The sequence below is a fragment of the Oncorhynchus kisutch genome, linkage group LG17 (genome assembly GCF_002021735.2).
Source record: "Oncorhynchus kisutch isolate 150728-3 linkage group LG17, Okis_V2, whole genome shotgun sequence".
Lineage (NCBI taxonomy): Eukaryota > Metazoa > Chordata > Actinopteri > Salmoniformes > Salmonidae > Oncorhynchus > Oncorhynchus kisutch.
In genome coordinates this window covers 59,527,892-59,672,070 of record NC_034190.2, presented here as the reverse complement: position 1 = coordinate 59,672,070, position 144,179 = coordinate 59,527,892, and the positions used below count along the sequence as shown (strand labels likewise).

Sequence of the window (144,179 nt, the reverse complement as noted above, 5' to 3'; positions counted from 1 at the left end):
AGAATGTGTTAGTGATGAGGTCAAATGAAAACATACCAGAGGATGGACTTAAAGTTGAAATTTGGGTAAATATTTTTTTAAATCCAAGCACACTGGCTACCGTTCTGTTGCTCGTGCACATTTTTTATACATGGAAAATGTATATTTACTTCCGAGAGGGCTCTTAAATAATTCAACATGAAGGTTACCACACACTGTACTTCCATCACAATTTTATTTCAGTGCCCCCGGAGACAACTTCCAAGGTCAGGCCTAAGCAGGCTCACTCCATCCAAGCAGCAAACCCCAGTACACTCCCAGACTTTACTGCCTAATCCACAGCTATGTGCCAAGGAGCATTCTCAAGTGATCCCAGTGGTTTCTCCCAGACAACAACACAAAAGTTTTAATCACATCTTGAGGAGAGAGGGAGAGAGATAGGGACGCAGGGAGAGAGACGAAAAAAACAAGGGGAATCATTGGGGAATGCCAGATTTGCGTATTCCTCTATTTCCCTGGCAAGCAAATAGTAATTAATTTACCTTTAATTATGGCCTTATCAGATCTTTTGACTTTGTCTGTATCTGTGTCATGTCTCAAACAGCTGCCTAATGTTTCATTTTCCAACCAATTACAATGGACAATTTACATCATTTCCCCATAACGCTCACCACTGAAACCAACTGAGCACCAGTATTGATGAGGTTGATTTCATGGTTACTCGTCTAGCTCCACTGTCCTATGCTGCAGACATACACAGTATTACCTTGGTGCTCAATGGAGTCATAATCCTGGCAAATCAATATAATTGATTAAGATATCTTTAAGCCATTCTTTAATAATTGGATGAGGACATACTGTCTCTCAGGGACAGATGAAGCACTGAACAATACTAACTAATGTAAAAACATAATTAAATCAATTCATGCTATTATAAGGCTTACTGCATCAGCCAGATTTGATGAGCAAACTCTTTATCTACATTTTAATAATCTGGCCGATGATGATACTACAATACCATACGTTATACATTCATAAGCTAAAGTCTAAAATGGTCACATTCAGGCATTTACTCACTCCAGTACACTTCATTTTGATTCATTTAACAATGGACTCAATCATGTCTGGATGCAAGCTGAGTTGTCTTGCTTCTGTTTCGAGGCAGATAGGCAGAGGCTAATTGGAAGGAGAGCAGAGGGCTCTCAGAACTGGGGCTGACTCAGCTCTTTGTCAAGTAAAGTGCTCTCACTCCAGTGGTAATTCTAAAGTCTCAATCTTAAATGTACTACTGTAAAACATTTTGTTATGATTCTCTGAGTATTCACCCCCTTCCTATTCACCCCCTTCCTACGGACCAAGGTCGAGCCAAAAACAGATCCTCACAAAGGGAGGGCGGGGTCACCTGACCTAACTTCACCACCTACGTACGTAAAAACGCAGATGAGACAGACCTACGTTTCACTCTGTCTGCGTTCGTTCCTCATCTCTCTATCCCTCGCAGCCCGGATTCAATCATTACATGTTTAATATTCCTTTGACATTTCTGTCTTATTTTCATTAGCTTCTTTCATCTTTATGTAGGTGCCCTACCCTTTTGTTGGGGTCAATGTGGATTCCAGACCCAGCATCTCCTTCCCTGACTTCATCAAGACAAAGAGAGAAGAGAGAGAGAAGAGAAAGTGCAGCACAGTGGGGCTCGGGAGAATTGTAAATGTTTTCAGCATGAGGTAGCCAGCCTGTGCTAAGTCAATCCTGGTGAGGGGAGGCCTGGCTGGCCCGGTGGCTCAAGGGGAGTGTTGGACCGGTTCCCTACTGGATCCCTAATCATAAACACCGGGAACAGAGTGGTATCTCGTGTCAAAACCAAAATGTATCCGTTGGAGTTTTCTCTATCTCTTGCTCTCATTCTGTGGCACTGATATATACTGTGCTGGCAGCGGCAAAATAAATATGATTAGGCTGCATTCCAAATCCTGGTTTGGATCTGCTACTGGTTTCTATTGTCTAAAGACATAGACAACACTTTCTAGAGATTATATAAAACTTCTGTGAAGATAAAATGAGATGTAATCTGCTTTCGAACAAACTACATTTGTATTTAAAAGGAAACATTATTTAGCTATGTTAATTACAGTATTACGTAATTTACTCATCTTAAATGAGAAACAAATGCAACAAGTAACTCATCTTATTGATGAGTGGTGATTTAATCAAGACCAAAAAAATGGTATCTAGGGGTTTCTGCTCTGACAGGAGACAGAACCCGTCCCTCTCTCTATTTGTGTCCCTAATTGCTGTACATCAGTGAGTTCTCATCTGGACAGAGAAATGGTCATAACATTAAATGACACAAAGCAGACCAACCACAAGACACGTATTTCATGTACGGTGAAATAAACATTTCAAAACACAGAGAACGAGGAAAGCTGAAACTAGGGCAAAAGCTCATATCAGAAACAGATTTGTTTATTTTTTATGTTTTCACAACTGAATGAATAAAACTATTGTCATAAACCTCACTGCACCACTCCTGCTAATCCTTGTCAATTTTCAGAGGTGGTTATGAAAATAGGTTGCTAAATAAAGGGCTTTAAGAAGATTTTTTCCCACTCTGCCATGAGTGTGTGAGATTTGCACCGACTTCAACGTCCTCTCCCCGTTCAAACGACTGTTCAGGCTGACAATGCCATTAGCAGTGAGAGCCTTAAACGCAATATTGGGGACAGAATTGGACACATACTGTTCGCAGCCCATAACACCACACTGACGGTATGTCTCTTTTATCAATGCACTCTGTCATAGTGATGCTGTGAAGACAAAGACAAAGGAGGCTGAGTAGACAGGAGCGGCCGTGTAGCAGCATGCTACTCTATAGAGGTGCTGGAGGAGACTGTAGTTACATAGGGGGACTGTCAACTCTCCCACAGGGAATGTGCACCCCACAATGCACTTTAAGAAAGAGCCAGTCAGGGTTGATTAAGTCCTGGGCTGACGGGGAGGGTGGGGGTGGGGAACGGAGGTTGAGGGGGACACAACCAATATGACACTGCCAGCAGGGTATGATTACACCTCATGTGAAGGCGGAAAAATCTTCTGAGGCACACTATCTTTCACACAGGCATCTGCCATGTCCTCTCTGTGTGTGCCTGGAAGTAATCAATAGTTATCGAGCAAATAAATGGAAAATAATAATTGATTTATAGAAAGGAGGAAGATGCCTTAATTTGCCATCTTCACATGATTTACAACATTAGAGGGGAAGACAAAAACACATTTCAAAAAGGATGATCACATCATTACGAAGGTACTTAAAAAACCCAAGGTCACATTCCCCTCAGGTTCTCAAACTAAACAGTAAAAGCTTGGAGGCTGTGCTGTGGATGAGGTGACGACACGCTAAAATGTGGGCAAATAGACGATTAGAGCTGTGCAAACACAGGACCGGGCTAGTGGCACCAGCTCACTCATGGCTACAAAAGCATTTCCCCCACAGCGGAACACATAGCAAATCTGCTCAGCATAGATAAACCCAGACAGAACAAGACTGAGCAGCACCATAGCCCAAAAATCATCAGGCACACACAGAGGTCAAGGTGTTTTTGGTAACTGCACTGAGAAACCCTCAGTCTCTCCCTCTGTCTGGGGTGTTGATTAAGAAAACAAGCATCAGCACGGGGCTCGACTGAAGGCCTCGGCCGTGCAGAAAGAATAAAGGCTGGAAATGTAATTAACAGTAAGAGCATGAGCACCTCCACTAGCAGCTGTTTCCAACCAATGTAAATTATCAATTAAGAATGTTCCATCCTCAGATGTTCCTAGCACTAAATCTCAGCCAGGACAATTCATTTACAGCATCTAAACACGGTCAACGCTGCTGCATCTTTAGCAGAGGGAGACGAATCGCTGCACCACTATCTAATCTGGGCGCAAGGGACTGGGGTCTGTCTAATTTACTGTGCAAACGACCATAAAGCAACGCTATTCAAGATGGCATGATTCATTTACAAATCCATCCCGGGCAACAATGATGAGGGCACCCGTCACATCCTGCCGCTCAGCATACTAAACACTAAACACTGCCGAGCTAACGAACAGGGGAAGCAGTGCTGAGGAAGGCCTTATTATTGTAAGGAAATAATTGTCACTTGGCTCTATCTAGCTCAAAACAAACTTGTCAATAACAGTGTATGAACCTGATCAGCATTTTGATGAGAGTATTTTCTTGTTGAAGCCATTGTCTTCCAGGGGGGTAAATGCAATTTGCACAAAACTTTCCTTGAATGTGTTTACATGACCTTCCTGTTCTTTATGTAACAACAAACACATAAACCAGATTTGACCGTCAGTCTACATGCAGTATGTGTCTTATATAGACCTTTAGAGACTAGAATACAGACCGCCTTGTCAGGCAAATGTGAGCATCCAGCCAAACTATAAGAAGCGTCTTATCAAGAACATCACCAGTGAAGCAACAGAAGACTTAATTAAGCAGATTTTGTATGTGGCACTATTAAAGCCCATCAGACAGACAGACAGACAGCCCTTTGTTTCCTCGTCATTGTGCTCCATAGAGGAGCGTTTCCTGCCTTCAACTCAAGAGACAATGGAGAGCACAATGAACAGTAATCATAGAATTATCAGAAATACAAGACTGATTCATTTGACAGATTTCAATCCCTACCCTTTTCAAGATCGTCAACAGCTAGCCTACAATTCTTCTAGCGACAATTTATATATATAAAAAATAATAATAATAATTCCATGAGGATTGTATTCAGTCTTTGGTTGTTGTCCTTTTCCTCAGAGAACCAGGGATTCTGAAAGCAACACAAACAAAAGGTGTTCGAGCTGACACTTTTAAATAGAATATCAATAGGTAGATGTGATTGCAGAAAGAATCATTAGCCCATTTATTGTTTAATACACCAAACATGACCCTATGTAGGCCTAGTCGTCATGTCCATGTTTAGACCCATAAATATGAGTCAATAAACAATATCTAAATGCAATTTCTGGTTCCCAATACACCCCCACCCCCTTTTCCAATACACCCCCACACCCTTTTTGTGGCATTCGCTTCACTGCTCAAATCAGTGTTCTAGCGAAATACCCCTCTCCCCTCCCTTTCCCTCCCTCATTCTTCAATTCGTTTATTTTTTTTCTGGGAAAATGACCTAGTTCCAGGTGCCGGGCTTAGAAAGTCGCTGAGCAAAATCCACTTTCACCTCTTGCCCTCTGAGGTCCCCGGAAACATATCCTACAATCCACTAGCAATGACATCAGACATCTGAAACGGCTGACACACCACACACTGACCTAAAACAGGATTCTGACTCAACAACAAAATGGAGGGAGAAATGGAGAACACGCCTCCCATGAGATAAGGAGAGGCCAGTCAACCAGCCAGCCAAGCAGTACGTGAAGAGAACACATTATAGGTTTTGTGTTTGTCCTGCAGGGGAAAGGAAGGGGAGGATGGGTGAGAAGACACAAGCTGGAATGGATAGACTACTGTTCAATTCAATTGGAGGATCTGTATAAATCCATTCATGTAAACATTTGTTATCTACAATCTGGGATTGCTTACATATTCATCCCTTCAAACGTGTTTGGGGTGTTACAGACACTTAACTCCAATGTGTACAGGCTCAAATAAGCTTTAAATTGAACTGTCTGCTTGGTCATTTAGAGCAGGATTGAAGGTGGCTGTTGTTGAAATGGGCCAGTGTCTTGTGACGAGGCTTTTCCCCATCTGTCTCTTCCAGTTAGCTCGTTGCCTCCAACAGGATCCCAGAAGTTAACCAACACTAATTACCTTGGACAAACCATGTCAGTCTCAAAATATTATGTTTCCTTACTTTACGGAGAATCTAGAAAAGCAAAAAAGACGGAAATTACATGAAACAAAACATATATAGTCCAGTGATAGTTGCTTGCCAAAATGTGGTGGTGGGCCCATTTTATAAACCCACGACTAACCATAGGCTTGGGTCACTCTCTTGAAATATGGAGCTAGGCCTAATTAAATTAAAATAGGTTAGATACTGCACTGTTGGAGCTAGGAACACAAGCATTTCGCTACACCCGCAATAGCATCTGCTAAATATGTGTATGCGACTAATAACATTTGATTTGATTTGATAAAGGGAGAGTTACCTCTTTGGCCCAACTATGTAACAGATAGCTTGTTTAATAATGTACGATTCCTCCTCTTTCTGTATTCTGTCCTTGGTAGAAGCCATGTCCAATGATGTTTTCTTATGAGACAGTCTGTCTGGACACACTTGTCACAAAAAGGAATGGCTGACCAATAAGACATTCCACAACAGTAGCAGAGATGTAACTTGGCCAAGAATCAGGCCCATGTCATTCTGTACCACACTGTAAATTCTGCCCAAATCTGCCCAATTCCAGCCTTGCTAAAGCAGCCCCAGTGTCTCGCACCCAATGGAATTTGAGAGAAATGTTGTCAGTAGTTCATTGAATAAAACAAAAAATTATAATTTTACCCAATCACATAACTATAAAATGGTAAAACCAGAGAAACTGATCATTTTGCAGTGGTCTCTTCATTTTTTCCAGAGCTGTATGTGAAGGTTTGAGCTACCCTGTCACGATCCACAATAGGGTCTGTATTGAGGACTGGTGAGAGTGAATAGGGTCAGTGTTGGTCAGGGGGAAAACCGGTTTGTTATGTGTAGTAGTATCATGCAGGTCACAGACACAGCTCTTCTTTGTTGGCCTCTTTATTAAATAACTCATCTCTAATCGTCCCATGTGAGGAGGGTAACATTTCCAGGGAAATTTCAAGAGACCCCTCAATAAAAACAAAAAATAAAAACAGAGTGTTCATTGAAGGTACCTTCATTTAAGTGCTAAGCTCTTAACTCAGGACTCTCGTTTGCCAAGAAATTTCACACACATGCTGCGACTTAACCGGCGCCATTCTTGTTTACAGGAAAACAGCAACGTGGGTAGTGGAGAGTTGTTAATAGTTAATGACAAATGAATAATGCTGTCCATCTCAAACACTGTACATAACTACAGTGAATCTACAAAAGTATGAACATATTAAAACAGTCTGATAGGAGGAGAGTCTGGGCCTCTAAAAAAATATGCATGCAATAACAGCATGCCTTCTCCTTTGTCAACATAATACATCTTCACTCATGACCTTTCATCGTTCTTTGGGAGTCCAGAAACAGCAGGGAGTTGATGTGGGGCCATAGAGGAAGAAGAATGATAAACCTGCTGGATCATTTCCCCAGCAGACTCCCAAGGTTAGTTCCAGCCTGATGCTAGAGCCTGCAGTCAGAGAACGAGAGACAGCAGGACAGCAGCGGAATGATCAAATGTGCCAGGCAGGCAAAGCCAGGCTTTGCAGCTACGTCGCATTTTGACCAACTGAAAAATGACACATCATTTTCTTATCGAAATTTCTGAAACTGTTCTGGTTCCCGACGGAGTAGCCTGCACAGTAGTAAAGATGAAGTGAAATGTTTCCTTGCTACAGAGGCCAGCTACTGAATCACGAGGAGGGAGGCAGGAGCACTGGGCCTTTATAGCAGACAGCCAGACACAGGTGCTTAAGTGCTAAACACCCTGCATTTACGACGGTGGCAGCACTGACCTTAAATTAAGTTATGAGTGGTAAGCCATTAAATTATAAAAAGAAAATGCCCAGACGAGGGCTTATCCAAGAGGGACAGAGTCGGGCTGCCTGCCCAAAGGGGCGTAATCCCAAAACACAACACACAAGCACTTACTGTACCTGTGTCAGATAGGTCAGACGGGTAAAACAATTATTCTTGACAAGCACATAAAAACAACAACCATAAACACATACAGTAGCAGTAGTAGGAGCCTGCACACAGTAGTGAGCAATGTCATGGCAGTGAACGAATGACATTCTTATTTTTTTATATATTTCTTTTTGGGGGGGGGCGGGGTCCTCAACTCTGTAACCCTTTTATGTTCCAATTACAGTACATGGATTCTTGTCATAACATACATTCCCATATTCCAAGTATGGCGTAAAAAATGGCCACTTTGTGACACCCCCTTTGTTCTTCCATCAGCAACATCGCTTCATCACAACAAGTTGTCGGCACACATTTAAGACGGAAGGAAAGATCAGTAGAGAGAATGGGATACACATCTGGAAGCTATTTCCCCCACCATGTCTAAAACTCTCTACTGTTTAACAGCTCTCCCCTCCCCATTCTCACCACCATAGCAGCGACATCCCTCTCTGGTTCTCCCTATCCCCGTGCTCCCGTCAAACAGAACAACAGCTCACTCTGGACATGGCAAAGCAGATAGGAACAGCTGTGTGGTGGTCTACTACTAGTCTGCTACTCGGGTGTTGAGTAATCAGTCCACTTGGGCAACAGAGAGCTTGTTTACAATGAAGGTATGTAGTATAGACATGGACGCTGGGACTGAGGCATCTACAAAAAGGCTGAGGATCTGATGAATCTCTAGTTCATGAATAGATTCTGAGGATCTGATGAATCTCTAGTTCATGAATAGATTCTGAGGATCTGATGAATCTCTAGTTCATGAATAGATTCTGAGGATCTGATGAATCTCTAGTTCATGAATAGATTCTGAGGATCTAAGGGCTCAGACAAACCAATAGAGTACTTAGCAACTCTGAACGGAATTTGCAAACCGAGTGCGCAACGATTTTACAAGTAGAATCGGGTGAAATGTCGGCAGTTAGACGTCTATAGTGGGTGGTCCCTAAAACACAGCACTCTGAACGATCGGCAGACATACACTAGATCCATATTCGGTGCGATGTGTGCGAGCCTTAAAACCTGTCCCTTGGAAAGGCTGAGTGCTTAGCTATGTCAATGACTCACCAACCATATGTTTGTGAGACAATGCTTGAATGGCTCGACAACCTTGACATGGTCAATGAACAGCAGCACAAGCGCAGGAAATATTTCTTAACCATAAGAACATTTTCCAAACAGAATGAAAAGCATCAAAAGTGAAAATGTACAGCTTGGTAGAAAACAACGCCTTTCCACACAAGAACGACATGACAGAGATGTGGTAGGAAAAACGCTTGAGAACACTCCCATTCATGTGATACAGAGTGGACACTTCAGCAACACTCCCCTTAAAACAACACATGGAGAACAATGGACCCTGCTCTCCAGACACAACATCACTCAGCCTTGTTCTGGACCGGGGGATTTACAGCAAACAGATTTCCCCATGATCAAACCTGTCGTGGGCCGGGAAGGCTCGTAAATCTAGGCCCTGGCCTGCTCCACAGACCATTCACCCAACACTGATTTATACTGAAGAATTAGCTCCCATACCAATTTGAGGCTGACGCCAGATGCAGGGAGAATGGAACAGGAGACATTGGGATGCAGACCATGTCATTTAGATTAACACCTGACCTGCTTTACTTGTCTACTGCTGTAGATATAAACTGTTATAAGTCATCTTTAGGATGGTGGGCTCTGCTTGAACATCCTATGGATTGCCAGTGCTGTAAAATGTTGAAGCTCTATAATATACTGTAGTAAATGTCTTCGCTTATGGCAGTATTTCTTATTGAGTCCCAGCTATTCAATATTTCCAGTATCATAAAAAGCCAACATCAAAACAAACCATTGCTTGGCATCTAATATTAAAACAACGTATTCAATATTGAAAACTGTTGAAGAAACTTGATTCTTGTCGCATTAATTCCCTACAGAAGACGAGACAAGACGACTAGCATTCGGAAAAATAGGCCAGTTTATTCACACACACACTCGTTCGCATGCGCTCGCACACACACACACACACACACACACACACACCAGCAGTGGCACCACACCAACAGAAGCAATAAAATATACTTGAGAACCTTGGTCTCATACACAGCCTGTTGCTTACTCACAGACTATGTAATCCAGAAAGGCCTTTTTCTATTTCAGCAGTAATATATTTCTCAGTCTCCTCCACAGTGGTGATGGGAATATGAGGTGTACTTGGACAAAATGAAAGAGAGGAAATGATGCAACCAACCACTGCTGCATTAATGATACTCTATTGTCTACATTTCAATACTTTTTTCAAACTGTTGATTACATTACAGTTGTTTCAGCTGAATGCATCTTGCTCAGTGTCACAGTGTAAGTATCCAATAGTGTGTAATAGAATTAGCAGAATCCCAAACAAATACACAGCTGTTCATTACCTACACAAGAGTACAGGTGCAAAATCAAATCAATCAGATGCAATCATCATTCATTCATAATTATAACTTTACAGTAATTCTTGCCTGAAAGTATCATCTTACAAATCAATACAAATATGTTAAAAGCAGTGCTTAAAATATTTCATATTTTCATAATAGCCTATTCTCAGTTACCGTAGATCTAATGTTGGTTCCTCATTCCTACAGATGTCATTTTAGCCCAGTGAAAGCCATTGGTAGGCAGCCGGAAACAGGAAGTACTGGGGCTCATGGGTGATTTCCACATGGCTCCAGAAAGCAGCTTGTGTTCTCTATTCTTTTGCCAAAACAAACAAGCCATTCTGAGAGGAAATATGGTGCAATTATACAGCCTACTCCTTCATTCTCTAGCTCCCGGTTATGGCAGGTAGTCTAACACTTCACACTGACATACAACAAGCTATCTCTCAAAGCAGCATTTCACTGGCATAAAAAAAACATAACATCCACAGGATGAAACGTGCAATATCCACGTTCTGCTAACCTTTTACTGCAGTGGGCTAAATCAGGGTCACACAGAGTGTTTCTTGGTAGTCTTAAACAAATCTACTGTGAAACAAAAGTACACCTCACACACATGGTTATGGGCTTTAAAAAAGAAGACACCTGTGACATGTCCGATATAGAGTTGAAATGCATTATTATTTTGAGTTTGCATCCCAATGTTACACTTTATATTCATCACAGAAGACTGAAATACAACAAAACTGTTTAACATAGAAACACCAGATTCTCTGCCTTTTTTCAACATCATTTTCATCATCATCTCCAGCACAATACCAGTGTCTACATATGTGAAAATTGAGCATTTCTATATTTTGTAGAAGAAAAATTATATAATTATATAATTAAAAAGTTACGTTTCTTGCTCCCCCATGAACAAGGAACTTAAAAACAGTGATTTTAAAACACTATGAGATTTACAGTGTATTGTGGAGCAAGATAATACCCTCCCCTCTGGCTAGAAACTATTTGCAGGTTTGGAAACTTTTTAATCCTACCCTGTGATGTCACAGAGAAGCATTTTTTAGGAACTTTCTTCTTCTCTTTTTAACCACAGATCATAGAAATGCCCCATTTTCAAATTTGTAGACACTGGTATGGTGCTGGAGATAATGAATATGAGGTTGAAAAGTGGCAGATTTGCCCTTTAACTAGAACTGTGATGCAACCTATCTATTTGGTTTCTTTGAGGAAAATACAGTGAGCTTAACACCAAAGCAGCCAGTGGCTGGTGGGAATAAGCCCTTTTAGATTGTGTGAAAATGTTACTTCCCTGCCCGGGCTTGGCCTCTGCAGTCTCCTGCTTTTTCTTTCGCAATAATACATTGTCATGCGCCCCTAAAACATGATTCACTCACAAATTCAAACCTCAACCCACTAAAATTGTGTGTTTGCTAATAATGGAGTTACAGTTTTTTAATACACCTAATTCATTCATGACGATGATCTATCTGCATTTAAGACAAGTGTATTAAACTGGCAAAAAAGCAGCATCTTTAAAAACTTGAAATGGGAAAATGTGCAGAGAGATGATCATAAATGTCTCGCTTTATTATTATTAAGCAGATAAACATATTAGGTACAGAATCCTCTTGACAGACACTGTCATCAGTATGGGCTAAATACTGCAAACTCTGTTTGTAGGCATAGCCTTGTGACCCAGTCATTTTAGCAACAAGCAAGCAGATGGAGGTAGGGAATATATTGAAACATGCATCAACAGGAGACCTCATAAATAACTGAAATAGAAAACAAAACACGAGACTACTCTCCAAGGAGAAGAGATTCTAACTAAACCCGTGCTTTTCAGTGTGTATGTGAGCACAGTTTAATTTCTCATCTGGGAATAGGATGGCAAGAATACAGAACTGGGGTGTAATTAATTTTCTGTATGAAGCATTATAATTACTGTGTCGAGTGAAAAGTAGCAAAGTCAGCCTCTACATCCTGCCCAACATCTCGTCTAACATTAGATGCTCACTGTCAACTGCAAGTAAATCCTGTAAAAATAAACACAACAGACCTCCCATTTAACATACACAACAAGGACGAGGGACTGTGGCATTTATAATAGAATGATTATTGATTCCAATAAAAACGTGATCTTACGTTTGAACTATAAAGATTTCTTCTCATCCAATCTCAAGCTATTATGTCAAATGCAGAGCACAGACTAAATGAATTGATGCTCAAAGATAGAAGGATAGTTTTAACCCAAAGGAAAACTAGAGGAGGGATGAGAGATATTGGAGTTGGCTGGGCAGGAAAGTAAGAGGATCATTTCTCAGAAGCACCATTTGGAATACTGTTATTGTTCTAGGCAGTGGGTACAGAGGGCAGAGTGAGTCATGGGGTGTTTTTTATTTTAACGTAACATTGTGGGGGTAGACCATGATTCTCTCTGGTAGGGTGCAAAACTACATTCTCCTGTCCACAAAAACAACGTAGGGTGACTGAAATAGCATCATACAGTAGGTATCCCTCTCCCAGTCATCGTCACATTTAGTGGAGGCATCATTATGTCATTAAGTCCAAAATGAATTCAAAATCAGTGGTCACCATCAGGACGATGGATCATTTCTGTACAAAAGCCAACTATGAAGACTAAAGGCTTGCACTCCTTTTTTTGATGTTGTGCTGTTAGTGGTAGGTACACTTGATTCAGAAGCCCTACGCACCAGGGTAGGCAAAATGTTACCATTTTGAACCATTTAATTTGCAGCTCATCGTGTCTATTTTAATATCGAGGAGTATTTCACTTTCTCTGGTTATAGGAGCAACATGAATTTGTGCTTGAGGCAGATGTGGTGCAACTCAAGTTTCGCCATCAGGTGGAAGATGGTGTCCCATCTCTCTGGTCAGTTTTACCAGAAGGAAAGGAAGGAGAGAGCATGGACCGTGAGAGGTGGACCCTCTGCTGCTCTCTCCCTCAATCTGCTGAGACTAATGCTATGTTTAAAACAACTGGGAACTCGGAACTCGGAAATCTCAGACATCAGTGCGTTCATGACAACTGGGGGGAAAAAAGGTCAAGTCATGGCGTCAGTGAACAACATTAAAAACGAGATCGTTTTGAACAGTCATCCAACTTGAAAACTCAGGCATCTTTCTAGAGCTCCGACCTGAAGTTCACTGATGTCATGACTTGACCTCATTTGTCTTGAAAGCACCATGACCATCAGATGCAGGTATTGTCAGTTCAGTAAAATAAAAAAGCAAATTATTATCAAATCAGCTGTACCTTGTAAGTGCTACACCAACTGATCTCTTTTGTTATCAAAGCTCAAGTTTTGGAATATAATATAGACTGAGAAGAACAATATTGGCAGGCCATGCATATAGCCAACATTCTGATGTAATTCCCTCATTCCTACAGAACTGTTTTATTAGGTTAATGTTACATTTTTTAAGTATTGTTTTAAAATAAAACTGAGCTGTAGATCTCGGTTTGCCTTTTGACATCAAAAGTGATCTTGACTCAGAAAAGGTTGGTGACCACTATTCTAGATGGTATTTCAATAAGTATTTTTACAGTTAGACAGTTATGAAAGCACAAAATCCATTTTTTAAATTAATCCTAGACGTCACTGGTTAGTGATTATAATAGAGGTTGAATGATTAGGATTTTTTCAACGCCGATACCGATACCGATTATTGGAGGACCAAAAAAAGCCGATACCGATTAATCGGACGATTATTTTTATTTATTTGTAATAATGACAATTACAACAATATTGAATGAACACTTATTTTAACTTAATATAATACATCAATAGAATCAATTTAGCCTCAAATAAATAATGAAACATGTTCAATTTGGTTTAAATAATGCAAAAACAAAGTGTTGGAGAAGAAAGTAAAAATGCAATATGTGCTATGTAAGAAAGCTAACGTTTCAGTTCCTTGCTCACAACATGAGAACATATGAAAGCTGGTGGTTCCTTTTAACATGAGTCTTCAATATTCCCAGGTAAGAAGTTTTAGGTTGTAGTTATTATAGGAATTATAGGATTATTTCTCTCTATACCATTTGTATTTCATATACCTTTGACTATTGGATGTTCTTATATGCACTTTAGTATTGCCAGTGTAACAGTATAGCTTCCGTCCCTCTCCTCGCTCCTCCCTTGTCTCGAACCAGCAACACAACAACAGCCATCATCGAAGCAGCGTTACCCATGCAGAGCAAGGGGAACAACTACTAGAAGGCTCAGAGCAAGTGACGTTTGAAACGCTATTAGCGCGTGCTAACTAGCTAGCCATTTCACTTCGGTTACACCAGCCTCATCTCGGGAGTTGATAGGCTTGAAGTCATAAACAGCGCAATGCTTGAAGCACAATGAAGAGCTGCTGGCAAAACGCACCAAAGTGCTGTTTGAATGAATGTTTACGTGCCTGCTTCTGCCTACCAACGCTCAGTCAGATACTTAGATACTTGTATGCTCAGTCAGATTATATGCAATGCAGGACACGCTACATAATATCTAGTAATATCATCAACCATGTGTAGTTAACTAGTGATTATGATTGATTGTTTTTTATAAGATAAGTTTAATGCCAGCTAGCAACTTACCTTGGCTTACTGCATTCGCGTAACAGGCAGTCTCCTTGTGGAGTGCAACGAGAGAGAGGCAGGTCGTCATTGCGTTGGACTAGTTCAGTGTAATGTTGCAAGAGTGGTTCCCCCAAGCTGACAAGGTGAAAATCTGTCGTTCTGCCCCTGAACAAGGCAGTTAACCCACCGTTCCTAGGCCGTCATTGAAAATAAGAATGCGTTCTTAATTGACTTGCCTAGTTAAATAAAGGTATAAAATTATTAATAATAAAAATATTTACAAAAATCGGCAAATCGGCACCCAAAAATACCGATTTCCGATTGTTATGAAAACTTGAAATTGGCCCCAATTAATCGGCCATTCCAATTAATCGGTCGACCTCTAATCACCATGTACTCTTCTACCACTCCGTTTCCCTGCCAGTCTGAGGTTCACATACTGATTACAAACCACAGATCCACATGAGGGGATGTGATCAAAAATTGCCATACATACGTGTATATCAATCAATAAGGCTATAATGCATAACACATAGAACTACAATGAATTCAATAGACTAATAATAATTATCCATCTATAGAGTTTATGTCATTAGTCAAGACCCACTAAGGTTTTTCTTTTTCAGAAGTGAAGTGCAACTGGGGCAGAGATTTCCTCAAATAAATGTATACTTTTTGACGTGGCGTTGAATATAAACTACCCAGCATTTAAACCCAGTGGGTCTCACTGCTGATGATGTTCATCTATTTTAAATGACAGATCAGCAATGATAACTTGTGTCAACACAAAATAAATCCGTGCAGAAGAAGAAGGAGGCTGGGCATATACTACCGCCAACTCAAGTCAGAAAGGCCATATCTATACAACACAAAGTCCCAAACTAGAGAAACATCATTGATTTTCATAAAGCTTTTATAGACTCAACTGACAAAAGACCTCCATGGCTTCCACTAGCAAAGTCATGGAATAGTCAGTCCTGTTTTTGACAGAACAAGCATTCTACATCAAGCAAATAAAGGTGAAATAAAAATAAAAACAACAAACTGTGAACCATCATATTCATAAAATACCTAATAATGAAGGGAAAGCATTGTAATTTTTAATTTTGTAAAGTTAGTGTGGGTGAGGTGGAAAAGAAATTCTTGTCCATCAATAATGACAAACCACCTGGTATTGACAAATTAGATGGAAAGCTACTGAGCATGTAGTGGACTATATTGCCACTCCTATATGTCATATCTTGAATCTGAGTCTGGAGAAAAAAAATTGTCCTCAGACCTGGAAGGAAGCCAAAGTAATTCCACTACCAAGAATGGTAAAGCGCCCTTTACTGGTTCTAACAACCGACAATTCAGCTTATTGACTCTTAGCAAAAAAATTGTGTTTGACCAGATACAATGCTATTTCTCTGTAAATAAATTGACAACAGACGATCAGCATGCTTATAGAGAAAGGCAATCAACATGTACTGCACTGACACAAACTAATGATCATTGGTTGAAAGAAATCAATAACAAAAAGATGACTGATGATTGTGGGAGCTGTATTGTTAGATTTCAGTGCAGCCTTTGATGTGATAAGCTGTTATTGAAAAACATATGTGTTATGGCTTATGTGTTACCTCTGCCATATAGTGTATTCAAGAGCTATCTAACAGAACAGAGAAGGTTTTCTTTAATGGACACTTCTCTAATGTTAAACATGTAAAGTGTGGTGTACTGCAGGGGAGCTCTCTTGGTCCTCGATTCAACATTATACATGTCAGCAACCACAGCTGGTGAAATCACTGCAACCATAAACAAAGAGTTGCAGTCAGATTTAGAATGGGTGGCCAGTAATAAACTAGTCCTGATCATCTCTAAATCTAAAATAATTCTACTTGGTACAAATAATTTCCTAAGTTCTAGACCTCAGCTGAATCTTATAATGAATAACCTGGGTGTTGAGCAAGTAGAGGAGACTAAATTACTTGGTGTTCCCTTGGATTGTAAACTGTCATGGTCAAATCATATTGATTTAATGAATGTAAAATGGGGAGAGGTCTGTCCTTGATAAAGAGATGCTCTGCTTTTTTGACACCACACTCCACAAAGCAAGTCCTACAGGCTCTAGTTTTATCTTATCTTGATTATTGCCCAGGCATATGGTCAGGTGCTGCAAAGAAGGACATAGAAAAACACCAGCTGTAATCAGAGGGCTAATATCAATACTATGTATGTCAGTCTCTCTTGGGGATAGACTGACTGCATCGCTGTTGTTTTTATAAGAAACATTCATGTGTTGAAAATTCCAAATTGTTTGCATAGTCAACTTGCACACAACACTGACACACACACTTATCCAACCAGAGATGCCACCAGGGGTCTTTTCACAGTCTGCAAATCCAGAACCAGTTCAAGGAAACGTACAGTATTATAGAGCCATGATTGCATTGAACTCCCTTCCATCTCCTATTGTTCAAGTGAACAGCAACCTGGCTTTAAAAAACAGATAAAGCAACACCTCGCAGCACAACGCCTCACTAGATATTTTGTGTGTATGTACTGACAGATGCTACAGAATGTAAATCTAACATATGAAAATGTTCCTGATAAATGGTCAGGATAAATGTAGGCCTAGAATAGTAGGCCTCTCTGCGTTTTTTCTCTCTCTGTGTTTTACATGTCCTTAAGCTGTTCTTGTCTATTAATGTTCTGTATTATGTCATATTTCATGTTTTGTGTGGACCCCAGGAAGAGTAGCTGCTGCTTTCACAACAGCTAATGGAGATCCTAATCAAATACCCCTAAAAAATACCAATGTACTACAAATATTTAATCACATTCAAAAATAAATCAGAAAAAACGGTTGGTGTTTGGTGAAATCCCATCTCTGCCTCCAACACCAGAGCTTCCCCAGGCCTTCACCTTTTAAGCATTTATGTAAAGAATTCTAACACAGCTACCGGGGGAATAATTGATTGGCCCAACTGAACAGAAAGAATCAGAATTTCTCTCTTTACCTTTTTGAGGTGTCCGCTGCGGGTTCCCACAAACACCACTGAGTGGTCTCCATAGGTGTAGGCTGCTACTGCTCCCATGCCATCTACGCGGTCGTCATACAGAGGGGTCCCCTCTATCACCCGTAGACCCCCCAAAGGCTGGTTCAACACCAGCCCACAGAAATCATCTCCAATCTGCTTTGGCTGCAAAACAAAACAAGAAGGGGACAATGTTCAGAATGTATCAAGGTATTGGATCAAATGTAGCCTATTTACTAATTTGGGACCTGGAATAAACAAAACGGTAATAGATTTTGGGAGCTTTCACTACACACCTCTAGGGGTACACAAAGGAAAATGACAATGCAATTAATTATAAAGATAAGAAATTGAATAAGAAATACCCCTCTGAGCACAGGTGACATTTGTGGCATGTTAAATAGAGATATTTATTTTTGCTCCGAAAGCTACATACTGGGCACAGACTTGTTCAACATCTAGTTTTGATTTACATTTGGTTGTCATCTAATGATAATTCAACGTGAAATCAACCAACAAATGTAACGTTTGGTGAAAAATATATGAAATTCCCTTATGTTAATCACTTTTTTCACATCCAATCAGTTTTCCACATTGATTCAACATCATCACATTGAATATTTTGGTTGAAATAATATGGAAACAATGTTGATTCAACCATTTTTTGCCCAGTGGGTAGGCTGGCCATGTCAGTCTGAAACATGCCGGTGTGGGAGGAGCAAACGGTTGTTGATGAGCCTTTATGAAGGATAAATATATCAAACAAGGCCTGTGCCAGACTCTGGCACGCACACTCTCAATAAGAGGTCAAGGGCTATCGCTGTGCATGAGAAGGGGCTGATAATGCAGATGAAGCAGGCCATAATTTATCAAAAAGACCCGATTTGCATCAGCTATGGGGAGCCCTGTTCCTCCTAATAAAAACATCCCCCGCAATCCTAAAGGGATCCAGGTCAGCTACTGATGCTTGTTGTTCTCCTCTCCATCTGCCTTGCTCTGCCCTAAAAACTAACGAGGTGGGTTTGGATGGGGGTGGAGTGCCCTCAGACATTATAAATGTACAGTACAGTTATGGGAGCAGCTCATCAACTGTTCCTGATTTCAAACCTTGAGACAGGTACCCTAATAAGATGCATTCTTTTAAATACCCTGTTGTATTTAAATGGGTCACAACTTAACTGTATGTTTTATGAGATCCCTCAGGAAGCTGTGAGACAAATAAATGATACTGTAATACAGTGTTATGACTGGAGTCAGCTTCATTTGACATAACCTTCTAAAGAGAACATTTTCAGATTTTTTTTATCCCAGATAAAGTTACTGTAACATACATTTTTCAATTTTTCAAACATTGTATAGATCAGCAGGGATTTTTCATTCTGCAAAAAAATATCTGGATGGTAAAAATACCAAAATAGTCGTCATAGCGTCATAAAGGTGGAGAGTTGTTAAGATATCATAGGCCTAGAACGGGTTCGCAAGCCTGTTAAGGCTAGGAACCAAACCCTAATAGGTTTTTTTTCTTCTCTTAATCATATCATAGTCAACTTTTACCAGTTGAATGTAGACACACACAACAACAATTGTATTACAATCAAGGGTTGGAACTGTTTCAGCGAAAAAATTGAGGAACAGAACCCGAACCGAAAACAAAAGTGATCTATACTGTTCCGGAACAGAACCGTTATACTAAAAGCATGGGAACCGGTTAATAACATTCCTTTACATTTCGGGCCTTTTTTTCCAGTCCCACAGAAATCGTAACAAAGCGCCTATGCAAAGCCCCAACTCCGTCACTAAGAAACATATTACTGCATCTGCCTTCCAGCTGGAAATCTTTGCCAGTGGGTGTGCGTAGGCTACCTGCCCCTCCCCTCCCCTCTGAAGCATAGGTTACTGTAGCCTACTGATGATGTCACAACCATAATTCAGAAATTACGGAGCTATTTAATTAGAGAAGAAGGGATTGACTTTTTCAATGCTAGTTAAGGATACTATAGTTATCACGTTTTACATTGGATTTATTAACTTCAATCAGGTAAGTTAGCCTATTGGCAGGTAGCCTAGTGGTTAGAGCGTTGGACTAGTAATCGAAAGGTTGCAAGATTGAATCCCAGGAAAAAAAAGAAAGAAATTATCTGACTCCAATACATTTTTATAGAAAGTTTGCAAAAATAGATACGATCTTGCTACAATGGAAAGGAAAATGCCTGTCTATTTGTGGAAAAATCACCCTGATTAAATCTTTAGTCATATCACAGTTGACCTATTTGCTTATGGTTTTGCCTACACCTAGTGCCCTGCTTTTTAAATTATATGAACATAAAATATTACATTTTATTTGGAACGGCAAGCCAGATAAAATTAAAAGGCCTATTTATATAACGAATATGAATTTGTGATTAAATATTAAAGCATTAGACGTCTCACTAAAGGCATCAGTCATACAAAAGTTATACTTAAATCCAAACGGGTTCTCTAGTAAATTGGTACGAATGTCTCATCCTATGTTCAAGAAGGGCCTTCTTCCCTTTATTCAGATTACACCGGCCCACTTTCGATTGTTGGAAAAGGAAATAATCTCCAAAATATCTTTATTTTTTAAACAATCCTTAGAAAGTTGGTTGCAATTTCAGTTTAATCCACCTGAAAAGACAGAACAAATAATAGAACAAATATTGTGGTTAAATTCAAATATACTAATTGATTAAAGAAAAAAGTATTTCGAAGAAATGTTTAAAAAAGGTATAATTTTTGTGAATGATATCATAAATAGGATTGGTGGAGTTATATCACACATGCAGCTAACACAGACATATGGAAATGTCTGCTCTACCCAAAATTACAACCAATTAATTGCAGCACTAAAGAAAAGTGTGATAAATAAAAACATATACCAATTTCATTTAAGGACAAAAAAACTGACAGCTGTGCCATTTAAATTGCTAAATAGTTGGGAAGATTTTCGATGTACCCATTCCATGGCACATGGTTTATGAATTGATACACAAACAACGCCGTATGCAAAACTTCTAATGTTTCAATTTAAATTACTATACAAAATTCTTGCAACTAATAGAATGTTATATATATGGGGGATACAATCTTCCCAGCTCTGCAGATTCTGCTGTGAGGAGGCAGAGTCATTAGATCATTTATTTTGGTATCATCCATATGTAGCTCGTTTTTGGTCACAGGTCCAGGAATGGCTGAAGAATTGCAACATTTGCCTAGAACTAACGCTGCAGATAGCAAAACTGGGTAATTTGAAAAGCCATAGTCAATCAATCAATAATATAATAATTATTTTAGCAAAAATGTTTATTTTTAATTTACAATCTGTAGAAGCTATGAGAATAGAAAGGTTCAATTAGTTTGTGAAGCATCACAGCACAGTTGAAAAATATATGGCAAATAGAAATCCAAAATGGATGATGTTGAAAGATAGATGGGAGAGGTTGAATGGAGCTGAAGGGTGGGACTAATAGCAAGATAAAACATGTAATACATACAGGATCTGTAAAATGTATATATGTTCAGAATTTTGTGAAATAGCACAGATACAAATAGAAATCAAACTAGATGGACATCAGAAATAGAAAAAAACTATTGTAAAATAGGCTGTGTATGTAAAATGTGTATAAGATGTATAAATTGAAGGTAAAAGCCGAAGTGTTTATTAGTTTACTCCAATTGGGGGATCGGCGGAAGGGTTTGCGGGGAATAATAATAAAGGTATATTCTTTTAAAAAGTATGTATGTCTATATAGGTATGTATATGTATATATGTGTATATGTGTGCATGCGTGTATGGATATATATATTTACCCAAAAAAGCGGACAAGTTAAAAATCTGTCATGCTGCCCCTGAACAAGGCAGTTACACCCACTGTTCCTAGGCCGTCATTGAAAATAAGAATTTGTTCTTAACTGACTTGCCCAGTTAAATAAAGGTTTAAAAAATGTTTTTTTATTATAGTGATGCTCTACACACACAATCTTGTTAGCTAGCTAGCTAGTTAGCTAACATATGTTCTGGTCCAAAGTAGAGGTGATTTTTCAACGCCAATACCGATACTGATTATTGGAGGACATAAAAAGCCGATACCGATTAATCGTCCGATTTTTTACATTTATTTGTAATAATGACAATTACAACAATTACAAGAAAACCTTATTTTAACTTAATATAATACATCAATAGAATCAATTTAGCCTCAAATAAATAATGAAACATGTTCAATTTGGTTTAAATAATGCAAAAACAAAGTGTTGGAGAAGAAAGTAAAAGTGCAATATGTGCTATGTAAGAAAGCTAACGTTTCAGTTCCTTGCTCAGAACATGAGATCATATGAAAGCTGGATGTTCCTTTTAACACGAGTCTTCAATATTCCCAGATAAGACATTTTAGGTTGTAGTTATTATAGGAATTATAGGACTATTTCTCTCTATACCATTTGTATTTCATATACCTTTGACTATTGGATGTTCTTATAGGCACTTTAGTATTGCCAGTGTAACAGTATAGCTTCCGTACCTCTCCTCGCTCCTACCTGGGCTCGAACCAGGAACACAACGACAACAGCCACCCTCGAAGCAGCATTACCCATGCAGAGCAAGGGGAACAACTACTCCAAGTCTCGGAGCGAGTGACGTTTGAAACGCTATTAGCGCGCACCCTGCTAACTAGCTAGCCATTTTACATCACATCGTTACACCAGCCTAATCTCGGGAGTTGATAGGCTTGAAGTTATAAACAGCAGAGCTGCTGGCAAAACGCACGGAAGTGCTGTTTGAATGAATGCTTATGAGCCTGCTGGTGCCTACCATCGCTCAGTCAGACTGCTCTATCAAATCATAGACTTAATTATAACATAATAACACACAGAAATGCGAGCCTTAGGTCATTAATATGGTCGAATCCAGAAACTATCATCTCGAAAACAAGACGTTTATCCGTTCCGTATTTTATCTACCGGGTGGCATCCATCAGTCTAAAAATTCTTGTTACATTGCACAACTTTCAATGTTATGTCATAATTACGTAAAATTCTGGCAAATTAGTTCGCAATGAGCCAGGCGGCCCAAACTGTTGCATATACCCTGACTCTGCGTGCAATGAATGCAAGAGAAGTGACACAATTTCACCTGGTTAATATTGCCTGCAAGCCTGGATTTCTTCTAGCTAAATATGCAGGTTTAAAAATATATACTTCTGTGTATTGATTTTAAGAAAGGCATTTGATGTTTATGGTTAGGTACACGTTGGAGCAACGTGCGCATTTTCGCGAATGCGCACTGCATCGATTATATTCAATGCAGGACACGCTAGATAAACTAGTAATATCATCAACCATGTGTAGTTATAACTAGTGATTATGATTGATTAAGTTTAATGCTAGCTAGCAACTTACCTTGGCTTCTTACTGCATTCGCGTAACAGGCGGTCTCCTCGTGAGGCAGGTGGTTAGAGCGTTGGACTAGTTAACCGTAAGGTTGCAAGATTGAATCCCTGAGCTGACAAGGCAGTTAACCCACCGTTCCTAGGCCGTCATTGAAAATAAGAATGTGTTCTTAATTAACTTACTTGCCTAGTTAAATAAACATTAAATAAAGATGTATAAAAAATAAATGTAAAAAAAAATAGGCAAAATCGGCGTCCAAAATGACCGATTTCCAATTGTTATGAAAACCTGAAATTGGCCCTAATTAATCGGCCATTCTGAATAATTGGTCGACCTCTAGTCCAAAGTCAAACCAACTTGGAAGTTTAAAGACAATAAAAGTTCCTCCATAGAAGCTGCTTCTCCGTATGTATAATTATTTAGGCCTATTTCAGATAATGCATGTCATAACAAGATGCCCAGCACTTTAAGGCAAGCTTCCTCCATCCTCTCGCCTCTCCCTCAAAATGTCAGCTGCATCTTGCGTCCTACACTCTGACTGGTGTGTGTTTGTCTTTCATTCTGATTAACCATGCTGTTACGGCAAAATACAATTAGCTTTTCACGACTTTCCTATACAGATTGAATTGCTTATCAGGTCCACAGCAAGCTGATCTAGCCACGCTGACTGGTGAAATAATTTGTGATGCACCGATATGACATTTTTGGCCGAAAGCGATATCCAATATTGTCCTTGCCAAAAAGAAACAAGCAGCGTGGCCAGGAGGAGCAGACATCCTGGACATGGGAGGATATCTTGGATGGTAAGGGATCCTGGACGTGGGAGAAGATCCTGACCGGAAAGGATCGCCTTCAATCGCCTCCCCCCCCCAAAAATGGGGGGGGGGCACACGGGTTGGTTGGCGGAGCCAGGTTTTGAACCAGAGCCAACTCCCTGTACTCACCGTGGGGAGCGTGTGACCGGTCAGGCACCATGTTTTGCGGTGATACGCACTGTGTCTCCAGTGCGCATTCACAGCCCAGGTGCGTTCTGTGCCAACTCCTCGCACTTGTCGTGCTAAAGTGGGTATCTGTCCAGGGCGGGTTGTGCCGGCTCAGCCTGGAACCTCCTGAGACGTTTCACAGTCCGGAACCTCCAACGACGGTCCATAGTCCGGAACCTCCTGAGACGTTCCGCGGTCCGGAACCTCCTGAGACGGTCCATGGTCCGGAACCACCAGAGACGGTCAACGGTCCGGAACCAGAGCCTCTAGCGACAGTCTGCGGTCCAGAGTCTTCAGCGACAGTCTGCGGTCCAGAGCCTCCAGCGACGGTCTGCGGTCCAGAGCTTCCTGCGACGGTCGGCAGTCCAGAGCCTCCAGTGACGGTATGCAGTCCAGAGCCCCCAACAGGGGTTCCCAGTTGAGTCAACAGGGGTTCCCTCCCCAACAGGGGTTCCCTCCCCTATTGAGTCAGGTTTTGCTGTCTTAGTCTGCACTTTTTTTGGGGGGGGGGTACTGTCACGCCTTGACCATAGAGAGCTGTTTATTCTCTATGTTGGTTGTGGCGTGATAGTGACTAGGGTGGTTTAGCCATTTCCCCATTGTGCTTTGTGGGATATTGTCTAGGTATAGTTGCCTGCGAGCACTACTTTGAGCTTCACGTTTAGTTTTTTTCGCTTTATTGTTTTTGTTCTTTGAAAATAAAAGGATGGAAACATATCATGCGGCATCTTGGTCCACTCCTTATAACGATCGTGACAGTTCTTCCCCCAAAACATAACAAAACAACATAATCTGTTTCAGTATCTATAGTTAGCTTGCTAACTATATAGCTAGGTGTCATCATCTAAAATAACCCTAATTTATAAGACAGTTCTTATTTGATTCATGGTGGTCGGACCCATCTATGTGGAGCTAGCCACAATAAGGATTAGCCACAATAGGGGACTTTGCGGTTAGCCTACAAAATAAAAGTATGTCATTGACAGTGATGCAAATGAATACAAATAGAAGAATTATGCCATAATTTAATAGATCGTGATAAACGAGGTTGGAATGTTGTTATATAAAATCAACAAAAGACAGTTATTTGTTAAGTTGACAAAAATCTGTTGAAATCACACTGGATGTGTTATACTTTAGAATTGTGTTTGGGGCATACTTATTTCACTGTACAGCCTTATCTATGGAATGTGGATCAATGACATGGGTTACCAGTGACACCCAGAGAAAATTAGTAGCTCTTATTGCGGGACTCTGAAACACCGGTGAATTGAGACACATTTATTGTCAACCTATGTGTATTCAACACTATTCCCAGGGAAAAACAATACTGTGGGGATGTTTTGGAGTCTGATAACTGAACTGGATATAAAGAAATATATATATATATATATATATTGGGTATTAAGTAGACTGTTACCCCATTTTATTGATCCACAATCCTTATGTAAAGCTGTACAGTGCAATATGAATGTCAATACACACAATAGGCTGAATGGGGAGGTGATTTCACAGTCACAGTCCCGCGATAAGAGCTACAATGCTAATATTTGCGTAAACTCTTCACAATTGTGTTCTGTATGTGTCACCGATTAGAATGATACCCTATGTCATTGCTTCACATTCCAACCTTGTTTAATATTATCTAGTCTAAATATGGCATGATTCCACCAATTGTATCCTTCTGCATCACTCAAAGAGGTACTTTTATTTTGAAAGCAAACAGCAAATTCCACAATTGTGGTCTAATCCTTATTGTGGCTAGCTTCACAACACATAACCCAGTTAGGTCGAGCTTCACTAGCCAGATGAAGCTAGCTAGCTGCTTATTAGGTTAGCTTTGGGCAACAGGGTTAAGTAACTGGCTAGCTATTTATTTTCATGAACTGAAGTTCAATTTCAATAGGCAAACGACAAGTGGCTACCTAGCTAATACTTACTCACAAGGATTCCTAAATCAAGTGAAAATGACTGCAGTTTCTACTGGTCATTGTTCTCAGGCTGGTTGTATTGGTGCTATCTAGGTACCAAGCTAAAGCTAGCTAGCTACCCCAGAAGTTGCGGTCGACAAAATAATGCTTTATTACCAACGTGGCATTGTAAACATATCGTTCGTGACGCCACTCCTGTGTAACTCCGGTAGGGCAACATCTGAACAATAGCGCACTTGGTAACGTTAGTGTGTACCAGTGCTTGACCAGTCGCGAAAGCCAACATCACCCACGACAGAGAACGGTTGATTGTCAAGGGCAATGAATTACATTATCTTGGAGTTAATGGATTCGAGTTGTCTCGCTGAAATGTTCTTACTCTTTCAAGTGACTGCTCGACTTGTTGACTGCTCGAGCCACACCGCAGAAATTGTGGGCTAGCTTAGGAATGCTGTGTTGCACGTGTAGCGCAAAATTTGAAGTGGCGTCATTAAGTCATGTACGTACATTATATAGGTATGCACGTCAGCTTTGACATCGGTTTTTCACATTGCCGTTAAACTAGACTAGATGTTGGCATTTTTAGCTAATATCGGCCGATTCCGATATGTTCACCGATATATTGTACATCCCTAGAAATAATTGAATGTCAAGCTAAATGTAAAATAAATAAAGGTTTAAAAAGGAACAGAAAGGAACGATCCAAACCGTGACTTTGTTTTGGTTCGAAACCGGTTCAAAACTTTATTTTGCTGGTCAGAACATTGGGGGAAAAAAGAAAAGATGGTTCTGTTCAGAATGAAACTATCAGATTTTTTTTTCTCCCCTTATTACAATTCTGAAATATTGCATAAAATATGCAAATGAGGTGATATCTCATCACATTTGAGCATATTTGCATTTAACACAAATACATTTTTGGGGACACGGGATAAAGACAGCCTTAATATTTTGGTTAAGTCATCTCCAGGACAGGACTTACTTAGCCCAAATTATTGATATGTCCTTTTTTATTCTTTCTAGCTAAAATACTAAAGACGTATGTAAAATGCATTTCTGGCAAATTGTTTCAAGAAAATGTTATCAATTCCCTCTGAGTAAGACTGGAGAATATATGTAAGGATAACCACAAAACTTCGGTGAATGTAGATGCTTCTGAAGCTGAGAAAAATCTGTTGGCGTGTGGGAAGAGTCTAACTTTCGGGAAATGGCAGTTAAAGGCAAGTACACTGAATTTAGCCTACCAATCGCCAAACGCCTATTTTGACCCAATCACTATCTCTTAAAAGTAAGTTAGTACTGTATATACTCCCGTTTCTAACATTCTCTATTAAATGGGCTTCACAAGTATGTGTGATTCAATGTAAAGAGCTCTTGAAATGATGGATGTATGTCCATTTAAAAGTGCTTAAAATTAATGAAATGTTAATGTCGGTAGTATGATCAACTAAATAAAATATACATTTACATTAAGTTTTTGACATTTTGACATTTACTTTTTGAACTCATATAGTACTCATATTAAAGTACCAAAACAACCCAAAATCTCAAAATGTATAAGTAGATGCAAAACCTCTGGTGCCTGGCTTTAAATGTTTCAATATATTCATAGGGCATTTGGGCTATTTAAGTTAATGAGGTATGGATGAAATATGCAAGTAAACCCAGCAGAATATTGCCTTTGGGGCTAGGGCCTGAGGCTGGATAGAAGTACTTCATTTGAAGTGGAATTACTAAAAAGAAATGGTGATGACTCACCGTGTTGATGCAGGGTAGCTCCTTGTTGAGCAGCCAGGGCAGGGACAGCTTGCCTTCCCCACGGTAGCACGACTTGATCCTCTCCCTCATGGCCAGGTTGATCTGATGCAGGGTAAAGAGACACAGGACCGTTTCCCGAGGCGGGTTGGCCCGGTTCTTCTGGCCCTGGGAGAACACCACAAACAGCACATCCTCGTCCTCAGACAGCCCCAAGGCCTGGGCCAGCATCCGACCTGGACGGTGCTTGTATGCAGACTGGACCAGCCGGTACTCCACCCCATCCTTGGTGCAACCCAGGGGGAACTCCACGTAAGAGTAGAACTCGGTGTCATTAGAACACATCCGCACTATCTTGGAGGTGAAAAACTTTTCACCGGTGGCATCCATCTGGGTGAGCTGTGTGTCCAGCTGCAATGTCAGGAAATAGATGTAAGTACGGCTGGAGAATCCATACACGTAGTAAATGTCAAACGCCGGGTAGAGGGACAGAGTGTCAGAGGGTATCTTGATTTGTGAGGACACAAACTCGTCCTGGTAGACCAGACTGAACATGTTAACACTCTCTTCATCAGCGACCAGTTTACGGCTGGACAGGGTAGGGAAATACTCTGACTTGCCATCGATGGCTGCCCCGATAAACAGCCGGCTAGCCCCCTTCTTCTCATTTTTCCACTTCCCTTCTGTTCTGTCAACCACCACTCCTGCCATGCCGTCAGCCTCCCTGGCTCCAGAGAGGTAATGCTCCTTGCGGTGGTGGGGCTCTCCCAGCTTGAAGAGGTCCTCCAGCCGCAGGAACTGACACACACCCTGCCAGATGCTTCCACATGCTACCAGGCGGTTGCCAGCGTAATCAACCAGCAGCAACTTGTTGACGTTGTCAGAGGACTCCAGTTTATGTGCACAAGCTCGGACGCTGGGAGGGGGGTAACATTTGGCGTTGTCATCCACGGGGCCAGTCATGTGTGAACGCAGCTCTGTTAGGTTGGCAGACAGCTTATAGACCCGGTTCACTGCTCCCACATAGACCTCTCCCGTCCGACTATGCACTGTGAGATGAGTGAGGCTTGTGTCTGTGACCCTGTAGGTGCCTGTCTCAGGGGGAAGCTTGGTCGGGGCCATAGGGAATGCATTTTCGGTCCCAGATTGTAGAAAAAGGAAAATAACCAGCCATTTGGGTGTCATGATTGAGATCTTTTGGTGATGGGAGAATAGAGCTCGTCACGTGAGCTTATTGCAGTCCTTGTCCGTCTCAGCTTCAGTGGTTCATGTCTGAAATGAAAAAGAAATGTTGGTTAGGATAGGATAGGATAAAGGATATTACCTTAATTTCAACAGGAAAGTCATATTGAGACGAAAGTCTATTTTACAAATGAGGCCTGAACAATAAAAAAACAAGCACATTACAACAGGCAATGGATTGTATGCACAAGTAAATAGCGTCCACTCTTCAAAGTTTAATGGGCTTCATGCACTCCAAAAATTAATTTGCGTGAGAAAAAGCACATTCAAGGAGTTGGTGAACTCCTCACTGTAGTCCATTTTGAGGTATTAATGACTAAATGTGCGAGTCAGCCACTGAGACAGTTGTGTGTGTGAGGGAGGTTTGGGGGAGTGTATTGATCCTAGGGCTTCTGCTGGTGCCAGGGATTGTCACTCCCGCTCCCTTCACTCAATGGATTGCTAATAAACTTTTACAGCCATCACCAACACTAATCCAGAGCACATTTGTTAATTAGAAAGTATCGCTACTAAGAAAAGAGAACGTGACGACAACAGAAGATACACAAATGTACAGGGGTAAATTACACCAAGATGTCTGTGCTGCGATATATTAGTAGCCGACAACAGGAAAATGCTCTAGTGCTGGGATAATGATCTAGGACTGGGATAGGAAGTTCCTGAAACACAGGAAGAATGGGCCTTTAGCCATCTGACACATTTCAGCAGTTTGGGGTTTCAGGTATTAGCAGCACACAGACAGCACCTCTAGCTCTTACTAACCACTACTTTGTTCTCTGGGTGAGATGTGCACGATACTCTGTCGTCAGCTCATTTAGTGTGTCCACAGTGTTTGGTGAGTTTTGATATTGACGTTAACTCACAATAATAACAGTAGCTTTGTTAGGTTGCTGTGAGTGTAAACATCTTTGAAGACATGTCTCTGACCTCACTGATTATGAGTCATCATGAAGTAGTTACAGAGAGGGCATGAAAAAACAGGAACTCATCACAAATCCAATCATCCATGTAATAGTGTTTTTCCAGAAAATAATTGTGTCTTACTAGCATTACCTACTCTCCTTTAATGCATTTTATGTCACATTCGACAACAGTTGGGGATTTCAAATCCTTTGTTTCGCAAATAGATGCACCCCAAAATAGCACTTCTATCAAAACTGATTACCTTCATTGTGAGAAATGATTTATTTGTGCTCACAGGCCTAAATGGATACGCATGGATAATAATGACATTGCAAGACCTCTCCAAGTGATAGTCTCGTGTGAAAAGTGAGATTTTCCCATGTTTTTTTCTCTTTCATCCACCCATACATACCCTCATGACAATGACTATGCTTCATGAATACAGAGAATGGATAGAATCATTCCCCCTGCGAAGATCAGTGCAACACTTTCTCATTAGCAGCCACTATTTTAAAAATCTGCCCCTGAGTGTTTTAAGTTTCATAACAAATGGTAGAATGTTTCAATGAATACAAAATATCTATCCGCTGCAAAAAATGCTCAGGGGCAGATAGGAAAAATCTACTGCAAAAGAGCAATTCTGAAGATAGTGGATGCACCCTTCCCTTACACGTCTGTGACTCAACAAAGCACTCACGAAGTTCTGAAACAGAATAGGTGAGGCCACTTGCTGCCTTTAAATTCAGCGCAAAACCCCCAATCATTGTCCATTGTAATACAATGCAGTATTGTAGTACATTTTCTGACTTGTGGAATACTATTGAGCAGCAGTCACAATGATTTCATTACCACAGAAGAGAGAGGAACACTGGTGCCATTTAAAGCTGAATGCCCTAGCAGAAAATCAGGACCTGGAATCTCAGAATTCTAAAGCAGGGATGGTGCTACGGCTGAATTGAAAAGCAGACTCCAATGATTGACTTAAATAACAACTGTAAATAACATATGAAACCTCAGCGGGAAATAAGACCAGCGAGAGAGAGAGAGAAAGACAGAGAGAGAGAGAGATAGAGTGTGTGTGTGTGTGTGTGTGCGTGTGTGTGTGTAACTATTAACCACCCGAGAGTAAGCTCATTTGACAGTGATTAGGTTTAGTTGAAGACTTACTAGTGTGGAACATATCCTATGGGTTTGTGATGCGATGTGTAATAAGCTATAGATTCACTAGGCTATTACTCAATACCTACCGATGGCTTTGTTCAGGACATGACATCTAAGACATTATAAGAACAGATCGCACCCAATATTGCACTATTCTGATACGTAATAAAAATTAACAAGCAAGTTCAGGTTATGTGTAGTGCAATTCCAAAGCTCAAGACAGCCCAACTCCACTCTTTCTCCATTATACCATTATTTACCTGAACGTCTATCTACTAGTGTAGTTGGATAAGATGAAGGATGGAGGGGATGAGAACATCAGAATCATCCTTAAATACTGACTGGCTGCTGCTGCCTGCCATCAAGCTCAATATCCTTTATAGGAGGACATGGGAGGGGGCCATGTTTTTAGATGAATGGTTAGGAATGGAAAGAGTCTGTGGAGTGTCTGTGAAACGTGAACTCAAAGAAGCAATCAGTGCAAACACCATTTCACTTAATCAAGGACTCTGAAAACACCACTCTCTCTTCACTCATACTTCTCTAATGAGGGTCAACAGAGCTTGATAAAAAAAAAAGCTCTATTTGCTAAATTAAAGATGCTGTACACTCATGGCTACAGATGACCAATACCAAGAATCTATTTGAGAGGTTCATTTCAAAAGCACTCACCCCTACTCAATTTTTAAAAGTTCACATAGGGGTCCGTTGGCCTCTTACTTCGTACAGTAAACTACTGCAGGGTGGAAGGTAGCCTCGTGGTTAAGAGTGTTGGGTCAGTAACCGAAAGGTCACTGTTTCCAATCCCCAAACCGACTAGGTTACAAATCGGTCAATATGCCCTTGAGCAAGGCGCTTAACCCTAATTGCTCTGGATAAGTGCGTCTGCTAAAATACTTAAATGTTGGATTGAATAGGACCACCAAGATCTTTCCTTTTATAATCAAGTCATATTTTTTCCATAAAAATGTATATGTATTGGGACGAATACAGCATACATTTATTTTGAGATTGCCTGCAATGACAACAAGCTCAGTCCGATGATGCTGTGACACACCGCCCCAGACCATGACGGACCCTCCACCTCCAAATCGATTCAGCTCCAGAGTACAGGCCTCGGTGTAACGCTCATTCCTTCGACGATAAACGCGAATCCAACCATCACCCCTGGTGAGACAAAACCGCGACTCTTCAGTGAAGAGCACTTTGTGCCAGTCCTGTCTGGTCCAGCGAAGTTGGGTTTGTGGCAATGTTGTTGCCGGTGATGTATGGTGAGGAACTGCCTTACAACAGGCCTACAAGCCCTCAGTCCAGCCTCTCTCAGCCTATTGCGGACAGTCTGAGCACTGATGAAGGGATTGTGCGTTCCTGGTGTAACTCGGGCAGCTGTTGATGCCATCCTGTACCTGTCCCGCAGGTGTGATGTTCGGATGTACCGATCCTGTGCAGGTGTTGTTACACGTGGTCTGCCACTGCGAGGACGATCAGCTGTCCTTCCTGTTTCCCTGTAGCACTGTCTTTGGCGTCTCACAGTACGGACGTTGCAATTTCTTGCCCTGGCCACATCTGCAGTACTCATGCCTCCATGCAGCATGCCTAAGGCACGTTCACGCAGATGAGCAGGGACCCTGGTCATCTTTCTTTTGGTGTCCTAAGATTCATAACTGTGACCTTAATTGCCTACCGTCTGTAAGCTGTTAGTGTCTTAACGACCGTTCCACAGGTGCATGTTCATTAATTGTTTATGGTTCATTGAACAAGCATGAGAAACAGTGTTTATACCCTTTACAATGAAGATCTGTGAAGTTATTTGGATTTATACGAATGATCTTTGAAAGACAGGGTCCTGAAAAAGGGACGTTTCTTGTTTTGTTGAGATTAAGTCCATTACATCAGTGGATAAAGGAGCACATAGGGGACAAACGAAGGAAGTCAAAGAGTCACCTGATTGTTTCCTCTTTCTGTTATTTTAGTACTGTTTATCATCCTGTAGGGTCAGTAGTTCCCTCTCTATCCTCTCTCTATTACAGCAGCAATGAGAACAGGAATCCTGGCTGAGACACTGGCCCAATGTTGTTCATTATGAACCCAAACCAATCCCCAAAGACCCCTCACTTGCATAAAGGAAACAAACGTATTGCACAGCTTATTGCACAGTGCCATGAACTAAACTAAGGAACAACAAAGGTATGGAATGGCTAATACACTGCAGAGGCAGAGAGTGGTATGGAAAACCAGTGTGTGTTCCCATTAGGATGTTCCCTTTACTCTTTTGTCAGACAATTAAGAAATTGGTACCATTACTTTCCCCATTAGAATGTCAAAGATAAAGCTTAATGTGAGCATGAGCCTCAGCACATGGTGTTCACATTTTGATTGTGGCTATAACACATTAGGTCAACTATTAGGTCAATCTATTGGAGGTTGCTCAATGTGTTTCTGCTCTACTTGTTGCCTATCATTTGGAACCACATAGGGTGTTTCCTTGAAAGCCATTCCCTGGCTGTTACCTTTGGGAAGAGGGAGAAAGAAATGACCTGCCCAGGAAAAAAGAAAAACAAAAGTTGTCATTAAAGATAAAAGCTAAGTGTGTTACCTCCATGGCAGAGCAGGAGCAGACCATGGAGAGGGTGATATTAAACTGAGAAACGGCTTGCAGACAGAAGCTATAACCAATGTCTGTGACTCTCCTTGCCAACTAAGCCTGGACCTTACTCCCTATAAAAACTGGCATTATTATGCTGTGCTGACATTAAAAATATTTTGTGGCACATGAACTGGGCGGCCCTTGCGTTGGCCCTGTATTAATTGCAACCTCCCTATAACCTATGGTTTAAACATCATTTTCGTCAACAGTGGCTATAATTTTAATTGTTAAAATACACATTGTATCGTCTGCAGTGTCCTCCCTTATGAAAACCGTCAATATTTCATAGGGATGAAATAGGCTACGTGATTTGAAATTGCATTGTGAAGAAATCCATTGTCTTACTAATTGAGAAGGACATTTGAGGCAATGGGTAGCCTATTAGCTTATAGTTATTCACAGAAGGGAATGTGTTTCTAATTCGCGTCCACATTTTCTGATAACAAATGCGAAGTCACGTGACAATATATCACAGGAGCTGTTACAGATGTATCAGGCAGTAGTAACCTGTGTGAAAACAACCCGAAGACGAATACACCCTGTTCGTGTGGCAGCCAGGTTAATCCAATTGGCAGGTCCTGCTTGGAAGACTATTGTAGTCACATAAAAAGCGCAGATTCCCAATTTGATAACATTAATCTGCCAAATTAAACCTTAATGTTGACATTCAACCTATATAATAGCCTACTGTGTTTTGGTTTAATCAACTCTCTAGGAAAATAACCTACCCATGATGTTATCAGATATTTGCAGATGTTGGATAATAATTAATGTGTCGTTTTGTAAATAAGAAAATGAACTATGTATGAAGACCAGGGTGTTGCCATGTTAATTTCAATGAAATGTAAGGCAAATCGATCTGTTTTTCAATCAGATAAATAATGTTTTTAACGCCCCCTTTGTTCTGAATGGAACGGCGGCGTCTCCTTGCATCACACACTATGCTACACATCCAGGCAAAGCCCGCACGCATCCTTTCAAAAGGCATGATAAAACTAAAACATGCAGTCCTAGTGACTATTGCTTATATATATGTTATAATCACATTCAAGATACAAACTGCATGGTGTTCTACAAGCCATATAAAGCCCCGTCATGGTTTAAAAAAAAAAAAAACATGCTTCGGAATCAAATGTTAACGTTACTCTTTCTCACCAGCATCGGCATCGTGAGATGAGATCTGCAATGAAACACGGGCTCATGGACCTACCTGTATTTAAAGTGCAACAGTTACATCCACAACCACGTACAGTTCTTTTTCCCGCGGTTATCACATAGGCCTATAATTATTTGTTCATTAATTCTGTGCAAAATCCTCGAAATAAACCAGCAGGGAATTCACTGCTTGAATCGCATGACAGTCTCTAACCATTAGGAATGGTCTCGCTTTCTTCAGGAGGAGAAAGGCTTGGGTAGCAATCCCTTTATGGAACGTACCACTTTCAACAAGGGGATTGAAACTCACTGTTGTTCGATAAACCATCGAATAAGAACAAATACGATTGCTACACTGAGTTACCTATGAACTATTACATCTATTTAATTACAATACACAGTTTTTTAAAACTTTTGGTCTCTATGTATTAGAATCATATATGATCACATTTGGCATGTGCTTAAATCTATCCCAGTACCCTATTTGGAACAGGCTTGCCCATAATTTAGTCTTTTTCTACCAAACCCAGTCCCAGATGTTAGGGAGAAGGCTGGATTTCCAAGGCGGGTGGAGATGTTTGCTACAATATGACGACGAGATACATGAATGAATGATACATATGTTGCAGATAAATTAGTCTAAACTCTCTCACTGTCTCCAGGTTATGACTTTGAGGGACTTTCTGTGCTTCAACTAAAGGAAAATGTAACTCATATTATCAGTCATTTTAACTCTGTAGAGTAACCGATCAATATTTTTTATCCAGATCTCTTGGAACTGGACAATGTGTTGTTTATAAACATTTATAACTGTTAAATTAAATATTTAAATTACAGATGAAGAAGAAAAAAAGTATTTTACAATTTCATAAACCCAATGATTATTTCCGGTAATTACCTGGCTCCATCAGCACCTTTGTTTAAGACACTCAATACCTTGTCTATTTATGACATTAATGTATTTAATTATGCAATTATGCACTTTCATCTACTAATACTCATACCTCCCAGACAGTTTACCTAAAACCTTCAATGGATGCTTTGTTAGAGTAGTCAAGGATCATGTCACCTCTACCTTACTTGTCACCCTAGACTCACTTAAATTTGCTTACCGCCCCAATAGGTCCACAGGCGATGCAATCGCCATCACACTGCTCTATCCCATCTGGACAAGAGGAATACCTATGTAAGAATGATGTTCATTGACTACAGCTCAGAATTCAACACCATAGAACCCTCCAAGCTCATCATTAAGTTTGAGGCCCTGGGTCTCAACCCTGCTCTGTGCAATTGGGTCCTGGACGTACTGACGGGCCGCCCCCAGGTGGTGATGGAAGGAAACAATATTTTCACTTTGCTGATCCTCAACACTGAGGCCCCACAAGGGTGTGTGCTCAGCCCCGTCCTGTACTCCCTGTCCACCCATGACTGCGTGGCCATGCATGCCTCCAACTCAATCATCAAGTTTGCAGACGACACAACAGTAGCAGGTTTGAATACCAACAACAATGAGGCTCTCGGAGTGTGGTTTCAGGAAAACAACCTCTCACTCAACGTCAACAAAACAAAGGAGATGATCGTGGACTTCAGGAAACAGCAGAGGGAGCACTCCCCTATCCCCATCGAGTGGACAGCAGTGGAGAAGGTGGAAAGTTTTATGTTCCTCGGCGTACACATCACGGACAAACTGAAATGGTCCACCCACACAGGCAGTGTGGTGACGAAGGCGCAACAGAGCCTCTTCAACCTCATGAGGCTGAATAGATTTAGCTTGTCACAACAAAAAAACACAAACTTTTACAGATGCACAATTGAGAGCATCTTGTCAGGATGTATCACTGCCTGGTATGGCAACTGCACCGCCCACAACCTCAGGGCTCTCCATAGGGTGGTGCAGTCTGCACAATACATCACCGGGGGCAAACTAACAGCCCTCCAGGACACCTACAGCACCCGATGTCACAGGAAGGTCAAAAAGATCATCAAGGACAACAACCACCCGTGCCACTGCCTGTTCACCTGGCTACCATCCAGAAGGCGATGTCAGTACATGTGCATCAAACCTGGGACAGAGAGAGTGAAAAACAGCTTCTATCTCAAGGCCATCAGACTGTTAAACAGCCATCAATAGCACAGGGAGGCTGCTGCCTGCCTACAGACTTGAAATCATTGGCCACTTAAATAAATGGAATACTAGTCACTTGAATAATGTCTACATATCTTGTGTTACCCATCTCATACAGTTGAAGTCGGAAGTTTACATACACCTTAGCCAAAAACATTTAAACTCAATTTTCACAATTCCTGACATTTAATCCTAGTAAAAATTCCCTGTTTTAGGTCAGTTAGGATCACCACTTTATTTTAAGAATGTGAAATGTCAGAATAATAGTAGAGAGATGTCACGCCCTGACCTTAGAGATCCTTTTTATGTCTCTATTTTGGTTTGGTCAGGGCGTGAGTTGGGGTGGGCATTCTATGTTTTCTATTTCTGTGTGTTTGGCCGGGTGTGGTTCTCAATCAGGGGCAGCTGTCTATCGTCGTCTCTGATTGAGAACCATACTTAGGTAGCCTTTTCCCACCTGTGTTTTGTGGGTAGTTGTTTTCTGTTTTTGTGTCTGCACCAGACAGAACTGTTTCGGTTTTGTTCGTGCTCTTTGTTATTCAGTGTTCTATTAATAAATCATGAACACTTACCATGCTGCGCTTTGGTCCACTTCTTCATGCAACGATGACCGTAACAAGAGAATGATTTATTTCAGCTTTAATTTCTTTCATCACATTCCCAGTGGGTCAGAAGTTTACATACATTCAATTAGTATTTGGTAGCACTTTCTTTAAATCTTATAACTTGGGTCAAACGTTTCGGGTAGCCTTCCACAAGCTTCCCACAATAAGTTGTGTGAATTTTGGCCCATTCCACCTGACAGAGCTGTTGTAACTGAGTCAGGTTTGTAGGCCTCCTTGCTCACACACGCTTTTTCAGTTCTGCCCACACATTTTTTATGGGATTGAGGTCAGGGCTTTGTGATGGCCACTCCAATACCTTGACTTTGTTGTCCTTAAGCCATTTGGAAGTATGCGTGGGGTCATTGTCCATTTGGAAGACCCATTTGCGACCAAGCTTTAACTTCCCGACTGATGTCTTGAGATGTTGCTTCAATATTTCTACGTAATTTCCCTTCCTCATGCTGCCATCTATTTTGTGAAGTACACCAGTCCCTCCTGCAGCAAAGCACCCCCACAACATGATGCTGCCACCCCCGTGCTTCATGGTTGGGATGGTGTTCTTCGGCTTGCAAGCCTCCCCCTTTTTCCTCCAAACATAACGATGGTCATTATGGCCAAACAGTTTTTATTTTTTTTATTTCACCTTTATTTAACCAGGTGGGCTAGTTGAGAACAAGTTCTCATTTGCAACTGCGACCTGGCCAAGATAAAGCATAGCAGTGTGAACAGACAACACAGAGTTACACATGGAGTAAACAATTAACAAGTCAATAACACAGTAGAAAAAAAAAGAAAAAAAAAGGAGAGTCTATATACATTGTGTGCAAAAAGGCATGAGGAGGTAGGCGAATAATTACAATTTTGCAGATTAACACTGGGGTGATAAATGATCAGGTGGTCATGTACAGGTAGAGATATTGGTGTGCAAAAGAGCAGAAAAGTAAATAAATAAAAACAGTATGGGGATGAGGTAGGTGAAAATGGGTGGGCTATTTACCAATAGACTATGTACAGCTGCAGCGATCGGTTAGCTGCTCAGATAGCAGATGTTTGAAGTTGGTGAGGGAGATAAAAGTCTCCAACTTCAATGATTTTTGCAATTCGTTCCAGTCACAGGCAACAGAGTACTGGAACGAAAGGCGGCCAAATGAGGTGTTGGCTTTAGGGATGATCAGTGAGATACACCTGCTGGAGCGCGTGCTACGGATGGGTGTTGCCATCGTGACCAGTGAACTGAGATAAGGCGGCGCTTTACCTAGCATGGACTTGTAGATGACCTGGAGCCAGTGGGTCTGGCGACGAATATGTAGCGAGGGCCAGCTGACTAGAGCATACGACTAGAGCATACAAGTCGCAGTGGTGGGTGGTATAAGGTGCTTTAACCGACAAAGCACGGTTCTATTTTTGTTTCATCAGACCAGAGGACATTTCTCCAAAAAGTACAATCTTTCTCCCCATGTGCAGTTGCAAACCGTAGTCTGGCTTTTTTATGGCAGTTTTGGAGCAGGGGCTTCTTCCTTGCTGAGCGGCCTTTCAGGTTATGTCGAAATAGGACTCGTTTTTACTGTGGATATAGATCCTTTTGTACCTGTTTCTTCCAGCATCTTCACAAGGTCCTTTGCTGTTCTGGGATTGATTTGCACTTTTCGCACCAAAGTACGTTCATCTCTAGGAGACAGAACGAGTCTCTTTCCTGAGCGGTAGGATGGCTGCATGGTCCCATGGTGTTTATACTTGCATATTGTTGTTTGTACAGATGAACGTGGTACCTTCAGGCATTTGGAAGTTGCTCCCAAGGATGAACCAGACTTGTAGAGGTCTACAATTTTTTTTTCTGAGGTCTTGACTGATTTCTTTTGATTCTCCCATGATGTCAAGCAAAGAGGCACTGAGTTTGAAGGTAGGCCTTGATATAAATCCACAGGTATACCTCCAATTGACTCAAATGATGTCAGAAGCTTCTAAAGCCATGATATCATTTTCTGGACTTTTCCAAGCTGTTTAAAGGCACAGTCAACTTAGTGTATGTGAACTTCTGACCAACTGGAATTGTGATACAGTGAATTATAAGTGAAATAATCTGTCTGTAAATAATTGTTGAAAAACGTTCTTGTGTCATGCACGAAGTAGATGTCCTAACCGACTTGCCAAAACTATAGTTTGTTAACAAGAAATGTGTGGAGTGGTTGAAAAATAAGTTTTAATGACTCCAACCTAAGTGTATGTAAACTTCCAACTTCAACTGTGTGTATATACTGTATCCTATACTATTCTACTGTATCTTATTCTATGCTGCTTTGATATTACTCGTCCATATATTTCTATATTCTTATTCCTGTCTGTGTGATGAACAGCAACGCTCCCCATCCAACCTGACAGAGCTTGAGAGGATATGCAGAGAAGAATGGGAGAAACTCCCCAAGTACAGGTGTACAAAGCTTGTAGCGTCAATCCCAAGAAGACTCAAGGCTGTAATCGCTGCCAGAGGTGCTTCAACAAAGTACTGAGTAAAGGGTCTGAATACTTATGTAAATTATATATTTCAGTTTTAGATTTGTATAATTGTGCAACAAGTTTTTGCTTTGTCATTATGGGGTATTGTGTGTAGTTTGATGAGGGGAAAAAACAATTGAATCCATTTTAGAATAAGACTGTAACGTAGTAAAATGTGAAAAATGTCAAGCGGTCTGAATACTTTCCGAATGCGCTGTACAATTCTTTTAGAGTACCATTTGCCCTGAACAGCGTAAATATATAATAAATAATTAATGCAATGCTATTCTGATTCTGCAATATGCACCTTATGTGTGGGAGCCATAACCTATCAATGATGTCGTCTGTCATTCACCAGTGATGAGGTTTGATGTTAACCACCAGTCAGCAGCAAATCAATCCTCTTATTAAAATCATGTGGCCAGTAATAGCCTGTTTAGGAGAAATGACACCTGCAATACCCCACTGCACTAAACACAAATTCAGCTAAAATACATTAGGTATCTCCACAAACTGCTTTTCTTTGTTGTGGTTTAAATAAATAGCATTTGGATGCATTTCTATTTGTCAATGTACAGAGTATACCAAACATTGGGAACACCTTCCTAATATTGAGTTGGTGGATTCTACAATATATCGAAAGCGTTCCACAGGATGCTGGTTCATGTTGACTCCAATGCTTCCCACAGTTGTGTCAAGTTGGTTGGATGTCCTTTGAGTGGTGAACCATTATTGATAGACATGGGAAACTGTTGAGCGTGAAAAACCCAGCAGCGTTGCAGTTCTTGACACAAACCAGAGAGCTTGTCAGCTACTAACATACCCTGTTCAAAGGCACTGAAATGTTTTTTTCTTGCCCATTCACCCTCTGAATGGCACACATACACAATCCATGTCTCCTTCTTTAACCTGTCTCCTTCCCTTCATCTACATTGATTGAAATGGATTTAACTAGTGACATCAATAAAGGATCACAGCTTTCATCTGGATTGACCTGGTCAGTCTGTCATGGAAAGAGCAGGTGTCCTTAATTCTTTGTATACTCAGTGTATGTGGGCCTTTATGAGGCCTGGGAAGTGGAACCATATAATGCAAAACATTTCATTAGATAGTATGGTATTCTAGGTTGAATCGCACTCATTGAGTTGATGGGATTGGAATTGGACCAGTCCAGATACAAAAACCAGAAAGTTCCTAAAATAACCCTTGGTTTGGGTTGGGTGGGTTAGGAATGACCAAGTAGCCTGGCTCGCATTGGTAGCCTCCCTGTCCCTGTCCCTGTAATCCAGTTGGAGTGTGAGCATGGCAGGTTTGGCCACGTGTACTCCCTCCCTCTGTAATTGTGACTGTCTCTAATTGAAGCCACTTGAGGAACACAGCCCTTCCTCCTCAGTTCCTCGACCACACTGTGCTTTCGGAGGATGGTGCCCTGCTGAAAGCCGGGAGATGTGAGCAGGGGAAATGCAGGACCATGAACCTCCAGAGCAGATGAAATATCCATATGGTTTCCTTAGGAAAACACAACCCTCATCACAGGGACCCCAGCATCTTTACTGGAGCCACCCTCCAATCATATTTGGTGTGGGGTGTTCTTCCCAGATGTGTTTGTTTACATTTATTTGGTCTTGGGAACTACAAAAATACACTGCACCAATGAAGTTTCTAAATATAAGAAAAGTATTAGTCAGTTCAATGGATTCCGGTTGCTATGTCTGGAGATGTCATTGCGAATAGATGACTCCCACTGAGGACACACAGTAACTAATTATATCAATCTAATTACAGTTATTTTCTTATTCAATGAGCAGAGATTCATAAATGTACAGAATATTCTGATATCAGTCTACAAAGCAGGTCTGTGTTATCATGGGACAATGATAACATGCCAGATACGAAATGGAAACCAGAACGGTATTGGCATTTTACATACAGGCCTATGGCACATGGTCTCTTTAGTACTGTATATGATCTCAGTCCAATTCTGTAATATTCATTTACCATTTGATAGAATAAAATAGTCTAGGTGGTGTCTGTCCTTTATGATGATGTCAGGTTCTCCCTGGAAGTACCCTTATTAATTAGATTGCATACATTATTATCAGACTTTTGCAAGAGAGCAGTTCAGAAGCAGTAGTCCCCTATGGGTCCTGTCTTCTCGTGGGGTTGGAGCGGGGCCAGAGGGTATTAGAGAAAGGCACTTCTTGAGTGTTACACAGATATATTGTTATGTTGAGGGACCTATGATTTCTGCAGTTAAACTTCATTAACCTCAATATGAATGAATTATTTAAGAAACCATTAATACTTTAAACTCAGCCTTTGAAATAAGAAATGATGTTGGCAATTTCAGAGGCTGGAAACATCTAATGGCCAAAGTTAATTCCACATGCTTTAACATTACTCTGTGCTGTAGTCAGCCTGAGAGCCTGCCTTGAACTGCACTCTACCCCCTGGAAGCCACCACTGCCTCCCAGTGGCTACAGGAATGCAACAATCAAACAAATTAGTTATTTTTGTAGGCAGATACACATCGGGCTCTATTCAATCATAGCAAGTTGTCTAATGTCTCCAGGGTTAGAGAACAAAATTTTTATTGCACTGAGAGAATATATGTTCAGGTTATTTAATCAATAAAATAACTCAACATGTCATCCCCAGCTCTACTCCAGTCAGTCTTTGCCAAACGCTCAGCTGTACTAGAATATTCTGCTGGTACAGAAGCCTACCTACAGTATATATTTCCATTTTAACACAACACACCCTCTTGTCCCCAATAGTTGTTGTCCTGTTTTTGCAGTAATCACAATTTCAAAACTATTTGCCTTCAGCCAAAATCACAAGATGTGAAGCTTTCTTAATTTCACAGAAAACCATGCTTGTAGTTACTGTTGCGAGTTCACCTATCATTGAATCTTATTTTCACACCCCCCAAAAAGTTAATTGCCATTTGCATTTCCAAGGATCAAACTGAAAATAGCGCTCCCCTGATGTGTATCTTTGTAACACAGTAGTAGCCCAGTGTAAAGAAGCAGGCAATTCTAGTTGTTGTGAGGCATAACCACCCTCACATCAGGGGCTTTAGGTTGTAAAAGTTTGAAATGTTCATGACACACACACACACTCTCGTTGGTTTTACTATCCATGTGGGGACCAAAAATTGTATTCCCATTCAAAATCTTATTTTCCCTAACCCCTAACCCTAAACCTAACTACACAGAGAGAGAGAGAGAGACTTGGCAAACAGAAAATGTTACTATTACAGAGGAGGAATGTATGTGTAAATTGATGCCTACTCCCTGTTAATTTGCTCAAGTCACCATAAAAAGGGTTGCAGCATGCATGACAATGCCCCTTTCTATTGACTGCTGGGCGGTTAGGCCGGTCCCCAGGCTGCTTCTTCCACAGCTCTGCAGCTTTAGTCCCATGAGCCTCACATCTGGCCCCTATAAGCCACTGCAGCTGTTTGTGAAATCATGTGTGTAGTTTAGAGGATCCAGACCACAAAGAGCCCCCTCCTTCCCTTAACCACAGCGAGGTGGAAAGGAAAACTGGTAAATTTGACTGTTTGAGCCTGTATCTCATGAAGGTTCTCGTTAAAATCAAGCCAGTAGTCCTGTTTCATTGTAAAGATGTATTTTTAGGCCTTTTATGCAGCGGTTTATGTGCTAATTCTCTTTCAACTGTGTGTGATTGCTTGGGTTCGTAATGGAAAACAACTGATCTCAAACTCTTAAAATGTGACATGAGAGAACACTTATCAAGTATGGCGATACACAGTCAAAAGACAGAAAAGCACTATATAGCTGCTTCTCATAGTGCATTATATAACTGCAGTTTACAAGAGTGTACAATTTCCATTGTGTTATTTTTATCTTATTGCAAAAAAATTAAGTAAACTTCGAGATGGAGCTGAAACGGTTGCTAAGCAACACTTTTTTTGTGCTGTGCCCCAACAGCAGTATTTACATTATTCCAGTCGGTGGGATATTCCAGGGGGGAAATGACTTTTCAGTTTGCATTAAATGCTGCATAGATATCTGGGAAAGTTCTCCATGCATTTTTCTACTTGATTGACATGAAATTGCTTGTGGCAATATATTGAGTAAAACTCAAAACATGAGATGCCAAAAATAATCTACAGTAAACACAGCAGCATTTTACAGTATACAGTGATATTGTGAATACCAGTGTATGTGGTAATACTAATAGGCTAGAGAGAAAAAAAATATTGTTGTTCATATAGAGATAATAGTAGTATGAAGTGTATGGCCATACTTATGTACGATGATCAATAAAGATGGCCTATGCTCAGGGCATCACAGTAGATGGACAGTAGGTAATGGCTGGTATCAGTGATGGGTTGAGTGGCAATTTGGTAAGCAGCTGTTGTTCACTGATACACAGGCCTTTCCTCTTGAATTCCAAATCATGCATGCCTGTGGTCTCCTTTCCCCTCTTTGAGCCAACACCCCAAGTCTTGGAGCTGCATCAGCAAAGCCACTGCCACGCAGCACACTCACTGTGCCACCCCCCCCCCCCCCCCTCCACTTCTGCAATTTCAGAAAGAGACGTACTTTGTGATTGGAGAGAATGAGTGAGTGAGTGAGTGAGTGAGATAGAGAGATAAAGAACGCGAGCGAGAGAGAAAGTTAAAGAGGAAGTGAGAGAGAAAGTGAGAGAGAAAGGGAGGGAGAAAGAACACAGTATGTATATGTTTCAGGGGGAGTATAATACATTTGAACCACAGTTCCTGCTGCACTACCAGCATCCTTTGCTGTAATCATTGTACACTCCCAAACCTCCTACACCCCAGCTCGTTGCCCCAGAGAATCCAACTCATAGGCATTCTCAAACTGAACTGGAGATAATTCAGTTAACTTGACGCTCGCCTCTAGCCTGTAGCTTAATCCCATATCAATGTATTAATCAATAAACATACCCAGTGATGGTGACATTTACATTACAGTTTGAAGTCTAGGGGGGAACTGACAAAGGCACTAAGACAGGAAAACATTGTATGTTGCCCAGACACTGTATGAGACAATCCTTAAAGGCCCAGTGCAGTCAATAATGTGATTTTCCTGTATTTTATATATATTTTCACACTATGAGGTTGGAATAATGTTTTGAAAATTATGATAATGTCCTTTTAGTGTAAGAGCTGTTTGAAAATAGCATCGGAAATGTCAGCCTGTATTGGTGGGATTGCGTTTTGGCCTGCCTAGTTAATAGACCAATAAGAAAACGAGTTGCACACCTCTCTGCCGATAACAGATCGTTTTCAGTTTTTCCCCTCCCAACTCAGACCAATCCCAGTCCTGGCAAAATTCTTGTTTGAGAAATTGCTCTTTGCTATGAAGCTTTTTTTTGTTTATTTTGGATCATTTTAATTGAAATCAGTCACAGTAAGGTACTTAATTGTTACTCAGAAATGATTTGATATTGAGATAAAAACGGCTGCATTGGACCTTTAAAGGTGCACTGTCACTCACTACACATTCTGTAGCTATGACGTAATCCAGTGGACTTTCTGTGGGTCTGGAAGTGTCATAATGTCATTATGTGGATTTCATTACAGCTATTGAACTCTTGCCTCTTTTCACCAGAGTCAAACTACTGAGCGTCCAGTCCTGCCAGGTATTTAATTGAAATCAGCCTCTTCCCCTCTCTCCCTCCTGTCTTACAGCACTTTGACACCGATCCAACCCAACTCCCTCTCGCCCCTTCATCCCTCTACTTACCTTCTGGCTCTAACCCTCAGCAGCTCAGAGCAATATACATCCAAAACCCCTATTCATTCTATGCCAACACACATATTCACAAAGGCCAGAGTTGATGTTGTAATCTTCACCCTTCACCCTCCCTCTCCCTCACACTCATTTTTGTACCGAACAACACTGTGTGCAATTGGATTCATGTTATTTTTCTTGGATATGGATTTATTTTCATTGATATTTGACCTAAAAGATAGGAAAGGTCTTACTGTAAAATTGATTTCTCTGAATGTATTGAATAGCAATTGAAGCAAGAAAACAGATGGGTAATGAGATCAGATGCAAGATATGGATCAATCAATAATTTTCCGCCCGTAAAAAAGACTAAACAAGCCAGGATCAATTTCTAAGTGCCTACCCTACACACTCTGTGTCTGTAGTTTACACAATGGCCACAGGCTATTGTTGACTATTTAAATTTAGCTTGGTAATAACGTGAAAAATGTGTCTTTGGAGAGCAGTTTTACACCTAATCTGCATTTTACTCACTGGAAACATTAACAATCCTAAGAGATCAACCACAGAATGACCCACTTAGACGAAATAGAATAGCTTCTGCCACATCCATACTGAATAATAAACTGATACAAATAATAGAACATGTGGCATTTTAACGTAATGCTATCCAGATAACAACTTTTCTTTCTCTGATGTATTTGCACACAAAGCAAATTCTATTGATCCCATAAAGGGAGATTTGATATCAGCTATCGATACATCAGACATACCAGCAAATAAACATCAGAATAGGTCTAAATATGTATTCCGCTTTAGTGCATTTGAATGTGTGTGTGTGTGAAGCTGAGTGAGGGGTTGCTATGAGATAGCTGGAGGCTTGGGTTGAGAAGCCATGGCAGAAGGTCATTAGATTCTCATTTCACATTAGCATCTGCTGAATGGGATTAGCCATCCAGCCGAGTTTAAACCCCTGACATGCCACAGGCTCTGCCAACTAGAAAATGGAGTGGTCATTAGCAACACCCCCTCAAGTGTCTCTTTTTTTCTGCCTAAATCCAATACACTCTCACTCTTTCTGATGCTCCTCCCAGCATTGGGTCTCCATGGTGGGGTAGAAAAAATATGTTATTGTGGGCAAGTTTCTATAGGAACATGACATAGGACCATACATTTAAACCAGTGGCTATAATTGGTTAGATATTGAAGTGTATTGCAGACTTGATGTCCAGAGACTGCTCCCAGTTTTCTTCTGCAGACAGAGTATTAGCTTGGTATCTGGAAGATACACAAATGTTCATTTCTTAGTATAAGAAGCTGGCTTTCGATTGATTTCTGTGACTGAAACATCATAGCTTTGAAGAGGTCAATCTTCAAAGCTGCACAGAATGTTCAACAAACTCTTTTCCAGTACAGTACACAGTTTTTACTGTGATCACAAGAACATTTATTGTATCTACATGTACACTGCAATTATTGTGTGGTACACAGGGCTAATACAAAGACTTATTTCAAAGAACCTTGAAGAAATTGTTGTCTTTATTGTAAGTCCTTGTTACCAGCAATTAGTAGACATCAAAGCAATAAAGCATGAGTCTACCTGTGAAAACACATTTGACAATACCTGAAACGTCAATAATGAAAAAAAACGAATTATCTCCTGTTACTATAGTGCCACCTGTTGGTTACTACAATCACACTATAGCACCACTGCACTTCAATCGGTAAATGGTATTCAAAACCAATACTTGTCTCAGAATTGAAAGTGGTTTAATATAGTTTTTTCTTTCATCAGTAATATAAATCACAAGATCTGAAAAATATACGGACTCAAATGGGTTACAAAAGATAGATAAATAGATAGATAGATGTATTTCTGTGATCACATACAGTAGATGTTCACAGCAAGTCAAAATAAATAAAGAGCCTATTCCCATTGCTTGTCAAACATGAATGAGTAAAGATGTGTCCAGGCCTGGTATATGGCTGCTATGTCATCTCTCCACACGACTCCACTCTGCCGGGGGATCCCGAGGCCCTTTGGGTTTTTTAATGCGACAGTTGAACTCTGAGGGAAAGTTAAGAAGTGTGGTTGGAATTACTTGAAGACACCTGCAAGTGCATCTAACAGATGACATAGCCTTGTTTTGACATCCAGTCGCAATCATTTTACTCATGAGATTCCGAGGAAATGGATATTACATTGGGTAGCTATAATGGCTTTAGATACAGATTATATGACATTGGACAACATTATTAGAAAGACAAGCAGATATTCACCCATGCTACCAGGAGTGCAGCTGTTGGTCATGCGTTTGATGGGATTTGAGACATACTCATAGTCATCTTCGGTCGAGGAATAACGATCAGCTAGAAAAAAAGCAAACGAGAAGAACCAGTAAGACATTTTCCACATAAACAGTTCAACATGGCCGTCAAGGAATTGTTACTTTCAAGAAACCTGAAAGTATTGGTCACTAGATCTAGATTGCAATATTTTGTGCAGGGCACTGATGACACAAACAAAACCATAGCTGGCCTCACATTGGTCTCCAAACACTGCCCTGAAATTCTCTCACCTGCGACCAGCTCATAGCCACTCTGGTCCTCCCCTGCCGAGGCCTCAGCTAGCCTTTGATTGGCTAGTCCGGCTGTGTCATATATGGGTGAGACAGCTGGTGGCGGTTTGGCTGGAAGACACCTGCTCTTGGGCTTGACCATGCTGTAAAGAGCACCGACTTGGCATTTTGGGACGCCCAGCTCTTCGTTGTCATAGTGATGGAGAGCGGCCAGAGGGGCGGTGGAAGAGGCTGGTGGCGGGAGCTGTTTGGACTTGTTGACCACGGCATATACGTCATTCATCTTTTGCTGACGAGGCCGAGGGGCTCTGTACTGCACATTAGAATATCTAAAGAGGAGTAGATATCAATATCAATTCACACAAACAGCGAAAAGCAAAAAGGTACAAATATAGCCTTGTTGTTTCTACCCTACACACCAGATGGTCATGCCTATTATATAAGAGACTGGATTTTCATAACCAAGTCTGTTTTCTTTTGGAGCATCTACAGCGGATCTTTACTAGTCGGATAGTAGAAATGAAGATTGATAAGGAATTGCAGCTTTACCATGATGATTTCCTACTAACTATATTATTGTTTACAGAGAAATAGATCATTTTTCTCTAAGCCTGTGATGCGAGCTGAGGGATTTTCAGTAGCAGTTTAACATATGGGAGGGAGGAGAGAGGGTGTGAAAGTGAAGTTTAACAGCCCAGTTTGTCACTTCCTCTGCAACATGATGAATGTTTAGTAGTACAAGCATGGTGAAATCCTTCTGCTTCATTAATCATAAGGACGTTGTGTCCTAAAGTTCTGTTAAATGTTCATCTAAAGCTAACTGGATTAAAGTAATGTTTTATTCAAGATCATCAATGTGTACCACAACACAGTATTTCAATGTACAGTACATATTTCAATGTAGCCAACTAATTGCTTAACTGTCAAGGCAAGGAAGGTGTGTATATATTGTAACAATCAACTACTATGAAATAGTACTACATAACTTGGTGTTGATAAGCCTACGTACACTTAAACGTCATACCCTACACACCCATCATGTAAAGCTCGCAAACATAAAACTGTTGTACTGCAAACTAAAATAGAAGACTGTGAACTCACTTGAACAAAACAGGAAGCATTCTTTCTTCCCTTGTCTCAAAACTCGCCATCTCTATCAACCGGAGTCAACTTCCCCCATTGTGTCTGAGCACCTTACTGTGGTATCATTAACTCAGGCTGCTTATTAAAGTCACAACTGTTGTTGTAATTGTGTGTAATACAATCACACAGGATAGTGTAGAACAAGCAGTTTAGAAGTTATACTGGCGGGCCCCGGTGGCAATACATTTATAAATGCTTACCTTTACTTGGAAGAGCTGCAGTGTTGGATAGCTTTAGTCAGCTACCTAACATAAATAGCATTCCTCTCTGTCATTCCTCTCTCTCAGGTTGTTGAGTAGGCTAAATTAGCTGCATTCGCTAAGTAAGTGAAAGGTAAACTAAGAAGAAGAAAAAATAACGTCCTACGGAAGTTGTCATAATTACTGTGTAAGTCTACGAAAAGGGTTGAGAACCATGAGCCTCCTACTGTAGGTTTTGTATTAAAGTCTATGTACCCAGAGGAGGATGGAAAATAGCTGTCCTCCAGCTACACAATAGTGCTGAGATTGTGAGATTGCTGTTGAGGCTACTGTAGACCTTCATTGCAAAACAATGTGTTTTAATCAGTTATTTGGTAACATATATTTGGTGATATATTTAGTATAGTTTGATCTAAAAATTATAACATTTTTATGTTTCACTATTTAAAAAAAAAAATTCACTGAGTAGGATGGTCCTCCCCTTCCTCCACTGAAGAGAAAATAATTTGTTTCAAAGTTCATGTGTCCATGAACTCTTACCTTTCTGCAAGTGTCTGAGCGCTGGCTGATGTTGTTGGTGTAGATGTCTTCACAGATGCAACACCATCATATAAAGGTTGGTTACTCTATTCAGAACAAAATCAACAGTACATCAGAGAGTTATAGGACTTTGTCTCTCATGTTCAGGCGCTGCTCTGTCTGAAAATGGGTGAAAAATGATTTTAATGCGCCAGCACTACATATAGAGGAAGCATGCAGGCTGGATGTTTCCTGCTTAACATTTCTCTTTTTTTCCTAACTCAACGCATCACATTGAAATCTCAGAGAGAAGTATAATACAGTATGATCTGATGAAATGGATGACACAATGGGTTTTTGTCACAGAAAAACTCAAACACTGGCAGCTGAAGTTATTATAATGTATAAGCTTTGATCTCATGCAGCTTTCTGACTGCATCACAGACATGCCAATAATTATCATAATCAGGGTTTGGGAGTAACTGATTACATGTAATCTGATTACAAAAAACAGTAACTGTAGTCGGTTACGTAACCGGCAAAAATATTGTCATCAGATTACAGATACTTTTGAAAAACTATATGATTACTTACTGGATTACTTTTAAATTCAGAAAGGATGTTTGTGGGGGGAAACTATTGATAAAAGCATTGACAAAAGAAGCAAGTTTAAATTTGTTCCACCTGAGCGAGTCTGACCACAAGTCAGAGACCACTATAATAACACACCAAATGGGTTTGATGGATCCTTTTTGTCTTCTTCTAATGCCTCTTAAGGGGAAAGTAATCCAAATGTAACTGAAAGCAATCAGATTACATTACTGAGTTTGGGTATTCCAAAAGTTATATTACTGATTATAATTTTAGACAGGTAACTAGTAAATGCAATGGATTACATTTAGATTAACCTACCCAACCCTGACAATAATACTGCATGCCCTCTCATGTCATTGCTTTAGTAAAGCTTGCTTGACCATGAATGCCAGTATGGCATGTGCTGAATACTGTGGTGTAGAAAGGCTAACACCTGGGGGTTGGAAATAGCAATTACAAAAACATTATACTATGGTTGAACAAAAGTAGCAGTTTCTGTCTTACCTTGGTGAGATTCTGGGAGTTGTTCTCAGCTGACCGTAAAGCCTTCTCAAACATGTAAGCCACGGCAGAAAACACAAACCGATACTGTTCCTGAGTAGAGAGATGGGAAAAATATTATTTCCAAAGTAGAGTATTTCAGTATGTACTATAACACATAGATGTAAATAAACATAATTTTGATCTGATATTAAATTCTGTCTGATAATAAAATACCTTTGTCTGAACTGCTGATGGCCTCTGACTCCTTAGTTCCACTACAATCTTCATGATACTGAAATCTTCTTTAATTTGCTGGTGTGGAAACATGGATTTACCAAAACACTCACTTATCGTTTTTACAGTTTGTATTGTTCTTGTTTTATTATTCATCAACATGTGCAGCATATACATGTTTTGTTAAACCAATTCCCTAAAGGATGCCATCAATGTACTGTCCTGAACATAAGTAGTAATACCTTTGTGACAAGAAGATCGTGAACATAATCCAAGGCACAAATCACCCCTGTTCTTCCACAACCAGCACTGGAAATACAAGAGAAAAATACCTGCTTCATTTATCACTCTGGTAACACTAGAACATAACCACAGACGGCCGCAACATGGACATAAGTCATATGAGTCGACGGACCACATCAGGTCCTGAATATTGAACATTTCTCACTTCATTTAAATTGCGTCATTAAAATGCATTGAGCTCAAGGAGTACATGTGGCCTCGTGATAAACAACATTAAATTATATGCATGGATGGATTTTAATGGGCATATGGATCATAATCTGTCTGAGCATGATCATTACATCTCAGAGCACAAAAAGCCCACCAGGCAGACAGTAATGACAGCTTGGCATTTTGGGCTGTGCTGTATCAAATGTACTGTAGAGTAGGAGACAAACAAACCTGCAGTGGATGAGAACAGGGCTAGTGTTGTTTCCTTGGTCTTTGCGAGCCATATCCATCATTCCTAAAATACCATAAACGGTGTATGGAACGTCATGATCAGGCCAAGCTGTGTATTGGAATTGAGAGATTTTCCGTGTTTCCTAGCACAAAACATGGTTTGCATTACTACCCTATCAAGCAAAAGAACGGTAACTGCACATTTTGTCAAAAATGAGTTGACATTTTTTATACATTAAATATATGCTTTATCATGTGGACAAATATCCTGCCTACATTGTGTTGTGTTATGGAGAAAATGGGGGGTTATGTTTACAGTAACTGGAAAAAGGTAGTAACTGCCATCACTCAATTCAGTTACTGCCTTTTACCTTGGTTTCACTGAGCTTTGGACTGGTGTCCATGGTTTACCATGGTATTATTTATTATTCTTTCCTGATACAAACTATATGACACTGACAACCACGTACAAATAAATATATTAACACAAGTTTGTGTAAAAAAAATATATATATATATATATATTCCAGTGGGTGTACCAAGCAAGAAGGCAGTAACTGCCGTCTAGGGTCAAAGGTCATGTCAGGGGTCAGGGTCAATATTAATAAAACATAACCTCATAGTAACAATAAAACATAGTAACAATAAAAGAACTTTGAAGTCATTTTTCTCAGTTTCACTCTATGAGCAAATACTGCTAATTTGCTTGGTCGGGCAGATTACTTCACTGGCTCCCTCATTCAACTTCCTGGAAATTTACAAACAATGTGAGATTATCCAAAGTGAATAACGGTTGTTGGAAAATACTGATTACATTCAACCATTTTGAAGAATTGTGTAACTAGTGCTGCACAGAAATAAAACAATATTTCCCCTTTTTCATAGTTGGACAATTACCTCATGATATCTCACTGTCAGAGCGCGGAAAACTACTTCCTCATTTGGGCTGGATTCCTGAAACTGAAAAGACATTTCACTAAACATTTTCTAGTGTTACCTGAAATAGATCCCTGTGTTCCATGCAGACAACAACATATGGGTCAATGTGCAGTGCCATGAAATAACAAAATATAGTACACTTTTTTTAACCTTTATTTAACTAGGCAGGTCAGTTAAGAACAAATTCTTATTTTCAATGACGGCCTAGGAATAGTGGGTTAACTGCCTGTTCAGGGGCAGAACGACAGATTTGTACCTTGTCAGCTCAGGGATTTGAACTTGCTGTTACTAGTCCAACGCTCTAACCATTAGGCTACCCTGCCGCCCCTTAGTTCACAGGAAATGACAAATCATCTCTGCAGGCTGTTAGGTAAAAATTGAACTCTTCATGAATAGTTTCAGAAGACTATAGGGCAACAGCACTATGTGCACACTGGAACATTGGTGTAGGAGGCAACCCGTCTGTCTAGAGACACCATATTTCATCAATAGTAATACAACTGTGCACATACACTACCGTTCAAAAGTTTGGGGTCACTTAGAAATGTCATTGTTTAAAAAAAACAAATGTCATTGTTTTTTTTTACCCCTTTTCCTCCCCAATTTCATGGTATCCAATTGTTTTAGTAGCTACTATCTTGTCTCATCGCTTCAACTCCCATACGGGCTTTGGAGAGAAGAAGGTTGAGAGTCATGCGTCCTCCGATACACAACCCAACCACTCCGCACTGCTTCTTAACACAGCGCCAGCCAACCCAGAAGCCAGCCGCACCAATGTGTCAGAGGAAACACCGTGATCCTGGCAACCTTCTGCTTCTTAACACAGCGCCATCCAACCCAGAAGCCAGCCGCACCAATGTGTCAGAGGAAACACCGTGCACCTGGCAACCTTCTGCTTCTTAACACAGCACCATCCAACCCAGAAGCCAGCCGCACCAATGTGTCAGAGGAAACACCATGCACCTGGCAACCTTGGTTAGCGTGCACTGCGCCCGGGCCCACCACAGGAGTCGCTGGTGCGCGATGAGACAAGGATTTCCCTACCGGCCAAACAAACCCAGAGTCTCTGGTGGCACAGCTGGCGCTGCAGTACAGCGCCCTTAACCACTGCGCCACCCGGGAGGCCAAAATGTCCTTGTTTTTGAAAGAAAAGTACATTTTTTGTCCATTAAAATAACATCAAATTGATCAGAAATACAGTGTAGACATTGTTAATAACACAAATTACTATTGTAGTTGGAAACAGCAGTATTTTTATGGAGTATCTACATAGGCGTGCAGAGGCCCGTTATCAGCAACCATCACTCCTGTGTTCCAATGACACGTTGTGTTAGCTAATCCACGTTTATCATTTTAAAAGGTGAATTGATAATTAGAAAACCTTTTTGCAATTATGTTAGCACAGCTGAAAACTTTTGTGCTGTCACGACTTCTGCCGAAGTTGGTGCCTCTTCTTGTTCGGCGGTCATCGTCACCGGCTTTCTAGCTGCCCCCGATCCACGTTTCTGTTTCCCTTTGTTATGTCTTGATTTGTTATTTGTTATGTCTGGTTCCCATTACGTTATTATTATTTCCCTATTTAACCCTCTGGTTCTCATTATGTTTTGTGCGTGATTGTTCCTGGTTTTGTGTTTGTCTTTTGTGTTAGGGTTTGTTATCCCTGCGTGGATTTATTGGCTGTTTATTTTTTCTGAGTAAAGTACGTTATTTTACTCAGTTCTGTGTCCTGCGCCTGACTCCGTCCTCATCTCTGCACAACTGACACTTGACATGTGCTTATTATAGAAGCAATAAAACTGGCCTTCTTTAGACACGTTGAGTACCTGGAGTGTTACCATTTGTGGGTTCATTTACAGGCTCAAAATGGCCAGAAACAAATAACTTTCTTCTGAAACTTGTCAGTCTATTCTTGTTCTGAGAAATGAAGGCTATTCCATGCGAGAAATTGCCAAGAAACTGAAGATCTCGTACAACGCTGTGCACTATTTCCTTCACAGAACAGCGCAAACTGGCTCTAACCAGAATAGAAAGAGGAGTGGGAGGCCCCGGTGCACAACTGAGGCCAGCATCCCGGAGTCACCTCTTCACTGTTGATGGTGAGACTGGTATTTAGCCGGTACTATTTAATGAAGCTGCCAGTTGAGGACTTGTGAGGCATCTGTTTCTCAAACTAGACACTCTAATAGAATAGCTTTCATTTTTGAGAACAATAACAGACTGATAAGTTTCAGAAGAAAGTTATTTGTTTCTAGCCATTTTGAGCCTGTAATCGAACCCACAAATGGTGATGCTCCAGATACTCAACGAGTCTAAAGAAGGCCAGTTGTATTGCTTCTTTAATCAGTACAACAGTTTTCAGCTTTGCTAACATAATTGCAAAAGGGTTTTCTAATGATTAATTAGCCTTTTAAAATAATAAACTTAAAAAGGCAACACAACGTGCCATTGGAACACAGGAGTGATGGTTGCTGATAATGGGCCTCTGTACACCTATGTAGATATTCCATAAAAAATCAGCCGTTTCCAGCTACAATAGTGATTTACATACAATATAATGAAGATATACTGACAAACACTTACATTTGACACAATAAAGGGACCAAAATGGGTTGTTTCTTTGAAAGTAGTCCAGTAGCACTCACACTTTTTCTACAAAAAGACATTGAATAAAATGTTAAGTGGACACAAGCATCAAAATCATATAGTTCATAAATCTTACAGTACACTAATACGTTTACACTCCCACTGTGCCTTTTTCAACAAGAGGTCACTAAAAGGGCATTTACTTTTCCCATTTCAATTTCTCTGCAAGCCATGATTATGACCTAAAACAGGGAGAGAAAATATGGCAACCATAAGATATGGAGACAATTCTCCCATTATTCATCTTTTAGTGTCATTTTTTCCTATATATTTAGTAATAGAGTAAATTATATGGAAACAGAGCTACTGTACAAGCTGCACTACATGTATATAAAGCTGAAAATGATCTTCCATACCTTTACATCATACTGCCAAATCATTCGCCAGAAGTCCACCAAAGTGTGTCTCAGAGGCCCTTGGGTCGCTATGTATTTTTTGGTCTTTGTTGCACCCTAGAGGAGAGATTAAATAAAGCAATCAGTTTAAAGAGCAACTGCTTTTTAAAAACAACAAATCCCTTTGAAAATGGCCTATGTGACATCGATATGAGTCAAAAACAGTGATTCTAGTGTCAAAATGTACTACAAAGTGTAAATAGGATCATTTTGGTCATAAAGTCAGTCTGGTCTAAAATGGAGTTTGGAACATCTGTGTGTCACAACAGGTGAATTAAGGTTGGGTTTTGATTTGACGATGTCCATTTGCCCACAAACATATGGGTGAACAAATTAATTACTGATTAATCTTGAATCATTCTGTGGATTTTGATGGGAAAAAAATAGGCTTCCCTGTCTACAGTGTCTCATGGGGACAAACATCATTAACCAAATGCGGAATCTGTCAAGAAACACACCTCTAAGACTGAAATCAAATTTTTTCTAATAAGCAACAGAAAAACACAGGTGCCAATCGATGTGTTCAGTGACTCTTTCAGATTGAGCTGAATAATGATACAAAATAGGACTGTTACTAAATGGGAGCAATACTGTACCTTAATGAAGCTGGCGTTGATATAGTCCAAATCATTCTCATTTGTCAGTAGAGTCAGGGGCACACGGGTCTGGTCATCTATATAAAAATACATTCGTTTTTGTTCAGATAAGTTTAATATTAAGCAAGAATCTCATTTTCAATTAGAGTAAAAAAAAAAGAAGTTTTTAAGCCTCTATTGTGGTGCTTACATGGTAAAATGTCTCTGTAACGGTTCTTCTTTACATTCTCCATCAGTTCCCCCGCTATCGTGGTAAGGCCAAAATCTTTCTTGATGACAGAAGTCTGAGCACGAATATTCTACAAACAAATAAAGACAAACATAACACATGAAAGCTGAGTTTGGGAGAAATGTCCATTGTAAAAGTGAAAGTCACACAGTAAAATACTACTTGAGTAAAAGTCTAAAAGTATTTGGTTTTAACTATACTTAAGTATCAAAAGTAAATGTAATTGCAAAAATATCCTTAAATATCAAAAGTAAAAGTTCAAATTCCTTATATTAAGCAAACCAGACGGCACAAATGTTTTGAGCTTTTATTTAAGGATAGCTTGCGGCACACTTCAACACTTATTTACAAATGAAGCATTTATGTTTAGTGAGTCTGCCAGATAAGAGGCGGTAGGGATGACCAGGAATGTGCTCTCGATGAGTGTGTGAATTGGGACATTTTCCTGTCCTACTAAGCATTCTAAATATAATGAGTACTTTTGGGTGTCAGGAATAATGTATGGAGTAAAAAGTACATTATTTTCTTTAGGAATGTAGTCAAGTAAAAGTAAAAGTAGTCAAAAATATAAAGAGGAAAGTAAAGTACAGATACAGTGGGGAGAACAAGTATTCAATAACCTGCTAAATTGGCAGTGTTTCCTACTTACAAAGCATGTAGAGGTCTGTAATCTTTATCATAGGTACACTTCAACTGTGAGAGGACGGAATCTAAAACAAAAATCCAGAAATCACATTGTATGATTTTTAAGTCATTAATTTACATTTTATTGCATGACATAAGTATTTGATACATCAGAAAAGCAGAATTTAATATTTGGTACAGAAACCTTTGTTTGCAATTACAGAAATCATATGTTTCCTGTAGTTCTTGACCAGGTTTGCACACACTGAAGCAGGGATTTTGGCCCACTCCTCCATACAGACCTTCTCCAGATCCTTCAAGTTTCGGGGCTGTCGCTGGGCAATACGGACTTTCAGCTCATACAAAAAAAATCATACAATGTGATTTCTGGATTTTTGTTTTAGATTCCGTCCTCTCACAGATGAAGTGTACCTATGATAAAGATTACAGACCTCTACATGCTTTGTAGGTAAGAAAACATGCAAAATCGTCAGTGTATCAAATACTTGTTCTCCCCACTGTACATAAAAATTACTTAAGTAGTTCTTTAAAGTATTTTTTACTTAAGTACTTTACACAACTGCATACAGTGATATCTAAGATGTTACACATGAAACATATAAGAAGCCCTTAGCTTAGTGCAAGAACTCACAATCCAATTTACGCAGGAGCTAATGTAGCTGACAGTCAACACGCAACAGTATCAATATGGCTTGCTATTTTTTTTTTTACATGTACAGTGCCTTGCGAAAGTATTCGGCCCCCTTGAACTTTGCAACCTTTTGCCACATTTCAGGCTTCAAACATAAAGATATAAAACTGTATTCAGGTCTGGACTTTGACTTGGCCATTCTAACACCTGGATATGTTTATTTTTGAATCATTCCATTGTAGATTTTGCTTTATGTTTTGGATCATTGTCTTGTTGGAAGACAAATCTCCGTCCCAATCTCAGGTCTTTTGCAGACTCCATCAGGTTTTCTTCCAGAATGGTCCTGTATTTGGCTCCATCCATCTTCCCATCAATTTTAACCATCTTCCCTGTCCCTGCTGAAGAAAAGCAGGCCCAAACCATGATGCTGCCACCACCATGTTTGACAGTGGGGATGGTGTGGTCAGGGTGATGAGCTGTGTTGCTTTTACGCCAAACATAACGTTTTGCATTGTTGCCAAAAAGTTCAATTTTGGTTTCATCTGACCAGAGCACCTTCTTCCACATGTTTGGGGTGTCTCCCAGGTGGCTTGTGGCAAACTTTAAACAACACTTTTTATGGATATCTTTAAGAAATGGCTTTCTTCTTGCCACTCTTCCATAAAGGCCAGATTTGTGCAATATACGACTGATTGTTGTCCTATGGACAGAGTCTCCCACCTCAGCTGTAGATCTCTGCAGTTCATCCAGAGTGATCATGGGCCTCTTGGCTGCATCTCTGATCAGTCTTCTCCTTGTATGAGCTGAAAGTTTAGAGGGACGGCCAGATTTGCAGTGGTCTGATACTCCTTCCATTTCAATATTATCGCTTGCACAGTGCTCCTTGGGATGTTTAAAGCTTGGGAAATCTTTTTGTATCCAAATCCGGCTTTAAACTTCTTCACAACAGTATCTCGGACCTGCCTGGTGTGTTCCTTGTTCTTCATGATGCTCTCTGCGCTTTTAACGGACCTCTGAGACTATCACAGTGCAGGTGCATTTATACGGAGACGTGATTACACACAGGTGGATTGTATTTATCATCATTAGTCATTTAGGTCAACATTGGATCATTCAGAGATCCTCACTGAACTTCTGGAGAGAGTTTGCTGCACTGAAAGTAAAGGGGCTGAATAATTTTGCACGCCCAATTTTTCAGTTTTTGATTTGTTAAAAAAGTTTGAAATATCCAATAAATGTCGTTCCACTTCATGATTGTGTCCCACTTGTTGTTGATTCTTCACAAAAAAATACAGTTTTATATCTTTATGTTTGAAGCCTGAAATGTGGCAAAAGGTCGCAAAGTTCAAGGGGGGCGAATACTTTCGCAAGGCACTGTATCTGAGAAATGAAAGGCCCCTGAGTGGAAATAGACTTGTCTTTGTCAACAACAAAAAAAATATTGGTTGCTTACACATATTTTGCAAACGTTTTCTTGGGTGTGGTGAAATATCAGAATAAACACATAAAAACCTGTGGTGTCTGCTTTTCACCACAGATGTCTGTGTTAAGCTACTGTAATGTGGAACCAGTAAAGAATGGCTGGGCAGTTATGTGATAACACAGGTCTCTTCACAGCCTACAATAGACATCATTACATTATTACGTGACCACCATTTCTCACTTTGCGCATTCTGTCACTTGAATTGGGCTACTTAGAAAAGAGTTCACCTGTATTACTATTTTGGTCATTGTTGTCATTGATTCAACATACAAACATAACCATGTTTATTGATAAAAATCTGTCTCTGGAAATTAAAAGACACTGACATCATTCACAATGGACCAGTAGGGCTGAAAGGGCAGTGCTGTAACAAGGAAATGTTAGTGGACTCAGTGTTAATAGATAACTCACTTTGCAACCTAAATGAGGAACAAAATGACTAGCCTACCTATCTTGAAACAGAGGTTCAGATGAAACAAAAACCTACAGTAGCTACAGTTGAAGTCTGAAGTTTACATACACTTAGGTTGGAGTCAACCACTCCACAAATGTCTTGTTAACAAACTATAGTTTTGGCAAGTCGGTTAGGACATCTACTTTGCGCATGACACAAGTAATTTTTCCAACAATTGTTTACAGACAGATTATTTCACTTGTAATTCACTGTATCACAATTCTAGTGGGTCAGACGCTTACATACACTAAGTTGACTGTGCCTTTAAACAGCTTGGAAAATTCCAGAAAATTATGTCATGGCTTTAGAGATTCTGATAGGCTAATTGACATAATTTGAGTCAATTGGAGGTGTACCTGTGGATGTATTTCAAGGCCTACCTTCAAACTCAGTGCCTCTTTGCTTGACATCGTGGGAGAATCAAAAAGAAATCAGCAAAGATCTCAGAAAAATTATTGTAGACCTCCACAAGTCTGGTTCATCCTTGGGAGCAATGTCCAAACACCTGAAGGTACCACGTTCATCTATACAAACAATAGTATGCAAATATAAACACCATGGGACCATGTAGCCATCATACCACTCAGGAAGGAGGCGCATTCTGTCTCCTAGAGATGAAAATACTTTGGTGCGAAAAGTGCAAATCAATCCCAGAACAACAGCAAAGGACCTTGTGAAGATGCTGGAAGTAACAGGTACAAAAGTATCTATATCCACAGTAAAACGAGTCCTATATCGACATAACCTGAAAGGCCGCTCAGCAAGGAAGAAGCCACTGCTCCAAAACCGCCATAATTTTTTTTTTTTAGTTTAAATGTATTTTGCTAAGGTGTATGTAAACTTCTGACTTTAACTGTAAATAGACTTCTGCAAATGTCACTATTCAGTGTTTTGTCAAAGTAAAACTGAATTAGTGGTTTACTTCTATGTACACTTCTTTCTAAATGTGCCTTAAAGACTTAATCCACTGATTTGAAAGGTTGGTGTTAAATAGGCTACATTCGAGATTGTGCATTTATTTATACTACAGAGAAAGCAAAGAGCCAACATGATTTTCAGCTTTATTACAGGGGAAACATTTGAGTAGCCTACTTTTCCTTTATCCTACCTTGCAGGTTTACCCCATCTGGACCAGTGATAGACATGTTGCACATCACAAAACATCATTAGACCTATTTTAACCAGTTAATTGCAATCAATTTATGAATACACATGCCCTAAATCATATATTTTACATCTGAAAATATTGCCTGATCTTATTTGTCTATATATGGGAATTAATTATAAACTAACAATAGAGAGTTATGGTGATGGTCACACCAAGGATTCCCACTTACAATATACTCAGATGACATGTTGCCCTCCGCTCTGCTGTCATCTGCCAAGGACATCTGACCCACGAACCTCGATAGGTGCTCCATCTGCGCGACTATGGATGTCAATTTCACTTTTTAAATGCCAGGCAGTAGTTGACCGCTTTTGCCTATCAATACAATTCGAGACAAACGCAGAGCGCCTTGCCGCTCCCGTATCTACCGCGATGATTAGCCTTTAAGTTCCGCGTGTACCTCTTGGAACGTTCCTCATGTCACTGTCACTATAGGACAGTCATGTAAATTTCCGCATTGAAGGCTACTTTGCCTTAATTATTGGCGTGAGGTGAGGAATTTTCACATAAACTCCAATACACAAAAACAGCTGGAAACATGTATAGCATTTATTTTTTGCAAACAAGGATATTTAAAGCATATTTAAAAATAATTTAAAGCTTTTTCAAAGCTTTATCATGAAGTTAGTTATACAATTAAATATACGCGAATGTTTTATTTTTACATAACGTTATCAAGCAGGCTATCAGTACACTAATCTAATTTAGACCTATAATATAAGTGAAATCTAAAACGTGCACCCTGATAAGATTTTCAGAAAGATTGATAAGCCTTACACGTTCTAAAAATATATATCATATGCGGTTTATTGCATTGGCCAGAGGATTCGTAAACCCATATGAACTCAAAGCCTCTGTATTCTAACAGGAATTGTAACATCACGGAAGTTTCCTGAGTGTTTTAGATGGGTGTTCTACTGCCTATTCCTATTAGGGAAGGCATATCGAGGCATGGTTTCCTGTAACTGTACCTTCAATGCATCAGAAGATACCTCATCATCAGCACGTGCCTTTTCTTTGCCTCGCAATAATACAAGAAAATGGCTAGTCTATCCATAGCTGTGTCCAGATTCACAGACACCAGTTACACTCAAAACGGGTGGCCTTATTTACCTGACTTGCCTGCTTAAATTTAAACAGACTGGGAAAAGGATTGTCAACTTAACTGTGAATGGTGAAAGATTTTCATGCGAATATTCTAAAATCCGCATTTTCCCGTTTTTATGCCGTTAAAGTAAAGACACATCGTGACAGCTGTAATCGAAACAGGAAGTTTCGGTCCAATTTATAAATGCCGACAGATATTCCTAATTTGTTTGTTCGACATGGTAGGATATTTTTGTGTCGGTTTAATTAATTATGCGAGAAATGGCGATGAAACGCATTAATGCGATAATATTGATGTAATAAGCATCATATCGATGTAAACTTGGAGTCATGCGATGATATGGTGTGTGGTCCTCCCACTACGACTAGGGAAACCATGCAGTTTATTAGGCTACAGATGAAATAACTCATGTTGAACTTCACAGTGTGATGAAAGTGCATGGTGATCTTGATGCTATTTTCCAATAAATATTGAAGGTCTGATCCTGGTGACAGGATGATGGATGCTTGACTTCCATTTGACAATAATAAATATTCTTGCTCTTATGCATAATAAGCTCATCATGTAGACTAGCCTAACTGCACGGTATCTGCAAACTGTTCAGAGCAAGTGTCAAGACCACAGTAGGCATATTTGCTACATATTTAACTCAACAGTTTTTTTTTACAAAACTATTGGTAGAGTAGAAAATGCGATGGAAACACATTGAACTTTAGATGTTTATTTGGTACATGAAAACATAAGCGAAAAGGTACATTGTGTGCACTACCTCATCACACACTCTTTTTTATCTGCAACAAGTCAATTTGGTGGAAACACCACTGGCTGGAAAATTGGCATATTTTCTTTAAGAGAATTCTAGAATATTCACATGACAATCACCAATTGGATGGAAACCTAGCTAATGACACTGAAACGTTAGTTCAAAAGAGGATCTGAATTTACTTTTCGTAGCAGGTTAGTAGAACTTATGCAGCAGGTTAGGATAATTAACGTAGCAGGTTAGGTTAAGGTTAGGAAAAGGATTAGGGTTAGCTAAAATGCTAAAAGGTTGCACTTTTGACGTCCGTTTGACATAAACTGTATACCATCTAGCCATGTCCCTTTCCCACTGCCTCTGGAAGTTGGTGAACCCTGCCTAAACATTTAAAATGTCAATTTAATATAGTACCACAGTATGAGCCATAATATATTGATAAAAGTCACCCACACAAAACACAGCCCTTATTTAAAGTTTTTCTAAAATTCCCTATTGGAAAAATCAATGGTGGAAAAACGATTGGAACCATTTCCCTGTATTACCGCTAGGTTTTAAGGGTATTATGACACCTCCACCGTGGTGATCTATTGGGTGGTAGGGACTTCCCAATGATCCCGTATAGCAAGGACCAGAAACGCAAAACCATATTGTAGAAAATATGGCGGAAAAATTAGGATGTCCCACTCAAGCCGTTTAGCTTTGTAAAAAATGGTCCCCGGTCTGCTTAAGGGGTTGGCTCTCCCATAGGCACCAATGCATTAGCAGTTGGGTCTGAACTCCTTAGTTCATAGCAGTCCTTCACTTAGTGATGTTCACTGCGATCACGTGGGTCTTACTGGGGTACGGATGTAAAAAATACCTTCACATTTGCTGTTGGCGCCCATTCAAGGAGTGACCAAGAACCCGGTGGCTGCTCTGACAGAGCTCCAGAGTTCCTCTGTGGAGATGGGAGAACCTTCCAGATGGACAACCATCTCTGCTGCAGTCCACCAATCAGGCCTTTATGGTAGAGCGTCCAGACGGAAGCTACTCCTCAGTAAAAGGCACATGACAGCTCGCTTGGAGTTTGCCAAAAGGCACCTAAACGATTCTCAGACCAGAAACAAGATTCTCTGGTCTGATGAAACCAAGATTGAACTCTTTGGCCTGAATGCCAAGCGTCACATCTGGAGGAAACCTGGCACCACCCCTACCATTAAGCATGGTGGTGACAGCATCATGCTGTGAAGATGTTTTTCAGTTGCGGGGACTGGGAGACTAGTGTTAGAAATTGGATATGTAGACAGGCGAGTCGGTCAAGGATCGATTCAGACAAGGTGGTAAATTGTATGACAAGCTACAGTTTATTCAGAGTGAAGATATCTAGAACAGCGTAATTACGGCTCTCCCGCTGGTTCGTACGGAACTGCTGACAAAGAGGCCGATACAATCAGTACACCACTTATATATAGAACAGAAAGTAGGTTGATTCTGGAAGATCGGATCTTTGGATTGGTTCAGCTGGGGTGTAGTCTGTAGTCTTCCGCCATTGGCTCAGTTGTCTGTCCGTCATCGTAGAATCCTCTTCGGGCATACAATGTTCAGCTACAACGGAGATTATGTGTGTGCGCGCTGGTTTTGGCAATTAGTGTAATGCGGGAGCTATCCTGTAGGGGACCCCACAGGCTCTACTTTGAGTTGTAGCCCTTTATTAACAATAGTTTGGTCACCTGCATAAGAAATAGCATTTCTCTACACTAGTCAGGATCGAGGGAAAGATGAACAAAGCAACGTACAGAGAGATCCTTGATGAAAACATGCTCCAGAGTGTTCAGGACCTCAGACTGGGGCGAAGGTTCACCTTCCAACAGGACAATAACACTAAGCACACAGCCAAGACAACACAGAAGTGGCTTCGGGACAACTCTCTGAATGTCCTTGAGTGGGCCAGCCAGAGTCTGGACTTGAACCTAATCGAACATCTCTGGAGAGACCTGAAAAAAATGTGCAGCGACGCTCCCCATCCAACCTGACAGAGCTTGAAAGGATCTGCAGAGAAGAATTGGAGAAACTCCCCAAATAAAAGTGTGCCAAGCAAGAAGACTCAATGCTGTAATCTCTGCCAAAGGTGCTTCAACAAAGTACTGAGTAAAAGGTCTGAGCACTTATATTAAATTTTTGTATTTTTGATACATTTGCAAAAAAATCTAAAAACCTGTCTGTGCTTTGTGATGATTGGGTACTGTGTGTAGATTGATGAGAACCCCCCCCCCCCCTCACCCCAGGGGTCTGAATACTTTCCACTCTATATGAACTAGAAAAAACTAGCGAGTGAGATGTCTTGCTTCCTCTTCCCGTTTCTGATTGTCGGTAACAGTTGGAGGTGCATTCATCATATCTGCAAACAATCGAAGCAAACAAACAATTAATTCAAATGGACCAGTAAGCTCGTAGCTCAAGATCAGGTGGTAATTCACTGATAGAGGCACCTCAACGCTGTTACATATTCATGCATTATGGTTCTGGTCCCCAACTACTGGACAGGTGTGATTATTGCAAAGACAATTACCTGGCTATGGTGTAATGTTTAGACTAGTGAAAATAGTTAGTGCGGCCCTCCCTTATTTAATAGCCAAGTCGTCCCATAAAATTACATTTCCCTATACAACTACTCTGCGTTTTCCATAGGATGCAGCATGACATGAAAATGTGCAGGTTGACGTTTATTGACATGAATTTTGCCCCGGAGGCAGAACTCTCGATTTTCGCTAGATGGGCCAGCAGGAAAGTTAAAATTGGCTATGTTGTGAAAATATATGAAAACAAAATTAGCTTTTTGGTGTTAATTTAAGGTTAGGCATTAGTGTTAGCGGTGTGGTTCCGTTTAAAATTAGATTGTAGGACTTTGTAGCTGTTCCAGCTAGTGCGCTGCAGAGCTGCCTCCAGAACAACATTTGTGACGAAAAACGCTAACCTGCTGAAATTGTAGCCTACTTCTCCACACCGACTCCTATCAAACCTCTACTAACAGCAGAGTCCTTCCTAGCTCTTCAGTGAAGATGGCGCAGGCACTATCAGAGGAGGAGTTCCATCGAATGCAGGTAGGCGGAAACCTGTCCATTTTCAATGCCAGTTGTTTGAAATATGCTGCGATCTTCAGAGTATTTCCTGAAAATTGGACTGGCCATCAATCTGTCCAGCGCTAAACTACTGAGTGGCAAAAGCATCACAACCTAGCTAGCTAGCTTCACCTAGCTAGGCCAAAAGCAACACTCCAACCAAGGAATGTAGCTAGCTAGCTACTAGCTAAATAGCTAATATCTGCATTCATTGCTCTTCGAATCCAATAACCGGTAGTTAACATATTTGGTCATTTGGCTCTGTCATTTTAGTATTCAATGCAAATATATGGAATTGTGGCTTCGTGTTCTAGCTAATAACATGATCAACTAACTGGTTTGCGAGTTATCTAGTCGGTGTGGATGGCTACCTAGTTAGTTAGCCAGCTGGCTAGCTAGATATCTTGAAATTACACTGGTCTTCGTTGTTATCTTAATAACAACGAATCTGTTATTGTATTCGTGTTAGATAATGATTTCAAATGGCTGTTTCTTATAGTTGTTTGCTGGGTCACGGGTTTGGTCAGATAACGTTAGCCTAGTGTTAGCTTTCAGCCTGTGTAAGGACTGGATACCAGTTAACGTTACTTAAGTTATTATTATGGTTGTGTTCAGCTTTCCAAACCAGATATTGCACAACAACTTTACTGTTGTTTGTGTAGTAGACAATTCTCATTTATTAAGGGGTCATCAACACACCTAGCTAACATCCAAAGCGTTGAAAACAATGTGACATTTCAGTGTGTTGGATCAGTTTAATAACACACTAAAAGCAGTGGCATCAACACACCCAGCTAACAGTCAAAGTAGTGTTCAATAAGCTATTTTACGTTTTAAGTTTGAACCTCGATAAAGTCATCCACTCTGCCTATAACCTTTTTTCCAGGCTCATCTTTTAGAGCTGAGGACACAGAACTACCAACTTTCTGATGACCTGCGGAAGAACACAGCTGGTAAGCAGTAGCTAATAAAATACAGGCATTCTGTAAGCCAATTTGTGACCATGAACAGGGATCAATATTTACTGCTGAAATTAAATGAGCATTACATTGCAACTCCAGGATGGGCTTCAGATTTACTATCCCTCCTAAAGGTAGGTGTGTGTGATGCATTGTCTCCAACTTCAAAATGGGTTATGGGTTAGTTCAAGTGACTGAAATTAAAATACTAGTAACTGGTGATAAAGATTTGTGGTTGTTTCTATTTCAGAGCTAGTGGCTGTTCGTCAGAAGTCAGTGACCTTGGAGAAGGATTACATCAAAGCACAGAAGGTATTGCAAGCTAATCTACATTTGATTAAACAAACTGATAATAGGGTTGTGGATTTCAATACACTGAAACTAAAGGCATCATCATGTTTGAGGAAGAATAAAAGGTAACTTTGTTTGGGATTTGACTTAGTTTCTAATGATCTTTTTGTTTCATTTGCAGGCTTTGAATAAGAGCAAGAAAGCTCAGGTGAGTTCCTTGTCCTATTTCTGTTAATCTTCTCAAACTTATCAAAGCGGTCTAAAATTATCTTGAAAAGATGGTCTGAACATTAGTTTGTTATATACTGTATGTGTATTACAATAATGGATGGAAACTTCCTCAATGAAGACAAGGTGATTTTTAAGCCCAAGCATAGGTAAAGAAAGGAGGAATACACTGCTGTAAATTTATTTGATACATTTACTCATTAGGATCACAAATGTTATATTGGCCTGGTTTATAATGTATTAATGTAGCTAACTGCGCCATCTGCTGTTGCAATATGCATATTCCATCTTTCCCTAAAGTATTTTAGATCATTTGACAAAAACTGATTTTGAGTCTCATCAAAGTATGAAACAGACATTTGAGATGGAAGTACAGCAAAGTCCTCTCCAACTTTTTGTTTTGGTTAATTTCACCATCCTGCCTCACCAGCAAACAATATTGTTATGTTTTTTTGTGAGATTATTCAAACTAGAAATCCGGGGTATCAAAGTCCTTAGCCTGTGCTTTTCTTATTGAATTGTTATTCAGTGGATATTCTCATATTGTATTACATTTGTATTGTGCTAGAAATGCTTTCAGTTCAACAGATCAAATATTTCAAGTAGGGTTTTTCTATTAAAGTGCCATAAACCCCAAGGTGAGGAGAGTCTGTAATTTGTGTTCACATGGGTTGATTTGCTGTCTGTCTGGTGGGTGCGCGCGCACGCTCAGGAGGTGGATGCCTTACTCAGCGAGAATGAGATGCTGCAAGGGAAACTGCACAGCCAGGAGGACGACTTCAGACTGCAAAACAGCACCCTGATGCAGGAGCTGTCCAAGGTACTATATCTCCCCTGCTCCCACTCATGCCACTGGGGATGGGTTGTGGTTATGAGTAGTTGCGCCTCGTTACAGCAGAGGGGAATGTTCTTGTAAATGAAGATGTGATATATGTCTAGCTAATATGACCTAAAAGCCCCACCTTTCTGATCCCGTTTCATGATTATATTACAGAAATATGTATTTATTTTATTCCCTTTTGTGTTTTTAGTTATGTACCCAGATAGAGGAGCTAGAACATGAAAACAAAGACTTAAAGAATGGAAAAGTGTTTCAGGCAGAATCCTCCAGTCCCACCACCAGCTCTGTGGATGGAGAGCTACTCCGTCTCCAGGCAGAGAACGCTGCCCTTCAGAAAAAGATGACGGGTATGTTTATGTTGGTTATCATTGTAGGAATTCCACTTTTTCAAAGACATTTCTTAGATAAGATGTATCTAAGTAATGGCAACACATCCGTTTTTCAAGTTCTAGCTTCTATTTCCATCCCTGTGTTTTTCCCTCAGCCCTCCAGGAGCGCTCTGAGAGTGCGATAAAGAGCCAGAGGGGAGTAGATGTCACTGACACCAATGCCTCCAAGATGGAAGGGCCGGCTGACACTAATGGTGTCCAGTTGCATGCTGATGTCAGTGAGAACATGGAGGATGCTGCCGCCGGAACCAATGACAGACTGGAACAGGTGACCAAAAAAACAAACACCTAGGCACTGACAAAAAAACAAAAAACATTAGCACTTTTCTATTGCGCCTAGCACTGACTTTGCTGATAACTAATTTGATGACAAATGTACTTACTACGACTGTGATATGTGGTTGTCTCACCTAGCTATCGTAAGATGAATGCACTAACTGTACGTCGCTCTGGATAAGAGCGTCTGCTAAATGACTAAAATGTCAGTGTGACACCATGAACAAGTATGTTCTAAGGAACTGCAATTTGACAATATCCTGAAGTTCAAGTTTAGTCACATGCACAATTACAGTGAAATGCTTAACTTGCGAGCTCTACCCAACAGTGCAGTAATTAATATCAAAAGGCTAATGATAATAAAAAAATATATCTACAGTACCAGTCAAGGGTTTGGACACCTAATCATTCCAGGGTTTTTCTTTATTTTTACTATTTTCTACATTGTAGAATAATAGTGAAGACATCAACACTATGAAATTACAAATATGGAATCATGTATTAACCATCAGTAGTTGTGACAAGGTAGGGGTGGTATATAGAAAATATCCCTATTTGGTAAAAGACCAAGTCCGCGTTATGGCAAGAACTGCTCAAATACGCAAAGAGAAACGACAGTCCTTCATTACTTTAAGACAAGGGGTCTGAATACTTTCTGAATGCACTGTACATGTAAACCTGAGTAATGGTTACCAGTAGCAGGATAAATACTAATGTTAATGGCAATCAATAATCAATGAACAGCAGAGCGTAGTGGTAATAACTCTAAATAAATATTAGATGCACTTTCACTGTTTTAGGTTGCTCTGTTTATTCTGCCCATTATGACGTGCCTGTATGTTTCTACATCATATTGAACTGTTCCAGTATGGTACACCAACTGGGATATTACAGCAGACATGAATCAACCCCAATTTAGATTAATCTTTTGAAATATGCATGGTGTATGGAAATGTGTTGAATTGTCCTTAAATTACTTTAATTTTTTTTCCCCAGGCAGAGGCAAAGTGTGCCAAACTGGAACAGCGAGTGAATGAGCTTATCGGTGAGTTGTCTTTTTCTTATGGAGAATATATCTTCAGAAATAGTTGGGAAATCTCAGCACAGCAGTCATTTATCTCAGTGGAAACTTTCCCATTTCGTTGTTGTGCTACTTTACATGAGTAATTGACTTAATTTAAGTCTTTGTTAACAATGTTGACTTCCACCACCCAATGTTGCGTAAATAATTTAACTGCTGGTTTCCTTCCAATCTGATAGGACATAGTCCAGTTCACTATTCCTCAATGCAGGCTCTGGGGCATGGGTCCAGCAGGTGTCTAGTTTTTCTCAACAGCATGTCAGACTAATTCGTTCAGGAGCGTGTGACTGAAGCCAGTGAGAGGGGTACTGTAATTGTAGATGCTAAGTTGCACCCTTGGGACGACCCTAGCTTAAACCTAACCTTAACCCTTACCATAACCGTTCATTTCAACTTCAATCGGGTGGCATCAGAGTTGGATGTCCCAAAGATTCCTCTTAGCATTTACCGTACTGTAATTAAGACTAAGATGGACTACCTGCGTGCCCAGCAGGACCTGCAGTGAGGAGCACTGGTCTAGTTATGAAACAGGATGCTCTTAGGTGGTCAGCACTGTGTCCAAATCCAATAACGCAATGCTTTGGGCCAGAGGTGGAGCTGCAGCTGCACACTGAGGTGGAGGAGAAGCGCCTACTGAAGGAGCAGCTCCAAGCACTAGAGGTAACGACCAATCTCACAACCTTGGGCTAGGTGTCAACATCCCAGGGTGAGAGAAATGGACATTCTTAGATTTTTTTTTTGCTGCTAAGTGATAATTGCACTCTAGGTTAAGAAGAGTTAAGTTGTAGTCAGTTCTCGTGTTACCTGCCCCAGTGCCTCAAAGTGAAGCAATAAGTTACCTCATTTACTATGCTAATTGAAGGGACTTTGGCATGTATAAATATGATGAGCTGGACAACAATTTGGTTTGGCTATTTCGAAGTCTTCATTTTAAGTACTTATATCTTTCTCTTCTCTCCTCCAGTCATCCAAACAGACAGATGTCACTAAACTTCAAGAAGAGATAGCTAAGGTAACTATAACAGATGTGTTCTTCAGTGTATAAATTAGGCTCTAGTGTACGTTAGCATCTAGGCCCCTGCATGTAATCTAACACTGATTTTGTTCATGTGTGCCCTAGCTCTCTGAAAAATTGAAGAAAAAGCAAGACAGGTAATCTATTTAGCTTGCAAATGTTATGAATGCATTTCTTTGGTTCTACATATAGTCAACCTTAAAGCCAGTCTCAGTAAGTTTCAGTAATGTCATTTGTGTTTATGAATTCTCAAACCGTCGGGCAAGACGTCGTAATGTGGTCTACCTGAGAGTTCCCAAGCGGCCTCTGGGCCAGCCACTCTTGATCAGACAGATCGTAGTTTTCTCATTTGCTTGTAGCCTATACAACAAGCGGACTACTGTATTAAAAGGGACATTTGTAAGTCGAGTCAGCTATGAAAGTTACAGCAGTAAAATGTTATTCTAATGTACATGAACAACATGAATAGGCTACTGCGGTGCAATGTTAGCAGTTTTCTGCTTGAGCCCTTGCAGTGCAAACACTTGTCTGGAAAAGTAAACGATCATATACGGTTGAATTATTATAAATTAAATCAGCCATCAAAAGGTTGCAATAGTAAACTCCACACCCAAGAGGAAAACATTTAGCCAGCTAGCAACTCCAACAAAGTAAAAGCAGGTAAGTGCAGGAATGTTTATTTGGCTGTATAATCACCCAGCGGTATGCTACCAATGCATGTGTGGCTATATTAGCTGTATGCTAGCAAGCTGAATTGGCTAGCGAGCGAGCTAGCTAGCATCTTAAATGTCTTCATTTACCAGTAGACAGGTATAGCTGGCTTTCGTGATTATTATTGATTTTGGCTCTAATCTTGCGGAGGAGTCTAAAACACGGTCCAACCAGCAAGTATTACACTAGGAAAATATTCCATTGCTGAATCAAAATCGCCCACAATTCCCGTTTCATTCCGAAGCTCAAGCAACATCAAAGCAACTTTGTAAATGACCCGCCTGTGTTTTCAAATATGCGCTGCTGCACATCAGATCAGCTGTCGCACAGACCGACAGAGGGACTGACAGCCAGGAGCCAATATGAACCGTTACCACACACATCTGTCGTCTAAAAATGACACTTATTCTGTATCACTAAACTCTTGTTTATAATGAGAGGGATATACACTTGATATGTGATGTTGTTGTGAATCGTGGATGGATCAGAGGAACAGATGGAAAGTGCACAAGAGAAATGATAAATAACATATGCCTCATATTTACCTCGAGAAAGCTGACCTGCAATTTGTAAACAAAGCTGCTGTACTTAAAATGTGTATCATTTTGAAGTGACACACATGGCAAATTATGCTTTAATCTATTAATTTTGAGATATATTAACCCCCCTCCCATTGGAAGACAATTCCATGATAAATTGTATTTCCTTGCAGAAATGTGGATTAATTGTATTTCCTTGCAGAATTGTGGATGAACTTATTTAAGTTATCTTGGCTCAGCTGTGATGAACTACATAAGAGTAGGACATTCATGATTATCCCCTGTCCCATTATAGTTGTATTTCTCTGGCAATATTGGGCTGCTGTTTCAGGCTCAGTACTGCATTGTGACACTAGACTCTGGCCCCATGTACAGTCAGCAGGCAAGAGTAATGAGACTGAACCTGTCGTCTGCTGCGTCTGCAAAGTCGCCTGCCCAAAGTTGCTCTTATGAGCTCAGCCCTGGCCTCCCGCTCGAGAAGTCTGTCTGTTATACCTACTCTACTGGGTGATTTCAGGGTTGAATAGTTTTCTGACTGGCTCTTTGCGATTTGTTTTATAGCTTCCTGCATTTGCAAGGCGAAAAAGAAGACCTTTACAATGACAGCAGGTAAGGGTATAAAGATTCAACTTATATTTCACTTTCACCAAGCTTCTGAAGGTGGTGCTACTTGTTTATGACTTAGAGAAAAGTAACAAAAAAAACTGCCAGATGCCATTTGGAGGCGAATATGACAATTCGATGAATATGCATTTCTTTCTGCACCAGGACCAAAATCGACGAGATTCAACAGAGGAAGGAGGAGGAGCTGAAGTCAATGAACATCCGCATCCAGAAGTTACAGGGAGATCTGCTGTCAGCCAACCAGGTTAAACATCCTGATGTTGCCTGTTCTGTTATGAGATCAATCACCCAAAATATATATCATCTGGTTTTGTACCTGGAGTACTCATATTGTTGTATTATGACAATACATAGGCCTTCTTAACCTCACAACCTGATCTGTACCTGGGTTGCGGTATGCATGCCATGGAACCATATCCTAAAATGATTGACAGAATATAGTGGGAAGCTGAAGCTGACTCTTGCTACCTGTTTTTATATCTAGAGTGTTGGTGAGATGAAGGAACAGCTCCAGAGCCGGCAGAAGGAGCACGAGTTAGTTCTACACGCACTTAAAGATCAGGTAAACTCTAAACTTTCTTGAACTATACGCTCGCTTCCCTTCCCGTTGAAGTTCCAAAACACTCAAATTATCTTAGCGTCAAGACATTTTAATTGACGGTTAATGAAAAGGCAAAGTGGGGATCACCCTAAATAATTGGAGATTAGTCTGTGTCTGAAGAGGTTGTCTGGAAGAGAGTGGTCCACAGTCTTAAGTGGGCACAGTGCACCTCATTAGGGACCAATCTGTTTTCCACTTAATTAGGCCTCCTAGCACGACTGGCACTTATGTCTTCTGTGATGTCGCACGTCTTAATTAACTTGAACTCCGCTTTGGGTAGACGACAACAAGATAAGGCATTCGACCTTCTCTTACCTTCTCTTCATTTTCTCTTTTCAATATGGAAGTTCATTGTTATTTGAAGTCCAGCTTTCTGTTTTGGCTAGTCATGCAGAAGTTCTGTTTCTGATCTGGCTTCTGTCACCGTTCTTTGTTTCTTTTACATTGCCTAATTTATACTTATTTTTCACATTTCTTTGCCATCTGACTTTCTTGTCTCACTGATCCTCTTCTGGTCATTTCACCCTGCCCCTTCTGCCTTCATTCTTTTAATGATGATCTATCCACCCAATCAACCCCCCCCCCCCCCCCCCCCCCACACACTTTTCTATCCCTATTCTCGAGCTGCCAATCGCCACCTTTTTGTATCCTTCTCTTCACCTTGCACATTGTCTTTTTCCTCCCTCTCCCCTCCTTCCCTCCCTGGGTGGTGCCCCCTGTGTTACCCTGTGTGTGGGGCTGTGATACAGGTAGCTTGTCAGAGTGCTGTGAGTCAGGAGCAGGTGGAGAGTATCCTGACTGAGAACGATGCTCTCAGGACTAACCTAGCGGCTCTAGAACAGGTACAGCTCATCTTACTGCCCTGCCACTACCCCGCGGAACCTCCTCAATATTCATTCTGCTGCCGTCACCACTCACCAGCCATTAACCATGATGCATCACCAATATGACAAGTCATGCTAATGTGAATAAAGTCAGGGAGGTACAGAGATTTTTCACATAGTGACGAATGGTGTTCACACATGAGTTGCTAATCCTTACAATAATACTGTCTGTTTTGCCCTACAAAGCTTAATCCTAAATCATCATTGTGTGTCAAACCTCTGCTCACCTGCTTTTCTTTTCTCACTTTTTCCACTTCTGCCTTACTGACCCATTTGATCCACTACCATGTTTCATTAAACAAAGTCGTCAGATGTTGGTCCATTGTGATGGGGACTGTGTCCTGACTAGTGGGTGTTGTGTGTCATTAGATTCAGACAGTGAAGACTCAGGAGATGAACCTTTTGCGTGACCAAAACACGGCTCTGAATGTGGAGCTGCAGCAGAAACGGACTGAGCAGGAGAGCTTTCTGGCACAGAGAGATGACCTTAACTCTCAGCTACAGGTTTGTGTGGCCCTCACACTGTCCTAGTACATGCATACTAAGATAGAGAACCAATCTTAAATAAATGTGGAGCACTGTCTATGACAAATAATGCAGGACTCGGTCCTCTTAATTGGTAGGTCAGAATCCTGTCTTTTTTTTTACTATGATATAGTGCTTATCTTGTAGGTCGGGGAGGAAAAAGCTCCCGTTGCAAATGTATTTTTATACCCATCTCTTGCTCATGTGCTCCTCTCTGATGAATGTATCTGTAGGAGTCAAACCGTGCCAACAGCAGACTGTTGGAGCAGCTGACTGAAGTTGGCCAGGAGAAAGACAGGGTACAGCAAGAGCTGGAGGAGGCTAAAAAGGTATCTGACACGCACACGGAAAGGGAGTGATCAGAGACACATGCAGGAGGCTTCATTCCACTCACCAGAGCACTGGTTATTAGAGCACAGTGACTATTGTTCTGTAATACACATGGCACTCTCATTACTGGCATTCTCCCAGGGAAGGTGGGAATGCTGAGTTGACCTCTCTCAAGCTCCACTCGTTATCCCCACAGGATCACAGACTGTAAATGAAAGTCACAGCTTCAATGACCTTATGTGCCTGTCTTAGACTTAGCATATCACAGAGTTATATTTGAGTCCATTTTATATTATGATTCAAAGATTTGTCTTATGGTTTGTTTAAGTGCCAAGTGAGATGTGAATGTTATTGGTCGTGTATCATCACAGTAAATGTCAGAGATGTGTAGTAACATCCAGAGATATCATCTCCCATTCCCATGTCCCTCTCCCTTCAGACAGCAGACAAGCGGAAGGCCATGCTGGACGAGCTGGCCATCGACATTATCACTGAGAAGTCACGACACAAGGAAGAGCTGAGCGACGTGCGTCTGCAGCACGAGAAGGAGGTGCTGGGGGTGCGGGCGCGATACGAGAAAGAGCTGAGGGGACTCCACGAGGACAAGAACCGCACCGAGGAGGAGATCCGCTCACAGCTTCGAGATGAGAAGGTGGGGGGGGGTTGCGCGAGTCTGGGCCAAAGGGCCAATGAGAGGGAAGAGAACATGAGAAGGTACACTGCTTGTGTATTAATGTGACCTTTACCCTATGACCTCCTAGGCTCGCAACAAGGAGTTGGAGGGTCTGCAGCAGAGTGTAGAGGAGCTGCAGGCCCAGGTCCAGTCTATGGAGGGAACTAAGGGCTGGTTCGAACGCAGACTCAAAGAGGCTGAGGTACAGTACCAACTTCAGTTTCACGTTGATTTATTCACCACGATATTACAGTGTATATACTGCCTGCTCTGTAGTAATGCTGGGTTCTACCACTATACACTTTAAAGATTTTACATTAACATGAATAGATGCTATTCAAGATAAGGTTAATAGGTGATCAATATTGTTTGTTGAGAGGAGCTCTTCACTGCCTGGAGTAACCCCTGTCACATTAACACTGACCACTTGGTGTCACTAGTGTGTTTCTTCTTTCTGCTCAGATAGTTTTGTTTGTTTTGTAGCATGGTTTAAGGACCTTAAATATTTAGTTTAGCCTTTAAAAAAAAAAAAAAAAGAATGCTAAGAATAGACGTGTGCTGATGATTAGGTGATGGCTTGTTCCAACGTTGTCCCTGTTGTATTCCTGTGTTCAGGAGAGCATGGAGGAGAGCAGGCTGGAGCACCATGAGCAGATGGAGAAGCTACAGAAGGAACATTCTATCCAACTGGAGGTAAACTTGTTTTCCTCTTCCCAGACAGACATGGCAGAGTGCTGTACACAGCAACACACTCTGACACTTTCATCCGGGCCCAGGGGAGTACTGACTGGTATTATGTATAGTGTATGTAGGCTTTGTTCACTGCAGCATGCCCTGAGACATGAAGGCAGGACTCAAATTGCTATTCTCATCGCCTGAGTACCTAATGTGTGTTTAACTGTACATCTTCAGCAATTAAGTGTTTTCATCTATTTAACTGTCATTTCTCAGCATATGGTGGCCCTTAGGTTGCTCATAGGTTTGACGATATGATAGTGTTTGACGTGGTCTGGTGTGTTTTTGGTGACATACCCCAAATTCTACCCCCACTGTTCCAATAAAAATCCTGTTAGTACACTATATATACAAAAAGACACCCCTTCAAATTAGTGGATATTTCAGCCATACCTGTTGCTGACCGGTTTAATAAATTGAGTGGCTGTATACTCAATCTCCATAGACAAACATTGGCAGTAGAATGGCCTTACTGAAGAGCTTAGTGACTTTCAATGTGGCTTCGTCATAGGATGCCGTCTTTCCCACAAGTCAGTTTCTGTCCTGCTAGCGCTGCCCCGGGCAAATGTAAGTGCTGGTTTTGTGAAGTGGAACCGTCTAGGAGCAACAAAGGCTCAGCCGCGAAGTGGTAAGCCACACAAGCACACAGAACTGGACCGCCGAGTGCTGTGAAGCACGTAAAAGTTGTCTGTCCTCGGTTGCAACACTCACTACCGAGTTCCAAACTGCCGCTGGAAGCAACGTCAGCACAAGAACTGTTCGTCGGGAGCTTCATGTAATGGGTTTCCATGGCTGAGCAGCTGCACACGAACCTAAGATCACCACCCGCAATGCCAAGCTTCGGCTGGAGTAGTGTACAGCTCGCCGCCATTGGACTCTGGAGCAGTTGAAACACGTTCTCTGGAGTGATGAATTACACTTCACCGTCTGGCAGTCCGATGGATGAATCTGGGTTTGGCAGGTGCCAGGAGAACGCTACCTGCCCCAATGCAAAGTGCCAACAGAATAGTTTGGTGGAGGATAAATAATGGTCTGGGGCAGTTTCATGATTTAGGCTTGGCCCCTTAGTTCAACTGAAGGGAAATCTTAACGCTACAGCATATGACATTCAGTGTCCACATACTTTTGGTAATGTAGTGTATCATGAAGTTAGTTTCAAACTGTTAAACATTGTCCAACTGTTATGTTAATCTTGTAATTACTGTAAGTGACGCCATTAGCATGGTGTACATAGAACCCTAATTATGTTGAAACTGATTTAAAATTGGGTTTTCTCTCTAACCTATTAAACCCAGCAGATTGTGTATATAGGAAAATAACAGAACTGAATACATATTCTTTGTGTTTCTCATTCAGGGAAAGGCATCTGATATAGATGGTGTGAAGCTGCATTTGACAGAGGTGGAGAAAGAGAGGGATGTGCACAATGAAACCATTGGAAAACTGAAGCAGGTAAACTAACCCCCTTGCAATTAGCATAAACTACTATTAACCCCCCCATCACATTTTCAGAGGAATGTACAGTTTAATGTTCCATATATGTATCCAGTATAAGCAGTATAATGAGCCTGTGTGGTCATCTAATGATTTTCATGATGTACTCTCCCTGTTGGTGTGGTGGTATACAGGAAATTAAAGATACAGTGGATGGCCAGAGGATCCTGGAGAAGAAGGGCAGTTCAGCAGTAAGTGGAACACCTCTGTTTCTGTCTTACCACTAGCAGCTGAGCTGAGGGGAAACTGAGTCAGGCCACTTCCATTTGCTATGGAGAGGAAATTGAATGATTACTTCCAGGTGGCAGGTAGGCAGTCGGTGCACGACGCTGCACCCACTCTGCTCTTTAGAAGTGGAATCGGGGCAGCCTTTTCAATATGCCAGTTTGACCCCTTGTAACCAATTATTCGATGCCTGCCTTGATGATAAGAATCTGCCTCTGCAGATAATTGCAAGAATATGGGCTAGCCTGAGGCGTAGGGGTCGCGAGGGCTTTGCAGTTCCTTCTTCCAGCCAGCTATCTAAATTGTTTTCTGGGGAGGATGGGTCATCTTATTTGATTGTTTTCTATGTCTTAATCTGATGCTTGTCTGAGATTACCTTTGTCTCCCTGAGTCAGACTGGCACTATTGTCTCTATAGAAAACCACCCGTATGCTGCAGTATTTTTCAAATGAAGTAGTGTACTCTCCTCTCATGGGCTTTGTAACGCTGTTTGTAGCTGAAAGACTTGAAGAGGCAGCTACAGCTGGAGAGGAAGAGAGCTGATAAACTACAGGAGCGGCTACAGGAGATCCTCACCAACACCAAGACCAGGACAGGTGAGAGGACATCGGAAAGCCAGGTTGACCGCCACACATTTTATGTAGTCAGGCAAAAGTCTATACACCAGTACATGTTCTATATTGGCATTTGAGGGAGGGAGATGGTTGACTGTTTTGAAGGACATCCTCTCATTCACTGAACCATGATGTAATGTATGTTAGCCTACATCATCACAGACATGAAACATTGAGTACAGGTAAGAGAATATGCAGATTACATATCAACAAGAGCGCAGATAAACTGCCATGTCACAGTGTGGTTTGCTACATGTGATCTGAAACATACTTCTACATATCACAGACAGGAAATAATGAGGGGAAAGAGGTGCTTTGTACACCAACCTCATACATTGAAGAAGTGAAATAGGTTTAGTTATGGTCATTGTTTGGGACCAATGGTGTGCTTGTACGTTAGCTTTCTTGAGACAATTATGTTCTAGTACTGGGCATACATACAGTGGGGTCCAAAATGATTGACAGCCTTGATAAAGATGAGCAATAATGACTGTATAATACAAATAATTCAAATTTTGAGCTATATTTTATGCAACAAAAAAATGGGTAATCACTCTTGTGACTCTACAGACTTGATGGATGCATTTGCAGTTTTAGTGCGGCAGGTAGCTTAGCGGTTAAGAGCGTTGGGACAGTAACCAAAAGGTTGTTGGTTCGAAGTGAAATGCATGCTAGGAATATGGGACCAAATACTAACCACTACCTTTGAGTAAAACGAAATGATTGTTAAACAAGTAATTTATTTTATAGTCATTATTGCTTATCTTTATCAGGGGTGTCAATAATTTCAGACCCAACTGTATATGGATGAACAGCTCATTGTTGAACCAGTTAAATGTGATATCAATATGGAGAGGATGGTTCATTTACTAAGCTAGTAAGGATAAAATATTTACTTGCCAACTGACTAGGTGGTTATCCCACACCCTTCCCATTACCATGATAGCATCACATAGTCTGGAAAACACCAAGCTCTGTCTGGAAAGGCTGCTTGATGTTGTAGGCACGATGCGTGTCGATAATGAAGGGGGCTGTGCTTTTTTTACTGATTGGTCCTCCTCTGTGTCTTTCTCACTCAAGCACTTACATGGACAACCACACACAGTCCTCAGGCGCTGTCCCCTTCCAATATAACTGCATTTTCTCATCCAAACCACATGAGGTCTCAATCCCCCAGGAAAGAAAAATACTTTTGAGAACCAATCAAATCTACAACCGCTGTGATTATTATTATTTGACCCTGCTGGTCATCTATTTATATTTTGAACATCTTGGCCATGTTCTGTTATAATCTCCACCTGGCACAGACAGAAGAGGACTGGCCACCCCTCATAGCCTTGTTTCTCTCTAGGTTTCTTCCTAGGTTCCCGGCCTTTCTAGGGAGTTTTTCCTAGCCACTGTGCTTCTACATCTGCATTGTTTGGGGTTTTAGGTTGGGTTTCTGTAGAGCACTCTGTGCCAGGCTAGGAACCACATGCTTCTGTCCTCTGAATTTAGCTCTTTACTTTATAAATCCCTATATCTGATGGTGCCGACAGAGATGGTCGCCTCGCTTCCTGTTCTTAGGAAACTAGGCAGTAATTTTTTTATTATTTCTTACATTGTTGCCCCAGGAAATCTTAAGTCTTATTACATACAGCCGGGAAGAACTATTGGATATAAGAGCGACGTCAACTTACCAACATTACGACCAGGAACACGACTTTCCCGATGCGGATCCTCTGTTTTGACCACCACCCAGGACAATGGATCGGATCCCAGTAGGCGACCCAAAACAACGACTCCGCAGAAGGGGCAGACGGAGCGGTCTTCTGCTCAGGCTCTGTAGACGGGCACATCGCCCACCGCTCCCGAGTATACTACTCGCCAATGTCCAGTCTCTTGACAACAAGGTAGATGAAATTCGAGCAATGGTTGCCTTCCAGAGAGACATCAGAGATTGTAACATTCTCTGTTTCACGGAAGCATGGCTCACTCGGGATATGTTATCAGAGTCGGTACAGCCACCCGGTTTCTTCACGCATTGCGCCGACAGAAACAAACATCTCTCTGGTAAGAAGAAGGGCGGGGATGTATACCTTATGATTAACGAGTCGTGGTGTGATCATAACAACATACAGGAACTCAAGTCCTTTTGTTCACCTGACCTAGAATTCCTTACAATCAAATGCCGACCTCATTACCTACCAAGAGAATTCTCTTCGATTATAATCACAGCTGTGTACACCCCTCACCAAGCAGACATCTCGACGGCCCTGAAAGAACTTCATTGGACTCTATGTAAACTGGAAACCTTATATCCCGAGGCTGCATTTATTGTAGCTGGGTATTTTAAGAAGGCTAATCTGAAAATAAGGCTCCCTAAATTTTTAGCAGAATATTAAATGCACGACCCAGGCTGGCATTATTCTGGATCATTGCTACTCTAACTTCCGCGACGCATACAAAGCCCTCCTTTCGGCAAATCTGGCCACGACTCAATTTTGTTGCTCCCAGCCTATAGACAGAAACTAAAACAGGAAACGGCCGTGCTCAGGTCTGTTCAACGCTGGTCCGACTAATCGGATTCCACGCTTCAAGATTGCTTCCTTCACGTGGACTGGGATATGTTCGGAATCGCTTCAGACAACAACATTTGATGTACACACTGATTCGGTGAGCGAGTTTATTAGCAAGTGCATCAGTGACTTTGTACCCACCGTTACTATTAAAACCTTCCCCAACCAAAAGCCTTGGAATGATGGCAGCATTTGCGCAAAACTGACAGCGTGAACCACTGATTTTAATCATGACAAGGTGACCGGAAACATGACCGAATACAAACACTGTAGCTATTCCCTCTGCATGGCAATCAAACAAGCTAAGCATCAGTATAGTGAAAGTAGAGTGGCAATTCAACGACTCAGACATGAGATGTATGTGTCAGGGTCTACAGTCAATCACGGATTACAAAAAGAAAACCAGCCCCATCGCGGACACAGTCTTGCTCCCAGACAAATTTAAACAACTTCTTTTGATCTCTTTGAGGACAATACAGTGCCATTGACACGGCGCGCTACCAAAACCTGCGGGCTCTCCTTCACCGCGGCCAACGTGAGAAACATTTAAACGTGTTAACCCTCGCAAGGCTGCCGGCCCAGACTGCATCTCTAGCCGCATCCTCAGAGTATACACAGACCATCTGGCTGGTGTGTTTATGGACATATTCAATCAATCCCTATCCCAGTCTGCTGTTCCCACATGCTTCAAGAGGGCCACCATTGTTCCTGTTCCCAAGAAAGCTAAGGTAACTGAGCTAAACGGCTATCTCCCCGTAGCACTCACTTCTGTCATTATTTTGTGCTCTGAGAGACTAGTCATGGATCATATCACCTCCACTCTACCTGACACCCTAGACCCACTCCAATTTGCTTACCGCCCCAATACGTCCGACGCAATCACACTGCCCACTGCCCTAACCCATCTCGACAAGAGGAATACCTATGTAAGAATGCTGTTCATCGATTACAGCTCAGCATTTACACCATAGTACCCTCCAAACTCGTCATTAAGCTTGAGACCCTGGGTCTCGACTCCGCCCTGTGCAACTGGGTCCTGTACTTTCTGACGGGCCAAACCCAGCGTGTAAGGGTAGGAAACAACATCTTTACCCTACTGATCCTCAACACTTGGGTCCCACAAGGGTGTGTTCTCAGCCCTCTCCTGTACTCCCTGTTCACCCATGACTGTGTGGCCATGCACGCCTCCAACTCAATCATCAAGTTTGCAGACGACACTACAGTGGTAGGCTTGATTACCAACAACGACGAGACGGCCTACAGAGAGGAGGTGAGGGCCCTCGGAGTGTGGTGTCAGGAAAACAACCTCTCACTCAACATCAACAAAACAAAGGAGATGATCGTGGACTTCAGGAAACGGCAGAGGGAGCACCCCCCTATCCACATCGACGGGACAGTAGTGGAGAAGGTGGAACGTTTTAAGTTCCTCTGCGTACACATCACGGACAAACTGAAATTGTCCACCCACACAGACGGCGTGGTGAAGAAGGCGCAACAGCGCCTCTTCAACCTCAGGAGGCTAAAGAAATTTGACTTGCCACCGAAATCACTCAAACTTTTACAGATGTACAATCAAGAGCATCCTGTCGGGCTGTATCACTGCCTGTTACGGCAACTCTGCCCACAACCTTAAGGCTCTCCAGAGGGTAGTGAGGTCTGCACAAAGCATCACCGGGGGCAAACTACCTGCCCTCCATGACACCTAAACCACCCGATGTCACAGGAAGGCCAAAAAGATCAATGACAACAACCACCCGAGTAACTGCCTGTTCACCCCGCTATCATCCAGAAGGCGAGGTCAGTACAGGTGCATCAAAGCTGGGACCGAGAGACTGAAAAACAGCTTCTATCTCAAGGCCATCAGACTGTTAAACAGCCATTGAGTGGCTGCTGCCAACATACTGACTCAAATCTCTAGCCACTTTAATAATTAAAAATGGGATGTAATAAATGTATCACTAGTCACTTTAAGCAATGCCACTTTATATAATATTTACATACCCTACATTACTCATCTCATATGTATATACTGTATTCTATACCATCTACTGCATCTTGCCTATGCTGCACGGCCATCACTCATCCATATATTTATATGTACATATTCTTATTCATTCCTTTACACTTGTGTGTCTATAAGGTAGCTGTTGTGAAATTGTTAGATATTACTGCACGGTCGGAACTAGAAGCACAATCATTTTTCTACACTTGCATTAACATCTGCTAACCATGTGTATGTGACCAATACAATTTGATTTGAAATCACATGTGGCAACCAAAGATTCTAACAGAAAAATAACCCTCTTACTGCTGTACCTGTAGGTTTCTCAGTGATGTGTATGGCATCTTGAAAACATTTACTCCTGTGGGGACCCCCCCACCCCAATCAAACCTTCAACAAAATGCAGACCTCTTTAATATTTTATGGTGCCCCCCGCCCCTTCTTAAAATGTGCCACAGAGCAATGCATACTCTTGTTTCCTGGCTGTAGGTTGTTGGTGATGCCAGGGAAATCCTCTTTTGGGCCATGTATAATTTACTAGGGGTCCTTTTAAATGTTTAATGGTTGCTCTACAGAAAGTTGAGAATCAGACATTTTAAAGTCGGGGAGCTTTTATCTTTGTCCAAAGTTAGTGCACATCAGTGGGGGCCTTAAAGGTAGATACCTATATCCCTGCAAAGACAGGAGTTCTTCCTACATTAGCCTTTAGTTTACTATAGGGAATCCATCAGTGCTTATGGACTGAGGTTTCCCTCTATGCACAATGCAATCGGTCCTAACTTAATTAGTGTGTGTTTCCCCATCAGAAACACACAATGGATGTTGTTAGTTGACAATGTTCTGTAGTTATCATTGGGATGATTGGAATGCTGCGTTTGAAAAACTGCCAGACTTAAGAGGGTTGAAGGTGTGTCCTTGCTTTGATATGGCCTGAAAAGTCATATTAACCACGTCAAGAAAATGCCAAAAGGTGTCTGACGTTAGAACAACTTTTTTCCACACTTAGAACATTTTACTTCTGATGTAATTCCTTAGCAAGACTGCTCGATTGAGTATGTGTCTGTTTCCAGGCCTGGAGGAGCTGGTGTTGTCAGAGATCAGCTCTCCTAATCGTACGCAGCAGAGGGGAGATAGCAGCAGTGTCTCCTCCTTCAGCTATGGGGAGATCATGAAGGAGGGCGCCTCTGCACAGAGCACCAACAAGGTACACTACACCAGTCAGCACAAAGCACCAACAAGGTACACTACACCAGTCTGCACAGAGCACCAACAAGGTACACTACACCAGTCTGCACAGAGCACCAACAAGGTACACTACACCAGTCTGCACAGAGCACCAACAAGGTACACTACACCAGTCAGCTAGAGTCACAACAGGACAGCAAGAACCTGGCCAAAGCACATACAATGTTTGTTAAAGCAATAGTATGCAGTGTTGACAAGATTGGTGATAATCAGAATGTGAATGTTGAATATACATTTTGTAGTCAACAGAACAGCGTAAGCCACATAGGAAAAAATACATTATTTGATGTAAGGGAACCACAAAGAGAACCAATGAGGTCGTCTGCATCAACACATCACCTTTTACATTGCATTTTTAACTGCCAAGAGTACAAACTGTACATTCTGAGGCAGAGATGAGTCTGAACTTTCACCAACCACAGCTATGACAGGCAGCTCAACAGGGAGCTCACATGCGTTTCACTTTTATGTGCTGCTGTTAATAGCCTATAAATAGCGTAGATACTATTATTATAGCCCTTTGAATAAACACATGTCCTGAATGTTTTTCTTTGCAGGGGAGGTGGATTGTTGAGGAAAAGGTGTGGGAAAGACTGCGAGAACTCTCTGAAGAAAACAATTTAGAATTCTCCAATCGTTTCCACTTAAAACATAATGTATTCCAGTTCTGTCCCGAACAGACCTGCCTAGGTTGTGTACAATGTACAGATGAGCCTGTACCATTAGAGCTGTCAAGCTCTGAGCCAGTGATGCAGAGATAATGAATTATATTACACAGAATGCACAAAATAGCTTCTCTCTGTCTGACTCTCTCTGAGTGAATTATGTAGGGAACAGACGTTTAACAGTTGTCTGGTCCTATGTTCTAAGTCCGCCAGCGGCAGCCCCCAGTCCCAGCGACCTGCTGACCTGTCTGATGATGAGGTTGGGGAACTCTTCCTGAGGCTGGCTGAGGTGCAGCAAGAGAAATGGATGTTGGAGGAGAAGGTAGGCATGCTATTCATACTTACAATACAACTGTATTGTCTGTTACTAGGGAACAATGGAAATGTGTCTTATGCTTTGTTCTACTACGTTTTCAACTTGGCTATCATTTACTATAAACTGTGTAATATATTCTATACATGGGTGGCAGGTAGCCTAGCGGTTTAGAGCGTTATGCCTGTAACCGAAAGGTCGCTGGTTCGAATCCCTGAGCCGGCAAGATGGAAAATATCTGCTGTTCTGCACTTGAGAATTGCAGTTAACCCCCAACAACAACTTCTCCCCTGGCTTAATCGACATTGGGTTAAATGTGGAAGGCACATTTCGGTTGAATGCATTCAGTTGTGCAACTGACTAGGTTTTTCCTTTCCCACTCCCCTTCGTATTTATTTGCACAGTTAAGATCAAATTTGTACATTTCTCTCTATACTCCAGCATTTTGGATTTGAGAACACATGTTTCATATGAGGCGACAGTGTAGTATGTCAACATATTTATTTGAGGTTATTTTCATGCGTATCTGTATTACCGTTTGGATATGAAAGCACTTTATGTATCTACTCCCCACCATTTTTTGTAAGTAGTTTTTTTCCCCTCTAAGTATTTGTACAAAATCACTTAAAGTTTAGTATTTGGTCCAGTATTTGGGGTGATATTCTTTCTCACTCATCATTATTATCCATAATCATGGTAGCATCCACATTAATGTAGAAATGTTCAGAAATATCTTGTCCAAATATTTATGAAAAAGTATTCAAATGGTGGTATTAGATACGAGACGTGCTTTCATTTCTAAATGGTAAATCAGATATGTATGAATACTGGAACATTTCTATACTGTCGCTTCATAAGAAACATTTAATCAAATAAAAATGCTGCAGTGTTGAGCCAAATTAACACATTTTAGTAAACAAGGTGGGGAGTGTATGGTTGTACAACTAAATTACACTTAATAGTATGAATGTAAGATCAAATGAAACCAAACACAATTTAAAAAATAAAAAAAATCAACCTGAACTGTCAATATTATTTGGGAAGAAACTGACATGACAGATAGTTGTGAGATAATGTTCTTCACTGCAATTTATGGGCATTCATTAATCCTTTTTTTGACCACTAGAATAGATTTTATTTCCAATTAAATTGTGAAACCATCTTTTACTGGTGACTTTATATCAAATTCACCAAAATATGGCTACACTGGACAGGGATCTGCTGCTATTACTTGTTTTCGTGCCTTGCTGTTCTTCCCCAGATCATATGATCTATTCACACTTGCTGCCTGCCTGCTCTGGGTGTGAGAGATGATTGATGTACATGCTAGTAGCTGTGACAGGTCCTTTGTGTTGACATTTGGTGCCCCTTTTCTCAGTAAACCAGCTGTGGGGTTATCTCTTTAGGTGTATCTAATGTGTGTGTCTACTATGCTGCAGGTTAAACACCTAGAGGTCAGCTGCTCCTCCATGGCTGATGACATCTGTAAGAAGAGTGCCATCATCGAGACCTATGTCATGGACAGCAGGATAGGTAACCATCTGTCTCTGTCTCTTTGCCTTGTTGAACTGGTTTTCCCCTCCTTTAGATGTGATACTTGTTTTTCACTGACAGGAATACAGTGGGGCAAAAAAGCATTTAGTCAGCCACCAATTGTGCAAGTTCTCCCACTTAAGATGAGAGGCCTGTAATTTTCACCATAGGTACACTTCAACTATGACAGACAAAATTTGAAAAGAAAATCACATTGTAGGATTTTTAATGAATTGATTTGCAAATTATGGTGGAAAATAAGTATTTGGTCAATAATACAAGTTTATCTCAATACTTTGTTATATACCCTTTGTTGGCAATGACAGAGGACAAACGTTTTCTGTAAGTCTTCACAAGGTTTTCACACACTGTTGCTGGTATTTTGGCCCATTCCTCCATGCAGATCTCCTCTAGAGCAGTGATGTTTTGGGGCTGTTGCTGGGCAACACAGACTTTCAACTCCCTCCAAAGATTTTCTATGGGGTTGAGATCTGGAGACTGGCTAGTCCACTCCAGGACCTTGAAATGCTTCTTACGAAGCCACTCCTTCATTGCCCGGGCGGTGTGTTTGGGATCATTGTCATGCTGAAATACTTTTTTTTACCTATGATGAAAATGACAGGCCTCTCATCTTTTAAAGTGGGAGAACTTGCACAATTGTTGGCTGACTAAATACTTTTTTGCCCCACTGTATGTATGCCTACATTATAGTTTGTCTATTGAACTGTTATGTACAGTGTAAAGCCATCTAAGATTTACTTGAAAATGGGATTATTTTGTCTGCTGAAATGTAGCCCACCTAGGGAGTTCAGAGTTCTTTCGCTCTTCGCTCAATTTATTTTGAATCGTGAGTTTAAAACCTCTTATGGATCTGACCCTTTTTTCCAATTTCCGCCTAAAATGACATACCCAAATCTAACTGCCTGTAGCTCAGGACCTGAAGCAAGGATATGCATATTCTTGGTACCATTTGAAAGGAAATGTGAAATTAATGTAGGAGAATATAACACATTCAATCTGGTTAAAGATAATACAAAGAAAAAAAATCATTTTTTTTGTACCATCTTTTGAAATGCAAGAGAAAGGCCATAATGTATTATTCCAGCCCAGGCACAATTTAGATTTTGGCCACTAGATGGCAGCAGTGTATGTGCAAAGTTTTAAACTGATCCAATGAACCATTGCATTTCTGTTCAAAATGTTGTATCAAGACTGCCCAAATGTGCCTAATTGGTTTATTAATAACTTTTCAGGTTCAAAATTATGCACTCTCCTCAAACAATAGCATGGTATTATTTCACAGTAATAGCTACTGTAAATTGGACAGTGCAGTTAGATTAACAATAATTTAAGCTTTCTGCCAATATCAGATATGTCTATGTCCTGGGAAATGTTCTTGTTACTTACAGCCTCATGCTAATTGCATTAGCCTACGTTAGCTCAACTGTCCTGAGGGGGACTCGACCTCTACAAGATTTGTGAGGTTGAATGTTGAACCAAAACCAGAGAACACTCAAAGATGAGTTGACTCTCTATTATTCCAGTACATCTTGTTTCATGTCTTGAGGGTAAAACTATACTGAACAAAAATATAAACACAAAGTGTTGTAAAGTGTTGGTCCCATGTTTCATGAGCTGAAATAAAAGATCCCAGAAATTTTCCATAAGCACCAAAAGCTTATTTCTCAAGTTCGGTGCACACATTTGTTTACTTCCCTGTTAGTGAGCATATCTCCTTTTGCCAAGATAATCCATCCACCTGACAGATATGGCACATCAAGAAGCTGATTAAACAGCATGATCATTACACAGGTGCACCTTGTGCTGGGGACAATAAAAGGTCACTCTAAAATGTACAGTTTTGTCACATAACACAATGTAAAAGACATCTCAAATGTTATAACCCGGAAGCCAGTCGCATCAATGTGTCGGAGTAAACACAGTACATCTGGCGAACGTGTCAGTGTGCACTGTGCCCGGTCCGCCACAGGAGTTGCTAGTGTGTGATGGGACATGGACATCCCTGCCGGCCAGGCCCTCGCCTATCCCGACGACGCTGGACCAATTGTGTGCTGCTCCATGGGTCTCCCGGTTGCGGCCGGCTGCGACAGAGCCTGGACTCGAACCCAGAATCTCTAGTGGCATAGCTACCACTGCGCTACTCGGGAGGTCCCAGATGTCTCAAATTGAGGGAGCATGTAATTGCCATGCTGATTACAGAAATATCCATCAGAGCTGTTGCCAGATAATTTAATGTTAATTTCCCTACCATAAGCCACCTCCAACGTCATTTACATCCAACCAGCCTCACAACCTACGACCATGTGTAACCACGCCGGCCTGGGACCTCCACATCTGGCTTCTTCACCTGCGGGATTGTCTGAGTTGGGGTGCTGCTGAGAAGTATTTCTGTCTGTAATAAAGCCCTTTTTTTGAGGAAAAACTCATTCTGATTGCCTGGGCCTGGCTTCCCAATGGCTGTTCCCCTGCCCAGTCATGTGAAATCCATAGGTTAGGCCCTAATTAATTAATTAAAATTGACTGATTTCATTATATGAATTGTAACACAGATTTTGCAGTTTTTTTCAAATATTTTTGTTCAATATAGAAACAGTATTTTACTGAAAATAACCTATGCTAACAGCTTGCATAAATAGACACTGTCCCACTCTTTCACAGTAGGGAACTTATTCAATTCTATTATTACATTTGAACCTGTTTCACTGTCTTGCTTTTATAATCCACTCGTAAATGTTTCACCGGTGCTATTTATAATAATTCTATTTTAAGTTTGCCGCTATTGGAGCGCTCAGGTACACTTAGTTCAATCTAATAACTCTATGATCTGAGCTGTGGGCTCTGCTTAACATTTTATGAGTTTCTCTTTAAAGATTGGGGTGTTTTGGCTGGCTGTGTTTTTAAGATTCCTCTGCAACCTGTTCTGCTGCTCTCCTCAACCAGATTAGCACATAATGTCCCCTCCATATTATCCTGCTTCTATGCTAATCCATGAGGCATGATTTATAGTTTGGTGATAATTGGAACCCCATTACCATATGGAACTGGCAGAGTTTACAAAACAAACTAGAATGAAATATGATTACCTTAGGATTAGCACTGTGAGTAATGCATTTACTATAAGCATGCTAGCTGTGGTGTTTAGACACGAGTAAAGACAAAGTTTCAGAAACTCAAATCAAAATAGCTGATTTTGCAGATCCAAAATGTAAACTATAGCGATATTTCACGTTAAACCGATGTAGATGGGCTATGAAATGTATCGTAAGCTTTGGAATGGAGACTGACCCAGTTTCAGTACCTGGACTTGTCTGAAGTGCTCAGACTTGTGTCTCTGTCTGACTGCCTTCCTCGTGAGCATGCAGGCACTCAAGCTCACTGATATCATCAGGCTTTCGGGATAGGGCTGCACTGCACTCAAAGGGCACCCTCAAGTGTATGCCTTTTTAGGAAAGCACTATTTAAAAAAAATATTTGAGGCAGTTCACTCTTGAATAAAACGCTCGTTAACCCTCATATGTCGTATTGGTCCTATCCGATATGAAACCATTAACTTTGACGTAGCATTAGCTTTTTCTTTGTAGATGCAGTGCCCTTAGCTGTAACTACTACAATGATTGAATTAATAAGACTTTCATATAGGCCAAGGCATACAGAGTACACAGTTTCTGGAAGGGAAAGCCTTTCTGAACCTAGGAATGTGTTTACGCCACACTGTTCTAAAACAATGCAACGTTTAAAGCTTAACTTTGAACAGTTAGCTCTCATATTGAAAATATGTTTTTATTTGTCTAATGTGCCCTTTCCGTGCCTCCTCCTATAACCCAGTTAAAGGAATCTCAAAGAGAGGGAGCGAGAGAAATGGGGAATTGTTTGTTTTGGAACTGGTGCGCTGTTGGAATGCATGAGGCCACTGCATCTTTCATATTCCTTTAAAAGTAAGCTAAACCACCGGCAATGGAGAGGGATGATCTGTGACTTCAGCAATACTGCAGTAGTCTAGTGTTTCAAAACTCCATAAAAAGAAAGGCTCAATCACAGCAGATAAAAGTTTCTCAAAGCAACTTGTCTTTCAATAGGGATTTCTTTTTTTTTCTTTTTTTGCCAAAGGAAAGACTGCAAAAATAAAATTGAATGGCTTGAATATGAACAGGCTTAGATCATAGCAGATTTTTCATGGGATATAATGCAATGAAGTAGTGTAAAAACATGCCAATCTATGTTTACTTCCATTAGGCCTACTATAGAAGTTCCATGGTCCGTAGTGCTTTCTGTCTCAGCGCTGAGTGGAGGTTTAATAAAGAAATAGTCTTCCAAAGGCCCTAATCTCTTTCCACAGTGCTTGGTACATGCTCCTTGACACTGGCTATGTCCTAATAGCCGTACTTGGGTTCTAAATAGTAGGCATTTTGGGTATGCGAAAATGACAACATCAAATCAATATTTCTCAGATGTTATTGCGGGTGTAGAGAAATGCTTCCTAGCTCCAACGGTGTAGTCGAATCTAACAATACACAAATCTAAAAGTAAAAGAATGTAGTGTTATGGTATGACATTTCGAAAATGTAGTATGCTTTAAATGCCAGGATGTCATACTCCATTTGGGCTTTTCATCTAGTAAAATTTGCTGCTCTGGAGGAAGATGATCATCTTTCCAGACCCACGTGTGTTTGACAACAGCTGATATTCAAAGAAGGGGATGGGCTGCACCAAAAATGAACGTATGGCGTATGTTGAGATTTGTGGCTTACTGCATGAATTTTCACTAAATAGTACATTCTAAATAGTATGTAGTACAATTATTACAGTATGTTTTAGGATGTAGTAGACAAGAGATGTGACATGAGTGTTGCATGGTTTACTGAAACTTTGGTACTTTTATGTATGTTTACCCTTCGGTATTTCTGTAAAATGTGTCTCACGTTATCTACTGATTTGAGGATCAAGTCTATCAGCGCAGCGCCGATGTCCCCTTATAGAGCGAGCTTACCGCGGCTGCTCCACTTTAGTCATTGCCAGCTCTATTCTGTTCTGAAAAACCACTGCACTCACTGGGAGTCTGGGCTGTGTCACCACTTATGCTGCACAGAAGTTGACACACTTGAATAATGCAACACGCCATGTAGCAATGTTGTAACTGTTAATTACTGTTCGCAATGTCCATTACAGGATATAACACTTGACGGTGCAGGAAGATACCGGTAGCATCCAACTTAGTAGGCTAACTTTCCTTGCTCGCTTACTGCTGAAGCTGAGATCAGTTCACTACCCCTAGTACCTTGTTTGTGATATGCAAAATATTGCTGATTTCAAAACTGATTGTGACCAAAAACTTTATTCGTTCACTTAGTCGGGGTTCAGACCCAGGGCCCCGAGCTTAATGATGAGCTTGGAAGGTACCATGGTGTTGAAGGCTGAGGTATAGTCAATGAACAGCTTTCTTACATGGGTATTCCTCTTGTCCAGATGAGATTGTGCAGTGCAATGGCGACTGCATCGTCTGTGGATCTATTGGGGTGGTAAGCAAGTTGAAGTGGGTCTAGGGTGTCAGGTAAGGTAGGGGTGAAATCGCAAGACTTCCGAGAACGTTTTCGAAACAGACCAGGCCGGGGTTTGATTCAATTCGACGCGAGACAACTGTTAGACCCAATGCGTTTCTATGCGTGAGCTTAGCTAGCCAATGTCGACATCACATCTCTTCCAAGTGTGCTCAGGATTTCTATTGGAGAAGCAGTTTCTGCCTATCGTCATACTGCACCGCCTTTGCTGAAGCGGTGTGTTAATGAGGTCACGGGTCTTCGACAGCACTTTTATCATGTAAGAGATTGCTTCTTCTATGCTAATCAGTACAATAAAATAAGTCTCAAATGGAAGGGAAACATATATTTTTCTCTCTTCATCTGTAGCCCCATGAAATCAGCCAAAACAAGCTCAACAACTTGATGCATGCACACACTTATTGAACATACATTCATCTGTATTGTGCATAGGCTACATATTGAGTTGCCCAGTGTATCATTAGAGATTAGTTTTAGTTTTTTTTTACCAATGTCAAATTGATTGTATAATTTGATTCATTAATGCATACAAAAATGTAATGTAATTATATTGAACTCAATATCTGTCTGGACTAAGTGCCATTCTGCGACAGGCTAATGCCCCCCACCCACCCACCCCAGGGTATTGTTTTGGTATCTTCATACTAAACCTGGTATCGAAGCAAAAATTCTGTTATTGTGACAACACTATTTAGGACACACACACACTGATGCCAGTTTAGAGGGGTGGAGGTAGGATGTGTAGTACATCCTGTGCCTCTGTAACAACCTTTGTTTAGAACCACAAGATGATGGTAATTACTGTGTTTCACACAGTCATCCCCATTTAGAGGAAGTTGGTTAGACTTCTTATCCCCTGCTTATAAGAGAAGAGCTTTCCCTTCTACCACTGTCTGTGTGCTCTCCTCCTGTTTTCATTTCATGACTGACTGATTTAACATTTTAATGCCAGGCTAGATTCCATTATGGACAGTTTCTTCTAATTGTAAATGTTGTGCTATAAAAGCTGAAGGTCTCCAGTTGTCTGGGCTTGTCAGACTGCGTAAACAGAAGGGTGAAGAAGAAAAAAAAATCTTTATCTGATATTTTTAAAGGGAAAATAGGTGTGAGATATGAGAGCTAGCACAACTTTTAGTTATTTTCGGGGGAGGGGGTTCTTGCTTACATTGCTACTGGCTAGTTGCATGTTTTCATTTAGCTGGAGTGATGGCAGTATTTTAGTCTATTCAAATACTGCATTGTGTAAACATTTTACAAGGTTGCTCGTGAACATGACTTGATATATTTTGAGGCATTTTATGAGGGTGTTTTGTGACACTTAGCAAACAAGGCATTTGTATAAAGTACATGGGGGCCGCCATCTTTATGCACCTTCGCATCCCTAGAATGATCATACAATGGCCATTATTTACAGCCAGACATACTGTGTAATGTTAGTGCAGCTATTTCTTGGTTCAACATCAGGAGACCGGGTGGGACAGCAGTGGCAAATATCTTTGGTAAATAACCTTTACCCCCCCCCCCCCCCCCCCCTCCCACCCATAACAGCATCCGAGAGATCCGCAGAGAAGGCTGTGGAAAAATGAAGGGCCTAGCCTCCAGAAAGCAGGCAGTAGGACACGGTGCTAGATGAGAGCTGACATTAGCAGGATTTAAATGATTCAGGGTGCAGACATGCCTGAGTGAACCCAGCACATATTCAATAATGCAGCAGCCGACTGAGACCTCAGCCCTGCTGGTGAGATGGGAGGCGCACACAGTAATGTTACAGTGCCTGCCAGACTGCCTACCTGGTCAACACAGCCTGCTGCTGTCTGTCTGTCTGCTCTGCTGCACCTTGCGTCATAACATAGTCCCATCAGCAACTAAATGACACCACATCATGTTCTTGTAGCTAATGGTAATGTAAACACTTGTGCTGCTGTAAACTGGTGGTGTGCACAGTGACAGTTCTTTGATTAATCCTTTTTCAAATGGTTCCAACCTGCTTTCCTCAGCTGATTTTGTTCACTGAGATCTTATGAAAGGGCTTGATGGATAATGATTCACAAACTCTCCACACGTTACCAGCATGTTGATGAACCATCTCTGAATCAGTTCATTGGGCTTCTGTGGAGGAGCACACTGGCACTCTGTTCTACTTCATTTCTCTATCTATCTCTATCTATCAGTTAGTGTAATGGAGGAAGTGTCTTGACGTGATGTGTAAGACTGCAGTCTGGTGATGGAGAGTGTAGAAGGGATTGTGGGAGTTGGTTAATTGAGCAGTCAGGTACAATGCCGCAGTCATGTGTGGAGTTGGACAGGGAGTTTATTTGTAGATGAGCTTCCTCTCCTGGCTAAGTGCTCTTCCCTGCTGGAGAAGTCAGCTTGGGTAAGTTTCCTACTGCTGCAGTCTGTAACCCCTGCCTCTCGCCTAGTATTGTACACGGCTGCTCCCACTGTGACGTAGCCTCTAACCTTTTCATCCAACACTGTTTGTTCTGCATGGAGAACTCCATGAACTTCACAACCTTCAAGAATGTTAGGATATGAGTCCGTTATAAAGCAGCCTTCAAGTTGACGTTTATAGGTTGTAATTAATAACAATAGGTTAAGACTTGGGAAATGTGTTGTCAAATTACTTGATGGTTATTCTATTTTCTGAACTTGTTTAATGGAAAACTTGTCTTGGGATTGCTCTGCACAAAGTCGTTTATAATGATGAAGTTGTTTTTAAGTGAGCATTGTAACTCTCTTGCAAATGAGCGATTCATCACTGGGAATGACACCTGTAATGGACGAGGGGGTACATTACAAGAAATGACGCATACACTTTAAACAGGCAGGGCTACATTTCTATAGATCTAGCCTGTATTTTTCCTGTCAGTGTTTCCACTTAGCACACTGTGATCCTGTGGGAGCTGCAGTTAGTTGTAGTGACTCTGGCAGCAGGCAGGGCTGCAGTTGTAGTAGCTGTGTGGTGGCAGCCAGCCACGGCTCACTGTGTTGCTTCAGCAGTTCAGTAGCAGCAGGACCACTTAGATTAGTAACATTACTGTTCAGCCATGTTGGCATATCAGTGCACTTCTGCAGCACACTGCTCTTAGGGGAAGAAAGACCTGGAAGGTTTCCATGATTCAAGATAAGAAAAGAAATTGTCACCTATTAGGGAGATGTCTGTAGAATTCTTCCCATACCAGGGCAAAGTAGAATAACTAATTGACTACATTTTAGCTAACCCGAGAACGACTTACAGGAGTAATTCGGGTTAAGTGCCTTGCTCAAGGACACAGACCGATTTTTCACCTAGTCAACTCCTTTCGGTTACTGGTCGAACCCTCTTAACTGCTAGGCTACCTGCCGCCCCTGACTAGAGGTATCATTGGTTAAAGGGAGTTGAGAATGTCTATCTTCCAGCTGTGATCTCAGCCTGGCTTTCAGCATCAGCGAGCCGGTGTTGCAGATGTCAGTTTGGGTTATGTTATTCTGCTCTGAGTCAACTGAGTCTCCCCTCACTGCACTCAGCGCTAGTCCCAGAAGAAGAGATTGGTTTGGAGATAAGTATATCTAGGCTATGTTCATGTATAGCTTTAGAGGTTTGTTTTATATTTTCTTTTAATTTGTCAATTAAGTTAATTTCTTTAAACAATCACATGAATATAAGGGTGACTTTTAAAAGAAGTTAGGACCGTAGCATTTCTGTACTGTATTAAAGCAATGATAGAAAGAAACCACAAAGACCAAGGAGGTTTTCCAATGCCTTTCAAAAAAGGTCACCTATTTGTAGACAAAGCAGACATTGAATATCCCTTTGAGAATGGTGAAGTTATTAATTACACTTTGGATGGTGTATCAATACACCCAGTTACTACAAAGATACAGGCTTCCTTCCTAGATCTGTTGCCGGAGAGGAAGGAAACCGCTCAGGGATTTTGTGACTTTAAAACAGTTTATTGGCTGTGATGGGGGAGAACTGAGGATGGATCAACATTGTAGTTTGTCCACAATACTAACCTAGTTGACATGGTGAAAAGGAAGCCTGTACAGAATAAAAAAATATTCCAACACATGCATCCTGTTTGCAAGAAGGAACTAAAGTAATGTGGCAAAGTAATTAACACTGTTGTATTCAGGACAAAAAGTTATGTTTGGAGCAAATCCAATACAACACATTAGATTACCACCACCCATATTTTCAAGCATAGGGGTGGTTGCATCATGTTATGGGAATGCTTGTAATTGTTATGGACGTTGGAGTTTTTCATGATAAAAATAAATGGAATGGCGCTAAGCACAGGTAAAATCCTAGAGGAGAACCTAGTTGTCTGCTTTCCACCAGACACTGGGAGATTAATTCACCTTTCAGCAGGACAATCTAAAACACAAGGCCAAATCTACACTGGAGTTGCTTACCAAGAAGACAATGAATGTTCCTGAGTGGCCGTGTTAGTTTGGACTTAAATGGGCTTAAATCTATGGCAAGACTTAAATGGTTGTCTAGCAATGATTAACACCAATTTGACAGAGCATGAATAGTTAAAAGAATAATTGAGAAATATTGTACAATCCAGGTGTGCAAAGCTCTTTTGACTTGCCCAGAAATACTCACAGCTGTAATCGCTGCCAAAGGTGATTCTAACATGACTGAGGGGAATTAATACTTATGTAAATGTGAGGTTTCTGTATTTCATTTTCAATACATGTTTTTTTTAATCATGTTTTCACGTTCTCATTATGGGGTATTGTGTGTCGATGGGTGAGGAAAAACATATTTAATCGGTTTTGAATTCAGGCTATAGCACAACCTGTGTAATAAGTCTAGGGGTATGAATACTTTTTATGAAGGCACTGTACAGCAAACAATTCTATTTTTACTAGAGACATACAATTTCATTAGATAATGTGGATTAGAGAAGTCCTGCTCAATTCCTGTAACCCATTAAACATTGATACAACAATAATTCACATTGAAAGAATTGCATGCGTCTTGTTACAAATAACAATGTTCATTAGATATAATTCATGGGCCAGTTATAACTAGGGCCCTAGGTTTTTCCCTGGGTTTGTCAAACACTCTAGTTTAATGAAGCATGCCGGAAGTTGGTATGATTTGTTCCCTCTCTCCCCTGCAGCACATGGTGCACATGGTGCGGTGGCGGTGGCCAATCACGGGGGCCAGGTGGGGGGCCATGGACATGGTCTGGGCTCTGTGCTCCGGGACCTGGTGAAGCCTGGGGACGAGAACTTGCGTGAGATGAACAAGAAGCTGCAGAACATGTTGGAGGAACAGCTGACAAAGAACATGCATCTACAGAAGGTAGGCTGCTGTACACTACGAAGGTAGGCGGGGTTGGGGAAACTGTTGAGGGTGGTGGTCATGCTAGTGAATTAAATGGTTTGTGTTCCGTAAACACATTGGATGTGTTTTTAAGTGGTTCAGAACCTGTGGACATCCCTGGGGCCTGTAGTTAAAGTGTGGGGATCCATACCAATGACCACTGACTGGGTGATGTGTGTGTAGTCAGTGTGACTGTGCGTGTGTAGGTGGCATGCCTGCCTGTGTGCTGCTGTCGTCCAGCTCTGAGACTAGCGCATCATGGGGGGGGGAGTATTCATCACAGGCCAAGGCGTGGGCGCTCCTTAATGTTCAAATGGTTTTCTATGCAGAAATAGAAATGGGTCTCCTCCAAGCAAAGCATGGTGGCGCAGTCTCATGTGTTTGATGGGATTACAGTGTGGTGTTTCTATCTTCATGCAGATTTTTACCTCAGAACACGAACCTATCAAATGTCTCCTGGCCTTTTTGACGAACTGTGGTGAAGTAATGGGGGGAGGGCTCTTTCCACTGTCCTTACTGAGTGGTAACTGACCCTGCTCTGTTTAGTGTTGCATCAGGAATACTGTGAGATGTCTGTGTTTAATATTTTGTGTGTGTGTGTGTGTGTGTGTGTGTAAGCTGGTTAGCTACAGTGAGGGGGTGTAGTGCTGAAGTCAGTCTTGGAGACAGTCTGGATCCTTGGCTGTGTGGTGTGTAGGAGTGCTGCGTGCCCATGGGGAGTTGTAGGTTACACAAACACCCGGCTTAAACTTTGGCTTGGAAGACACCCGAGAAATCTTGGATAGGACTTGCAGGCACTCTGGCTCTGCGTAAAAATAAAGCTAGCCTGAAATTCTGTTGTAGTCCTCTTCGATATCCAAAATGAAGAAATATACACTTATTTTATTTATAGACAGCCATGCCGATGATCCTCTTTGACGTTGTCATCGTAAAATAAAATAATGTATGCATGATACATTTTCTGAGAACTTCATGCATTGGTTTTATGCAGATAGGAGCTCAATTACAGTGCCCAAAAATATGCCACGGGATAGACTGTATTCAAAATGACTCATCCAAGAATGAGACATGGAGAGTTGTCATTCAGTCACAAAGCCTTTACATGGCAGATGGAAGAAGTGGCTGCAGGCTCTGACATGAGCATCCCAACGCTGGTGGCAGTTGTACCATGCTTGTTAACAGCAACATAACGGTTTGCTTTTATCCAAATTTAAATGAGAAAAATCTTGATCTGATTTAAACAGATAAGAGGGTGCTCAAGGGGAGAGCAACCATGTGTAGCTGCCCCCATCCCTCTCCTCCTCTGCTCATGCCTTTCCACCCACCCCCTTCCCTCCCTCCTGCTACCAAGCAGCCCTTCAGGCATGGGCTCCTAATCATGCACTAGAACATGATGAAGCAGTGTCACAGCCCACCAGAGCAGAATGACAGGGCGCCATGGCGGAATTGCAAGACGGTTGTGTTCACTACTGGTGAACCTGCAGATGGGCAGGCAGGCTCCTGGTTGCCCCCATCTTCTCTCTGGATTCCAGGGGCAGCGGCGGGCAGCGAGCTCATGAATATTTAGTGCCTGTTGGGGCCGCCAGCCCAGAAACAAACAGGCCTGTTAATATTTCATGGCTCTTGCTTTAGTGAGCACACAGAGGATAGGAACGTTGGCTTTTTATGGGAGGAGATTGCAGCTGAACCCGAGTCCGTCTGTCTAATGGCTCCCCCGCACCCTCCACGCTATAATTGTCACTGTTACAGTTCTTTCCCAACACCTTGAATCAACTCTCTGAAGTTCAGTAGTCCGTAGCTGAAGTACATCAGAATGGAAGAGGATGCATGATGAAAGAAATGTCTTGCAGTTAGATATGAAGCTGCCTGAAATTAGCAGAGGTTGTTGTTTGTACCCAGCTTTGTGGTATTAAAATAGCAATTTATGTTTTTGTCTTTTTTTTAGGATCTTGAAGTTCTGTCTCAGGAGATTGTCCGTTTAAGTAAAGACTCAAGTTATGGAGCTGGCTCAGCCATGGGCTAAAAGACTGGACCCAGTCCCGCCGACCAGCACTTCTCCTTCACTCTCTCATCACCTGTTTCTGTGGCTAATAAGAGAACACTACTCATCCATGCTGACTGACTGAACTTCTGGCCGGGAACGCAGAGAAATGGAGAGAGGGGAAGGGGGGGGTTAGTTATTTTGCAACTGCTTTACAACTGAATGTACTTATTGTAACATGTCTTGGTTCTTTCTGTAACTCTTGAGAAAAATAGCATATTGTGGCCTGACTTCTATGACAGGCTGCTCTGTCTGCTCTTTCTGCCCCCCCCCCCCCACACACACACACACACACACTGGTGTGCTCTGAAGAATGCAACGCTGGCAGGAACCAGGATGCCAGGAAATCTCTAGGACAGTGCATTACTGGTTCACATCTTCAAGAGATTGTTTAATGTCGTGAATAACAAGAGACATTCTGCTTACTCATACAGAGAGGCTTAAGCTGTTGTGTTTTGCCTGTACTCGTATTAATTTCGCTAAACTTCAAACTCTGCAACTCTTTTTTTTTTTGTTTTTTTGTATGAATCCTGTATATATGAATATGAAAAATCAACTGTAGTAATTTATCGGTCTCGGAGTTAGAAGTATTGCATATGAAGCAAAATTATTGTCAAAGATTTCCATCCGGCATAGATTATAGATGCTGTGTCCAGTTGAATATGTCTGGGAAAATAGCAAGTATCCTAAAGTACAGTAATTAGACAAAAACCTCAATAGATTGCATAGCCTATCGTCTGACTAGCATTGCGGACTGGACCAAACCACCGGTGTCTCGACTCACTGGGTTAGATCTCTGTGCTCTTTTAGTTTGCACCCAGCACCAGGGCTGTGACTGCAGCAGAGGATGAGGCCTTGGCTGCTTGAGCATCTGCTGTCAACTTGAATAGGCTGTCCAGGAACTGGCTAGATGCCTGCTTTGTGCCCCGCTTTCAAATGTCACTTTGGCTGCTTTCTCTATCCCCAATTACCCCCCCCCCCCATGGATAGATTTGTGGATGTAATTCCGGCTTAACTCCACTTTGATATGTTGTTAAGATATGAGATTATAGATGCACTAAGAAACAGAGGATTCTCTTTGGGAGGATTAATTAGTTTGAGAACTAATCTCCCCCTGGCTAAGGTCTAACAGCAGTCTAACAGCAGGTCTAACAGCAGTGTTGGTAGTCTGAGTGAAACTTCCATTCCCTCTGGCCAAGCTCATCAGAATGGTCTCTGAGTTTCACATGGACTGGAAACTCCTCACAAATAATTATCTGGCGTCGTTACCCGGCCATTACCGTTTTTATAAGAAGAACTGGCCAAGTGTACTGGAGTGACGGTCCAGATGAGGGTAGCTTGGATCATGTGAAGTTGGGCTCTTCGTTTGCCTTTGACTAATTTAGCAAATGTATTATTTGAAGTGATTTCTCAACGTGACTGATCAACAGTAGCTTGGCAGATGAAATGTGGGATCGTTTAAGTGGACGTGAACGTGTGTACTGGTGTTAGCCTTTCACACTTTGAGACAAGTTTCCCTTATTTGAGGATGTTTTTACTTCAGACCTGAGGTCAGACTTCAGACCTCAGTGAAAACTTTAGGAAACCCCCCCCCCCCCCCCCAAGAGTCTTATCTCCTGTCTACATATCTGCCTGAAATTAAGAAGGATATAAATGTGCATCACTAGTTAATATCATTTAACATTACTTTTATCTTTAACATTTTTAAATTATCTTTTTTTTTATAGCAGTAATCTGTGTAATGCTAAGTTTATACAGTAATGTACCATAGGCATGTTTGGCGGATGTGTTCCCGGAACTTTCTTTGAACACCCAGACACCCATTGGAGACAAAATGGACTTTGATTCAGATGAGTATATTGGGTATAATAGGTGATACTGTAGATAAGTACACTCTGCACTTTTTCCAATACATTAAAGATTGTGTGCTTTATTTAAACAATCCTCTCCCCTTTTACTTAAATGTTTGAATTGCCAAACTCAGCTGCAGCAAAGTCCTCATAACTACTAACAGATATAATCATTCAGGGTTCTATTAAATGGTCAAATATACAACCCAGCACTCGACTGCTTCCCCAGTGGACTATTCCTTTCCTTCAGATGTATGCATTTGTCAACTGTTTCTCCAGCTAAATGATATTCATGCAGTGTCAATAAAAATGGCTGTAAAATGTATTCCATGTCTAATCTGTTTGGTGATTTGTCATTTCGGAAAGTAAGAGCAACTTGTTTCCCTAACTTATAGAGAATAGAAGGTGGATCTGAAGTTATATTTGCGCTCGTGTTTCTACAGTTGTCAGTATGTCTCCCTTACGTATAGCTCAACACCTCTGTTCGAACACCTGCTGAGTTCATATTGTGTGTAAACCTAATATGCTGAAACAAGGACATGTGAGACAAACGACAATCACACATTTTGTGGGATTGTGTTCTTTATAGTTGTTGATGACCGGTCGCTGCACCACTCCAAATGTTCTCTCTCCTATGCCTGCAGTTAGAAAACAGCAACTATTATTTGTGTATTCTTTGAGCATTTGATAATTCTGTCCCTGTTGAGAGCAGTGATTCTTTTTTTTGTTTTCTGTACCACCAAATGCCTTTTGCTCTGTCCGGAGTACCCTACTTGTGCATTTTACCAGTAAGCCCTATGGTCTCCTGAGTCATCTCAAGTACCCCCTGTGGATTGGCCAAGTACCCCCAGGGGTACTAGCACCTCCGGTGGAGAACCACTGCTTTAGGCTGTTTACACAGCCAATCTAAGAACCCAATTCAGATTTTATTCTGACTGTCCATACTCATATCCCTTTCATTCCTAGTCAAAAAACCTGCCAACTTCAGCATGCCGACAGCATTTGACCATTCTTTACTTTGTACAGTTCGTTCGGAAAGTATTTAGAAAGTATTTTTTCCACATCTTATTCTAAAATTGATTAAATAGTTTTTCCCCCTTCATCAATCTACACACTACTCCATAATGACAAAGCAAAAACTTTTTTTAAACTCTTATGGAATAGGGGACGCTTGCGTCCCACTTGGCCAATAGCCAGGGAAAATGCAGCGTGACAAATTCAAATAAAATGATATAAAAATCAAACTTACATTAAATCACACATGTAAGATACTCAATTAAAGCTACACTCGTTGTGAATCCAGCCAACATGTCAGATTTTAAAAAGGCTTTTCGGCGAAAGCATAAGAAGCTATTATCTGATGATGGCACAACAGTAAACAAAGAGGGTAGCATATTTCAACCCTGCAGGCGCTACACAAAACGCAGAAATAAAATATAACACATGCCTTTGACGAGCTTCTTTTGTTGGCACTCCAATATGTCCCGTAAACATCACAATTGGTCCTTTTGTTAGATTAATTCCGTCCATATATTTCCAAAATGTAAATTTATTTGGCGCGTTTGATCCAGAAAAAAACAGCCTCCAAATTGCGCAACGTCACTACAAAATATTTCAAAAGTTGCCTGTAAACTTTGCCAAACCATTTCAAACTACTTTTGTAATACAACTTTAGGTATTTTTAAACGTTAATAATTGATCAAATTGAAGACTGGTCTATCTGTGTTCAGTACAGGAAGACAACAAGCCAAGCTACTTTTCAAGTCTTGTGCAACTCTCAATAGTGTTAAGCAGTTCCTAGATGGCCATACTTCTTCATTGCACAAAGGAATAACCTCAACCAAATTCCAAAGACTGGTGACATCCAATGGAAGCGGTAGGAACTGAAAACAAGTTCCTAAGAAATATCGTTTCCCAATGAGTACTCAATGAACAGAGACCTAAAAAAAACAAATCTGAACGGTTAGTCCTCTGGGTTTTGCCTGCTACATAAGTTCTGTTATACTCACAGACATGATTCAAACAGTTTTAGAAACTTGAGTGTTTTCTATCCTAATCTACTAATAAATGCATATCTTATATTCTTGGCATGAGTAGCAGGAAGTTGAAATTGGGCACGCTAATTATCCAAAAGTGAAAATGCTGCCCCTATACCTTAAGAAGTTAATGTATGCAAATGTATATATAAAAATGAAAAATGACATTTGCATACGTATTCAGACCCTTTAACCAGTACTTTGTTGAAGCACCTTTTGCAGTGATTACAGTCTCGAGTCTTGGGTATGACACTACAAGCTTGGCACACCTGTATTTGGGGAGTTTCTCCCATTCTCACTCAAGGACATTAAGAGACCTGTCCCGAAGCCAGTCCTGCGTTGGCTTAGGGTTGTGTCCTGTTGGAAAGTGAACCTTCACCCCAGTCTGAGAACCTGCTTCAGAGCGCTCAGGACTTCATTAAGGATCTCTCTGTACTTTGCTCTGTTAGTCTTTTCCTAGAAACTTACTAGTCTCCCAGTCTCTGCCCCTGAAAAACATCACCACAGCATGATTCTACCAACCATGCTTCAATGTAGGGATGGTGCCAGGTTTCCTCCAGACGTGACGCTTGGCATTCAGGCCAAAGAATTCAATCTTGGTTTCATCAGACCAGAGAATCTTGTTTCTCATGGTCTGAGTCTTTTTTGGTGCCTTTTGGAAAACTCCAAGTGGGCTATCATGTGCCTTTTTACTGAGGAGTGGCTTCTGTCTGGCCACTACCATAAGGCCTGATTTGGTGGAGTGCTGCAGAAGAACTCTGGAGCTCTGTCAGTGACCATCGAGTTCTTGGTCACCTCTCTGACCAAGGCTCTTCTCCCCCGATTGCTCACTTTGGCTGGGCGCCCAGCTCTAGGAAGAGTCTTGGTTGTTCCAAACTTCTGTCACTTAAGAATGATGGAGGCCACTGTGTACTTGGGGACCTTCAATGCTGCAGACATTTTTTCATTTTTTTGTACCCTTCCCCAGATCTGTGCCTCGACACAATCCTGTGGACAATTGCAGACAATTCCAATTCCTTCAACTTCATGTCTTGGTTTTTGCTCCGACATGCACGGTCAACTGTTGTATCTTATATAGAGAGGCGTGTGTCTTTCCAAATCATGTCCAATCAATTGAATTTACCACAGTTGGACACCAATCAAGTTGTAGAAACAGCTCAAGGATGATCCATGGAAACAGGATGCACGTGAGCTTAATTTTGAGTCTCATAGCAAAGGGTCTGAATACTTACGTAAATAAGGTATTTCTTTTTTAAATTTTTTATAAATTTGTCATTCTCAACCTGTTTTTGCTTTGTCATTATGGGGTATTGTGTGTAGATTGAGGAATTAAATTAGTGTAATCAATTTTAGAATGAGGCTGTAACAAAATGTGGAAAAAGTAAAGTGATCTGAACAAATGCACTGTAACTGAAAACGTATAGCTGGTAACAAAGCCTGTACTTTTATTTCCGCCTACCGAGGTAGTTATGATTGCGGTATTATATTATTATATTTTATATTTAAAAATCCCGCCAACGCCTCAGTATAAATCATTGCCTTTCATCTTACTGGTTTTGGCACGCATTAAATCATGAACGTTCGATTGTTGTCCGACATCAAACTTGTCCTTGTCAATCGCAAAGGGAAATGGGAAAATTAGAGTGAGCTTGCCTAACATCTCATAGGACACCAGATAAGACAGGAGAAATACACCAGACATGACAGACTGACCCTGGCACAAAGACTATTGCAGCATAGATACTGGAGACAGATGGGGTTGTGGGTCACTGTGGCACTGTCCAAAGTTACCCTCGGACAGGGCCGATAAGGCAGGATATAACCCCACCCACTTTGCAAAAGCACAGCCCCCCCACACCACCAAAGGGATATCAACAGACCACTAGCGTACTACCCTGAGACAAGGACGAGCATAGCCCACGAAGATCTCCCCCACCGCACAAGCCCAAGTACAGGAAGGAAGATCACGTCAGTGACTCGACCTACTCAGGTTGAGTATAGCGGAAAAAGCCTGGCACGACGTGATGCACACCTAGGGACGGCATGGGAGAGTGTGAGCAAGCCAGTTACTCAGCCCCCGTAATAGGGTCTGAGGCAGAGAATCCCAGTGGAGAGAGGGGAGCCGGCAAGGCAGAGACAGGAAGGGTGGTTCGTCACTCCAGTGCCTTGCCATTCACCTTCACACCCCTGGGCCAGACTACACTTAATTGTAGGACCTACTGAAGAGATGAGTCTTCAGTAATGACTTAAAGGTTGAGACCGTGTCTGTCTCTCTCACAAAGCTTGGCAGACCATTCCATAGAAATGCAGCTCTATAGGAGAGAGCCCTGCCTCCAGCTGTTTTAGGAACAATGAGGCCTGCGTCTTATGACTGTAGCGTAGTGTACTGCAGGACCAAAAGGGTGAGATGGGTAGGAGCAACTCTATGTAATGCTTTGTAGGTTAGCAGTAAAACCTTGAAATCAGCTCTAGCCTTAACAGGAAGCCAGCACTGGAGTAACATGATCAAATCTTTTGGTTCTAGTCAAAATTCTAGCAGCCGTATTTAGCATTGGTAGCCGGATAGTAGAGCATTGCTGTAGTCTAATCTTGAAGTGACAAAAGCATGGATGAGCTTTTCTGCATTCTTTTTGGACAAACATTTTCAGATTTCTTTCAATGTTACGAAGATAGAAAAAGGCTGCTCTTAATCTTTTTGATCTGTTCGTCAAGAGATCAGTATCCAGAGTAACACAGAGGTCCTTCACAGATTATTTCAGACGACTGTACAACTATCAAGATTCATTGTCAGATCTGACAGCAGATCTCTTTTTTGTTTCTTGGGACCTAGAGGATGATCATTGTAAACAGGATGCACCTGAGCTCAATTTCGATTCTCATCGCAAATAGTCTGAATACTGAGGTAAAAAAGGTATTTATGTTTATTTGTTATAAATGTGCAAACATTTGTATTGTGTGTAGATTGATGGATTTTTTTTATATTATTTTAGAATAAGGCTGTAATGTAACAGTGGAAAAAGTCCAGGGGTCTGAATACTTTCCGAATGCATTGTATACGGTTAAGAATGAAGTATTCAGAACCTTTGCTACGAGACTCTAAGTTGAGCTCCGTTGCATCCTGTTTCCATTGATCATCCTTGAGATGTTTCTACAACTTGGAGTCCACCTGTGGTAAATTCAATTGATTGGACATGATTTGTGTCAAAGTGTCACGTCTGGAGGAAACCTGGCACCATCCCTACGGTGAATCATGAAGGTGGCAGCATCATGGGGATGTTTTTCAGCGGCAGGGACTGGGAGACTAGTCAGGGAAAGATGAACGGAGCAAAGCACAGAGAGATCCTTGAAGATGAGCTCTTCAGACTGGGGTGGAGGTTCACCTTCCAACAGGACAACGACCCTAAGCACACAGCCAAGACAATGCATTGGCTTCAGGACAAGTCTCTGTCCTTGAGTGGCCCAGCAAGAGCCCAGACTTAAACCCGAATGATTACCTCTGGAGAGATCTGAAAATAGTTGTGCAGCGACACTCCCGATCCAACCTGACAGAGCTTGAGAGGATCTGCAGAGAATGGGAGAAACTCCCCAAATACAGGTATGCCAAGCTTGTAGCGTCATACCCAAGAAGAATCAAGGCTGTAATAACTGCCAAAGGGGCTTCAACAACGTACTGAGTATAGGGTCTGAATACTTATAAAAATGTTATTTCAGTTTTTATTTGTAATAAATTAGCATCATAAACATTCTATTGTCGTCCGACATCAAACTGTCATTATGAAAAAGTATAAACCCAAAACGACAGCCTCTGCCTGACATCAGCCCAGTGTTCCAAATAACATACTTGATTTTTAAAACCAATAAATCCATACGTTTAAAAACACATTTTGTAAATGTCAACCTAGCAAGCCAGGCAACTAAAACTTTCTAAACAACGTTTTGGTTTGTTGCTAGATTATAGCTGACATTGTCTTAGCTACTTTTATTCATTATTACAGGAAAATAAACCCACCACAACAATAATTATTTACAAGGTAAAATAGCTGATGGTTGTGAAATAAAAGTAGGTAATTCTATAAGATAATTTTAGAACTCCTGCACTATCTAGTTACAGATGTATTTGGTCTTGTTGCTGTAGCAGCCCAGTAACCACAACAGACATTGCAACAGTCGCAGAGACATTTAACTTTTTTCATGTCTGTGCAACAAGAAAACTGACAGTCGCAGCGACGGTCTACAGACACTCCACCAGAGTATACATTAAATGTAGTTTTGACCAGCGAAACTTGTCATATTCTGATAGAGTACCACAGTATGAGTCATAATACCCATACAACCTAGTGGTCAACAGGGAAATGGTTCCAATCATTTTCCCACCATTCATTTTTCCCATGGGGGATTTTAGAAACACATAAAATAAGGACTGTGTTTCGTGTAGGCTTACCCTGTTGTGACATTTTGATAACTGTTTAAATCTCTAGGACAAGGTGATTTTTATCAATATACACTACTGGTCAAAAGTTTTGGAACACCTACTCATTCAAGGGTTTTTCTTTGTTTACTATTTTCTACATTGTATAATATTATTAAAGACATCATAACTATGAAATAACACATCCTGTAGTAACCAAAAAAGTGTTAAACAGATACAAATATTTTATTTATTTGAGATTCATCAAATAACCACCCTTTGCCTTGATGACAACTTTGCACAAGCTTGGCATTCTCTCAACCAGCTTCACGGTGTGCCTTCTTAAAAGTTAATTTGTGGAATTTCTTTCCTTCTTAATGCGTTTGAGCCAATCAGTTGTGTTGTGACAAGGTAGGGGGGTATACAGAAGATAGTCCTATTTGGTAAATGACCAAGTCCATGTTATGGCAAGAACAGCTCAAATAAGCAAAGAGAAATGACAGTCCATCATTACTGTAAGACATGAAGGTCAGTCAATTGAGAAAATTTCAAGAATTTTTAACGTTTCTTCAAGCACAGTCGCAAAAATCATCAAGCGATATGAAATTGGAAGACCCAGAGTTACCTCTGCTGCCGAGGATAAGTTCATTAGAATCAAATCAAAGTTTATTTGTCACGTGCGCTGAATACAACAGTTACAGTTAAATGCTTACTTTAACAGATTCTAACCAATGGTGCAAAAAAGGTATAAGGTGAATAATAGGTAAAGAAATAAAACAACAGTAAAAAGACAAGCTATATACAGTAGCGAGGCTATAAAAGTAGCGATGCTACATACAGACACCGGTTAGTCAGGCTGATTGAGGTAGTATGTACATGTAGATATGGTTAAAGTGACAATGCATATATGATGAACAGAGAGTAGCAGTAGGGTAAAAGAGGGGGTGGTGGGTGGCAGGACACAATGCAAATAGTCCGGGTAGCCATTTGATTACCTGTTCAGGAGTCTTATGGCTTGGGTGTAAAAACTGTTGAGAAGCCTTTTTGTCCTAGACTTGGCACTCCGGTACCGCTTGCCATGCGGTAGTAGAGAGACCAGTCTATGACTGGGGTGGCTGGGATCTTTGACAATTATTAGGGCCTTCCTCTGACACCGCCTGGTGTAGAGGTCCTGGATGGCAGGCAGCTTAGCCCCAGTGATGTACTAGGCCGGACGCACTACCCTCTAGTACCTTGCGGTCAGAGGCCGAACAATTGACGTACCAGGCAATGATGCAACCAGTCAGGATGCTCTCAATGTTGCAGCTGTAGAACCTTTGGAGGATCTGAGGACCCATGCCAAGTCTTTTTAGTTTATTGAGGGGGAATAGGCTTTGTTGTGCCCTCTTCACGACTGGTGTGTTTGGACCATTCTAGTTTGTTGTTGATGTAGACACCAAGGAACTTGAAGCTCTCAACCTGCTCCACTACAGCCCCGTCGAAGAGAATGGGGGCGTGCCCGGTGCTCCTTTTCCTGTAGTCCACAATCATCTCCTTAGTCTTGGTTACGTTGAGGGATAGGTTGTTATTCTGTCACTACCCGGCCAGGTCTCTGACCTCCTCCCTATAGTCTGTCTCGTCGGTGATCATGCCTACTGCAGTTGTGTAGTCTGCAAACTTAATGATGGTGTTGGAGTCATACCTGGCCATGCAGTCGTGGGTGAACAGGGAGTACAGGAAAGGACTGAGCACGCACCCCTGGGGAGCTTCGGTGTTGAGGATCAGCGTGGCAGATGTGTTGCTACCTACCCTCACCACCTGGGGGCGGCCCGTCAGGAAGTCCAGGATCCAGTTGCAGAGGGAGGTGTTTAGTCCCAGGGTCCTTAGCTTAGTGATGAGCTTTGAGGGCACTATGGTGTTGAACGCTGAGCTGTTGTCAATGAATAGCATTCTCACATAAGTGTTCCTTTTGTCCAGGTGGGAAAGGGCAGTGTGGAGTGCAATAGAGATTGTATCATCTGTGTGGGCGGTATGCAAATTGGAGTGGGTCTAGGGTTTCTGGGATAATGGTGTTGATGTGAGCCATTACCAACCTTTAGAGGCTAACTTTTGGCAAATGTACTCATGGGTGCATCAAGTAATTTAAGCCACTCCTGTGGGTCTGAGGTTGAGATCAATCTTATGGTGTGCACATTGGACACAGGACGAGAGCCAGAATAAAGTTAGCAGCACTAAAGTAGGACAGACCATCAAAGATTAACATATAGAGGTGAATAGAGTGCATTATTCATAAAGAATAAAAAATCATGGGTAGTTGTACCAATCTCATAAAAATTGTGTTATTGCATACCCAGGTGACATGATGGATGTTGTACTTGTAAGAGAGCTGTTTGGACTTAAAAAGGGTTCAAGCACTGCACCAAACATCTGCTAATACAAAATGGCACCAGGAACTGCATGCGATTTGTGTTCTTCACTGACCTCTAAACAAATCTCTAGACCATGGATAAATCATAGAACCGCTTTAAGCTAAAGTAGACATCTGGCCTGTGAACACACATGTAGCCCTCCATCCCTTCAATCATTCAGTCGTTAAGCCTTATGACTTAGAAGAAATTGTGTGTCTGTGTTAGCAGTGTGCCTGATTTGTTAAGCAGGTGCACTGGATTTAGTGATGATTGACAGATGGGCTTGTGGGGAAACTCAACCTTTTCCCACCTTGCAAGGTGGGATTACGAACTGAGCGACAACTTAATGGGAAGTGAGACTGAGGAGAATTAACACGTTAAAAGTTGATGTGTTGTGTTGCTGCTTGTAGGAACTAGATGTATTTCTTTTTTAGAACGTGTAATATAGCCTAGGTGTACATTCGTTCTAAAATTGTTTTATTGATGTCATATCCTCTGAAGTGCATATGTTTTGTTACGCTAATTGCTTTTCTTGCATTTCCTTTCCCATTGGGAAATGAAGTATCGAAAGGTGAAGACAAGTTTTATTGAGTTAATTTAGAACAAGATATCGACGAATTTGGTGGTTAAGGTTAATTATTGTGTCATGGTACCAACCTTTCCAATCTGTTTTTAATTAAACACAATTCACTGAGGTGTCTCGCTCGTCTCTCATAATTGGAATGATGTGGGCATACAGTGGTGGTTCAACAGTAGAATTAAGTTTTCCTCCTGAGTTTTGAATTATTCAGTTAATACCTTTATGTTTACCTCAGGGGTGCTTCTGAACCAGTCTCTGAGACGTGTTCTCTATTCACCCAATAGTGAATAATTCCATGAACTGGTAACGAGTAGATCACTTTAGAGTGATTCCATAATATACTCTATGGGCAGATCAAAGTTCCAGATCTCTGCTAGTTTTAAAGTTATGGCCCATTTTATACAGCTACATTGGCACCTTAGACGTTCCTTTTACACATCCTTCAAATCACCAGCAAAGGGTTACCATTTTGAATCCATTTGAATATAATTGTTTGTAATGCTTACAAATTGGATCATAACTCTAAAAGTAGCAGAGATCCTGCTCGGTCAACAATATAGACAATGTGCCACTTTTTTTTCCAATATTCTTGTTTAAATGACTATAATAAATGTTTTTTGGAAATCAAAATACCACTCATATTAGAGAGAAAGTTGTAAAGCTTCATATGACACCAATTTTAGCTTTGTAGCACCTACAGATGAAGCACAGTTAAAGGAGGCCTGGGTAAGACCAAAATGTAATAAATATTATTTCTCAATTATGCTTTTAGATACAAACATCAAATATGTCAACAATCCTTCCACCAAAGGACCATTCTGTCGATTACATTTCGTGAAAATTCCCAATCGTCTTTTTTTTGTCCTGGTTTTGTATGGCACCAACTGTTGTTGAATTTGATACCTACTGTATTTTTTTTATTACACCTAGTGGATCGAACGATGTGTTTAAGATATAAAGTAGGGCCAGCTAACACACGCCTCATACATTGTTGTTTTGTGTGATAGTACACTATTTGTAAGTTATTCACTTCTCCTCCTCCCTCACTGCCTCTCAAGAGTCTCTTGTCTCCCTCTTGAAAAGAGATGTAATATAAAACAAGATGGCAAAAAAAGGAGATCAGAAAAATGAATTGGACAGACTGTCCTCCTGTCATCTAAGCAACACATTTAACTGGCAAATGAGAGAGTGCTGTAGTTGCCAATTGTAAATGAGCAGTCATGTTGTGAACAGCCTCTCAGCAGAAACAGCTGACCCTACCCTCCAGCCCACAACCCATAAAAAATTAAAGCAGGTTATTCCAGCTAATCAACAAAATCTGAGAAATTGCAAGCATTAAGACATGCCACACAAGCTTAAGTATCGCAACACATGTTGCTACTTAAACTAAATCAATCACTATCACCTCTGTGATGGTAACATTGAATAAACCATCATATGCATGGTACATAATTAAGCTTTCCACTGGTACTGTATATACAGTGCCTTCTGAAATTATTCAGACCCCTTCACTTTTTCCACATTTTGTTACATTACAGCCTTATTCCTAAATGGATTAAATCATTTTTTCCCCTCATCAATTTACACACAATACCCAATAGTGACAAAGCAAAACCAGGTTTTTAGAAATGTATAAAATGTATAAACATTTAAATATGGAAATATCACATTTAAGTATTCAGACCCTTTACTCAGTACTTTGTTGAAGCATCTTTGGCAGCGATTACAGCCTTGAGTCTTCTTGCATATGACGCTACACATACCTGTATTTGGGGAGTTCTCCCATTCTTCTTTGCAGATCCCCTCAAGCTATGTCAGGTTGGATGGGGAATGTTGCTGCACAACTATTTTCAGGTCTCTCCAGAGATGTTTGATCAGGTTCAAGTCTGGGCTCTGGCTGGGCCACTCAAGGACATTCAGAGACTTGTCCCAAAGCCACACCTGCATTGTCTTGGCTGTGTGCTTATGGTTGTTGTCCTGTTGGAAGGTGAACCTTCGCGCCAGTCTGAGGTCCTGAGCTCTCTGGAGCAGGTTTTCATCAAGGTTCTCTCTGTACTTTGCTCCGTTCATCCTGACCCTGACTAGTCTTCCAGTCCCTGCAGCTGAAAAACATGCCCACAGCGTGATGCTGCCAACACCATGTTTCGTCATAGGGATGGTGCCAGATTTCCTACAAACGTGAAGCTTGGCATTCAGGCCAAATAATTGAAATTTGGTTTCATCAGACCAGATAATTTTGTTTCTCATGGTCTGGGAGTCTTTAGGTTCCCTTTAGCAAACTCCTAGTGGGCTGGCATTTGTCTTTTACTGAGGAGTGGCTTCCATCTGGCCACTTTACCATTGGTGAATTGCTGCAGAAACAGTTGTCCTTCTGGAAGGTTCTCCCATCTCCACAGAGAAACTTTGGAGCTCTGTCAGAGTGACCATCGGGTTCTTGGTCACCTCCCTGACCAAGGCATGTCACCCGATTGCTCAGTTTGGCTGGGTGGCCAGCTCTAGGAAGAGTCTTGGTGGTTCCAAACTTCTTCCATTTAAGAATGATGGAGGCCACTGTGTTCTTAGGGACCTTCAATGCTGCAAACATTTTTTGGTACTCTTTTCCAGATCTGTGCCTCGACACAATCCTGTCTCGGAGCTTTTACGGACAATTCCTTCATCCTCATGGCTTGGTTTTTGCTCTGACATGCACTGTGAACTGTGGGGCCTTGTATAGACAGATGTGTGCGTTTTGTGTGCGTTTTTTTTGCATTATCTCCGATGAATTGAATTTACCACAGTTGGACTCAAATTAAGTTGTAGAAACATCTCAAGGATGATCAATGGAAAGAGGATGCACCTGAGCTCGATTACGATTCTCATAGCAAAGGGTCTGAATACTTATGTAAATAAACTATTTCTGTTTTTATTTTTTGTAAATTTGCAAAAATGTCAACCTGTTTTCACTTTTTCATTATGGGGTATTGTGTGTAGATTGAGGATTATTTTTTATTTAATTTAATACATTTTAGAATAAGGTCTGAATACTTCCCGAAGGCACTCTATTTAATATACACAGTGGGGCAAAAAAGTATTTAGCCACCAATTGTGCAAGTTCTCCACTTAAAAAGATGAGAGAGGACTGTAATTTTCATCATAGGTACACTTAAACTATGACAGACAAAATGAGAAAAGAAAATCCAGAAAATCACATTGTAGGATTTTTTATGAATTTATTTGCAACACACAGTCCTCGTAAGCTTTGGGGTCCCGCATTGGCGGCTTGAAGTTGTTTTCATCAAAGTGGTCGGAGGTGTTTAGCACGTCCAGGAACGAGGCATTGGTGTCCGCGACGTGGCTGGCTTACCCTTATAATCCGTCTCATATCTGAACCATTGAATTGTGACTCCACTTTGTCCCTGTACTATCATTTTCCCCTTTTGATTGCCTTACGGAGGTTGTAGCTGGTCTATTTGTATACGTCCATGTTATTTCACAGTGGTTTAGATGGTACAATTATTCTCTATTTTCTTAATTGACCGGGTGTCTTGAAGTGTGGGTATTTTTATTTGTTTTGTCCTTATAAAAATAATCTTTTACTGTGTTTCAACCCGCATATTTTTGTTTTCTAGTTGTAACGGCAATCCACAAATAAAATAGATTTAAAATGAGAAAATCTTTCAAATATATATATTTTTTACATAATAGCCTACTGTAACAAACTAATGTAAATGTTAAATTCTTTAAAATATTAAATTGTCGTATTCTGTTACTAAACACCTTAAATACAACCACATAACATTGGCACGAAGGCAGGGGGGGGGGGGGGGGGGTCAGAATGAGGTCAGGCTTTCTAGTTAAATGAGTTTATTAGACCCCTTTGACCATTGGTTCCCCCCGCGAGGCCTGGCTATTCTACTGTTGAATATGCATACGGTCATTTTGACCGTCTTGGCGCTTTGGGGATGAAATGCTCAGTAAGTTTTTGTCTTTTATGATATTTGTCTGAGAGTACTGCTAGAGTGTAAAATACATATACTGTATTCAGGAAAAGTCAGGGACAGGTGGGTTCAAGGTCTTTATTGAAATTAAGAAACTGAAAACGGTCAGATTGACCGCTTTGGTGGTTCTAGTGACCGTGGACGAATCAAATGCATTATTATTTAAGTATTGGAAAAAATGTGGGCTACAGAGAGACACAAAATAGTGCAATTTGAACTCGTATGGCATAAAGTATTACAAGCACTGGAGATATAATAAAAAAGAGAATTGGTAAGGGATATTATTGTGGGAAGGACAGGATGGGTATGAATATGGTGGGAGCATTGTGGTTCTGAGCAAATGTCATTAATGTTTGTTGAAATGTATGTACACTACCGTTTAAAAGTTTGGGGTCACTTAGAAATGTCCTTGTTTTTAGAAAGTAAAGCACATTTTTTTGTCCATTAAAATAACATCAAATTGATCAGAAATACAGTGTAGACATTGTTAATGTTGTAAATCACTATTGTTGCTGGAAATAGCGGATTTTTTATGGAATATCTACATAGGCGTACAGAGGCCCATTATCAGCAACCATCACTCCTGTGTTCCAATGGCACGTTGTGTAATCCAAGTTAATCCATCATTTTTTTTAAATGGATAATTAGAAAACTTTTTTGCAATTATGTTAGCACAGCTGAAAATGGTTGTTCTGATTAAAGAAGCAATAAAACTGGCCTTCTTTAGACTAGTTGAGTATCTGGAGCATCAGCATTTGTGGGTTCGATTACAGGCTCAAAATGGCCAGAAACAAAGAACTTTCTTCTGAAACTCATCAGTCTAATCTTGTTCTGAGAAATGAATGCTATTCCATGTGAGAAATTGCCAAGAAACTGAAGATACAGAGCTGTGTACTACTCCCTTCACATAACAGCGCAAACTGGCCCTAACCAGGATAGAAAGAGAGAGTGGAAGGCCCCGGTGCACAACTGAGCAAGAGGACAAGTACATTTGAGTGTCTAGTTTGAGAAACAGACACCTCACAAATCCTCAACTGGCAGCTTCATTCAATTGTACCCGCAAAACACCAGTCTCAACGTCAACAGGCGACTCCGGGATGCTGGCCTTCTAGGCGGAGTTACTCTGTCCAGTGTCTGTGTTCTTTTGCCCATCCTAATCTTTTATTTTTATTGGCCAGTCTGAGATATGGCTTTTTCTTTGCAACTCTGCCTAGAAGTCCAGCATAACTTTTGAACTTTTGAAGGGTAGTGTATGTCTGAGTTGGTCTTTTTTCTTTATGTTGAAGGTTGGGAACTAAGTCCCAGATTAGTGGATGTATGTTTGTGGAATGTTATCTATTGTCTTAGTATATGTGAATGTCTGTACTGTCTAAAAAAACCTAAATAATATTATACCAAAAAAAGAACAGGTGATGTCTGAGGGATTTCTGCGTAATGTGCCTTTTAATTACCAACACCATTTTCAAAGTTCTGGTGGTTTCTTCAGATGCAGACATTCTTTTTTAGTCAGATGGGTATAGAAAGATCCATCTTGCCGGATTGGAGCACCAAGATCCCTCTTGGTGACTGAGAAGTTCTTCTCTATCCCTGTGATCTTGTCATCGTGGGCAAAAATGTAGTCAATGTATAACTCCACCTTTCAAAAATCTTAAGGGATAAGATTCATCATTCTTGTCGTTGAAGTTGACATTACTTTTCAGACTTATTTCTGAGTCAATCATTTGACACCGTTTGTCCTTTTTACATCCACTGTATTGGAAACCAAGATGCTGTGGTACACAGACTTGGTAATGTGTGTGTTTGTTGAAGGTTTTGTAGGTCTTATAATTGGTGATGGCGAAGGTCTCATAGGTAGATGTCCACTGCCACTCTGGCTTTGTCTCCTCCACACTGCTTCAGTCGAGCCTCGTGGATTAGTATCTGGGAGTGGAAGGCAGCCCCGTTGACCCAGTGCTTCAGATGACCTCCCGCTCCCTCATCGTCTCGTAGCATGGTATTCTTTAGCCTGGTCAGCTGGGTGCTGAGCTGAGCCTCCAGGCAATTGGTGTCCTGCAGCTGGAGTAGTTTGTTCTCTAGATGCATCTGCATGCGCTTCAGATACTCGTCCATCAGGTCCCTTGCCTTTGAGGCCTTCTCCTCTGCAAACACTCGGCGCAGCATATCACCCATGCCCACTGGGGCTTCTTTGGCAGAGTGGAGGGCCAGCTCCAACATTATGGAGATGATCAGCCCCCCATAGCAGAGCCAATGTTCTTCACGTAGGCTGGGTGCCCACATACTCCAGCAGACTGGAGGAGTTGCTCTGCTGTGGAGTCCAGCCCGGTGTACAGCAAGAAGAAGCTATCGATGCCCATCAAGCCAGGCCTCATTGAAGAATTTAGACATCACCACAGCCTCTTCTGCCACAGGAAGAACAATTTGCTCTCCTATACTCTGAGAACCACTTCATTGAGTGTTTGTCTTCTCAGATCTCAGAATGTGTCATCTAAAATCCCTTTCTGAGCGCTTGTGTGTTACTTCTCTAATGAAATGTTCCTCCAGAAGAGTAAACTTTAAAGGACAACGGTCCTTATGGGGTGAGACACGAGAGTAGTCCATGGGGATGCAGAAGGCCACAAACGCATATACATTTAGTTTATTTTCAAATTAAAGCCCATCCCTTTCTCATTTTATCTATATTTTTTATGTTAAGTCGGAGAGAGCGTTGACATGCTGCACAGGAAATAAACCCCAGTCTGCAGTAGGGACAACGTTGTGGGCTGGAATTGGCGTCAGCCGGTGTATTAGCATCTCCCCTCCTTTCAGGGTTATCCAGAAATGATATAGGACAAATATTAAATTGTGACTGGACAGTGGGGTTAATAAAAAGCATGAGCTGGCACACACCCAGAGAAAATGATTTAGTGTAGAGGTGCTGACTAACGATGAATAAACTGTAAGCTAAAAAACAACCTCCCAGTCATTTATTGGGTAAAAAAAACACCAACGTTTCTGCATTACTGTGCCTTCAGGGTAACGTCATGAATGCTTGAACCAGGTTATGTCTACTAACAGTGCAATTCGTGCAACCAAGGATAATTGTGGGGTTAATTGACGGTGGGGTTAAAAATTTATTAAAAACTTCAATATGACAACACAAGTGAAAGTGAGGACAGGTGACAGAAGACAGAACGAAGTGACTGTGCTACCTTGAGCGGGTCACACATCGTTGTCTTGAAGCTGCCATGGCCGTTTATCCTCTGACAGGACGGGAGTAAGGTGATGTCTTTCTCTCCCTGGCTCTGTATGTATTGGTATATGTCATGAGGAATCCACTTTGCTGTGTAACCTAAAATTCTTATCGAACGTATAGTGAATTGCAGTCGAGCTCTGCATTGGTGGTGGCTACCACTCACTGCTTAATATGTCATGTTTGTCAGATTATTTTATGCAGGTTGTAGCAGGAAGGCAGTCATTGGTATATTGATTACTTCCATACTGAATATGTATTGCTGTAGTTTGTGTATCTGGACCAAATCAAGCAGCTATGAAATGGATGTCCATCTCTTGGGGATCATGAATGTGAGGAAGGAGTTCCTAAAAGACATGGACTTACATTAAACCTTAGTTTTAGGAAACATTATAGTTGACTGAATCATAACCTTGACATTGAGATGATGCCTGACGTTACCCAGGAAAACCACTTTTTGGAGGGAGGACTAGAGCCGTGATGGCATGGCTCTCTTTACACCTACAGTTGAAGTCGGGAGTTTACATACACCTAGGTTGGAGTCATTAAAACTAGTTTTTCAACCACTCCACAAATTTCTTGTTAACAAACTATAGTTTTGGCAAGTCGGTTAAGACATCTACTTTGTGCATGACGGAAGTATTTTTTTTCCAACAATTGTTTACAGACAGATTATTTCAGTTATAACTCACTGTATCACAATTCCAGTGGGTCAGAAGTTTACATACACTATGTTAACTGTGCCTTTAAACAGCTTGGAAAATTCCAGAAAATGATGTCATGGCTTTAGAAGCTTCTGACAGGCTATATGACATCATTTGAGTCAATTGGAGGTGTACCTGTGGATGTATTTCAAGGCCTACCATCAAACTCAGTGCCTCTATGCTTGACATCATGGGAAAATCAAAATAAATCATCCAAGACCTCAGATTCTGGTTCATCATTGGGAGCAATTTCCAAACACCTGAGGGTACCATGTTCATCTGTACAAACAATAGTACGCAACTATAAACACCATGGGACCATGCAGCCATCATCCTGCTTAAGAAGGAAATGCGTTCTGTCTCCTAGAGGTGAACGTACTTTGGTGAGAAAAGTGCAAATCAATCCCGGAACAACAGCAAAGCACCTTGTGAAGATGCTGGAGGAAACGGGTACAAACGTATCTATATCCACAGTAAAACGAGTCCTATATCGACATAACCTGAAAGGCCGCTCAGCAAGGAAGAAGCCACTGCTCCAAAACCGCCATAGAAAAGCCAGGTTACAGTTTGCAACTGCACATGGGGATAAAGATCGTACTTTTTGGAGAAATGTCATTTGGTCTGATGAAACAAAAATATAATTTTTGACCATAATGACTATCGTTATGTTTTGAGGAAAAGGGGGAGGCTTGCAAGCCGAAGAACCCCATCCCAACCATGAAGCACAGGGGTGACAGCATCATGTCGTGCTTTGCTGCAGGAGGGGCTGGTGCGCGTCACAAAATAGATGGCATCATGAGGTGGGGAAATGATGTGGATATATTGAAGCTGTTAGGGTTCGTTCCTTTCGTCCTTGTCAATCATCATTAGCTCATTGGTGACATTAGCATAATGACCCTATATTTAATTAAATAATTCAAAAACATTTATTAATGCAATTGCAGACAGAAGCACGCATGTTTCCGAGTAAGTTCTGTCTCAAACAAAAATTCTCAAGTTGTTTTGTTACACCCTCAGTCTATCCTGGTGATGTCAACTACGGCATTACCTTTTTACTCCTGAGACCAAACCCTGTCAACCAAGCTATATAAACAATGACTTTTAGTGTTATCTATAATTTAGAAGTAAATGTCCACTCCCCAAAGTTGATTTATTGTGGAATGTTTGACAAGACTTATCTCCTCCAATCCCCTGCAGAGTTCTGTCTGTCACACAGTCTCAGAGGGCCCTTTTTATAAGAAAGAGAGAGGGAGAGAGAACTAAAAAACTATTGTGGAATACTAAACCTCTACAATTAATATATATTGTTAATCTGTAGTCTAGGATCCTATAAATGTAAGGAGGGAGGGGTCTTATAACCCCTCCCCTTCTGTTAATATAACATAAGCATAATCAATTATTCTAATACATCAAACATTTGTACAGCCCTTTTCATGACCCCTAGGTGAACCCGACAAAGCAACATCTCAAGACATCAGTCAGGAAGTTAAAGCTTGGTCGCAAATGGGTCTTCCAAATGGACAATGATCCCAAGCATACTTCCAAAGTTGTGGCAAAATGGCTTAAGGACAACAAAGTCAAGATATTGGAGTGGCTATCACAATCCCTGACCTCAATCCTATAGAAAATTAGTGGGCAGAACTGAAAAAGCGTGTGCGAGCAAGGAGGCCTACAAACCTGACTCAGTTACAACAGCTCTGTCAGGTGGAATGGGCCAAAATGCACCCAACTTATTGTGGAAAGCTTGTGGAAGGCTACCTGAAATGTTTGACCCAAGTTAAGTAATTTAAAGGCAATGCTACCAAATACTAATTGAGTGTATGTGAACTTCTGACCCACTGGGAATGTGATGAAAGAAATAAACGCTGAAAGAAATCACCCTCTCTACTATTATTCTAACAATTCACATTCTTAAAATAAATTTGTATTTGGCAAAGGTGTACGTAAACCTCCGACTTCAACTCTATACCGCTGATGTGCTAGCTACATACAGACTGGTGGATCCTCTTAGCTTGGTGTCAGTGTTGTGAGAAACTGATCTGTGGTGCAAACAATCGCCTAAGCTTGGCCATTTAAACATCCTTAGCAGTGTTGTTGTATGTGCACTATCTTGACATTCCCGGGGACTTGTAATATTAGAAGTTAACGGTGTTGTTGTGTGTGCCCCTGTCAGTCCAATCCGTATACACTCTAGGGTTCCAGGAGCCAGCAACTGTATCAGAGGTAAGAAACACACTGGTACATTACTGCCATGTTCTCGTGTGTCCCGTTGCATCACATCAAATGTTCCCACACAGTGGGTACGACTCGTAAGTTATAGATGTAACCTTAATTGTGCATGGCAACCAACCAACCGACCAGGGCATAATCTTGGCAGACTGAGAGGCATAGCCTAGCTACTACTTAGTAACACAAAATCATATTTCTTTGTGATGTTGACTGTACTCTAATATACTTAACCAGTTACACACACACACACACACACACACACACACACACACACACACACACACACACACACTACTCAATTACCAGCAGCTTTTGATTGATGTTGAGTTTCTGTCCCAGACGCTTCTGGAATATCAGGTCACTTAGCTAGTTCTTTCCTATCAAGTCATTCAGGTCAGGTCACAACAAACTGACAACCTGAGCATGTTGGAAGTTGTATTTTCTGGCAGGTTGTTTTATTGATGTCCATTAATGAAAGTTAATACATATAATTGTTAAACTTTCATATCTATACTGTTTACCCCATTGGTAACATTACATTATTTAGTCCAATGCATCCATATAGAAGTATTTTGACCAACAACAAAAAAGTACAATGTCTGCTATAACATTAGAACACTTTTCTCAACTTTAAAGAGAGTGATGTTACTTTTTCATCTGGCTATGACATAACCTTGTTCTATTTTAAACCTGGGAATCCATAAAGTCACTATGGCATTTCCCTGGCCAGCCAGCAAAGAGACAGGGTTTGGAGATGGAATCTTGAGTTACAGAGTTAAAAAATGTAGCAGTTTTCCTTTTCCTCTTCACGGCTGTCTATAAATAGCTTTTCTAAGCTTTGCAGAAGCAAACTATCCTAACAACATGGGCCACCAAGACGGGAGCACTGTCTGTCTCACTGTCTCTGCCTGCAATCTATCCATTCTCACCAGACCATATATTATTTTTTCTTACTTCATAATCTCTCCTTGCTATTCGAAATCCCTCAACTCAAGGCCTTCTCAAGGCTAATGTAAAAACTCTCAGAATTACTTGATTGTCCTTTTTTATGAGATGAAAATAATAATAAAAAACCTCCTTCCCCTGATGTCTGTGAGGAGGACTGCATGTTCATTCTGGTGCATCAGTGCTGCGTGTCAGTCCTGCATCTTTCAGAAGAACTCTCACAGATCAGGCTGATTTTAAACAGTGTTCTTTTTTATTTATTAATGTAATTTTGTCCTTGAAACATTTAATGTAAGTAATGTAGAATTCCATGAACTCCTATGGAGGACTGCTTCTTCTGAGGAGTGCCGATATGTCCAACCGGTAGCCTTAAAGCCTCTCATTGGCCAATACACCGCATCATCAATCCAGGGTTTAATGGCTATCACTAGTAATATACACTGTGTACAAAACATTAGGCTAATATTTTATTTGCACTGTTGCACCTCCCACCCTCCCTTGCCCTCAGAACATGCTCAATTCGTCGAGGCATGAACTCTACAAGGTGTCAAGTGTTCCACATGGATACTGGCCCATCTTGACTCCAATGCTTCCCACAGTTCTGTCAAGTTGGCTGGATGTCCTTTGGGTGGTGGACCATTCTTGATAAACAGGAAAAGCCTCGCAGCCTTGCAGTTCTTGACACACTCAAACCGGTGGGCCTGGCACCTACTACCATACACTTAAACTTTTTGTCTTGCCCATTCACCCTCTGAATGGCATACACACAATCCATGTCTCAATTGTCTCAAGGCTTAAAAATCCTTCTTTAACCTGTCTCCTCCCATTCATCTACACTGATTTGAAGTGGATTTAACAAGTGAACAAGTGATCATAGCTTTCACTGTCATGTCATGTTAGTCTGTCATGAAAAGAGCAGTTGTTGCTAATGTTTTGTACACTCTGTATAATGACATTTGCAGTAGGCCCATCTATACCATGTTGAATGGAATCCTCTTTCAGTCCTTTAATTTTCTTTCATGTTCCTCTCCCATCATCCCTGTAGACCTCACAGCTTCCTTCAACGCCAGCCAGGGAGGGAAAACCATCAGGGCCCTCTTTTACAACCAGCAGACGATAATCTCCTGCCCTTCAAATGTGAGATGTTTTGAAAAGCACTGTAACTAACATTTTGCAAAGGTTGTATTGATTCTCTTGTTCTAAGTGTCTGTGTAATGGAATCTGCCTGGGTTTTTTTTTGCCTCCAGAGTGGGTGGGCAGTGTGTCATTGTGGCAGTGCATGCACAGGGCCATGCAGTGTGTCATTGTGGCAGTGCACGCACAGGGCCATGCAGTGTGTCATTGTGGCAGTGCACGCACAGGGCCATGCAGTGTGTCATTGTGGCAGTGCACGCACAGGGCCATGCAGTGTGTCATTGTGGCAGTGCACGCACAGGGCCATGCAGTGTGTCATTGTGCCAGTGCACGCACAGGGCCATGCAGTGTGTCATTGTGGCAGTGCACGCACAGGGCCATGCAGTGTGTCATTGTGGCAGTGCACGCACAGGGCCATGCAGTGTGTCATTGTGGCAGTGCACGCACAGGGCCATGCAGTGTGTCATTGTGGCAGTGCACGCACAGGGCCATGCAGTGTGTCATTGTGGCAGTGCATGCACAGGGCCATGCAGTGTAGGAAGCTGTCCGAGAGTTTGTGGGAGTCTCCTAATTGAGAATAAAAGGGCGTCAGGTTTAAATCTTGAAGAAACCATTTATCAGGGGGAAAACAGGAGTCCAATTATCATTTGCCAAATATCTCTTTGCTGTTTTATCCATCCAGTAATTGCCTTGATATAATAAAAAATGCCCTCCCTGGAGTTTTGTCTGTTGCTTTATCAATTCCCAATAGATATGAAGGAGGTTTCCCCCCTACTTTGTACAGTAAGCCCATGGAATAATCAGGAGTTTAAAAAAAATGTAAGACTTAACATAGCTCATGTCTTAAAGGTCATGGTTGACAACTATATAGGTAGGACATGTCTTTTTCATGCTGTACAAACCAAAAACGTGTAAACATAGCAGAGGGAATATGTTTTGAGTGGTGGGTAAGAAAAAACCAACCTTTTTATAATAAAGCATTGCATGCCCTTATCACATTTATGTCGTTGCATACTGTTGAGCATAGGTGTTTATAGGATTAGCCTTTTTATAAAGGCATTTTCTACTATTCTATGTCATTTACATGACTGGAGACATTAGCAGAATCTTGTTTAACACCACTCAAATTACCGAAATGAGTGGGTACTCTGACACTGTCAAACAATAAAAACAACCTTGTTGTGAATGCAAAGAATAGCCCAGGCCAATGAAAAGAGGGTAGACACAAATATTTTACAATATTAGGAGGAAATATACGGTATCAGTGGAGGCTCCTCAGAGGAGGAAGGGTGAGGAACATCCTCTTCAGTGAATTTAATTTAACATTAAAGTTATCCTTTCTAGATAAAACTATACAAAACATATTTACATGTCACTAAATGATTTATTAAAACACACAGTAGCTTCAGCAGCACTCTGTAGGGTGGCACCTTGGTGTAGCCGGAGGACCCCATCTGTCCCCCTCTGGGTACATTGACCTAGTAGGCTTAGGTTCACCCCCTTCCATAGACCTATAGGTTGTCATAAATACTCTATCAGAGCTTTTGCAGCATGAACTGACATGTTGTCCACCCAATCAAAGAATCAGAGAATGAATCTAGTACTGAAAGCATAAGCTACAGCTAGGTAACATGGCAGTGTATAAAATGTGGTGAGTAGTTTACTTAAAGAGAAAGACTATAGTTGAACAGTTTTGAACAAATTAATGTCTTCCAAAATTTAGGGGGAGAGAGAGATTTCGTGCTATATTTTTTTCACTTTCACTTGCTTAGCTAGCATCGAATGCTGCTAGCGAGTTTAGCCTACTCAAACACCTGGCTCAAACAGAGAGGAATGCTAGCTGGCTATTGCTATCCAACACTGCAACTGCCAAACTCCTTGCTGCTGACTGTACACACAGTGCTGCATGATTGTAGCGGGTTTACTAAGGCGTTAGTTCTAGAAGCTATGTTGACTATAACGTTAGATAATATGGTGACAACGATGTAGGCTGTGTGTAGCGGTTAGCGACCATGATATAAAGGTTTGGCTTGGAACGTTTTTTTCTCCTGGTCATAAACAGCTGATGCGTTGTGCCATGAAGTCTACAAGCGAAGGGAAAAGGTGAGAGAGAGATGCGAGAAGTAATTATATATACATACAACGAGCTGTTTGTATGTGGCTGCTATGAAAGTGAACTGTGTTTGCGTGTGATCAGGGGTGTATTCATTGCACCGATTCTGTTGAAAAACGTTCTTAAATGGAAGCAAACGGAACAAAACGGGAATAAACATACCTGAATTTGTCCAATACTAGGTCTCGTTTGCAACTGTTGGACTAATGATTACATACTAGATCAGCTTGATGCAGGCAAGAGTGTGCAAGACGATATTGAATGTGTCACTGTCTGTCACCTTGATTACTCAAAATTCTCTCGACCCGTGCACCTACACTGTAAACTTTCCTTCATAGGCTAGGTTGTAGCAACCTCATGATGGGTACAGGGAAGATTTGAGTATCATGTAGTAGCCTAAATCTGTTTGAACATTTACATTGAGCTGGGTGAATGGAAACGAGTGACAGTCATCCAATATGCTGTAATAGAAATAAGGCTATGCTCATCATTTCTTTCTTTAATCATCCTCCCTCATCTTAAATGGCACCTACCTGTTTCCAATCATTACTCTGAACTGACCAAGGTATATACTGTATATTTATTATAGGCTATTATAGGCTACACTATAGTCTAATAAATCAACTTTCCAGTGGCACTGACTCACCCAATGATAAAGATATCATGAGTATGTGTAGGCTACTGACCAGTGAGGGCCAATGCACTTCTGCCAATACCCTTTCAAGATAGGCTACTTTGAAACAGTCAAGTTGGCTCAATATTGAGAGTTGTTGAGAAAGATTTTGGTAGCTTCTATAGACAGATGTGTTTTCCTTTTTTTAGCAGTAGGCATTTGCTTTCTAAACTATGCTTTTCCCACGATTGTATTTAGACATTTGCTAAAGGCCTGTTGTAGCTGATCTTCACTGACAGCCGCAACCATATAAATATATATAGCCATAGAACGGACGTGCCCATTCAAGTCATCCCTGGCAGCCATTGCACCCATGAGTTTACCAGTCAAATTGCTGAGGTTAGAGGTTCCAATACCCTTCTAGGGATTATATTTCAATGGCCACAACTGGACAATTTATTTTATATTTTACGCGGGTGCTGCCCAAATTGCGTCTCTCTGGTGTAGTATTTTGAATTGTATATAACCTTTATTTTGACAGGGAAGTCATACTGAGGCTAAGGTCTTTTTTTACAGATGAGCCCTGCAGAAATACATTAAACACATACAATATACAATTTACCAAACATATTAAGAAAAACAGACCCATTTATCAACATGACTCTGGTCTGACCACGGTTGACATGAACATCTCATTTCAGAGAGCTCTGGAAGTTGTTCCACATAAACGTTGCAACAAAAACTAAAATCGGCTTTACCCAACTCCGTGAAGACCAAAGAGGCCTCCAGTTTTATCCAAGCCTGAGACCAGGTTTGGTCATTTGGAAGTCTAAATTGAATCAATGATGATGATACATAGGAAGTTTCTACATGAGTGCTTTGTAAATAAACACAAGAAAATGCTGCTCTCTCCTTACATACAAGAGGCCCAACCCACTGATACAGGACACAATGGTGAGTTCTAGAACCATCACCAGTAATAAACCTAAGGGCGCAATCGAAAACAACATCTAGTGGTTTAAGTGTAGATGCTGCTGCATGCATATAGATAATATCCCCAGAATCTAAAATAGACATAAAAGTGGCCTGGACAATTTCCTTCCTATTAACAAAAGTCAGACATGCTTTGTTTCTGTAAAATAAATCAACCTCAAACTTGAACATCTTCACCAACTCAGTGACATGTTTTTTAAATTACAGTTTGTCATCAAGCCAAATACCAAGATATTTGTAGGAAGTAACTCACTCAATTTGTGTACCGTTCAAACTAGCAATTACAAACTATTTTAAATCTGGGTTATGGGACCTAGAGAAAAAGCATGCAATTTGGTTTGTTTGCATTGAGCACCAACTTTAGATCCAATAGTGACCTCTGCAGTGCTTGAATATCAGGCTTCAAATGTGAAAAGGCTTGGTCAAACGCTGGAGCAATGGAATTCAACACTGTATCATCTGCATTCATTTATTTTACTAAATAATTGAATTGATGTCTGTTTATTACATCATTATATCATTTTGTAAAATTTATTGCAATTTATCAGAGGGTGCTGCAGCACCTCCAGCACCCCTACGTCCCACGCCTATGAGTGTAAAGCATTTTTCATATTTTGTTTAGGTCACGTCTGACCTGACCGAACAGCCCGTGCCAGTCCCCATGATTCATGTGATTAATTTGTGCCTAGAGTCAAGTAAAATAATTAACCCTCCTTTACTTACCAAAATACAGAAGTCCTTGGCCAGTGAGGAATATACAACATATACAGAACAGTCATATGCTAAATGGGACAATAAACTAGAGTATCCTCAACCGAAACATGAAATGTTTTAGCTAGCTTAGATGTTTCCCCTTGTGTTCTTGACCTCTTAGGATCAAATAGCCCTTATTGTCAAATAAGAGGATGGATTTTCAAGATGTGTATGGATTTTTAAGATGAACCCAATTAGCAACAACTATTGGTACCGTTGTTTTATATTCTCTAGGCACAGTTAATTATGTGGATAGTCAATTTCTCCGGGCCAACATTCCCTGTCTATGTCCACTCATGGCTTTTCCAAACTGTCCATTTAATTAGTCGGCCATACTTGTAAACTGGGGCATTATGATACACTGGAGACAGGATTATATTGGTAGGAACAGTCCATTAAATTGACCATCAGGAGTCTATCTATAATAGGAGGGTATCCTGCCAATAGTCAGGGTGATTGATATAAATCAGTTATAGAGGACAGGAAGATTGAAAGTTGGATGTCATTCTCTGGTGGTTTAAGCACCAAAGGAGAGGTGTTTTACTCTGCCTTGTGATATCTCTATCTGGCAGTCGATTATAAGCTTCTCACCATTAGCTATGGTTTGAAGCTAACAGATCACGATAACCTACAACACCTGCTACCTTTGTGGGCTTGGGCCTCCAGCATCACACACGGTTTGTTGAGATAATGGTTGGACTGACTGTGCACCTGTGTGACAATACACCAGGGCCATTTGGACTGAATGAACACCAGACCTGTCTGCTGTATCAGCCGCTGGTTCCAACAGATTTGGTTCCATAGCCTCAGTGCCAGCCAGGTTCCTGTGCGCTGCTCAATATATTATCCATAGGCTACCTGATGCTTAAGGAACATTGACATGCCACAGCCAGACATGGTCATGAAAACGATACACAGCTAGCTTTGTCCCTGACTGACTATAATATTGGTGCAATTTGATCTAATTGATTTCAATGAAGCATAATGGCACATGATCATAATGCCTTCTAGTAATGTCCTGACTACTCTACAATACTGTAGAACTACACAGAAAAGGATAATGGTAACTAGGGTATGCTAACTTGAAGTGGATTGTCCTGTTTGAAACTTGCACAAATCTATTTATAGGTTTAAACAGAACATTTTGTAAACAACTGTGGCATTTTGTAAACAGTTGTCACAAACAATCAAGTAATTGGCCCTAAAAGTATCTGCTGCATGATGTCATACATTATGGTCCAATTAAAGCAGGGCAATTGGTCTGAGTTCTAGAGCTCACAGATATAGGCAAATGATACATGAACTAAGTAGGTTTCCCCTTTACTGACTGGTGCCCCTTATCTGTCTGGCATTTAGAGAGATAGAATAGTATACTTAATCCCCTGCACAAAACAATCTACACCATGTATACAAAGTATGTGGACATGCCTTCAAATTAGTGGATTCAGCTATTTCAGCCACACCTGTTGCTGAAAGGTGTATAAAATCGAGCACACAGCCATGCAATCTCCATAGACAAACATTGGTAGTAGAATGGCCTTACTGAAGAGCTCAGTGACTTTCAACGTGGCACCGTCATAGGATGCCACCTTTTCAACAAGTCAGTTCATCAAATTTCTGCCCTGCTAGATCTGCCCCTGTCAACTGTAAGTGCTGTTATTGTGAAGTGGAAACTTCTAGGAGCAACAATGGCTCAGCTCCAAGGTAGTAGACCACACAAGCTCATAGAACGGGACCGCCGAGTGCTGAAGCTCTTAGAGTGTACAAATCGTCTGTCCTTGGTTGCAACACTCACTACTGAGTTCCAAACTGCCTCTGGAAGCAACATCAGCACAATAACTGTTCGTTGAGAGCTTCATGAAATGGGTTTCCATGGCAGAGCAGTCGCGCACAAGCCTTAGATCACCATGCACAATGCCAAGTGTCGGCTGGAGTGGTGTAAAGCTCGCTGCCATTGGACTCTGGAGCAGTGGAAACGTGTTCTCTGGAGTGATGAATCACGCTTCACCGTCTGGCAGTCCGATGGATAAATCTTGGTTTGGCGGATGCCAGGAGAACGCTACCTGCCCGACTGCATAGTGCCAACTGTAAAGTTTGGTGGAGGAGGAATACTTCCTACAGCTAGTGGAACGCCTTCCCAGAAGAGTGGAGGGTGTTATAACAGCAAAGGGGATATTTGACGAGCAGGTCTCCACATACTTTTAGTCATGTAGTGTATAATATACATTATTATTACTGACAAATGAACTGGGAAAACAATCTATTCAATTCAATACAGCTTTATGGTACTTCATTTGGTGATCTCTGAATTGAGTTTTAATCAAAGAAATGTAAGAAATTAAAACTGTTCTTAATATAAATAGGACAAAATGCTCATGTATATGCCATAAATTAATGTACAGTACAGGTAACTACAAAAATAAAGGAAACCCCAACATAGTGTCTTAATTGACAGGCAAACAGTCAATACAGAACTAAGATTGAATCCTACTACATCGGATGTGGCAGGGCTTGCAAACAATTACGGACTACAAAAGAAAACAGCCACAAGCTGTTCAGTGACATGACCCTACCAGAGGAGCTAAACTACTTCTATGCTCGCCTTCGAGGTAAGCAACACTGTAGCATGCATAAAGCACCAGCTGTTCCAGGCGACTGTGTGATCACGCCCCCCGTAGCCGATGTGAGCAAGACCATTAAATAGGTCAACATTCACAAGGCCGCGGGGCCAGACGGACTACCAGGACGTGTACTCAGAGCATGCGCAGACCAACTGGCAAGTGTCTTCACTGTCTCCCTGACCGAGTCTGTAATACCTACATGTTTCAAGCAGACCACCACAGTCCCTGTGCCCAAGAAAGCAAAGGTAACCTTCCTAAATGACTACCGCCCCGTAGCACTCACCATCATCCCGGAAACCCTAGGCATACTCCAATACGCAACCTGCCCCAATAGATCTGCAGATGATGCAATCTCTATTGCACTCCACACTGCCCTTTCCCAGTGGACTATAATCGATAGGGCTGTAGTGGAGCAGGTCCAGAGTTTCAAGTTACTTGGTGTCAACATCACCAACAAAATATTATGGTCCAAACACACCAAGACAGTCGTGAAGAGGGTACGACAACACTTTTTCCCCCTCAGGAGACTGAATAGATTTGGCGTGGTTCCCCAGATCCTCATAAAGTTATACAGCTGCACCATCGAGAGCATCCTGACCGGTTGCATCACCGCCTGGTATGGCAACTGCTCGGCATCTGACCATAAGGTGCTACAGAAGGTAGTGCGTACGGCCCAGTACATCACTGGGGCCAAGCTTCCGGTGTCAGAGGAAGGCCCATAAAATTGTCAAAGACTCCAGTCATAGAATGTTCTCTCTGCTACCGCACGGCAAGCGGTACCGGAGCATCAAGTCTAGGTCCAAAAGGCTGCTTAACAGCTTCTACCCCCAAGCCATAAGACTGCTGAACAATTACTTGCTGTTTATTATCTATGAATAGTCACTTTACCCCAACTACATGCACAAATTACCTCTGTAACGGCAGCCCCTGTATATATCCTCATTATAGTTATTTTATTGTAACTTTTTATTTTTTACTTTAATTTATTTAGTAAATATTTTTCTAATTCTATTTCTCGAACTGCATTGTTGATTAAGTACTTGTAAGTAAGCATTTCACAGTAAGGTCTACCTACACCTGTTGTATTCGGCGCATCTGACAAATAAAATTGATTTGATTTAATAGGGCGTTGGGCCACCACGAGCCACCAGAACACCTTCGGTGTGCCTTGGCATAGATTCTACAAGTGTCTGGATCTCTATTGAAGGGGTGCGACACCATTCTTCCATGAGAAATCCCATCATTTGGTGTTTTGTTGATGGGGGTGGAAAATGCTGCCAAATAATGGGCAACTGGGCATTTTATACATGACCCTAAGCATGATGGGATGATAAATGCTTAATTAACTCAGGAACCACACCTGTGTGGAAGCATCTGCTTTCAATATACTTCATTTACTCAAGTGTTTACTTTATTTTGGCAGTTACCTGTATCATGGGACACATGATCTAGTTTCATTGATCATTAAAAATGAATGGGAAGGAGTGAAACTATTTATTTTTGTCAAGAGAAACAGCTTATGAGAGGACACCAATCATCAATACTAACAATGTGACCCAGGGGACAAAGAGATTGGCTTTAGAAGCAGGAGGTGAGGGAGAGTACAACCACAGTTGACACTCACAGTCCAGCCTTTTTCACACACTGATCCCACTCCAGAGGACATAGAACAGCCTTGGATCCCCCATTGCCCTGCATTGATGTTCCACTCCAGAGCATAAAACTGACTACAAAGAAATATAGACAGAAATAAAAGAGAGTGCCCATTAACAGAAGGCAATCTATCTGGTAATAGAAATCATTACAGAGGCATCATGAATAAATAATGTGTCCTCTTTCCTTCTGCCCCTGTATCTCCACCAATCTTTTTACATTACTCTCTCTCACCCGTCCTCTATTAATGCCCCACACAGCACCTTTTCTCTTCCCCCTCTTCCACTTCCCTGAATTTACAGGAGAAGGGGGGGGGAAAGGGAGACCTAATTGAAATCTAATGGAGTCAATGAGGCAAGCTGGGGAGACGTGTGATCCTGGATGGCTGGAGGGAGGGAGATTCTTGAAGAAGAGCAGACTGGGTAAATGACGATTTGCACTCTGACTGAGAGCACCACAACTATGTGAAGGACACACATTAAAAACCAATCACGTGTCTTTATTAGTTTTGCTTTCCAAGGGTCCTTGCATCCTATTTAATTAAGAAGCTTACACAGTGCAGCATTGTTATTTATTTAACCTTTATTTTTATTTTATTTTTTAAATATTTTTTTTAATTTTGGAATTTTACCCCTTTTTCTCCCCAATTTCATGGTATCCAATTGTTGTAGTAGCTACTATCTTGTCTCATCGCTACAACTCCCGTACGGGCTCAGGAGAGACGAAGGTTGAAAGTCATTCGTCCTCCGATACACAACCCAACCAAGCCGCACTGCTTCTTAACAGCGTGCATCCAACCCGGAAGCCAGCCGCACCAATGCGTCGGAGGAAACACCGTGCACCTGGCCACCATGGTTTGCGCACACTGCGCCCAGCCTGCCACAGGAGTCGCTGGTGCGTGATGAGACAAGGACACCCCTACCGACCAAGCCCTCCCTAACCCGGGTGACGCTAGGCCAATTGTGCGTCGCCCCACGGACCTCCCGGTCACGGCCGGTTACGACAGAGCCTGGGCGTGAACCCAGGGACTCTGATGGCACAGCTGGCGCTGCAGTACAGCGCCCTTAACCACTGCGCCACCCGGGAGGCCATTTAACCTTTATTTAACCAGGTTAGTCTCATTGAGATAAAAATCTGTATTTCAAGAGAGACCTGGAATGTACTATAATGATAGTAAGATAAGATTGATGGATAATACAGTATTTTTCCAGGCTTTTAAGATTACTGTTGCTGATTCACACAACATTCCGGAAATCTCTGTTTCTCAAGTCATCACTGTGACTGGGACAGTTAATCATATGTTATCATAATATCTGCTCCAAGTGATATTTCAGTAATTACATTATGATGAGATGTTAGAAGTTCATTGTGTTTTGTAGTTTAGACTTAATGCATTGAATGACAGATTGTAATGGGTAAATTAGTCTGTGTAATGTCTCTATAATAGGTAGATTGAAATTGTTTTAGACATCGCTCAAGAGCATGTACAGTGCAGTACACATTTTTTAGTATGTTTCCCATGTTGCTTTAGCAGGGATTGGTATTGATTAATATTGTAAGATGGCGCCGGAAAAGAAGGCAGACGTTTTACTTGCCCCCAGCCAATTTATTTGTTTGCTTATTTGCGTTGTTTGTAACAAATTTCTGTACTTATTTTGTACATAATGTTGCCACTACCGTCTCTTATGACCGAAAATAACTTCTAGACATCAGGACTGCGATTACTCACCACCGACTAGCAGAATTATTATTTTCCTTTCGCGACTCTGACGAGCCGGACACAAAGGATTTACTGCTTCCTTAAGAACAGGCCCCGATCCCTGTGATCTGCGTGAAGAGGAGGCGACGAATGAGGGGACGAAGGGCGGGCTGCCTTCTGAGAAATCGTAGGCGATCGAATAAACTCCCACTTCCCTCCATTCTGCTAGCAAACGTACAATCCTTGGAGAATAAAATTGACGAGTTAAGCGGAAGATTAAACTACCAACGGGACATTAAAAACTGTAACATCTTATTCTTCACGGAGTCGTGGCTGAACGACGACAATATCAACATACAGCTGGCTGGTTATACGATGTACCGGCAGGACAGAACAGCAGTGTCTGGTAAGACTATGTATTTTTGTAAATAACAGCTGGTGCACGGTATCTAAGGAAGTTTCGAGCTATTGCTCGCCTGAGGTAGAGTATCTCATGATAAGCTGTAGACCACACTACCAACCGAGAGAGTTTTCATCTGTATTCTTCGTAGCTGTTTACATACCACCACAGTCAGAGCCTGGCACTAAGACAGCATTGAATGAGCTGTATTCCACCATAAGCAAACAAGAAAACGCTCACCCAGAGGTGGCACCCCTATTAGCCGGAGACTTTAATTGCAGGGAAACTTAAATCCATTTGACCAAATTTCTATCCACATGTTAAATTTGCAACCAGAGGAAAAATACAGTGGGGCAAAAAAGTATTTAGTCAGCCACCAATTGTGCAAGTTCTCCCACTTAAAAAGATGAGAGAGGCCTGTAATTTTCATCATAGGTACACTTCAACTATGACAGACAAAATGAGGGGAAAAATCCAGAAAATCACATTGTAGGATTTTTTATGAATTTATTTGCAAATTATGGTGGAAAATAAGTATTTGGTCACCTACAAACAAGCAAGATTTCTGGCTCTCACAGACCTGTAACTTCTTCTTTTAAGAGGCTCCTCTGTCCTCCACTCGTTACCTGTATTAATGGCACCTGTTTGAACTTGTTATCAGTATAAAAGACACCTGTCCACAACCTCAAACAGTCACACTCCAAACTCCACGATGGGCAAGACCAAAGAGCTGTCAAAGGACACCAGAAACAAAATTATAGACCTGAACCAGGCTGGGGAGACTGAATCTGCAATAGGTAAGCAGCTTGGTTTGAAGAAATCAACTGTGGGAGCAATTATTAGGAAATGGAAGACATACAAGACCACTGATAATCTCCCTCGATCTGGGGCTCCATGCAAGATCTCACCCCGTGGGGTCAAAATGATCACAAGAACAGTGAAAATCCCAGAACCACACGGGGGGACCTAGTGAATGAGCTGCAGAGAGCTGGGACCAAAGTAACAAAGCCTACCATCAGTAACACACTACGCCGCCAGGGACTCAAATCCTGCAGTGCCAGACGTGTCCCCCTGCTTAAGCCAGTAAATGTCCAGAACCGTCTGAAGTTTGCTAGAGAGCATTTGGATGATCCAGAAGAAGATTGGGAGAATGTCATATGGTCAGATGAAACCAAAATAGAACTTTTGGTAAAAACTCAACTCGTAGTGTTTGGAGGACAACGAATGCTGAGTTGCATCCAAAGAACACCATACCTACTGTGAAGCATGGGGGTGGAAACATCATGCTTTGGGGCTGTTTTTCTGCAAAGGGACCAGGATGACTGATCCGTGTAAAGGAAAGAATGAATGGGGCCATGTATCGTGAGATTTTGAGTGAAAACCTCCTACCATCAGCAAGGGCATTGAAGATGAAACGTGGCTGGGTCTTTCAGCATGACAATGATACCAAACACACCGCCCGGGCAACGAAGGAGTGGCTTCCTAAGAAGCATTTCAAGGTCCTGGAGTGGCCTAGGCAGTCTCCAGATCTCAACCCCATAGAAAATCTTTGGAGGGAGTTGAAAGTCCGTGTTGCCCAGCAACAGCCCCAAAACATCACTGCTCTAGAGGAGATCTGCATGGAGGAATGGGCCAAAATACCAGCAACAGTGTGTGAAAACCTTGTGAAGACTTACAGAAAATGTTTGACCTCTGTCATTGCCAACAAAGGGTATATAACAAAGTATTGAGATAAACTTTTGTTATTGACCAAATACTTATTTTCCACCATAATTTGCAAATCAATTCATAAAAAATCCTACAATGTGATTTTCTGGATTTTTTTTCTCATTTTGTCTGTCATAGTTGAAGTGTACCTATGATGAAAATTACAGGCATCTCTCATCTTTTTAAGTGGGAGAACTTGCACAATTGGTGGCTGACTAAATACTTTTTTGCCACACTGTAACTCTAGACCACCTATACTCCACACACAGAAATGCTTACAAGCTCTCCCTCGCCCTCCATTTGGCAAATCTGACCATAATTCTATCCTCCTGATTTCTGCTTACAAGCAAACATTAAAGCAGGAAGCACCAGTGACTACATCAATAAAAAAAGTGGTCAGATGAAGCAGATGCTAAGCTACTGGACTGTTTTGCTAGCACAGACTGGAATATGTTCCGGGATTCCTCCGATGGCATTGAGGAGTACACCACATCAGTCTTAGACTTAATAAGTGCATCGATCACGTCGTCCCCACAATGACCATACCCCAACCAGAAGCCATGGATTACAGGCAGCATCCACACTGAGCTAAGGGCTAGAGCTGCCGCTTTCAAAGAGCCGGACTCTAATCCGGAAGCTAATAAGAAATCCCTCTATTCCCTCCGACAAACCATCAAATAGGCAAAGCGTCAATACAGGACTAAAATCGAATCGTACTACACCGGCTCTGATGATCGTTGGATGTGGTAGGGCTTGCAAACCATTACAGACTACAAAGGGAAGTACAGCCGAGAGCTGCCCAATGTCACAAGCCTACCAGACGAGCTCAACTACTTCTATGCTCGCTTCGAGGCAAATAACACTGAAACCTGCATGAAAGCACCAGCTGTTATGGAAGACTGTGTGATCACGCTCTCCGCAGCTGATGTGAGTAAGACCTTTAAACAGGTCAACATTCACAAGGCCGCAGGGCCAGACAGATTACCAAGACGTGTACTGCGAGCATGCGCTGACCAACTGGCAAGTGTCTTCACTGACATTTTCAACCTCTCCCTGTCCGAGTCTGAAATACCAACATGTTTTAAGCAGACCACATAGTGCCTGTGCCCAAGAACACTAAGGTAACCTGCCTAAATGACTATCGACCCGTAGCACTCATGTCCGTAGCCATGAAGTGCTTTGAAAGGCTGGTCATGGCTCACATCAACACCATCATCCCAGAAACCCTAAACTCACTCCAATTACAGTTGAAAGAGGACCGAGCACGCCCCCTTCTCATCGACGGTGCTGCAGTGGATCCGTTTGAGTGCTTCAAGTTCCTTGGTGTCCACATCACCACCAAACTAACATGGTGCAAGCACACCAAGACATTCGTGAAGAGGGCACGACATAATTATTCCCCCTCAGACGGAAAAGATTTGTCATGGGTCCTCAGATCCTCAAAATGTTCTACAGCTGCACCATCGAGAGCATCCTGACTGGTTGCATCACTGCCTGGTATGGCAGCTGCTCGGCCTTCGACTGCAATGCACTTCAGAGGGTAGTGCGATCGGCCCAGTACATCACTGGGGCCAAGCTTCCTGCCATCCAGGACCTCTATACCAGGTGGTGTCAGAGGAAGGCCTTGGCAAGCGGTACCGGAGGGCCAGTCTAGGTCCAAAAGGCTTCTAAACAGCTTCTACCCCCAAGCCATAAGACTCCTGAAAATCTAGTCAAATGGCTACCCAGACTATTTGCATTGCCCCCCCCCCTCTCTTTACACCGCTGCTAATCCACGACTGGTCTATCGACGTCACCGCACGAAGGGGCAAAAACAGACTTACCTCCATCGCGACGTCCCCCAAAGGCCCTTCTGCTAGCTTGCTTGCCCTGGTCTGCTAACTGCTAGATTGCTTGCCCCGGTCTGCTAACTGCTTGCTTGCTAACCCGGTCTGCTAACTGCTAGCTTGCTAGCCCTGGTCTGCTAACTGTCTGAATCGCCGTGTCCCCAGCCAGCCCAACCACTCACTGGACACAAATGTTCACTTGGCTACGCATGCCTCTCTCGAATATCAATATTCCTCGTCCATTACTGTCCTGGTTAGGGATTACTGTCTTATTTCACTGTAGAGCCTCTAGCCCTAGTCAATATGCCTTAACCAACCATGTTATTCCACCTCCTACATATGCGATGACATCAACAGATTTAAACGTCTCTAAAGACTATATCTCTCTCATCATTACTCAATGCCTAGGTTTACCTCCAATGTACTCACATCCTACCTTACCTTTGTCTGTACACTATGCCTTGAATCTATGCTATCGTGCCCAGAAACCTGCTCCTTTTACGCTCTGTTCTGAACGTGCTAGAAAGCCAGTTCGTATAGCCTTTAGCCGTACCCTTATCCTACTTCTCCTCTGTTCCTCTGGTGTTGTAAAACTGTAGAACTAGGAATGGATATAGTCCTTGGTTCACTCCAGACCTGTCTGCCCTTGACCAGTACAAAAACATCCTGTGGCGTTCTGCATTAGCATCGAATAGCCCCGTGATATGCAACTTTTCAGGGAAGTTAGGAACAAATGTACACAGGCAGTTAGGAAAGCTAAGGCTAGCTTTTTCAAACATAAATTTGCATCCTGTAGTACAAACTCAAAAAAGTTCTGGGACACTGTAAAGTCCATGGAGAATAAGTAAGAGCACCTCCTCCCAGCTGCCCACTGCTCTGAGGCTAGGAAACACTGTTACCACCGATAAATCACCTATAATTGAGAATTTCAATAAGCATTTCTCTACGGCTGGCCATGCTTTCCACCTGGCTACACCTACCCTGGTCAACTGCCCGGTACCCTCCACAGCAACCCGCCAAAGCCCCCACCATTTCTCCTTCACCCAAATCCAGATAGCTGATGTTCTGAAAGAGCTGCAAAAGCTGGACCCCTACAAATCAGCCGGGCTAGACAATCTGGACCCTCTCTTTCTAAAAATTATCTGCCAAAATTGTTGCAACCCCTATCACTAGCCTGTTCAACCTCTCTTTCTTGTAGTCTGAGATTCCCAAAGATTGGAAAGCTGCCGCGGTCATCCCCCTCTTCAAAGGGGGTGACACTCTAGACCCAAACTGCTACAGACCTATATCTATCTTACCCTGTCTTTCTAAGGTCTTCGAAAGCCAAGTTAACAAACAGATTACCGACCATTTCGAATCCCACCGTACCTTCTCCGCTATGCAATCCGGTTTCAGAGCTGGTCATGGGTGCACCTCAGCCCCGCTCAAGGTCCTAAACGACATCATAACTGCCATCAATAAGAGACATTACTGTGCAGCTGTATTCATCGACCTGGCCAAGGCTTTCGACTCTGTCAATCACCACATTCTTTTTGGCAGACTCGACAGCCTTGGTTTCTCAAATGATTGCCTCGCCTGGTTTACCAACTACTTCTCCTAGAGTTCATTCTGTCAAAATGGAGGGCCTGTTGTCCGGACCTCTGGCGGTCTCTATGGGGGTGCCACAGGGTTCAATTCTCGGGCCGACTCTCTTCTCTGTATACATCAATGATGTTGCTCTTGCTGCTGGTGATTCTCTGATCCACCTCTATGCAGACGACACCATTCTGTATACTTCTGGACCCTCTTTCTGGACCCTCTGTGTTAACTAACTTCCAGACGAGCTTCAATGCCATACAACTCTCCTTCTGTGGCTTCCAACTTTTCTTAAATGCAAGTTTAACTAAATGCATGCTATTCAATCGATCACTGCCCGCACCTGCCCGCATCACTACTCTGGACGGCTCTGACTTAGAATACATGGACAACTACAAAAACTAGGTGTCTGGTTAGACTGTAATCTCTCCTTCCAGTCTCCCATTCCAATCCAAAATTAAATCTAGAAACCTATATCGCAACAAAGCATCCTTCACTCATGCTGCCAAACATACCCTCGTAAAACTGACCATCCTACCGATCCTCGACTTCGGCGATGTCATCTATAAAATAGCCTCCAACACTCTACTCAACAAATTGGATGCAGTCTATCACAGTGCCATCCGTTTTGTCACCAAAGCCCCATGCACCACCCACCACTGCGACTTGTACGCTCTCGTTGGTTGGCCCTCGCTTCATACTCGCTGCCAAACCCACTGGCTACAGGTCATCTACAAGTTTCTGCTAGGTAAAGCCCCGCCTTATCTCAGCTCACTGGTCACCATAGCAGCACCCACTCGTAGCACGTGCTCCAGCAGGTATATCTCACTGGTCACCCCCAAAGCCAATTCCTCCTTTGGTCGCCTTTCCTTCCAGTTCTCTGCTGCCAATGACTGGAACGAACTGCAAAAATCACTGAAGCTGGAGACTCACATCTCCCTCACTAGCTTTAAGCACCAGCTGTCAGAGCAGCTCACAGATCACTGCACCTGTACATAGCCCATCTGTAAACAGCCCATCTATCTACCTCATCCCCATACTGTATTTATTTATTTATTTACTGCACCCCAGTATCTCTACTTGCACATTCATCTTCTGCACATCTACCATTCCAGTGTTTAATTGCTATATTGTATTTACTTCACCACCATGGCCTATTTATTGCCTTAACTCCCTTTGCACTCACTGTATATAGACCTTTTGTTTTCTTTTTTTCTACTGTATTATTGACTGTATGTTTTGTTTATTCCATGTGTAACTCTGTGTTGTTGTATGTGTAGAATTGCTATGCTTTATCTTGGCCAGGTCGCAGTTGCAAATGAGAACTTGTTCTCAACTAGCCTACCTAGTTAAATAAAGGTGTTCTCAACTAGCCTACCTAGTTAAATAAATAAATACATAAAAAATGTTGTCATCTATGCATAGTAACTATAATAACACGGCCTACATGTACGTACTACCTCAACTAACCTGTGCCCTGGCACATTGACTCTGTATTGGTACCCCCCTGTATATAGTCTCACTATTGTTATTTTACTGCTGCTCTTTAATTATTGTTACTTTTATCTCTTATTCTTATCCATATTTTTTTTTAACTGAGTTGTTGGTTAGGGGCTCGTAAGTAAGCATTTCACTGTAAGGTGAAATACCTGTTGTATTTGGCACATGAGACTAATACAATTTGATTTGATTTGATATATTGCTAATTCCATAGTCCCCCACAAGTTCCTATTGTGATGAGGAGAAGGTTGTCGCCGATGCGCCAGCTTTTATAGAGTTAAGGTCCTCTGATAAATAACTAAATACAACTAAACATGAACAAAATATAGTTTCTAAACATCAGTGGTGGACCATGGGAATGATAAGACAGATAGCTGCTTCTCGTTGCTGCAGTAAATAAAAAGCAATGTGATCACATTCAATCATCAATAAATAATCAGAGTGCTCCGCACATCTCAAACATCATCTTCAGCGCTGATTCGCATACATCAGGCTATGCATAAAAATATATTGAAATAGTTTTGAAATAGTTTAGAGCAGTTGTTCTACAGTAAATGCAAAGAATTCAAGGAGGGAGTGCCCTGGGAGAAGGAGAGCTGATCTGGAGGGAGATGGGCACTCACAGCCCATGCACACTTACACGATTCGGTTCCACTGAATGTGGACTATGCCGCACCATCCCCGCTCTAGTCCTCCCAGGGCACGCCAACCTGTACACGCCTAGAAGAGATCTGCTGGACGCAAGGAAACACTGGTCATTTAAATGCAAAACCCCGCCCCACTAACTGGACGCATGTCACACTGTCGTTTATCAAGTCTGCATGGAAGGGAGATACTGAAGCTTTAGAACTTCAGCATCCTGATTATTATGAGATGATCATCATTCACTACACTAATCTACCTCAGTGGAAAGACCTCAGAGTGTAGAGCTTTCAGTAAGTTACATGAGTCAGTAAGTGACTTTCAATGTATAGAATTGTTGCCTGTCCTATCAGCACCAGTCATCCCTGCAGTGGTGTTGATATCCTACTGTGTCATTATGACACACTGAGTCTAATGTATCTCATCGCTGCAACTTTATGGACCCAACCTGGGGAATGCAGTCCTTAAAATGAAGTGATTTATTTTCCTTGGCCTCTTCTAAATTTGGGTACCTGGATTGTTACAGGTAATGTAGGCTATTTTGACTCCCTGAAACAATATCCGCAATGTGCTGTCATGACTGTCCTGTGAGGATCCAAATAGGCCAGAACAGCTTTGCAATAAATAACTTCAACCAGACCCCCTCTCACCTGCAGAGGGGGGCGGAGGGAACTGGTGGGGGATAACACCTCACACCCTGTTGTAAATCAAGGAGAGAAGATTCAGGTCTCCCTCTCCAATGTTCACCAGGGGAATGTGCCTTTGTTTCACAGATATTTCCCGCCGAAATGCTAACATGTTCTAAAGCGAATACTGGAACATGGAACGGTCAGAGGCGATCTATAGAACACTAATGTCATATTGTGCATTATTTTCTGGTTGTCATTAAAAAATGTTGTGAATGAAATATGAAACATTAGGAAAGTGTTTTTGATAAGAGAGGGACATGATTTTAGGAGCCATAAGGGATAATAGTTTAACATAACTTTGTAAAAGTTGCAAGTCACGCCCTTGAGTGAGGTCATAGAGCATGTCAGCCTGATGGAACTGCCCCTTCCTAACAAACTGTATAAAATGATGGGTTAAGAATGAACATATCAGACCAGAGAGACGTAGCGCTTCAGCTCATGTTTAAAGTGGTTTGAATTCTGAATCTCAAAACGAGGTAGAGACAATCAACTCACCTCCCGACCAATCACAGGTACAGCTGATTAGCTGTCCTAAGTAAAGTATCTAGAAAAGCTAATTTAAGTGGGACCATTCTATAACTCTGCTCAAACCATCTCGTCACCCCACTGGGAACCATCGACACGGCTGGCTAGCCTATCTTCAAAGAGGCGTCTTCTAGAGTGAATGGAAGGAGAATCAACTCTGTAGCTCTGTTCAGGACTACATGACAAGTCACTGGATATCCCGGACAACTACAGAAAAGGACAACAGTAGAAGACTTGTCTGAACCATTTCGGACAATCAGAGCCTTACAAGTGTGCCGCGAAAAGACCCAAAACGTTAAGTGTCCCTGTCCCTCTCTCTCTCTTGCCCTCTCCATGAATTTTGTAACAAGCAACCATATTGTTGTCAGTCCACTAGGGAACTGTTTTTAATGTATTAAGTGTGTATGTTTATCATGTGTTACCATTTAGTTAGCTAGTAAATAAATAATGAAACCAATTCGTGTAGTACTGAATCATAAGTACGGCCCGGGTTTTTGCAGATGCAAGGAGGTCACGACTGTTCAGAATGATGATATGATACGAGGTTATGATTAATAAGTTGAATGTTTATATATGTGAT

The 144,179-nt window shown here is 41.4% G+C and overlaps 4 protein-coding genes across 11 annotated transcripts in view; 1 reads left to right on the top strand and 3 right to left on the bottom strand.

Annotated features, from left to right (window-relative positions):
* LOC109907012 (plexin A3) overlaps positions 1 to 35,203 on the bottom strand; it is a 125,147-nt gene extending 89,944 nt beyond the window's left edge. Inside the window, exons 1-3 of the mRNA XM_020504815.2 lie at positions 35,042 to 35,203; positions 27,882 to 29,150; positions 17,786 to 17,968 (exon numbers count right to left, since the gene is read on the bottom strand). Of these exons, the coding sequence (XP_020360404.2) occupies positions 17,786 to 17,968; positions 27,882 to 29,063 (1,365 nt within the window). The 5' untranslated portion in view covers positions 29,064 to 29,150; positions 35,042 to 35,203. The remainder of the gene's footprint in view (positions 1 to 17,785; positions 17,969 to 27,881; positions 29,151 to 35,041) is intronic.
* A 12,252-nt stretch (positions 35,204 to 47,455) lies between these two features.
* Positions 47,456 to 50,657, bottom strand: LOC109908014 (tyrosine-protein phosphatase non-receptor type 18). 2 transcript variants are annotated; one of them, XM_020506371.2, is made up of 4 exons: positions 50,401 to 50,657; positions 48,518 to 48,846; positions 48,219 to 48,308; positions 47,456 to 48,006 (listed from the first exon to the last, which is right to left on the bottom strand). In XM_020506371.2, exons 2-4 carry the CDS (start codon positions 48,798 to 48,800, stop codon positions 47,933 to 47,935), a joined length of 447 nt encoding a protein of 148 aa, XP_020361960.1. In that variant the 5' UTR covers positions 48,801 to 48,846; positions 50,401 to 50,657; the 3' UTR covers positions 47,456 to 47,932. The 2 variants fall into 2 exon arrangements, with proteins under 2 accessions (XP_020361960.1, XP_020361961.1); XM_020506372.2 differs by lacking the exon at positions 50,401 to 50,657 and adding an exon at positions 49,861 to 50,023.
* A 697-nt stretch (positions 50,658 to 51,354) lies between these two features.
* LOC109908013 (tyrosine-protein phosphatase non-receptor type 18-like) lies at positions 51,355 to 62,028 on the bottom strand. 3 transcript variants are annotated; one of them, XM_020506368.2, is made up of 11 exons: positions 61,727 to 62,028; positions 57,138 to 57,246; positions 56,948 to 57,024; positions 56,313 to 56,408; positions 56,100 to 56,138; positions 55,894 to 55,962; positions 53,272 to 53,334; positions 52,375 to 52,517; positions 51,933 to 51,999; positions 51,691 to 51,768; positions 51,355 to 51,567 (listed from the first exon to the last, which is right to left on the bottom strand). In XM_020506368.2, the coding sequence occupies exons 1-11, from the start codon at positions 61,808 to 61,810 to the stop codon at positions 51,427 to 51,429; spliced, it is 966 nt and encodes a 321-aa protein (XP_020361957.1). In that variant the 5' UTR covers positions 61,811 to 62,028; the 3' UTR covers positions 51,355 to 51,426. The 3 variants fall into 3 exon arrangements, with proteins under 3 accessions (XP_020361957.1, XP_020361958.1, XP_020361959.1); XM_020506370.2 differs by lacking the exon at positions 61,727 to 62,028 and adding an exon at positions 57,826 to 57,875 and having other exon boundaries at positions 51,357 to 51,567; XM_020506369.2 differs by lacking the exon at positions 56,100 to 56,138.
* A 3,898-nt stretch (positions 62,029 to 65,926) lies between these two features.
* Positions 65,927 to 102,986, top strand: LOC109908012 (GRIP1-associated protein 1). Of its 5 annotated transcripts, none has more exons than XM_020506365.2 (28): positions 65,927 to 66,505; positions 67,410 to 67,476; positions 67,733 to 67,794; positions 67,955 to 67,981; positions 68,714 to 68,821; positions 69,033 to 69,189; positions 69,327 to 69,499; positions 70,504 to 70,552; positions 71,178 to 71,248; positions 71,553 to 71,600; positions 71,709 to 71,740; positions 73,415 to 73,462; positions 73,622 to 73,721; positions 73,962 to 74,039; positions 74,828 to 74,920; positions 75,332 to 75,466; positions 75,721 to 75,816; positions 76,257 to 76,469; positions 76,579 to 76,692; positions 77,106 to 77,183; positions 78,582 to 78,677; positions 78,854 to 78,910; positions 79,441 to 79,540; positions 85,189 to 85,322; positions 86,234 to 86,350; positions 87,781 to 87,874; positions 98,565 to 98,749; positions 100,716 to 102,986. In XM_020506365.2, exons 1-28 carry the CDS (start codon positions 66,464 to 66,466, stop codon positions 100,791 to 100,793), a joined length of 2,652 nt encoding a protein of 883 aa, XP_020361954.1. In that variant the 5' UTR covers positions 65,927 to 66,463; the 3' UTR covers positions 100,794 to 102,986. The 5 variants fall into 5 exon arrangements, with proteins under 5 accessions (XP_020361954.1, XP_020361951.1, XP_020361950.1 ...); XM_020506362.2 differs by having other exon boundaries at positions 71,082 to 71,248; XM_020506361.2 differs by having other exon boundaries at positions 71,079 to 71,248.
* Positions 102,987 to 144,179: the final 41,193 nt, after the last annotated feature.

Coding starts and splice junctions, on each gene's coding strand:
- LOC109908014 (XM_020506371.2), bottom strand. CDS start 48,800: ATGAATGACGTATATGCCGTGGTCAACAAGTCCAAACAGCTCCCGCCA. Junction 48,309..48,517: donor TGGCTATGAGCTGGTCGCAG/GTGAGAGAATTT, acceptor CTTTTTTTCTAG/CTGATCGTTATTCCTCGACC. Junction 48,007..48,218: donor CTGCACTCCTGGTAGCATGG/GTGAATATCTGC, acceptor ACTTTCCCTCAG/AGTTCAACTGTCGCATTAAA.
- LOC109908013 (XM_020506368.2), bottom strand. CDS start 61,810: ATGGAGCACCTATCGAGGTTCGTGGGTCAGATGTCCTTGGCAGATGAC. Junction 56,409..56,947: donor TCAACGCCAGCTTCATTAAG/GTACAGTATTGC, acceptor TCTCTCCTCTAG/GGTGCAACAAAGACCAAAAA. Junction 53,335..55,893: donor GTCCCTTTATTGTGTCAAAT/GTAAGTGTTTGT, acceptor ATGTCTTTTCAG/TTTCAGGAATCCAGCCCAAA.
- LOC109908012 (XM_020506361.2), top strand. CDS start 66,464: ATGGCGCAGGCACTATCAGAGGAGGAGTTCCATCGAATGCAG. Junction 76,470..76,578: donor CACAGCTTCGAGATGAGAAG/GTGGGGGGGGGT, acceptor ATGACCTCCTAG/GCTCGCAACAAGGAGTTGGA. Junction 79,541..85,188: donor CAACACCAAGACCAGGACAG/GTGAGAGGACAT, acceptor GTCTGTTTCCAG/GCCTGGAGGAGCTGGTGTTG.